The 144,179-nt window shown below is 38.4% G+C and overlaps 5 protein-coding genes and 2 long non-coding RNA genes across 24 annotated transcripts; all 7 read left to right on the top strand.

Annotated features, from left to right (window-relative positions):
• The first annotated feature begins 27,411 nt into the window (after positions 1 to 27,411).
• LOC110923350 (WAT1-related protein At5g40240) lies at positions 27,412 to 30,162 on the top strand. The gene is made up of 6 exons (XM_022167466.2): positions 27,412 to 27,728; positions 28,892 to 29,008; positions 29,075 to 29,294; positions 29,419 to 29,577; positions 29,662 to 29,813; positions 29,917 to 30,162. The coding sequence occupies exons 1-6, from the start codon at positions 27,487 to 27,489 to the stop codon at positions 30,080 to 30,082; spliced, it is 1,056 nt and encodes a 351-aa protein (XP_022023158.1). The 5' UTR covers positions 27,412 to 27,486; the 3' UTR covers positions 30,083 to 30,162.
• Positions 30,163 to 37,516: 7,354 nt separating this feature from the next.
• LOC110920866 lies at positions 37,517 to 42,555 on the top strand. Of its 18 annotated transcripts, none has more exons than XM_035987024.1 (10): positions 37,517 to 37,862; positions 38,062 to 38,224; positions 38,473 to 38,546; positions 38,631 to 38,797; positions 39,201 to 39,273; positions 39,473 to 39,544; positions 41,404 to 41,567; positions 41,679 to 41,946; positions 42,053 to 42,155; positions 42,289 to 42,521. In XM_035987024.1, exons 4-10 carry the CDS (start codon positions 38,774 to 38,776, stop codon positions 42,314 to 42,316), a joined length of 732 nt encoding a protein of 243 aa, XP_035842917.1. In that variant the 5' UTR covers positions 37,517 to 37,862; positions 38,062 to 38,224; positions 38,473 to 38,546; positions 38,631 to 38,773; the 3' UTR covers positions 42,317 to 42,521. The 18 variants fall into 18 exon arrangements, 14 of the variants coding, with proteins under 14 accessions (XP_035842917.1, XP_035842918.1, XP_035842914.1 ...); XM_035987021.1 differs by having other exon boundaries at positions 37,518 to 37,862; positions 38,604 to 38,797; XR_004886980.1 differs by adding an exon at positions 38,910 to 38,940 and having other exon boundaries at positions 37,520 to 37,862; positions 38,164 to 38,224; positions 38,604 to 38,797; ... (1 more) ...; positions 41,406 to 41,567; positions 41,688 to 41,946.
• Positions 42,556 to 51,681: 9,126 nt separating this feature from the next.
• On the top strand, positions 51,682 to 52,163 carry LOC118489274. Its single transcript, XR_004886981.1, has 3 exons — positions 51,682 to 51,745; positions 51,827 to 51,953; positions 52,035 to 52,163. It is a non-coding gene; the product is annotated as an uncharacterized LOC118489274 (long non-coding RNA).
• A 15-nt stretch (positions 52,164 to 52,178) lies between these two features.
• Positions 52,179 to 52,737, top strand: LOC118489273. Its single transcript, XR_004886976.1, has 3 exons — positions 52,179 to 52,243; positions 52,339 to 52,462; positions 52,537 to 52,737. It is a non-coding gene; the product is annotated as an uncharacterized LOC118489273 (long non-coding RNA).
• Positions 52,738 to 52,854: 117 nt separating this feature from the next.
• Positions 52,855 to 53,324, top strand: LOC118479356. Its single transcript, XM_035987019.1, has 2 exons — positions 52,855 to 52,917; positions 53,011 to 53,324. The coding sequence occupies exons 1-2, from the start codon at positions 52,867 to 52,869 to the stop codon at positions 53,266 to 53,268; spliced, it is 309 nt and encodes a 102-aa protein (XP_035842912.1). The 5' UTR covers positions 52,855 to 52,866; the 3' UTR covers positions 53,269 to 53,324.
• A 5,085-nt stretch (positions 53,325 to 58,409) lies between these two features.
• LOC110924141 lies at positions 58,410 to 66,845 on the top strand. Its single transcript, XM_022168178.1, has 5 exons — positions 58,410 to 58,995; positions 65,185 to 65,648; positions 65,704 to 65,826; positions 65,929 to 66,127; positions 66,379 to 66,845. Exons 1-5 carry the CDS (start codon positions 58,410 to 58,412, stop codon positions 66,843 to 66,845), a joined length of 1,839 nt encoding a protein of 612 aa, XP_022023870.1.
• Positions 66,846 to 70,915: 4,070 nt separating this feature from the next.
• Positions 70,916 to 72,491, top strand: LOC110924140 (copper methylamine oxidase; the record flags this gene model as incomplete). The annotated part of the gene is made up of 2 exons (XM_022168177.2): positions 70,916 to 71,269; positions 72,167 to 72,491. Coding segments are annotated over 2 exons (663 nt in total), but the record flags the coding sequence as incomplete, so codon positions are not given.
• Positions 72,492 to 144,179: the final 71,688 nt, after the last annotated feature.

Genomic DNA, 144,179 nt, shown 5'->3' with positions numbered 1-144,179 from the left:
AAACCGAAGCAGTAATAGCAATAAGTAAGTGTGCCAAAGATGATCAGGTCATGTACGCATCAAATCTGTTTAAAGAAGGAGCACTCGAATGGTGGAACACTGTGTTACAAGCTAAAGGAAGAAATAGGGCTTATGCTATGACTTGGGAAGAATTTAAGAATCTTGTAGAAAGAAAATTCTGTCCTGAGTATGAAAAGGAACAAATGGCAAATAAGTTCCTAAATCATCGGATGATAGGTGTAGATTGTCGTGGTTATACTTCGACATTCTTTGAATATGCTAGAGTGGTACCAACACTGGCTTCGCCAGAACCGGTACTCATTTCTCGCTATATTTGGGGATTAATTGGCGAAATTCGCAATATCGTTAAGGCTGCGAGACCTCGCACTATTGACGATGCAGTAGAATTAGCTAACACCCTAACTGATGAACTGATACGCACAAGAGATGAAGACAGGAAGAAGGAACTAGCTCAGAAAATTACCCAAGGATTTAGGGTGGGTAATAGTAGTAATTTCAAGAAAAGAGGAGCAGGGCAATCTTCAACTATGCCATTCTGCAAAACTTGCAAAAAGAAACATTTTGGAAAATGTAATAAAATTTGCAATTTTTGCAAAACTATAGGACATCGTGAAGAAAACTGCAGAAAGAAATCCATAAATTGTTACAATTGTGGAGAAGCCAGACATTTCAAAACAGAATGTCCTAAGTTAGTCAAACCAGTAGACAACAAACCTAAGGCGACCGAAGGAGCTACTAAGAAGAATGCCAGAGCCTTTCAATTAACTACTTAGGAAGCCGAACTGATTACTGACGTCATAGCCGGTACGTTTTTAGTTCACGACGTTTATGCAAAAGTATTGTTTGACTCTGGTGCAAACCAAAGTTTTATAAATACTTCATTCTGCCAAGTTCTTAAGTTACCCTTAACTACCGTTAGGCAGATTTTTACAGTCGAAACCGCATATGGGAATTCAGTAAAAATCAATCAGCTTTTGCAAAAAGTAGAAATAGAACTTTCAGGTCATAAATTTGCTGCAAACCTATTACCTATGAAATTAGCTGAATTTGATGTTGTATTAGGAATGGATTGGTTAATAGCCAACCATGCTCAAATCATTTGTGATAAAAACTCTATAGAAATTCAATCACCTACTGGAGAAGTAATCATGATTACAGGAGATAAACCTCGAAAGCCACTGAAGTTCATATCAGTAATGAAAGTTGCTAATTATGAACGAAAACAAGGAATAGTGTATATGATTTCAGTAATCATTAGTACTAAAGATAAAGAACTTAAGGAAATTCCTGTAGTCTCAGAATACCCAGATATATTCCCGGAAGATTTACCTGGGTTACCACCAGATAGGGAGGTAGAATTTAGGATTCATCTAATTCCAGGAACTACACCGATAGCCAAGGCACCTTATCGATTAGCTCCTACCGAAATGCTAGAATTAAAGAAGCAATTAGATGAATTACTAAGCAAAGGATTTATACAACCTAGTTCATCCCCTTGGGGTGCACCAGTGTTGTTTGTGAAAAAGAAAGATGGATCGATGAGAATGTGTATCGATTATAGAGAGTTGAATAAGGTTACAATTAAGAATCGATACCCATTACCTAGGATTGATGATCTTTTTGATCAATTACAAGGCGCTAAATACTTTTCTAAGATAGACTTGCGCTCCGGATATCATCAATTAAAGGTTCAAGAAGAAGACATACCTAAAACTGCTTTTAGAACTAGGTATGGACATTATGAGTTTACAGTCATGCCCTTCGGGTTAACTAATGCACCTGCAGCATTTATGGACATGATGAACAGGATCTGTAAACCATATTTGGATAAATTTGTAATTGTTTTCATAGACGATATACTTATTTATTCAAAAAGTCAGGACGAACATTGTCAGCACTTGCATGCACTCTTAACTTTGTTAAGAAAAGAAAAGTTGTACGCCAAATTTTCGAAGTGTGAATTTTAGCTACAAGAAGTGCAATTCTTAGGACACATGGTAAATCATGAAGGTATTTACGTAGATCCTACTAAGATAGAAGCAATTACCAATTGGAAGGTTCCGCAAACCGCAATGGAAATTAGAAGTTTTATAGGTTTAGCCGGGTATTATAGACGGTTTATTAAGGATTTTTCCAAGACAGCAATACCATTAACTAAGCTAACCTGTAAAGCCATTAAGTTTGAATGGGGACCTAAACAAGAAGAAGCCTTCAGAATCTAAAAGCAGAAATTAACCAATGCTCCAATCTTAGCCTTACCAGAAGGAACAGAAGATTTTGAAGTATATTATGATGCTTCAAAATTAGGATTCGGATGTGTGTTAATGCAACGCAAGAAGGTAATTGCGTATGCTTCCAGACAATTGAAAAAGCACGAGGAAAACTATACGACTCATGACTTAGAATTAGGAGCTATAGTTTTTGCCCTTAAGATATGGAGACATTATCTGTATGGAAGTAAGTTTACTGTTTATATAGATCATAAAAGTTTAAGGTATATATTTGGGCAAAAAGAGTTAAATATGAGGCAAAGAAGATGGATGGAAATCCTGAGTGATTACGACTGTGATATTCAATATCACGAAGGAAAGGCAAACGTAGTCGCAGATGCCTTAAGTCGTAAGTATCATGAGAAGCAAAGGCGAGTCCGTGCTCTTAGAATAAATCTACAAGTAGATTTAATGGAACAATTGAAGGAAATTCAGGAAACAGCAATCAAGGATGATAGTGAAGGAATGAAAGGTTACCTCAAAGAATTGAAACAAGGAAATGATGGAATTTGGAAATTCCACAAAAGAAGAATTTGGGTACCTAAGCAGGGAAATTTAAGATCAAAGATTTTAGAGGAAGCTCATAAATCTAGGTATACTATACACCCAGGAAACAATAAGATGTACCAAGATTTAAGAAAGAATTTCTGGTCGATAGGAATGAAAAAGGATATAGCCGAATACGTATCTAAGTGTCTAACCTGTTCACAAGTTAAAGCCGAACATCAGAAACCTTCAGGTCTACTACAACAGTTAGAAATGTCTGTATGGAAATGGGAACTCATAACAATGGACTTTGTTACTAAGTTACCCAAAACCAGAAAAGGTAATGATGCTATTTGGGTAATTGTGGATCGGTTAACCAAATCCGCTCATTTTCTACCAATAAAGGAAACCTTTAGCATGGAAAGGTTAGCCAAGTTGTACGTAGATGAAATAGTATCCTTACATGGAGTTCCACTCTCCATTGTATCGGATAGAGATAGTCGTTTCACTTCCCGTTTCTGGACAAGCTTCCAAGAAGCAATGGGAACCCGACTCAATCTAAGTACTACATATCATCCACAAACAGACGGACAAAGTGAAAGGACGATCCAAACTCTAGAAGACATGCTCCGAGCATGTGTAATTGACTTTGGTGGTAATTGGGATAACCACTTACCCTTAATCGAATTCTCCTATAATAATAGTTATCACTCAAGCATCGAAGCTGCTCCATTCGAAGCACTGTATGGACGCAAGTGCAGAACTCCCGTATGTTGGGCAGAAATAGGAGAAAGTCAATTATCAGGTCCAGAAATCGTACAAGAAACCACAGACAAGATAACTCAAATCAAGGAAAGATTGAAAATAGCCAGAGATCATCAGAAAAGCTATGCAGACAATCGCCGCAAGCCACTAGAATTCCAGATAGGAGACAAAGTACTTTTGAAAGTATCTCCTTGGAAAGGAGTAGTACGATTCGGTAAAAAAGGAAAACTGAGTCCAAGATATGTTGGACCATTCCCAGTGATCCAACGAATAGGACCAGTTGCTTATCGCTTACAACTACCAGAAGAACTAGCTGGAGTACATGATGTATTTCATGTATCCAATCTCAAGAAATGTCTATCAGACGAATCCCTGGTAGTACCTCTTCAAGACATAGAGGTAAATGAAAAGTTAAAATTCATAGAGAAACCCTTACAAATAGAAGACCGGAAGGTCAAGTTTCTCAAACACAAGCGACTAGTGCCAGTCAAAGTCAAATGGGATTCAAAGAGGGGACCAGAATATACTTGGGAACTGGATTCAGAAATGAAGCGGAAATACCCTCATCTATTTCAATGAATCTCGAGGACGAGATTTTTCTTAAGGTGGGGAGTATAACAACCCTCGGTAAAACCGACACCTATCATATTAATTCCGACACCCTAATATATTTTTAAATATATCAATATGTCATTATATGTACCCCGTATGTGAAAACCGAGCCCCGAAATAGATTATACTATATAAAATAAATAAAAACAAAAATTGTTAAGCTGAGGCGGGCCGCGTAGGGCCTCACCTCAAGTTCATACGGGCCGCGCGAATGTGAAACCTGATATCGCCAAAACCATAAGCCCAAGCGGGCCGCGTACATGTTTGGTTTAGTTGATGCGGGCCGCGAGTGCCCAGAATTGTGGCACAGCCCGGTGCGGCCACGTGTCCGAAGCATGTCAAGCCTAGGGGGTGACCCAGCCAAGCTACGCCATTGACCTAAGTCAATGCGGGCCGCGTAAGGCCTGGCCAAACTCCACGCGGGCCGCGAGAGATCGCGATTACAGCCCTATAAATGGAGGCCAACGGCCTTCAGTCCGTTTCGTTCAATTTTCTTTCTGTCTCTCTACACTTTTAAATAGTGGGCATTATACCCGAGTCCAATACCCCCTAAATTAGCAAGGTTCTGCTACGATGTAAGTATTATAACCCCTGGAGACGTATTAGATACGCTGCCCGATTGATCTAGGGTTCCGTAACGGCTGTCGTGGTTCTGCCCGACGTAGTCGTTGGAATGCCGTCTCGGGGAGGGTATTACTAATGTTAAAATGGGTTATTATACTAACACACGTGCATTTGTGTAAATTATAGATATTCACCAGGAAATCATAAAGGAAAACCCTAAAATAGCAATGTGAGTAATCTCCTTTTTGTTAACAGTTTTTACAAAACCTTAAATATTTTACAATGCAATTTAGCAGTGATTGAGTCTTTGTAATTCTACAATTACTGCCGGTATGTTGGGGTTTTGTATACAAAATTGGAGTAACGTTACCATTGGACGACGAGTTAGCCAATGTGTAATATGACCCTCAGTCAGACGTGACACTACTGAATGAGTAATTGGGTAGATGTAAACATTGTAATCGCCCTCAATACTGTTTAAATTAAATTATCAATACTTGATTAAACTGAGATTCATTCACCAGTATTTTCCACTGACAAAACCTTTTTAAAAACGCGTTTCAGGTAACAAAATGTGAAAGCCAAATAGAAGCCAGCTGGAGAGCACTGAAGGCTTGGAAAAGTGGCTATAAAAGTTACCTAAATAAAAGAAAGCGTTTATTTCAATAAAGTGGGATTTACCCCTGTAATTCAGTTTGTAATAAAAACTTGGGTTTTACCCATTTGTTTAATATTATAAAACGAGGTGGTTTACTCTGATTTAAATATTTCCTAACTACGGTCCTGATGAAAATTCCGCTGCCAAATAAATTAATAACGTGATACCACCGCAACTGGCTCACGGCCGCCCGTTCCCGGGCAATAGGGATCGAGGGTTGTGACAGGAGGTGGTATCAGAGCTATGCCACTGATTCAGCCACAGAAGTGTTCTGCTGACATCAAAATTCAAAGTGTTAGGAAATAAACTATGGAAATACGTGTATAATTGTATTTCTTGCTATGTGTTATCTGACTATTTGTTAGTTTACAGTATGAGTGACCAAGGACCTTCTGACGCCTATCGTCAACTGTCTGGTTCACCTAGGAGCGACGGCACCTCCTCTTCTCAGCCTGCCCTCTCAGGGTATTCTGCTGACACAGAAGAAGGGATCTTTGTGTTTAAGGCTCAGTCTGAAGAGTCATTTCCTCAGAAAAAGAGGGGATGGTTCAGTAGGGGAGCGCACGAGCGTAGGAAAAGAATGAAAAAGTTGCAGGAACAGCGAGTGTTAGCCGCAACAAAAAGAGAAACTGATGCTTATAATCAGGATATGCTCAATAGGGGTATTGCTAATATCCATATTTTAGCAACCACTGCTGCTGACCCAAACCTGGAACAAATGCTTGCACCTCAACCACAATTACCAAATCCTGACCAACCCATGGAAGTGGAAAACCCAGAAGAGATACCTAGGGTACCTGCCCCCAATCCCCTAGACCCCGATAATTACGACCCCTGGTGGAACGAGGTTAGGGATTATGTGCAACAAAACCCAATACAGGAAAATGTGCCAATGCCCAACTTAGGAACTTACCCAGGGTTAGATCCTCAAGATCCTTACAATATTAACGATACATATATTAGGGAGATCTTAGAAAACCCATACCCGTACCAGGCCCCGTATCAGGAACCCGCACCACAGATTCCAAACCCAGTCCTAGAACCTGCACCCCCAATGAGTGCAGAAAATGTACAGGAACTTAGGACTTTTGGGGAGGAAATTTTAGAAAGCAGTGAGAGAATGCGACAGGTGGGAGAGCGTCTCGTCTGGAAGTACGACGAGCGCAATATGGATTTCTGGATGAATCCATATCAGTAAATGTGATGACAGGACGGTAGTAATAATAATATAATATAATAATAATATATGTGTGTATGTGTTAGAAAAAAAAAACTACGGATGCATACTATTAGTATTGTAGCTTTACATTTCAGTCGGTACTGTAATTTTAATTTCTGTACTAGTGTGTATTGATGCATACTATATAAATAGAGTAAATGTCGCAATGCTCGATGCTTTTGGTTAAAAAGTGCGTGTCATGTGATTAGCTATATATAAATATTATTTGTGATATTAATATTTGGTAAATGTCTAAAATTCAGATGGCCGACGAGGGAAATCAAGATAATCTGAATAACGATAACCAGAGTAACAATAACGTGGTTAATGAGAATCCGGACAACAATAACAATGGAAACCAAATGGATAATAGTGCCGTTCAGCATATTGTGGCACAAGGAATTATAGATGCAATGCCATTTATTATTCAAACGATTCAAGAAGCGAATAATAAAAGTAAGCATAGCAGTAAACGACCAAGTGAACCGGAACACAGCGTGAACAATGGACCCGTACTTCAAGCGCCCATTCCCAAAAGAAGAAGAACCATGCCACTTGGTTGTTCTTACAAAGAATTCTGGTCCTGTAAACCAATAGAATTCTCGGGCAATGAAGGACCCATTGCAGCCTTACGCTGGATAGAGAAAACTAAGGCAGTTCTGAAAATAAGCAAGTGTGCTGAAGAAGATAAGATCATGTTTGCTTCAAATCTGTTTAAAAATGCAGCCTTAGAATGGTGGAACACTATCCTCCAATCCAGAGGAAGTGATAGGGTTTATAATATGGAATGGGAAGAATTCAAGAACATGGTAGAAAGGAAATTCTGCCCTCCCAATGAAAAAGAACAGATAGCAAATAAGTTCCTAAATCTTAGAATGACCGGGGTAGACAGTAAAGGTTACACTACCACATTCTTTGAATGTGCTAGGATGGTACCAACCCTTGCATCACCCGAACCAGTGTTAATCTCCCGTTATATCTGGAGATTAATTGGGGAGATTAGGCATGTAGTCAAGGCAGCTAGACCTCAAACCATAGAAGAAGCTGTAGAACTAGCCAATACCTTGACCGATGAACTAGTAAGAACTAGGGAAGAAGATCAGAGGAGAAACTTAACCCAAAGGCTTACCCAAGAATTCCGCTCTAGGAATTTCAACCGTAGGAATGTAGGTTCTACATCTGCACCTTATTGCAAGTATTGCAAAAGGAAGCATTCTGGAAAATGCTCCATATATTGCAATTTTTGCAAAATCTCAGGTCACAAGGAAGAAGATTGCAGGAAGAAAGCTAATAGCAGGGTATGCTTCAACTGTGGGGAACCAGGTCATATCAAGACAAACTGCCCAAAATTGACCCCAGCTGCAAATAACAAGAACCCTAGAAATGCTAGAGCATTTGTTTTGACTACAGACGAAGCCAAGATGATCCCAGACGTCATTGCTGGTACGTTTTTAGTTAATGATATTTTTGCTAAAGTATTATTTGACTCTGGTGCAAACCAAAGTTTTATTAATACTTCATTTTGCAAACTCCTAAATAAATCATTAACTAAACTACCACAAGAATGTCTAGTAGAAACCGCAAATGGAGAAACTGTTAGGATTTCTGAAATCTTGCAGGGAGCAGGAATAGAAATTTTTAATCAAAAGTTTATTGCAAACCTTTACCCAATGAATCTGGCTGGATTTGATGTAGTGTTAGGAATGGATTGGTTAATAGCCAATAAAGCCAGTATTTTATGTGATCAAAAGACAATTCAATTAAAATCACCAAGAGGTGAAAAGATCTCAATTAAAGGAGATAAACCTTTTAGATCCACTAAATTCATCTCTGTGATGAAAACTGCAAGTTGTATAAGAAAAAGATCTATAGTGTATTTGATTTCAATAATCACTAACACTAAAGGAAAAAAATTAAAAGATATCCCACTAGTATCCCAATTTTTAGATATTTTTCCAGAAGAATTGCCAGGATTACCACCAGACAGGGAAGTCAAATTCAGAATCCATCTGCTACCAGGAACAGCACCAATTGCTAAAGCACCTTACCGTTTAGCACCCGCTGAAATGCAAGAACTGAAGAAACAATTAGACGAATTATTGGAAAAAGGATTTATACAGCCAAGTTCATCGCCATGGGGAGCACCAATATTATTTGTCAAAAAGAAGGACGGATCGATGCGTATGTGCATTGACTACCGGGAATTGAACAAAGTCACGATTAAGAATCGGTACCCATTACCGAGGATCGATGATTTATTTGATCAACTTCAAGGAGCTCGATTTTTCTCTAAAATCGATTTAAGATCAGGATATCATCAATTAAAAGTACAGGAAGAGGATATTCCTAAAACCGCATTCAGAACGAGGTATGGTCATTATGAATTTACTGTCATGCCATTTGGTTTAACCAATGCCCCAGCCGCATTTATGGACATGATGAACCGAATATGTAAGCCATATTTGGATAAATTCATAATTGTCTTCATAGATGATATTCTCATTTACTCTAAAAGTAAAGAAGAGCATGCAAAGCACTTGCACTTACTTTTAAGTTTGTTAAGAAAAGAAAAGCTTTATGCTAAGCTTTCAAAATGCGAGTTTTGGTTAGAACAAGTGCAATTTCTCGGACATTTAGTGAATCATGAAGGAATTCATGTAGATCCAACAAAGATCGAAGCAATTACTAAATGGAAAACCCCTGAGTCACCAACTGAGGTTAGAAGTTTCTTAGGATTGGCCGGTTATTATAGAAGATTTATTCGAGATTTTTCTAGAATAGCCATTCCTTTGACTAAGTTAACCTGTAAATCTGTTAAGTTTGAATGGGGACCAAAACAAGAAGAAGCTTTTAGGATCCTTAAGCAAAGATTAACCCATGCACCTATACTAGCATTACCAGAAGGAACTGAAGACTTTGTAGTCTTTTGTGACGCTTCTAAGTTAGGTTATGGATGCGTATTGATGCAACGTCAAAAGGTTATAGCTTATGCATCTAGACAACTTAAGAGTCATGAAGGAAATTATTCAACCCATGATTTGGAATTAGGAGCCATAATTTTTGCCCTTAAGATTTGGAGACATTATCTTTATGGTAGTAAGTTTACCATATTCACTGATCATAAAAGTTTAAGATATGTTTTCGGGAAAAAAGAGTTGAATATGAGACAAAGACGTTGGATGGAATTGCTTAGTGATTATGACTGCGATATTCAGTATCATGCAGGAAAAGCCAATGTGGTGGCTGACGCTTTAAGTCGAAAATATTATGAAAAGCCAAAAAGGGTACGTTCTCTTAAATTAAATCTGCAAGTAGATTTAAACGAACAGATTAGAAAAGCACAAGAATCAGTAATCAAGGAAGATACTGAAAAATTAAAGGGAATGATTAAGGAATTAGAACAAGGAACGGATGGAATTTGGAGATTCTATAAAAAGAGAACCTGGATACCTAAGTTAGGAAACTTACGTTACCGTATATTAGAAGAAGCTCATAAATCTAAATATACGATGCATCCAGGAAATGATAAAATGTACCAGGATTTAAGAAAAAATTTCTGGTGGATAGGAATGAAAAAGGATATAGCAGTTTATGTATCTAAATGTTTAACTTGCTCACAAGTTAAAGCTGAACACCAGAAACCCTCAGGTTTGTTACAACAATTAGAAATACCAGTTTGGAAATGGGAATTGATAACAATGGATTTTGTTACCAAATTGCCTAAAACAAGGAAAGGAAATGATACAATCTGGGTGATTGTAGATAGGTTAACCAAGTCAGCTCATTTCTTACCAATGAAGGAAACCTTTAGTATGGAACAATTAGCCAAATTGTATGTAAATGAAATCGTTTCTTTACATGGCATACCTTTATCAATTGTGTCTGATAGAGATAGTCGTTTTACTTCTCATTTTTGGTCAAGTTTTCAAAGAGCAATGGGAACTAAGCTAAACCTAAGCACCGCTTACCATCCACAAACAGACGGACAAAGCGAAAGAACAACTCAGACGATGGAGGACATGCTTAGAGCTTGTGTAATTGATTTTGGAGGTAATTGGGACGAACACTTACCTTTGATAGAATTTTCTTATAATAACAGTTATCACACAAGTATCAATGCTGCACCATTCGAAGCACTTTATGGACGAAAGTGCAGAACCCCAGTCTGTTGGGCAGAAATTGGGGAAAAACAATTATCTGGACCCGAGATAGTACAAGAAACAACCGATAAAATTATTCAAGTCAAGGAACGACTGAAAGCAGCACGTGATCGACAGAAGAGTTATGCTAATAACAGACGCAAACCCTTAGAATTTCAAGAAGGAGATAAAGTATTATTGAAAGTTTCACCCTGGAAAGGAGTGGTAAGATTCATCAAAAGAGGAAAGCTAAGTCCCAGGTATATTGGACCTTTTGAAATTATCCGAAGAATAGGACCTGTAGCTTATCAGCTACGACTGCCAGAGGAAATGGCAGGAATACATGATGTGTTTCATGTATCCAATCTTAAAAAGTGTTTAGCTGACGAATCACTCGTAGTACCTCTCAAAGATATAGAGATAAATGAGCAACTCAAGTTTGTGGAGAGGCCTCTACAAATTGAAGATAGGAAAATTAAGAATCTCAAACATAAAAGACTAGTTCTGGTCAAAGTGAAATGGAATTCCAAAAGAGGACCCGAGTACACATGGGAACTTGAATCGGAAATGAAAAAGAAATATCCACACTTGTTCCAATAGATCTCGAGGACGAGCTCTAAAACAAGGTGGGGAGGATATAACAACCCTCGGTAAAACCGACACCTATCATATTAATTCCGACACCCTAATATATTTTTAAATATATCAATATGTCATTATATGTACCCCGTATGTGAAAACCGAGCCCCGAAAATAGATTATACTATATAAAATAAATAAAATCAAAAATTGTTAAGCTGAGGCGGGCCGCGTAGGGCCTCACCTCAAGTTCATACGGGCCGCGTGAATGTGAAACCTGATATCGCCAAAACCATAAGCCCAAGCGGGCCGCGTACATGTTTGGTTTAGTTGATGCGGGCCGCGAGTGCCCAGAATTGTGGCACAGCCCGGTGCGGCCACGTGTCCGAAGCGTGTCAAGCCTAGGGGGGTGACCCAGCCAAGCTACGCCATTGACCTAAGTCAATGCGGGCCGCGTAAGGCCTGGCCAAACTCCACGCGGGCCGCGAGAGATCGCGATTACAGCCCTATAAATGGAGGCCAACGGCCTTCAGTCCGTTTCGTTCAATTTTCTTTCTGTCTCTCTACACTTTTAAATAGTGGGCATTATACCCGAGTCCAATACCCCCTAAATTAGCAAGGTTCTGCTACGATGTAAGTATTATAACCCCTGGAGACGTATTAGATACGCTGCCCGATTGATCTAGGGTTCCGTAACGGCTGTCGTGGTTCTGCCCGACGTAGTCGTTGGAATGCCGTCTCGGGGAGGGTATTACTAATGTTAAAATGGGTTATTATACTAACACACGTGCATTTGTGTAAATTATAGATATTCACCAGGAAATCATAAAGGAAAACCCTAAAATAGCAATGTGAGTAATCTCCTTTTTGTTAACAGTTTTTACAAAACCTTAAATATTTTACAATGCAATTTAGCAGTGATTGAGTCTTTGTAATTCTACAATTACTGCCGGTATGTTGGGGTTTTGTATACAAAATTGGAGTAACGTTACCATTGGACGACGAGTTAGCCAATGTGTAATATGACCCTCAGTCAGACGTGACACTACTGAATGAGTAATTGGGTAGATGTAAACATTGTAATCGCCCTCAATACTGTTTAAATTAAATTATCAATACTTGATTAAACTGAGATTCATTCACCAGTATTTTCCACTGACAAAACCTTTTTAAAAACGCGTTTCAGGTAACAAAATGTGAAAGCCAAATAGAAGCCAGCTGGAGAGCACTGAAGGCTTGGAAAAGTGGCTATAAAAGTTACCTAAATAAAAGAAAGCGTTTATTTCAATAAAGTGGGATTTACCCCTGTAATTCAGTTTGTAATAAAAACTTGGGTTTTACCCATTTGTTTAATATTATAAAACGAGGTGGTTTACTCTGATTTAAATATTTCCTAACTACGGTCCTGATGAAAATTCCGCTGCCAAATAAATTAATAACGTGATACCACCGCAACTGGCTCACGGCCGCCCGTTCCCGGGCAATAGGGATCGGGGGTTGTGACAGGGAGGATGTAATAACTCTCATTAAAATCCATAATTAGAATGATAATTAATCAAAAAGGAAACCCTAATTGAGACACCCAAGTGATTCCGCATAAACCCTAAAATTTTCAGAACAATCGGAATCAGGATCAGGGCCCCTAATACTCAAGGGGGGGGGATAAACCCTAGTGATAATTATCAATAATTTTCGTTGTTGAATTATGATTTGACCAAATTTTTGAATCAGCTAAGCTAGTCCCAAGCCTAGGCAGCCTATAATTAGACTGCTTAGCTTACGAACCGTAAGGGATCAGGCATACGGTCCGTAAGGGAGTCTCAAAAATTGCTATAAATAGCCGACCTTGGGACTTGAAATAGGATACGAAAACGACGTCTCAACTCTGTCTGTACGTCGAATTAAGGCTGTTACAGTACAATTAAACACACACTAATCTCGAAGTGCTGCCGCAAAACAGGGTAATCACTCGATCGCTATTACGATTCATTTTCCGACTGATCAATATATCCAATGGATGTTTAAGTGCCGCCCACATAGGGTTATACTTTGTCGTTCGTCGTTAAATCGATGGATGTTTAAGTATTGCACTTTGTCGTTCGTTGTGAGAATTTGATCTCGTGAGTTATCGTAAATGCTGTATTGATCACTAACCCGGTTTTGTGTGCATTATTATTTAAATTAGGTTAACAAGGCTAAATCATATTCTGTCCGTGTTAAATCTGCAATGTGACTCATTCTCTTTTTATCAACTGTTTTACAATACTCCAAATTATTTTCAGAATTATAATTACAGTGATTAAGTTTATGTAATCACCAAATTACAGCCGGTATGTGGGGTATTGTGCACTTTACTACTGTTGTTATCACTTTAGGTGGGCGAACCTAAAATTAAGTGATATTCGTCATTCATTGGGGCAGCCATTGGTGATATGACCACAGTCACCGAAATGAGTCGAGTGACAAATACTGTGGGTAGTTGGTAGATATCAGAAACATATGTAAAAACTCTTAATACTGTAAATTATACTAAACGAGTCATTTTAAATAAATAGAATGATTCACTCAGTATTTCCCGCTGACAAAAACCTTTTTCAAACATGTTTCAGGTGATCTATTGTAATTCAGGAAAAGTGCTGGGGAGCATTTCAAGCTTAAGAAAGTGGCTCATTATAAAATAGAGAAATATGTTTTCTAAAAAATAAAGATTTCTCAGTAAAATCATGTTATTGTAAATTACCGGGATTTTATACCGAGTTGTGAAATAAAATAATCGGGAAAAGTTTTTAGCTCTAAAAAGATCCTGTTGATAAACTTCCGCTGCTAAAATCAATTAAATAAATATCACGGGATTTCTGTTCCGCAGCTCCTGAAACGGGTCAAACCGGGTCGGGGGCCGTGACAGTACGTACCAGTTCATCAGTCAATGTATTTGCTAGTTCTACAGCTTCTTTTATAGTTTGTGGTCTAGCTGCCTTGACTACATGTCTAATCTCACTGATTAATCACCAGATGTAATGGGAGATTAATACTGGTTCTAGTGATGCTAGGGTTGGCACTATTCTAGCATATTCAAAGAATGTAGTAGTGTAACCCTTGCTATCTACTCTAGTCATTCTAAGGTTTAAGAACTTATTAGCTATCTATTCCTTTTCATTGGGAGGACATAATTTCCTTTCAACCATGTTCTTAAACTCATTCCATTCCATATTATAGGTTCTGTCACTTCCTCTAGACTGGAGGATAGTGTTCCACCATTCTAAAGCTGAGTTCTTAAACAGATTGGAAGCAAACATTATCTTATCCTCTTCTGCACACTTCCTTATTTTATGACTGCTTCAGTCTTTTCTATCCAGCGTAGAGCTGCAATGGCTCCTCCATTGCCAGAGAATTCTATTGGTTTACAGGACCAGAATTCTTTGTAAGAACAACCATAAGACATGGTTCTTCTTATTTTTGGAATTGGCACTTGAAGTAAGGGACCATTGTATACGCTGTGATCGGGTTCAGTAAGTGGTCGTTTACTTCCACTATTACTTTTATTATTATCCGCTTCCTTAACCGTTTTGATAATATATGGCATTGCGTCTATAATCCCTTGTGCCACTATGTGTTGGACGACACTGTTATCTAATTGGTTTCCGTTATTATCATTATTCGGGTTTCCTTGATTCACTTCGTTGTCCATTTGAATTTTAAACATTTACCACATATTAATATCACAAGACAATATTTAATGCAAACAATCACACAACAAGCATATTGATCAAGATCATCGAACATTGCGACCTTTTACTCTATTTTATATATGTGTCTATTACAAACTGTAACTAAAATCTAAAGTACAATACTAGTATGCATCAGTAGCTATTATTTATATTTTTTTGAAACTTACACACATACATATATATATATATATATATATATATATTTTATTATTATTATTATTATTATTACTATTACTGATAGGGGTTCATCCAATAATGCATATTGCGCTCGTCATATTTCCAGACGAGTCTCTCCCCTATTTGTCTCACTCTTTCACTTCCTTCTAATATCTCCTCACCAAAGGTGCGGAGTTCTTGCACATTCTCAGTGCTCATGGGTGGTGCGGGTGCTGGTATCAGGTTAGGGTATTGTGGCATTGGTTCTTCGTAAGGGTACAAGTTTTCTAGAATCTCCCTGATATATTGGTCATTATCCCAGTATGGGTCTAGAGGGTCAAGGTCTGGGTAGGGTGCTACTGGGTTTTGCATGGGTTCGTCTTGTGGGTGGAGTTCTGGGTAGCTCCTATGGTCGTCAAACCATGGGTCATAGTCTGGGGGATGGGGTGCTGGTACTCTAGGGATTTCAGATGGGTCAAAAGCAGGCATTGGAAGTTGGTCTACTGGGTTTGGCTCAATTTCCATAGGTTGTATGGGAAATAGTGGTAACGGCTGGGGTGCAATGAGTTGTTCTATATTTGGGTCTGCAGCTGTAGTAGCGAGTATGTGGAAATTGGCTAGTCTCCTATTGATCATATCCTGAGTTTGAGCGTTCATTTCTCTATTCGCAGCTGCTAAAGCTCGTTGTTACTGTAATTTTCTCATCCTTTTTCCGAGCTCGTAAGCTCCTCTGCTGAACCATCCTCTCTTCTTGGGAGGGAATGGCTCTTCAGATTGTGCTTTTAATACGAAAATCCCATCCCTTCTTCGGTGTCGCCGAATACCCCGAGGGGTTAGGCTGGGAAGAAGTTCCTTCGTCCCTAGGAGAGCTGGACAATTGACGATAAGCGTCTGATGATCCTTGATCACTCATACTGTAAACTAACAAATTGTCAAATAACACAAGATAATAATATACAGATATGCACGTAATCACGTAGATTATTTCCTAACACAATGAATAAAATTTTGGTTTCAGCAGAACACTTCTGTGGCTGAAATCAGTGGCTGTATCTCTGATACCACCTTCTGTCGCAACACCCGACCCCAGCCTCGAGAGGCGGGCGGCCGCGGCCTACTCAGAGATGGTGGTATCGGTGTTTATCATTATTTGGCAACGAAAATTTCATCAGGACCGTAGTTAGGAAGTATTTTATCAGAGTAAAACACCACATTTTATAATAATAATTTTATTGGGATAAAACCCAAATTTTCGTTACAAATAGGTTTATAGGAATAAATCCTATTTTATTGGAATAAAACATCTTCTTTATTTAGGTAACTTTTATAGCCACTTTTCCAAGCCTTCAGTGCTGTCCAGCTGGCTTCTAATTGGCTTTCACATTTGGTTACCTGAAATGTGTTTAAAAACATTTTGTCAGTGGGAAATACTGGTGAGTGAATCCCAATTTAATCAAGACAGGTTTTATCAGTTTACAGTATTGAGGGCGATCTCGCAATTACATTTGTTTATATTTCTACTTTAATTACCACCCACGGTACTGTCAACCCGACTTGTGGTCATGTTACTACTCACAGTGTAATAACAAATTTTGTATACAAAACCCCAACATACCGACGATAATTGTAGAATTACAAATACTCAATCAATGTTAATTATAGTGTAAAAACAATTGAGGTTTTGTAAAAACAGTTTACAAAAAGGTTTTGCATAAAGGAGATTACTCACATTGCTATCTTAGGTAATTTCCTGTGGCTTCCTGGTTATAATCTATAAATTTTAAATAATGCACACGCGTTAGTATAATAACCCAATTTTACATTAGTTATACCCTCCCCGAGTCAGAACTCCAACGACTACGTCGGGCAGAGCCTCAACAGCCGTTACGGAGCACTAGATCAATCGGGCAGCGTATCTAATACGTAACAGGGGTTATGATACTTACATCAAGGCAGGGCTTCGCTATTTTAGTGGGTATAACACCCGAGTATTACTTCTACTATAAGAAATTGAGAGAGAGTTTGAAATTTTGAACGGTTTGCAACTGAATTCGATCGATCCTATTTATAGTGCTGATCAGGCACTTTGTCACGCCCCGCGAAGGAAGCACAAGAGGCCTTCGCTCCCCGCGACATAGGCCGGGTAGGCTCTAGCTTGGCCCGGTCACCGGTATAGCCTCGACACGTGTGACACGTGGCAGCTCCGCGGCGTGCCTCTTGTCCTCTCGCTCGCGGCCCGCGTAAGACTCATGTGAAGTCTGTCGCGGCCCGCCAGGGACCATAAAAATTGATTTTTTTTAATTTTTATAAAATAAAGGTATTTAGGGACATTTTTTCGTATACGGGGTGTCTTTTAAGGCATATAGGTATGCTATAATCATTTTAGGAGTGTCAAAAATATTTTAGGAGGGTTGTTATATGTGCTTATGTATTACTATGATGATTTGATTAGTTGTCATGATTGATGTGTTTGTAAAGAAGAAATTCACCATAGGGCCTTGTAATTCTTATCGGTGGAACATATAGTTGCATATGGAATGTTTTACAAGTAAGATCTGCATGCAAATAATTGTATCGTGTTATATGCAATGGTAAAATAGTAAATTACATACAATGTAATATGTTGTAAATATGTAATTAACCCTTTCTTAATCTACGCATCTAGACAGCGACAACGAGAGAGTACCCGGATCAAAAAACCATTGTTATTTTCTATTGCCTCTTTGGGACAATCCAATGTATGGCTCTTTCGCCTTTCCTAGAACGAGATCGAAATGCATGGGTGCTTCAGTCTGTAACTGGCGTGACTGGTGTTATTTTGGGGGTAACTAGACCAGTTTTTCACGTTATGCAAGACGTCTATCTTGGTGTTGGTAGATTGACTTGTTCTAGCTATTTGTAGGCGGTTTATTCAAATATAGGTCGTAATAGTGTTCTAACTTGGTGCTTACGGAAGAAAGGTCCAGTTTTTGTGGCTATGTTCTCGCCCCTCTCTATCATTATTGCAATGATCACGGGTGTCGCATTTCTTGGTGATCCCCTTCATTTAGGAAGGTAAAGTGTTAATCTTTAATTTTCATCTCAAAATCCTAACTTGAGTTTAGTCGTGACGGTTGGAACATTGTCACACCCCGATTTCCGGAGGGCCCGGATGGTTTAGTCGTGACGGTTGGGTAGCTGTTATCACAATTTAATAATAATGCAACGGAAGTATTAAGGGTAAAAATATATTCATAAAATCTAAAAGTGTCGAATATTCAAAATACAAAGATGTTCAAGTATTCAAGTTTAAGCTCACAGACGGGATCTAGATAAAACGAAGCTTAGACATCATAGGCCTTAAGCTAGGAGTTGCAAATTCCATAGCCTTTATCATAGCCGACCCGGATTCCCAGCCTAATATTCAAGGTTTGGTACCTGCAATTCAATCTTTTGAAAATACGTCAACTTTCGCTGGTAAATACAATTAACTGACTCATTTTGAAAATAGTTTTTCAAAAATGATTTTATACATAGAGAAAACCCGTAGGTAATCATTTAATATTTCTTGGGATTTTGTCTTGTCACCAGATTTACATATTTGTCATACAATGGGAACCAGATACCAAAGCCGGTCATTTTCAGTGCTATAATGATTAAGGTGTACACCAAAGTTGAATAACGTGTTTTACAGTCAGTATGCCTACCCCGGCATGTTGTTTTGTATGGACATAATAGTTCATGAATCGGGACGCCCGGACACGATACCAGTAACTCCCAATTGTTTCAGTTATCAAATATAACGGATTAAACAGGGTTCTTACATTTATGGGTTATCATAGGCAACTCATTTATGTAATACCCGCTCCAAGTGGCGTATTTGCCATACCCCAAGTTTTCAAAGAAAATAAGTTAAGAGTATTTACCTTTTAGCTAGCTTCCAACCGATAACGGTTTTCAATATAGTAAATGTCGTAAAGACAAAGTATTAAACTCAAGTCCGAATATCCAGGGGGTTCTATAGTCCGGAGTGAACAGATTTAGCTATTTTTCAGAATGTATACGGGTCATAGGTTAGTTTCTTTGACACGACCCGTTATGTAAGAGTAAGATTAATTCACTATATTAAGCGTAGATTGATTAGAATGTGATTTATACCTATCCGAGAGTAAGGACTCATTGGATAAAGGTTAATTAAACCAACATTCTGATTTGGAAAGGTTTTAAAAGGTTTTGATCCGTTATGCCTAGTTTATGCGAACTAGATTCGCATAACTAGTTATGCGCATAAAGACGGGTTTTGAAGGTCGAATGGGCATACGACAAGTCTAAGTAGTAAAAATATATTTTTAGTTGTAGTACTATTACAAAGTCAGATTAAAGTTTGGTTTAGTTTAAATTTATTCAATTAGCTCATTTGACCACATAAGGGCATTGTGGTCATTTTTAACAACATATTCAAGACTTTTCATTAAACCCATCAAACAGAATGACCATATGGTATAACTTCAAAGAGTTATGCTCAACAATATTATGGTCCTAAAACAAGTTTAAAACATGTCTAAACGTCGACTAAACGGTCAGAATCAAAAGTCAAAGCAAAAGTCAACTGCTTGACTTTTGACATAGAACGAGACCCTAAACTGAATTGGAGAAGTTGAGCAGGTTAATATCAGTTTATGTAAGTTATAAAACTTGTATATATGTCAAAACAACTTAATTACAAGTTATAGAACCATTTATACCATTTAGTCGAAAATTCAACTTTTACGTAATATGCTCAACTTAACAATTCGACAAGTAAACATAATAATCCGAAAATATGATCATAGAGGGATCGCACTATCGTTATTACGATCACGTAGGAAAGTTCAGATTGAACTTTACCTTGACGAAAATGGTCAGAAACTAAAGTTAAACAGAACATCATCTGTTTGACTTTAAACTTCAAATAACTAAATAAAATGAAAAAGACTAAGGAGAAACACTTACTTGGAATTGTTTGAGCAGAATATAACTGAGAGTGGGAGTCCTCTTGTCCAGAGGAGAGCTCCAAGCAGTTTAGATTAAGAAAATGAGAATGAGCAAGTGCAATGGATGATCAAGTAGCCTTTTTATAGATGCAAAAAACACCACAAGATCATGCCATGTGTTGGGGAGGCTTCTCAGATGTGTACAAGTGCCCCATGAGGTGTAGCAACCAAAGAAGAGGGTGTTAAGTTGGTGCAAGATGGCAAAACAGGCTGTTGTTGCTGCCAGCTGTTTTCTGATCCGCAGGTCGCTTACGCACCGTAACCATCAACCCCTTACGGTCCGTAAGGACCTTGTTTTGCTTACCCACCACACTGACTTGCGGATTGTATGCCTTTGGACCTTACGGTCCGTAAGGCCCCTTGGAGCACTATTTTTCAAACCTCCTTACGGACCGTAAGGAGTTAACATTGCGGTCCGTATGGGACCTCCAGAATTTCAAAAATTGAGATTTTCATATTTAGTCCTTGGACTTTACATCTTTGGCCAATTGGCACTTTTAGTCCCTCTCGTTCCTCGTAGTTGGGATTGGTCGGAGATCCGGGACGCGTTTTAGTTAACGCACAAGAATAATTTCTCTCTCCTTCCCAGAGCTGGGATTAGTCAGAGATTCAAAATACGTTTCAGTTAACGCTCAGTGTAGGTCCTTCCTCCTTCCACATAGTCGGGATTAGTTGGAGGTTTCTCCCTCCACATAGTCTGGATTAGCTGGAGAATTGGACACGTGTCATCACATAATTGGACAGAATTTTTGGGGTGTTACAAACATGGATTGTAGTTCATACTAATCCAAACCCATTTTAGGTTGTTGATTCATTGTTAAAAGAAACCGGTTGACCATGGGTTGTTCTTGAATCTTTAATTTCGTATATGTAACGTCATTGGAGCTATGGTAGTTTTTGCTGGGGTTTACATGGTGATATGGGGGCAACCAAAGAGAAGACCAAGCTACTGGTGGCCATTGATGAAGATTTGGATGTTTCAGGATCATCTCCTGACCAAACTGTCGCTCTTCTTTTATCCAGAAATGGATCAGAATGTTAGCTTGCTATGACCACAAACATCCTTTCATGTGCAAGCAGGGGCGGACCTTATGTTGTCCGAGCCGTAGCACGGGCTACGGCTCAACTTTTTATCGGTAGTGTAAAAAAAAATTCCGGTTTTTATACCAAGGATACCCTTAAACAACTACGAGGACACCCCTAAAAAAGAGTCTGTAAGCCCAAATCAGTTGAAAATAATAAGCCCAAATCCCAATTGCCCAATATGTTAACCCAAATCAATTGAAAATTGTAAATAATAAGCCTAATTTCCCAATATGTTAGCCCAAAATAATAAAAGATTGTAAATAATTGCCCAATTGCCTTGAAGTTTTAATGCACGGCACGACACAACTACGAGGATACTAATCAATTGAAAATAATAAGCCCAAATCCCAATTGTCCATTTCGTCACACTATAAGCGATGGTGATAAATTTGCAAACTTGAATAGAATAAGTGATCTTGCGTGTGTTATGGTTGAAACGGGAACACATAGTTCTTTTCCTTCAGTTTATTGGGTAGTGAAGCTAGCTTTGCTTTTACCGGTTGCAACCACAACCTTTGAAAGATGTTTTTCGAAATTGAAGTTTGTCAAGACGGATTTACGCAATCGAATGGGCCCGCAATTTTTGAACAATCCTATGGTTTGTGCGGTCGGAAAGGATTTTTTACGTGAAGTAAAAGACGATGATGTGATGGAACGATTTCAAGCTATGAAAAAAAGAAGAGGACAAATCTATTAGATATGTGTTTTACTTTATTTATTTATTGTCGTTTTTTTAATATTGTATGATTGCACGATAAAAAAAAAATTTAGGATACCCTTGAATTAATGTTCTAGTTTCGCCACTGTATGCAAGCATACTAATGGTAAGGTTTTTGTAGTAAGGGAATGATTGTATGAATAATGTGGTTAAGGGTGTCACTATTGTTGGCATTTAACATGGGTTTGCTAAAATTAGATGGTAAGTTTTCTGTTTTTAGAATATAAGGGTATTGATTAAAAACTTTGAAAATTGAGTGTAACGAGAAAAAATCTTTAACAAAAAGAAAAAAAAAACAAGGGATTAAATGTGACAACCAAACAAAATTTTATGGCTGAAACCAAAACTCAAAGAGTTTACTATTTCACAGAATGTTCAAAATTAATATATCGTGATAATTCTACATAATAGTGTTGAGAATTTCGTATTTGTTTAGGGTAACTCACGTTAATGGTAATATAATGATAATTCTACATAGTAGTACTATTGAGAGTTTTGGTAATATAGTGATAATTCTACATAATAGTACTTTTGTGAATTTCGAACATAGTAGTACTATTGAGAGTTTTGGTAATATAGTGATTTAGGGCTGTAAACGAACCGAACGTTCAGCGAAAAGTTTGTGAACCGTTCGGCGGGAAGTTCGTTTATGTTCGTTCGATTAGCTTAACAAACGAACACAAACAAAAAATTCCGTTCGGTTAGCTTAGCGAACGAACACGAACACAGGCCTCGTTCGTTCGACTGCGTTCGTGAACGCTCGGTAATATGTTCGGTTACGTTCGTTCATATTCCTTCGTATTCGTTTGATTATATTTAAAAAATAATAATTAATAAACCTTTTATCTATTAAAAACTTGAAACCCTATTTTTCTAAGTTAGCTAAAATTTGGACATTCTAAATCATTTTTTGGGATAATTATGTCTAACTTAGTTAAACTTGATTCATTGTTTGGTAGTGTAGTAGACTTCTTGTGTTTTGATTTATCATTTAATGGTTGTGTTTAACTACTTATATAAAGTTTAAGGATATCAATGTTTTTATTTTTATTTTCAAGTTAAATGTTCGTTTTCGTTCGTTTTTATTTGCTTGTGTTCATTTGTGTTCGAGACAAGTGTTCACGAACTGTTCGTGAACAACTGAATTTCCTTAACGAACGAACACGAACATAAACTTATGTTCGGTATGCGTTCGTGAACAATTCGCGAACATGTTAATTTCCTTAACGAACGAACACGAACATGACCTTGTTCGTATTCATTCGGTTCATTTACAGCCCTAAGGGGACTAGGGGTGGTTTCACTAGTGATAGAATTTATCACTCACAAGCACCAATCAAGTTTCGCCATGTCATTGACCATTTTTCCATCACTCACAACCATTTTTAGTGGGGGTGGTCATCACTCATCACCACACCCAACAATTTCCCCCCAACCAACAATTCCACTCACAAACCCAAACCATCACGCCGTTAATTTTTCCACGCGTTAAACTTTGAAACAAGCCATCACTCGTTATCAAATATGGTGGCGGTGGGACGGACTTATCTCACCACGCGTTATACAAAGTATAACGGCAGTGCCCCGAGTCCCCTAATAGTGATAATTCTACATAATAGTACTATTGTGAATTTCGTATTTGTTTAGGTAACTCAGGTTAAGGGTAATTCAGATAGTAATAGGTGTGATGGTTCTCTCTAGAATCATTACACACAAAATTATTCCAAATAGCTCATGCTTAATTTTTTCTGAACTTATGAAACCAATTAAAATCAAGTCGTATTATATAGGCAAATTGGAAATAAATAATTCCAACTTACTGTTATTGGCCAATAATAATCTCAACTCATTTAATCATCAATAATAATCCGAACTATTCACTTTTGTTTGTAAAATACTCTCACGTTAAAAAAACACTAACTAGGTTAAAATATTGCTGATGTGGCTTAACATGTGTGGACTGACGTGGCTGGTTAACATCTTACCTGTGTATAAAATGATTATCAGCCTCATTTGCACACACAATCGGCCGAATTTGCCCAATTTTTAGAATTAGGGTTTTGAAGGAGAGCGCGATTGTGTGTGCAAATGAGGCTGATAATCATTTTATACACAGGTAAGATGTTAACCAGCCACGTCAGTCCACACATGTTAAGCCACATCAGCAATATTTTAACCTAGTTAGTGTTTTTTTAACGTGGGAGTATTTTACAAACAAAAGTGAATAGTTCGGATTATTATTGGTGATTAAATGAGTTGGGATTATTATTGGCCAATAACAGTGAGTTGGGATTATTTATTTCCAATTTGCCTATTATATAACCCTGCAAAAAGTAACTTGGGGTACCTAAAGCTAAGTTAATAGTTGTGTGTCTTCACATCACACCTTTAAATAATACCCTTACATTAATAAACACATACCATATATTAAACATATGTTATATCACAACCAAACCAACTAGTGGCGGACCCAGGAATTTTTCCTGAGGGTGCAGAATATTTTCAAAGATTTTAGGCCCCTAGCTGTATAAAAATATCGGTTCATAGCGGGTCGGGTCGGATCATGTAAGACAAAAGAACATTAAACTAAAATTTTTAAATCATCAAAAAACACGTCAAACGGCATTACAAATTACAAACGTATTTAAAATTGTGCTCTATAGGGTTTTTTTTTTTTTGAAATATATCCAAAATATCATATAAAAATACTAAACACGCCATAAGTTCATTACATTCTTACTCATTGTTCGTAACACATATAATTTGCTCCATAAGTTCATAAAACAACTCTAAACACTTAAACAAAATAAACAATCATGTTCAACCATAGCCCATAACTTTCAGTTATATTTTTAAACATTCAAGCCCAAATATTAAATGTTGATTACTTGTAACTAATCATTTAAACAAACAAAAAGAATACTGAAATCCGTACATATAACTTGGCTAAAATTTTATTTTATTTAAAATCTTCAATTCACGAACCAATACATCTTCACTTTCTAGTCCAAATACTATAAAATAATAGTTTTGTTTAAATTACTAGCAATGAGTTTTGTTTGAATTAATACTTAGTCTAAATGCTAAAATAATTGATTTACTGTTGATTAAACAAAGATAAAAATCTTTCTTCTTTCTCATAATTTGTTACTTTAGATGACTATTATTTATTTAAAAAGCTTTTCACAAAACATGTAAGTGAAAAAACAAAACAATATCAATTTAATAAAGTTAACCTTGAAGTTGAGGGATATATAAAGCAAAAAAACGAAAGGGGATTTAATTGTATCAACTGTAAAATATGAATGGGAAGATAAAATAATGCGCAAAATCCAAAATTCTAAAATCCACCAACCAAAACACTACAGCAACTTCTTCTGTACTCCAATACCCTATTTTTATTAATAAAATTTAAAAAATACCTTCGTCTTCAACAAAACTTCTCTTCTTCCAACATCCTCCGGCTCTGCAATTTTTTATCCGGTGACCTTTTTTTCCACTTATTTCACGTCTTCTTTATCATGGGGTTAAAGTTCAAGGGGTGCGATTGCAAAATTTTATGGGGTGCGATCGGGATTTTAACGCGTATATTACACAAAACATTTTATTTTCAAGGGGTGCGCCCGCCCACCTACACCATACACTAGGTCCGCCCCTGAAACCAACATGTCCCAATATACACACCTTTTAATAAATTATATAATATAAAAAAGCAAACTTTTTTAACCATCATCGCATCGCATCTTCTAAAGGCACCGTTTCATTCAAATTCTTCAAAGTCACTGACCAAACCGTTGTGTCTACCGTCGTGAGTTTTAAGTTGATAACCAAACCGTTGTGTCTCCTCTAATCACCGTTTTCCCGCCGTACGCCACCAATTCACACCCTATATAACCCCCTGCCACCCCCAAAAATTTTCCGGTCATCAATCTCAATGCTCGTTTGCCGCAAAGAAGAGGAAGAGGGGTGTAATTGGGTCGCTAAATCGGACTTTGGGTGGCAGAACATTTGGAACCTATGATTCGGGAATCTCTATCCAAATATGAAATGCAACTAAAGTTAATATTGTAGGCCAAAACTTCATATGCTTCCCGCGCGAAGGCAGAATATGGAAACATAAGATGGAGAAGGATGTTTATTGGCGTGTGAGTTGTACCACTATCACCGGACGATTTTTCCTTCGCCGGAAGACGGTTGGGGTTGCCGCTCTCTATATCTTCAAATGGGTCCATTGAGGATTGCATGTGATATCACAACTGCAGGTTATTTAATACAGAATTTATGAGAAATCACAAAATGATTAGTCTCCCAAGTTGCAGCTTGCACTCTTTCTTTTCTTTTCTTTTCATTTTAATTGTATCTTTTGTATTGTGGATTTATTTCTTATTTAATTTTTACTTAATTAATTGTTTTAATTTAATATTTACAAGCACACTTTTTGAAATTTAACTTTCCCAACAATCCAACATAAGTATAAGTGATTGTGGATTCATATGCGCATTGCATTGGTAGTGTATTCACAATCAGTTTCCACATATAAAAGTTGCAACTGTTTAATTATTATATCAGACTATAAATTGCAATTGTTTAATTATTATATCAGATTATAAAGATTGATTTAAATTCTTATTCTTTACATTTTTTAATGTTGTTTAACGTCATGCAACAGACGTTTAGATTATATTTTTTCTTATATAAAGTTTGCGTAAAAATATTTAATGTAAATTTTATTGAACCCCATCCTCTCTGGCGCGGAGCGCGTGTCCACAAACCAATGTTATTGTTTAGACTTAGTAATTCTTTTAATAAAAAGATTTACGTAACGATCCACAATGCCTGTGTGTGGTTCAATGTTTTAACATTTATTTGTTGGTAGTAGTCCCGCCGCAACGCACGGGTTTGCGTCAACTTGTTGGTTATAAATTTCAACGAAAACATATTTTAAATCCTTTTAATTCTCTATTAATATATCTTCATCAATTTAGACACCTTCCACCGCTATCTTTCCTGACAGATCAATTTACTTCTGATTCCGATTGTAAGTTTAGTATAAAACCACACCAAAATTAATCATGTATCTTCTAAATATGAATTGGAGTTTAGATTTTGGATTGTAAAGATTGAGTGTGGCCGGTATATTTATTTGTAACCATTTTGGGATTATTTATTCTGTGTCTAGTTAATGCATAGAAGAATCCCCACAACAATTTAATCAAACTAACCAGGGAATTCTAGGCTATACATATGGTATACTATATTATGTATGCATGAGTAATTAAGGGGTGTGTTGATTTAGACTTTTTTTGGTGTTGTGGGTAACTAACGACAAAAAACTTGTGTGGCTTAGGAGCATTCTGAAAATTTAAAACGCAGAGAAGAGATATTTTCGGTTGGCTATTCATTCACTAGGTTCACTAAAATTTTGTTCATATTCTCATCTTCAAGTTGTGAACTTTGTGTCAGAGTTTTGACAATGGAGAACGTGCTTCCGTTTGTTGCAATGTTGATGTTAACATGTGTGGATATGGCGGTGTTAACCATAGTCAAAGAAGCCATGAATGATGGTATGAGCAGTTTCGTCTATGTTGTTTACCATAATGCTCTTGGCACATTCATTCTTCTTCCATTGTTCATCATTCACATTATCAGAAAGCTCGATCGTCCTCCACTCACTTTGCGTGTTCTGTTCAGATTATTCGTCCTTGGCCTTATCGGGTAAGCAATCGAGTCCATTGTCACATATTAAAAGCTAACAAAATTAAAATGCCTAGGGAGTATGGGCCGAAACAAAAAAAAAAAATACAAGATTTTTCAAACCAAAAGCAGACTAGTTAGGTCACTGAGGGTTTCAGTCAGGACCGGTAATTTTTGCTGGGTTTATATGTATAACATAGGATGTGTATGGGTCGGTTTTGACCAAAAATCATAACCATAACCGCGATGTCGGTTATTGGATAACCATAACCGCGATGTCGGTTATTGGATAACCATAACCATAACCTATCGGTTATAGTGGTTATGGTTATTCGGTTTTGATGGTTATAGTGGTTCGGTTATGGGTGGTTAACCGTCTATTTAGCCTATCTAAAACTAGCTTATTTTTTTTTAACATGGAATAAATTGTTATTGCATGTTTGTATATATTAGTATTACATGTCGGTTCGGTTATGGTGGGTATGAAAATAATGATAACCTTAACCGACCCGCTACTTTCGGTTTTCAAAAAAACCATTAACCGACCCACCGGTTTTTTATTTGGTTCGGTTTTTTCGGTTTGGTTTTATCGGTTAATTCGGTTGTGGTTCAGTTAATTTGGTTTTTTGCACACCCCTAGTATAACAGTGTAAAACGGTTATTTGATTTGATTTAGCATCTTATAGTTGCATTTTTAAATTATTTTTTCTGGTATGATTATGAATCTATGATTATGATAATGATAGCGTTTACACTTTATGTTGGGTTACTATTTTCCAAGTAATGTTTCACAAGTGTATATCAAATAATTGCCTTTAACTTCCTAATAAAATAATTAGTGTTACAAAAATCTTGAATAAGTAGTCGTAAAGCCAAAGTCTTCCACTCTGTCTCAACTAATGTCCTATTTCGGACCCAGCAGGAATTAAAAAAAAAAGTCACTAATTCTGAAAACCTGACTGATTACTATCGGTTTAGCAAGGTGCAACAAACACTATGGGTGACAGTTCGGACGAATTGTGTAATCGGTCAGAACTCATAATGACTCTAGGCCAAATGGATGGGTTAACATTATTTGTACGTGTGTGTTTACAATTTTGAGTTTATTTATATTATGAACAGCAAAAATGAAGCTTGTTGCTTTCATTTATTTCTAATGATTTTACATATTTGGATATATGTAGGGTTTGTCTCGCTCAGGTACTTTGGAATGCAGGTGTTGACCACGCCTCTCCAACAATGGCAAGTGTCATCTCGAACTTAAGTCCTGGAGTTACATACTTGATTGCAGTATTTTTCAGGTACAAGCATTATTCGCTTTATTTCAAAATAAGAAAACCCAATGCAAAATGTAGTTTGTGTTTTAGGTTGGAGAAATTAGACACAACAATTTCAAGTGTAGCAAAATTATTGGGTACCATGATATCAATATTGGGAGCAATGGTGTTCACACTCTATCAAGGCCCAAGAATGTTGCATATCAATTCACCCAACCAGCTCTTTTTGTCACAACCATCAGAATGGATATATGGGAGTTTAATTATCTTTATCGGTCTCGTCTTCGGTTGCATATGGGTTGTATTACAGGTAATTGTATGCCAATACTTGTTTAATAACTTTCATGTTTATGATAAAAGAAGTAAACGTTTTATACAGTGTGACACTTATGGTGATATACATGTAATTACTATTTCTTGATCTACACTTTTAGACAGCAACAACTATAGAGTATCCAGATCAACAAACCATTGTCTTTTTCTTTAATCTCTTCGGGACAATTCAATGTATCGCTCTTTCTCCTTTCGTAGAACAAAATCAAAGTGCTTGGGTGCTTCGACCCGAAACTGGGGTGACTGCTGTTGTTTTGGGGGTAAGTTGAGTAACCTACACCAATTTTTCAACTTAGGCAACACATCTGCTTTGTTGTTGGTAGATTGACTTGTTCTATTTGAAGGCAGTTTATACCACTGCGGTCCGATGTAGTGTTTTCACTTGGTGCCTGCGGAAGAAAGGCCCAATTTTCGTGGAAATGTTCTCACCCCTCAAAATCATTGTTGCAATGATCATGGGTGTCACATTTCTTGGTGATTCACTTCACTTAGGAAGGTAAATGGTTAACGCATTTGCCCGTTTGATTTTGTTGCTTTATACTTGAAAAGAAACTTGTTCACCATGGCTTTTTCTTGAATCTTTAAATTCGTATTTGCAGTGTCATTGGAACCACGATAATTTCTTTTGGGTTCTACACGGTTATATGGGGGCAAACCAAAGAGAAGAACAAGCTACTGGTAGTCACGGATGAAGATTTGGATGTTTCAGGATCAGGATCATCTGTTGACGAAACTCTCCCTTTTCTTTCATCCAGATATCAATAAGAATGTTATAGTTTAGTAAGCATACATTAATGTGCAAGTATACTAATGGTTAAGTTATCATAGGGAATGAGATGTTTGAATGAATAATCTAGTTAGACTATACAGTGTGGAGGGACTTGAAAAAGGACGTCATGCGACATGTGGATGACATGAAAGCACGCGTCAAAAATGGGACGTGGTACAAAAACGGGAGGTGTGGGACGGGGCGTGGAAGAGTGGCGTTATTTGATACGTGGCACACAATTTTTGTTATTATTTTATATATAAAATTTATAAAAAATCTATTAAATTTAAATAAAAAACATTAATATAAATTGCATAAACAACATAAATTTAAAAAATCACATAAAAATAAAATAAAATTACATAAACTTAAAATAAAATTACATATACATTAATCATCGTCTTCGTCAGGGTTATTTCGCGGAACTCTCCACGGGTGTGTTTCCTGCGCCACGCAGTTAGACAATTTTCCCATTCCCATTTCATACAGTTTAAACTACCGATCATCCCAGGAAAACCATGTCGCTCTTCATGAGCCTTCAAAAGTTATTGTATATCACTAAATGTAGGTTTTCTCAAATATCCTTTTAAATATAGTTCAACAGCATATTCACAAAAATAATGGAAGCTTTCCCTCGCGATATGGTTCGACATATTTATATATTCATCCATAATGTCGGAATTCGTCCCGTAAGCCAATTGTCTAAGCGTGGCCGTGACTTTTTGCAAGGTGCTAAATCCTAGACAACCACACACATCTTTTCTTTGTCGAAAAAATTCATATTTATTGACAAATAGTTTGATATTCTAAGAAATAATTCACGGCTCACAAGAAATAGACGCCTAAAAGTACTATCATTATAAGTCGGGTTAGGTGAAAAATTATTACTTTCCAATAAATTATGTGCGGTGATTCGGTCGTGTACTATAAAGTCAGGTTAGGTGAAAAATTATTACTTTCCAATAAATTATGTGCGGTGATTCGGTCGTGTACTATATATTTCCTCCTTTTGGGTTCCGAGGAGCACCATTCGTCTTCTATTATAGTTTCAACCACTTTTTGAACCGCTTTAATAATGAGTGCAGGTCCCTCATCATCGGACGAGAATAAAAGAAAGTTCTCAAGCTCAGATGAGAAGAAGATGAACACGAAGAACTTGAGCCTTCCATTTTATAAAAGTTATGCTAAAAATGGGAGTACATATGTAATTGGAAAGAGAGAATTGGATTGATGTGGTGTGCGTTTCTTTTTTAAAATGGGATGAAAGTTGTGATTATATATAGGGTTTTTTTGTTTTATAAAAAATTAGTCAAACTAGTCATTTAACAGCTAGTTTGAACGAATAACACACAGTTGCCACACCGTCTCCCGTTTTCTCAACGCTGATGGAAATTCGACAGCCCCATGCACAAAGCCATCGACAACGCTAGCGACGGGGTGGTTTGGGTGGTGTTGTAATGCTTCGCATTTCTGTAATTTCCTTATTTAGAAAGTTGTAATCGTATTTCTATTTTTGGAAACTTGTAATCGTATTGTATTTGTAATTCATTTCCAATATGTAATTCGAGGTTTTGATCATAAGAGAATTCTATTTTTATACTTATACGTGTTACATACTTGTGTTATACGCTACAATCTTGAATGCATGCTCATACACGAAAACCGATACTTGAAATACTTGAATTGTCAATTATACGTGCATCATACTAGTACCATACTTAAATACGCTTGGAATACCTAAAAATATGCTTAATTATGAGTTTGTAGCATTAAATAATGGAATTATCAAACTCTAGGGGTCAAACTGCAAATTCTAGGAAGTCTGGTAAATTCTGCAAGTGGTGCACGGCCATGCAACTGATGCGCACGGCCATGCACACTTTGATCTGCGTGATCGTGCACCTGATGTACACCACCCTGCGTTCCGTGATCCTCACGACCGTGCACTTGATCCGCACGGTCGTGCAAAAGCACCAGGTCTGGCAGAATCTTTTAAAACTCGTGAATTTTGGCTTCATTTCCCTCTTTTCAACCCCTAACCACCTCATTTAGCACCCAAACCCTAATCCCAACTATAAATACAATCCCTTACCACCTCCTAAACACTTTCCACACTCCAAACACTTTCTCTAACACTCTCAAATCTCCACATTTCTTAGTTTTGAGCAGAATACTCTCAAGCACAAAAGTGAGCTTTCAACTCACTTTTCTTCACTTTTTCCTTATCCTCCTTCTTTGGAACACCTCTAGGGATGTTACCAAAGGTTTACCATGATAAACCAAGCTTGGCACATCACCTTAACAGGGTCCAAAGTGGAGCTTATTTTTTATTTTGATATAACTTCCACAACATGTTCTTGTTCATGTTGATCTTATGGAGAACTTGTACCAACCTTGTTCCCAATCAAACTCATGATTGTGGGGCTTGTGTATGGTTGTTTTCCATAAGCTTAAAGGTTCAAAAACCTCCAATACCAACTGCCCAAAAAGTTCCAAGTAACCTTAAAAGTGTTAAAACCATCCAAGGTTCACCATCTTTAGTATGGATAAACTTGTATTTTGGTAGAAGTGTGAATCATGGAAGCCTTGGCTCTCCAAACTTTTTCCACTACCTTACTTGGTTATTTGTTTATGTTTATCTAAGTAGCTTCCAAGACCCAAAGTAAGTTAAGCCCGCCTCGCCTCCAACATTTGTCATGTTGGGTATGACACACCCACAGTCACTAGTTGAGAGAATGATCAACAGTGATACAACCACAGTCACTAGTTGAAAGAATGATCAACAGTGATATGACCATCGTCACGGGAATCGCATAGTAACAAATACCTTTGAATAATAGTAATATATATATATATATATATATATATATATATATATATATATATATATATATATATATATATATATATATATATATATATATATTACTCGATAAACTTAACTATTCTACGAAAGTTAGCCAATAAGTGATATGACCACCGTCACATCGGAACTGCCACCATGTAACAAATACTGATTGAGTTTTGGGTAAATATAAACAAATATAAAAACCCTTGATGTTGTAAAGTATAACAATATATTTTTATAAAAGTGGAGTGAACTCGCCAGTATTTATTGCTGATAAAATGTTTTCAACATGCGTTTCAGGGTAATTTGCTGTACAGATAATAGAATCCAACTATGGAGCACTGAATGCTTAAATAAAGTGGCTATAAATACCTGAATAAAAGAAGAAACTTATGATTTATTTATTTGGGTTTATCCCTATAAAAACAATTGAATTGAATATGGGTTTTAGCCTATTTATTTAATATTAAAATTTGGTGTTTTTTATACACTCTGAAATTATTTCCTAACTACGATCTTGATGAAAAAAATTTCTCTGCGTATTTAATAAACACCGGTACCACTTGACTGGTTCACGGCTCCCACTCCCAGGGTGGGGTCGGGGGTTGTGACAGAAGGTGGTATCAGAGCCGCCACTGGTTTAAGCTATTTAGGTGTTCTTTTAATACCTAAACTTAAACAATAAAGTTAGGAAATTAATACAAAGTAACATATGTGTTATTTTTGTAAATTTAAATATATATATATATATATATATATATGCACATATGATTCTTAAAAGTATTGTTTAGTTTTAATTATTCTGTGATATTAATAATTGAAAATGTTTGCAATTCAGATGTCGAATGAAGTATCACATAATCCAGAAGTTCATGCTAATAATGAAAATCCTTTGGATAAAAATGCTATTGAAAATATAATAGCCCAAGGAATAGCTAATGCTATACCTTTAATAATTAAAGCTGTTAAAAACCCCGTAGAACACACCAAAGCTGTGAGTAGCAAGCATACTCGTAACAACAGTTTTAGCCATAGCGTCGATGGAGGCAATGATGATACTATCAAAACCCCATTTCCCAAGAAAATGAAGGCGATGACTCTCGGGTGTACCTACAAAGAATTTCTAGCTTGTAAACCAACTGAGTTTGCAGGCAGTGAAGGAGCTACGGCTGCTCTACAATGGTTGGAAAAGACGGAAGTTGTTCTTAAAATCAGCAAATGTGCCGAAGAAGATAAGGTGATGTATGCTTCCAACCTCTTTAAGGAAGAAGCCTTAGAATGGTGGAATACAATTCTTCAGGCAAAAGGAAGTGACATGGCTTAGGCCATGAACTGGGAAAAATTCAAGGAAATGGCAGAAAGGAAATTTTGTCCTCCTTATGAAAAGGAACAAATGGCTAACGAGTTCCTAAATCATAAAATGATAAATGTGAATTGTCGTGAATATACGAAAAAGTTCTTCGAATACGCAAGAATGGTACCAACTCTGGCTTCACCAGAACCCATACTAATTTCTCGTTATATTTGGGGATTAGTTAATGAAATCCGAGACATGGTCAAGGCCGCTAGACCACAGACTATTGAAGAAACAGTTGAACTAGCTAACATCCTGACAGATGGACTAATCCGCACAAAAGAAGAAAACGAAAAGAAAGAGTTAGCCCATAAAATTTAACAAGAATTTTGCCCTAATGATTCCTATAAGAAGAAAGGAACTACACCGTCATTGGAGCAACCTATCTGCAGAAACTGTAATAAAAAGCATTCAGGAAAATGCCATTTTAGGAGAATACCCTACTGTAACTTCTGCAAGATGACCGGGCATATAGAGGAAGAATGTAGAAGGAAAACTAATATATGTTTCAGTTGTAGAGAAACAGGACACATTAAACCATATTGCCCGAAATTGACTAAAGCACCCGACAACAAGGCAAAAACAATAGACGGAGCTAAGAAGAACACGAAAGCATTCGTACTTACTACGCAAGAAGCAGAAATGATTCCAGACGTAATTGCTGATATGTAATATCTAAGTTAAGTTATTATTTGACCCTAGTACAAATCAAAGTTATTAAATAAATTCATCCGGTCAAGTACTTCATTTATTCAGAACCATAATAGACTTGTTTGGTCTTCACTTTCATTAAATCATTTATTTGGTTACGACAACTTGTGATGGTGTTTTCATTTACTTGAAGCTTGAACTAATCTTATTTACACACCCGATGTACGGATTTATTTATTTAATTTCTGTTGATTCATTATCTTAAACAGTCTTAATACAAATTATGAGTACATAAATTCGTATTATATTCCGATGTACCTCTAAAGATTCTTTCATCATTGATCGAAAATTCTATGATATTCATTTGTTCTTTCATTATCAATTGAAACTTCTATAAGATTTATTTGAAATAAATATCCAAAGTTACTTCATTAAAACTTTTAGTTGATTACAAACATGGTGAATTTGTTCGGTCACCATAATTATTGAGCTATTTCAATCAATACGACACCTTGCGGCGTCAATATAAACTTGTAGCTTGGGCTAATCATAATCATACGAATTATGCAAGACCACGTACGTCTTTCGTTTGATTCATCATGGAAAATAGTCTTCATGAAATTATGCATTAAGACATTGATACACTAAACTCTATTGTATTTTCGGTGTATCCTTACAATTCAATAATGTCAACACATTGATTTTTCTCATGTCATGGTTTGATAATTGACAACTTGTTTTCGTGCTTCCATTTCATTTGATCTTGTTGATTCTAAGTCTTCTTCAGTTGATAATAAAAGTAAGTTTTCTTTTGACAGTGAATTCTATTGATTCTAAAAGTCATTCACAACTTGTAAACATTCGATTTAGACATCTATTGATCATAAATCTCTTTTGGCTTGAACCTAGTCACCTTGGAAATTATATCAATTCACCTCGTTCGTTTGGCATTGATATATGGAAATAATTCAGTTGAACCATTGAGTCATATTTATTGTAAAACTCTTATTCACAAAATTTGAACATTTCTTGATTCAATTACAGTGTCATTTACCTAAATACTATTAGCATTAATCAACGCATGAGATAATTCTAAAGGAGACATCGTAGCCCAAATCTCGAGGACGAGATTTAAAACAAGGTGGGGAGGATGTAACATTTCCATTTTTTTATATTAAAATAAAGTATATAAAACTTATCTTATTAAACGGGGATATTACGGGTAAGCTGACTGTTAGAAATATGAGATATTTAGATGAACATAAGATCCATTTAATAATTTAATTATAAAAATACATTATATTTGACCTTACTCCGTTTTTAATGAAACTTAGGTCAAAATATAGATAAAAATATTCTCGTTCTAATGAAATATTCATCGTTTTATAAAACGTCATATTTTAGAAGTTATAAGCGATAAATAAGTGAAGCAGCTGAATTAATTATAAAAATAAAATAATATTCAAAACAAAGCTAAACATTCATTGTGAAAGTTTGCGTGTATGTTTGAATTCAATATGGTGTGTACATGTCTACCAAATTTCGTGAGCCCAAGTTGACACTTCAATATAAATAGATACAACATTCAACATTTAGATTTGCTCATCTCCTTTCCATCTCTCTCGCTATCTTTCTCTCTGTCTCTGTATTATTTCTAATTTTCTTAAAGTATTATACCTATAATACTCCAAAGCCCTGCCCCGTTTTAAGTTTTTTAACCCTTGATCATTGATTCGATACCATGCCCGATTGATCTTGAATCCATCAACTGATGCCAAAGCGCTGTCTGATAAAGGCTATGCTTTGTAAACTAAGTTGGGGTTCTGTCTCGTGATTTATTAATAAAGTTAAATTAGGTTATTACACTAAACACGAGTGCATTATATATTTTATTAAATAGCTCAGGAGTTATACCCAAGATTATACCAGGAGACTTTTAGTTGAACCCTAAAGTTACAAAGTGAGTCATTCTTCTTTTTATCACATTTTTGTGATACATTTATATTTAAAAATGCTTTACAAAACCCTAAATATTTATCAATTATAGCTACAGTAATTAAGTTTTTGTATTCTGCAATAACTGCCGGTATGTGATGTTTTGTATACATTACTTGACACTCGTTACTATTGGACAAAAAGTTAGCCAATAGTAGCATGACCACAAGCACGGGTGAATTGTGCCCTAGTAGCAATAGCTTATAACTAATATTATTTTTACATTACTATATTAAATTATTAAATATATATTATAAATTTAATGTATGATTGAAATAAATTTAAATGATGTATATATAAAATAAAGCTTTGTAGTATACTGAAATGTTATTAGTCATTATTAAAATATATTAATTATATTAAAGAAAATATAATTAATAAACATGTTAAAAATAAACATTAGTTATATGAAAGAATCACTATTGAAAAAATTTGCTCCTAAGATTATGTTAGATAGTAGATATCTATCCTACATAATAAAAGACATACTAGGGTGTCACATGGCATTTATCTAGGGTTCTTATGCCACATGGCTTTTTTTAGCCTACACAATTCCACGTGGCAATTTCCTAGCAATAGTAGCACGGGACGCGGGATCCGAATTTGGATGAATCGAACCATTTCAATTTCGGGTCCCTTTATATTCTTTTTTTCTCACTCTTCTTTCTCACACCATTAGGGTTTCACCTCATTCTCTCTGGCATTCTTCTCTGCTGAACATCAAGATCTTCAGATTAATTCTTTTTTCTTCTTTATTCAATCGATCAATCGATTGAACTGAAATCATTCGCTAGGGTTCAAGAATCTTTATCTGATTACCCAAGAATCTTCATTGGTCTCTCCCAATTTCAACAAGTTACCCCTTTTCTCTCTTTCTAGGTTTCTCCAATCTTCTATCTCTCTCATCATTTCTCCAGATCAAGATCAGGTACTTTCTCACTCTATGTCTACAGTTTTTTTGTATCTATAGGTTCATAGTCTAATTGATTGATTCGTATTTCGGGTTTTTAACATAAATGTCGTTTGAATGAATCTAAGTATTAGGTTTTTTTTTTTCAATTCTTATCTTTTCGAATCAGTGTACATGGTTTTCATCTTCAACGATTTTGGGGTTTTCATATATTCAGATGACTGTTCCGTTTTCATATATTCATAAGGCAATATTATTACAAAAGTCGTGACTATCGGTGATTATATCTGAAACGGCGGGGAAACTTACGATTTGGCAGTTATTGGTAAAGATAAGAAATTAGGGCACTGATTGAATACGATGTCGTCTTCTTCGTACAGGTATTATTTGGCCACCACGTTTCAACACCCTTGATCTATGCGATCTTGATCAGAAATTCCATAGATAACTACTGTTTAAATCATAATTTATTTAGGTTAAAAATGGTATATTAATTAAATTGTTTTTTTGACTATAGAGGCAGCAAAATGTGATCCTTATAGTCCTAACTCAAGATGTATAGTAAGTGATTAGGGCCGTTTGTAGTATAAAGGAGTAATTTTCTGATCTATGAAGCTTTTTTTTGAAGCTGGTTAGGTAAAAGAAGGTTTAGCGTCATATTAAAGCCATTATCAGACACAACTCTTGAAGACTCATCCACTGGTAAGTGAAAATGTACTCCTAAAACATCAATGCTTATCTAATTTTTAAACAATATAGGTCTAATTGAGAGCGTTTACGGATAAGTCTATTTGAAAAGAGGAAGAATAGAAGCAAGAAGTTCATTTGCAGTAGCAATTCTGAAGAACTCTTCCGTTTAGTATGTCCTCAACCTTATTTGGCACGGACACCAGGTCATGTACTCAATCAGCTTGCTTTTTGGATGATGTATGGATATATTCGCGACCAATATGGTGAGTTTTTCATATGTGAGTTTAAGTTATATTTTTTTTTCTGCTTACGTCACCATTAGTTATTATTATTATTACTATGGTTACGGTTACGGTTACGTGTACAAATTTACAGTGCTGTTGACAACTATCAATATGGCTAAGAGGTTAGCACACAATGGCTCTTTAAGTGATTAGCACTTGGGATTTCATCTATGTTTGGTACTTCATATATTACATTAGTTATTTCGGACGTTGATATTCTATTAAACACGTAGAATTGACATTCTTTTTTCTTTCTAATCCAAGCTGTACGTTCTGATCTGTAGATGCAAGACATAAAGAATTGATGGGTGATGAACTACTGCCACAATCATTCTTGAATTCTTATTATTACTTAACTTTTTTACCTTTTTGAATTGAATAGTGTCTAAAGGGACATGTATGCCTCATAATGAAGACAATGAACAAAATGTATATCGTTTTTAGTGCTATAAAAGGTCATTGCTGCATTACTTTCTTGCTCAAAACAACTGTATATTTGTAAACTTGATGCAATTAAAATCTAGGCCATTGACATGTTTCATGGTTTAATCGTCATTATATAGGTGGGATAATGGGTGGGTTTGTTAAAAGGCGTTGCCCTTTACCCAACCCATAATCCATTTTTAACCTATTTTCTTCTCTTTCTCTTCTTAGATCCTCAAACCCTAATGTATCACCATCTCTATTTACGACACCATCCCAAGCTTCTCTACCGAGCCATGCCAGGTATATTCCATTTCTAAATCTGTTTACAAATTAGAAATTTGTTAACTAAGAATGATTATTAATATTTTCATACCAATTTTTTCTACATATATTGAATTATATCTTCGATTCCTCTTCGTCTCCTTCACCGTATCTGATTGTTTCACTCTTCTTTCTTCTGCCCAGAGGTAAAATTCTGACTATTAACTAAGTTGCATTTTCGATTCTTTCGTTTTATTTAGTGTAAACGTATGTCTTCAATGTTTATTTGATACTAGGGTATTTGTTTATTTCTCATCATCTTTTGTTGTCGTATGATTCCATCTCTAACCATTGTTCAATCATTATGTATATTTGATTTACAATAACCCATAGTGATTAGATCTTCTAAACGTCTGAATTCAAAAAGAAACCCCATCTGGCGGTACTTAAACTCAGTTGACTTAACCAACTGCTCACAACCAATGTAATCAATAACTACATATAATTAAGTGTATAAACAAAATATTCTTTTTTCTTAGATGTAAATTAATGGGTTTCAAAGAGATGAAAGGTATAGGAAGGCATGGACACAATAATGTTAGATAAGTCGAAAGGGTATTAAAAAAGTTTATCATCGTTTAGTGGTCTACTTGAAAGAAAATGTATCATTTTTTTCTCTCCTGGTATAATATAGGCATGTTTATTAATTTATGAGTTAGTAATGTTTAATATTTTTGTTTGTTAACTTTATCGTGAGTAGATTTTATTATTTTTATCTATAGTATTTAATCTGAATATAATTTGCTATGTTTTCAATAGCAAAATTTTGGCCACACCACAACATGAATATATTTAAACTCTTATTATTTCTTTTAAAAAACCAAACTTGCCATTACATTTTGTTTCCTATAAAGATTAAGGAAATTAGAAATGTGCTTGAATCAGTGCCTTAAAGAGTAAAATGTTTTTTTTATTTAAAAAAAAAATACAAAATGTACATGTTCTTTTTTCTCTTTTTATGCGACAGGTTATTGAAGTAGTCAGCTATATCTATCTATCCTACCTAATAAAAGACATACCTAGGGTGCCACATGGCATTTTTCAACTACACGAGTAATACAAACTACACCAGTAAAATCAGTGAAAAAAAAATTATTTCTATTCAAATCTTAAAGTTAAAATCAAGTACAGTAAGTGTATTGAATAACATACCATGAATACTAAAATGTTTTCACTCAAATATCTCTATAATTTTTTATTTTAATATTATAATCAATATTTTTTAAGTCAATTAAAGTTGTTTGATTTATTGATTTATTAAAAGTGTACATGAATACATAAATCAACTAATTTGAAATTCTATTCATTTATAAAACATTTCTAAAATTACTAAAATTTCCTAAAATTACTAACATACTGTCAATCAACCATATATATGATTAAGTCTTGCCCTAAATACAGATGAAATCAAATCAGTTAAATTTTAACAAAGAAAAAATTACCCAAATCAAGCCAACTTATAAGATATCTCATTTTTCAAAATCATATACAAGAATTCAAGATTTCATGGTTGACTACTTTTGTAGACTTTCCTTATGTTTCAGAAAATTATTTTTGCTAATGATTGATGTATTCCTTTTATAATGTATCCTATTATACATATAAATAGTGTTGTTAGGTTTCCACTACTATGCATATTCACTCACAAATCCTTTATTAGGTGTTTCTTATTTGTTATTTCTTATTTCTTATGCTCTCCTTGGCATTGTCTTTTTTACTGCATTACATCACATTGAAAAAACAAAAGAAGTCATGTTTTGGTTTCTGTTTTCTTTGTTTATTTGCTACATAACTTATTTTATCTTACTGAGCATTTTTAATTCTCTTTTGCAACGAATAGCATATATTATGGAGCACCAGAAACATAACCATGTTGAGAGCTGTTGATGCCTTTCAAGAAAACTTCACAGTCAAGGTTCGGGTTATCAGGATTTGGGACCATCCTGATAAGAGAAATCCTAAAGATATCTACTCTATGGACATGATTTTGATTGATGAAGAGGTTATATGTCTTTCTGAATACATCATTTTGTTTGTGAGAATATTTGTACTAATTTTTATTATAAATGTTCTTATTATATTCTTTGATTTGATACTATTCTTCATTATACATGGTACAAAGATGGAAGCTGTCTGTTTCAAGCGATTTTTGGCACAGTTTCAGGCATCATTGGTAGAGAAACAATGTTTGATTGTGACAAATCCAACAATAGGGTTCAATAACTCAACCTACAAGTATGTTCAAAATCAAAACAAAATTTGTTTCCAAAGTACTACCCAAGTTACTGAATGTCAAGATTTTGGTGGATCTCCATATGGGTTTGATTTCGCAAATTTTGGTGACATATTAAACCATGCTATCAATGAAAGTGTTACAGTTGGTATGTATATATAATTTCTATTCATATAAAATCCCATTTGTTCATATATATTTTTCAATCCCGTTTCTAAATTTATTAATATTTTTGGTTTATTATTTTGCTTTAGACGTCATTGGTTATTTAACCCGATCATTTCCAAAAGAGGTCATTCGTAACAAGTTCGCCGGGAAGGAATCTGTAAAAGTTACCATTGAAATATCATATCTGGAGTACGTATTTTATTTATTCTCCTCATATACAATATATTATACATATTAATAATACAAATCTAACAGTATTACATCAATACTAATGTTAATTTGTAAAATATTTATGTGTTGATAAAAATTAACTTTTATGCAGGAACTGGAAAGTATATGTTACCCTATGAGACCAATATTGTGATGAAATCATAGCTTTTTTGGAAAGTATCAAAGGGAAGAATGTTCATGCTATCATAATTTTGCAGTTTAGAAAAATCAAGTGGTGGAACGGTATTTAAATTTTTATTTGTTTGGTGTAAATTTAATTTATTATAGCACGTTAATATGAAGTCTTCTATCATTTTTATGTATTTTACTTGCCATTTTATCTTACAACACAGGTTCCCCATATGTTAACAATTCATATTGTCGCGGCTCCCGACCCTACCCTGGACGGAGTCGGGGGCCGCGGGCAGATTTCAGTGGTACCCGTGGTATTTAATTTATGCGACAGCGGAAGTCTTTTTACAACAGGATCTTTTCACCGGAAAATGCTCGTATATTACACAAAGTTTAAGGGATGAATCCCATAATTTACAATAAGTTGATTTCACACAGAAATCTTTATTTTCCAAAACATGTTTTATTCATTTATTTACACTGAGCCACTTCTCTGAGCTTGATAGTGCTTTATTGCACTTTTCCTGGATCACACAGATCACCTGAAACATGTTTGAAAAAAAAGTTTTGTCAGCGGGGTAATACTGAGTGAATCATTCAGTTTTCTAAAACGACCTGTTAGTTATAAATTCCCAGTATTAAGAGCTATTACAATGTTTCTATCAACCAATTATCAAGAATGGGTATTTGTCACTCGACCGGATCTGTGACTGTGGTCATATCACTATTGGGTCCCGTCGCCCCAATAGTGACGGTTCACTCACATAGAGTGATATTCACTCACATAGAGTGATAAACATAGTAATGTGCACAATACCCCACATACCAGCTGTAATTTGGTGATTACAAAGACTTAATCCCTGTAATTATAACCTTGAAAATAATTTGAGGTATTGTAATACTTACTCACAAATGGTGAGAAAACAATTTAAAAAGAAGAATGACTCACTTTGCAGATTAACGAGCAATAGATATAAGCCTACTGATTAGCCTTGATTAAACCTAATTTAACACAATGCACACATAGACAGGTTAGTAACTAATACAGCAGTTACGTCAATTCACGAGATTAAACCCTCACAACGATTAATCAGTGCAATACTCGATAATTCAATCGGATTCACAACGAATAACAGAGTATAGTCCGAATTCGAACAGCACTCAAATATTCAAGTCGAAATCACGACGAATAATCAAAGTACAAGCTCAATTGAGCAACACCCGGACTATCGTTGGATAGTTATAATCGATCGGACGTTGAATCGTAATAGCGATCGAGTTATTACCCTGATTGTGGCAGCACCTCGTGATTAGTGTGTGTTTGATAGTAATTTACGTCTAACTCAGTGTGTATTATGAGTTTTAACGTCGAATGAACATCTGAATTCAAGTCCCAACCCCTTCTATTTATACTGAAAATTTAACCCGCCCGCGTGTCGCGTAAGACGACAGTGATTCTGTCGCGACTCGCCTGGGAAACCCACCTAGCCTAGAGTAGCCTTGCTGTGGGTATAGGCTAGATGAGTTGGTTTCGATTGAAACTTAGCTCCCACGTAAAATTCGTTAAGATATTACCAACTAGGGTTTATCCCTCTTGAGTTTTAGGGGCCCTGATCCTGATTCTGATTGTTATGAAAATTTTAGGGTTAGTGCAGAATTATTTGGGTGTCTCAATTAGAGTTTTCTTTTTGACTAATTATTGTCCTAATTATTGATTTTAGTGGCAGTTGTTACATCCTCCCCACCTTGAGAAAAATCTCGTCCTCGAGATTTACTGAAATAGATGAGGGTACTTTCGCTTCATTTCCGATTCCAGTTCCCAAGTGTATTCTGGTCCTCTCTTGGATTCCCATTTGACTTTTACTAGCACTAGTCGTTTGTGCTTGAGAAACTTGATCTTCCGGTCTTCTATTTGTAGGGGTTTCTCTACGAATTTCAGCTTTTCATTTACCTCTATATCTTGAAGAGGTACTACTAGGGATTCGTCTGATAAACATTTCTTGAGATTGGATACATGAAATACATCATGTACTCCAGCTAATTCTTCTGGTAGTTGTAAACGATAAGCTACTGGTCCGATTCGTTGGATCACGGGGAATGGTCCAACGTATCTTGGACTTAGCTTTCCTTTCTTACCGAATCGTACTATACCTTTCCAAGGAGAAACTTTTAAAAGTACTTTATCTCCGACTTGAAATTCTAAAGGTTTACGACGATTATCTGCATAGCTCTTTTGACGATCTCGAGCTGTTTTCAGTCTTTCCTTGATCTGGGTTATTTTATCAGTAGTTTCTTGTACAATTTCAGAACCTGATAATTGACTTTCTCCGATTTCTGCCTAACATACTGGAGTTCTGCACTTACGTCCGTACAGTGTTTCAAATGGTGCAGCTTCGATGCTTGAATGATAACTATTGTTATAGGAGAATTCAATTAATGGCAAATGGCTATCCCAATTACCACCAAAGTCAATTACACATGCTCGGAGCATGTCTTCTAGAGTTTGTATTGTCCTTTCACTCTGTCCGTCTGTTTGTGGATGATATGCAGTACTTAGATTTAGTCGAGTTCCCATTGCTTTCTGAAAACTCTTCCAGAAATGAGAAGTAAATCGACTATCTCTATCCGATACTATGGAGAGTGGGACTCCATGTAGGGATACTACTTCGTCCACGTACAGTTATGCTAACCTTTCCATGCTAAAGGTTTCTTTCATTGGTAAGAAATGAGCTGATTTGGTTAATCGGTCTACAATTACCCAAATTGCATCATTACCTTTTTTTGGTTCTGGGTAACTTAGTAACAAAATCCATTGTTATGAGTTCCCATTTCCATACAGGCATTTCTAACTGTTGGAGTAGTCCGGAAGGTTTCTGGTGTTCAGCCTTAACTTGTGAACAAGTTAAACACTTGGATACGTATTCGGCTATATCCTTTTTCATTCCTATCCACCAGAAATTATTTCTTAAATCTTGGTACATCTTATTATTTCCTGGGTGCATGGTATACCTAGATTTATGAGCTTCTTCTAAGATCTTATTTCTTAACTCTCCTTGCTTAGGTACCCAAATTCGTTTCTTATGGAATTTCCAAATTCCATTATTTCCTTGTTCTAGTTCTTTTAGATAACCTTTCATTCCTTCAGCATCATCTTTGATTGCTGTTTTCTGAACTTCTTTGATTTGTGCCATTAAATCTACTTGGAGATTTAATCTCAGAGCACGGACTCGTTTCTGCTTCTCATGGTACTTACGACTTAAGGCATCGGCAACTACATTTGCCTTTCCTTCGTGATATTGAATATCACAGTCGTAATCGCTCAGCATCTCCATCCATCTTCTTTGCCTCATGTTTAATTCTTTTTGCCCGAATATATATCTTAAACTCTTATGATCTGTATAAACAGTAAACTTACTTCCATACAGATAATGTCTCCATATCTTAAGGGCAAAAATTATGGCTCCTAGTTCTAGGTCGTGAGTCGTATAATTTTCTTCGTGCTTTTTCAATTGTCTAGAAGCATACGCAATTACCTTCTTGCGTTGCATTAACACACATCCGTATCCTAATTTTGAAGCATCACAATATACTTCAAAGTCTTTTGTTCCTTCAGGTAAAGCTAAGATTGGTGCATTCGTCAATCTATGCTTTAAAATCTTAAAGGCTTCTTCTTGTCTAGGTCCCCATTCAAACTTAGCAGCTTTACAGGTTAACTTAGTTAAAGGAACAGCTATCTTAGAAAAATCTTTGATAAATCGTCTATAGTATCCAGCTAAGCCTAGAAAACTTCTTATCTCCATAGCTGTTTGTGGAACTTTCCATTTCGTAATGGCTTCTATCTTAGCAGGATCTACATGGATACCTTCGTGGTTTACCACATGTCCTAAGAATTGTACTTCTTGCAACCAAAATTCACATTTCGAGAATTTGGCATAAAGTTTTTCTTTTCTTAACAAGGTTAAGAGAACATGTAAATGCTCACAATGTTCCTTTTGGCTTTTGGAGTAAATAAGTATATCGTCGATGAAAACGATTACAAATTTATCCAAGTATGGTTTACAAATGCGATTCATCATGTCCATGAATGCTGCTGGGGCATTCGTTAACCCAAAGGGCATGATTGTAAACTCATAATGACCATACCTAGTTCTGAAAGCAGTTTTCGGTATATCTTCTTCTTGCACTTTCAACTGGTGGTATCCGGATCTTAAATCTATCTTTGAGAAGTACCTAGCTCCTTGTAATTGATCAAAAAGATCATCAATCCTAGGTAATGGGTATCGATTCTTAATCGTAACCTTATTCAATTCTCTATAATCGATACACATTCTCATCGATCCATCTTTCTTTTTCACAAACAACACTGGTGCACCCCAAGGGGATGAACTAGGTTGTATGAATCCTTTGCTTAATAATTCATCTAATTGCTTTTTCAGTTCTAGCATTTCGGTAGGTGCTAATCTATATGGTGCTTTAGCTATTGGTGCAGAACCTGGAATTAAATGAATTCTAAATTCTACTTCTCTATCAGGTGGTAGTCCAGGTAATTCTTCTGGAAAAATATCTGGGTATTCTGACACTACCGGGATATCCTGAAGTTCTTTATCCTTAGTGCTAACGATTACTGAAATCATATACACCATCTCCTGCTTTCTTGAATAACTAGCCAATTTCATTACTGAAATGAATTTCAGTGGCTTTCGAGGTTTATCTCCAGTAATTAAAATTACTTCTCCGGAAGGTGTTTGAATTTCTACAGCATTTTTATCACATAGGATTCGAGCATGGTTGGCTATTAACCAATCCATTCCTAACACTACATCGAATCCGGCTAAATTCATTGGCAACAGATTTGCAGAAAACTTATGACCTAATAGTTCTATTTTTCCTTCTTGTCAGACTTTATCTATTTTCACAGAATTTCCTTCTGCGGTTTCAACTGTGAAAATTTGCCTAAGAGTGGTTAACGGTAACTTAAGAGCTTGACAAAATGAAGTATTAATAAAACTTTGGTTCGCACCAGAGTCAAATAATACTTTTGCAAATACGTCATGTACTAGGAACGTACCAGCTATCACATCTGGAATGAGTTCGGCCTCTTGAGTGGTTAGCTGGAATGCTCGCGCATTTCTCTTTACTGCTCCCTCAGCTGGTTTGACTTGGTTGGCTACGGGTTTAGCTAATTTAGGACATTCAAATTGGAAATGACCTCTTTCTCTGCAATTATAACAAATTCTTGTTTTCTTCCGGCAGTCTTCTTCCCTATGTCCCTTGGTCTTGCAAAAATTGCAAACCATATTGCATTGTCCATAATGCTTCTTTTTGCAAGTTTTGCAGAAGGGAGATGATGAGGATTGCCCTGTTCCTCTTTTCTTGGTATTACCCACACGAAATCCTTGGGTAATCTTTTGAGCTATTTCCTTCTTACGATCTTCCTCTCTTGTGCGCACTAATTCATCCGTTAGGGTGTTAGCTAATTCTACCGCATCGTCAATGGTACGACGTCTCGCAGCTTTAACGATGTTTCGGATTTCACTAATTAACCCCCAGATGTAACGGGAAATAAGTACTGGTTCTGGCGAAGCCAGGGTTGGTACTACCCTTGCGTATTCAAAGAATGTCGAAGTATAGCCCCGACAATCTACCCCTGTCATACGGTGACTGAGGAATTTGTTTGCCATTTGATCTTTTTCATATTCAGGACAGAATTTTCTTTCTACAAGATTCTTAAATTCTTCCCAACTCATAGCATAGGCTATCCTTCTCCCTTTTGCCTGGAGGACCGTGTTCCACCATTCTAGTGCTCCTTCCTTGAACAGATTTGATGCATACATCACTTGATCCTCTTCGGCACATTTACTTATTGCAATTACTGCCTCGGTTTTCTCTAACCAACGCAGTGTTGCAGTTGCCCCTTCATTACCTGCAAATTCTGCGGGTTTGCAAGCAAGAAATTCTTTGTAAGTGCAACCAGGCGTTGCAGCTTTTATTCTTTTAGGGAGTGGGGCCTGTTGCGGATCATGATCGTCATGATTGCCGCCTCCATTTATGCTGTTACTGCCGTTATCTTCTGGAATACGTTTACTAGGAATTAATTGTGGTTCGGCAGGTTTCTGAACAGCAGCCACAATTTCTGGAATAGCATGGGCTATTCCTTGGGCGATAAAGTGCTCAATATCTTGTCGGGTGATATATTGATCTTCTGGTTCTTGCTCAGATTGATTTACTTCATTAATTGGTTCATTGTTAGCGTTTTCCATCTGCTAATTAGTAGGAATTTATTAGTGTCTAACTTATTAATAACAATTTAGCACAGATGAATACATAAATTACTACAACATACAAACATAACCAAAATTGTCGATTTCTCGACTTTCATTTTGTTATTGTATATTGTATATGCCTCCGTACACACCATATCTTACAAGGTTTTATTGCCCATTTTACAGAGTCAGTTTTACTATATTAGTTATAATACATAAAACTTTTTCCAGCCCTTCCTATCTTTTGGTCCACTGGCCGTTTTAGTAACGACGCTCCCTCTCGTCGTACTTCCAAGAGATCTGCTCCCCCATTTCCCGGATCCTATTCCCGGTGCCTATCAGTTCTTCACCAAACTGACGTAACTCAGCTAAATTTTCATAGCTCATTGGCGGATTAGGGATAGGTTCTGGATCAAACTGTGGGAGAAAACTATAGGGACTATTAACTATATTTTGGAATTGCCAGTCATTAGTCCACAATTCCTCTATTTGGCCTAATGGTCTTTTGTGAATTAGTGGGTCTGGAATAGCTGGTCCTAGGTTTAGTGGGAATTGGGCTGTAGCAGGATAAGAGAAAAGATTATCATTGATAGGCTCTAGAACATCACAATTATCCAGTAGGCGGTCTATTTCGTCTTGGAACGTGATTTCCTCAGACTGTTTAGAGCTTTCGCCAATTTCTATTCCCTTTTGCTTAAGATCTATTCCTATTTCCTTTTCTGGTGGTTTCGAACTTTCTCCAGTTTCTATTTCCTTTCCCTTGTTCATGCTCACAGGATTTTCTATTTTAGGAAGTTTCCTAGTGGCTGGTTTCCTACGGCGTACTTTCCTCCACCCTACGTATCTTCTTTTCTTTTTAGGTTTGGCTTTTTCCAGCGGTGGAGCTTGGAATTCCACAGGTTCTTCTATGTCAGCAATGTAACCAGTAAAGTCGTGAGAGACTTCAATAGGCACTGGATATAAGTTAAGATTCTGGAATGCTTCCGACATCTCATTCATGCTGCATAGTATATATGCAAAATACAAGAATGTAATGTTAAAACTTTGGAACAAAGTTTAACAAACACTGAAGTTTTATTGCATACTAACTTATACAAAGGACAACAGAAATAAACACACTAGGACTTTATTTATTTACTGGATTTGTGATTTTTCTTACTAGCCCCAACTTATCAGTTATTTAGAAATTTGCATTTTCTACTACAGTAGCTAGCATATAGAGATTTGCCCATTTCCCGTCTATTTTATCTTCCCAAGGTGCACTATTACCCAATTCTTGGACTTCTGGGTTAAACCTAACTCTCTTGGTTCGGGGTTTCTTTTTCTCCTGACTCTTTTTAAGTATCGAATCCCTTTTCTCTGGGGAAAGAGGATTCTCATAGTTTGCTTTGCGGACAAAGATTCCTTCTTCTAGGTTTACTGGGTTTCTAGAAGAAGATGCCACATCTAGTTTGTGGTAGATAGCAGACAGCTTTTGCTTACCCATACTGTAACTAAAAATAACCAGTTAATAAAACATATAATCACCGAATAACAATTAGTAAAATTAAGCATTTGGACAAAATACTTAATTTAGGCTTAATCAGTGGCTCAATTTAATTATTAGCTCTGATACCACCTTCTGTCGCGGCTCCCGACCCTACCCTGGACGGAGTCGGGGGCCGCGGGCAGATTTCAGTGGTACCCGTGGTATTTAATTTATGCGACAGCGGAAGTCTTTTTACAACAGGATCTTTTCACCGGAAAATGCTCGTATATTACACAAAGTTTAAGGGATGAATCCCATAATTTACAATAAGTTGATTTCACACAGAAATCTTTATTTTCCAAAACATGTTTTATTCATTTATTTACACTGAGCCACTTCTCTGAGCTTGATAGTGCTTTACTGCACTTTTCCTGGATCACACAGATCACCTGAAACATGTTTGAAAAAAAAGTTTTGTCAGCGGGGAAATACTGAGTGAATCATTCAGTTTTCTAAAACGACCTGTTAGTTATAAATTCCCAGTATTAAGAGCGATTACAATGTTTCTATCAACCAATTATCAAGAATGGGTATTTGTCACTCGACCGGATCTGTGACTGTGGTCATATCACTATTGGGTCCCGTCGCCCCAATAGTGACGGTTCACTCACATAGAGTGATATTCACTCACATAGAGTGATAAACATAGTAATGTGCACAATACCCCACATACCAGCTGTAATTTGGTGATTACAAAGACTTAATCCCTGTAATTATAACCTTGAAAATAATTTGAGGTATTGTAATACTTACTCACAAATGGTGAGAAAACAATTTAAAAAGAAGAATGACTCACTTTGCAGATTAACGAGCAATAGATATAAGCCTACTGATTAGCCTTGATTAAACCTAATTTAACACAATGCACACATGGACAGGTTAGTAACTAATACAGCAGTTACGTCAATTCACGAGATTAAACCCTCACAACGATTAATCAGTGCAATACTCGATAATTCAATCGGATTCACAACGAATAACAGAGTATAGTCCGAATTCGAACAGCACTTAAATATTCAAGTCGAAATCACGACGAATAATCAAAGTACAAGCTCAATTGAGCAACACCCGGACTATCGTTGGATAGTTATAATCGATCGGACGTTGAATCGTAATAGCGATCGAGTTATTACCCTGATTGTGGCAGCACCTCGTGATTAGTGTGTGTTTGATAGTAATTTACGTCTAACTCAGTGTGTATTATGAGTTTTAACGTCAAATGAACATCTGAATTCAAGTCCCAACCCCTTCTATTTATACTGAAAATTTAACCCGCCCGCGTGTCGCGTAAGACGACAGTGATTCTGTCGCGACTCGCCTGGGAAACCCACCTAGCCTAGAGTAGCCTTGCTGTGGGTATAGGCTAGATGAGTTGGTTTCGATTGAAACTTAGCTCCCACGTAAAATTCGTTAAGATATTACCAACTAGGGTTTATCCCTCTTGAGTTTTAGGGGCCCTGATCCTGATTCTGATTGTTATGAAAATTTTAGGGTTAGTGCAGAATTACTTGGGTGTCTCAATTAGAGTTTTCTTTTTGACTAATTATTGTCCTAATTATTGATTTTAGTGGCAGTTGTTACACATATACTGTGAGTAGGCTCTTTTACAACCATGATTTCGACGAAGTGAATGTTTTCAAAACAAGGTTAATTAACAAACTGACTTATTTCGTTGATTATAAGTATATTACATAATACATTTACTTGGATAGTATTTTTTTTTGTAGTCTGCTTGCAAGTGATGTTGAGGTAAGTGAGTCAAGTAGCCTTGGTTTCATGACCAAATCTGTGGAAGAAGAATTTTTGGAGAGTAAAGATTTTTACAACATTTCAGATGTATTTGCGATATCTGAGGTAAATTTTCAAATCACTTACTTATTTTATACTTTATGCAATAAACATTTTTTCATAATACCTTATAAAATATGTGTGAAGGTTAGCAAAGTCATTGTTCTTGGAACCATTATGGGAATTTACAAGGATGAAGGGTGGTTCTATGATGGCTGTAACAGGTGTAACAAAAAGATAAACAAAGAACCTGTTTTCATTGATGAAGCGAAAGAAAATGGTTCAGTAGCAGAAAAAGAGGTTCTGACATGTATTTCTGTTCGTTGTATTAACAAAGAAATAACTGCTTCTCCCAAGTAAGTTAAACCAACGTATTTGTGTTTTTTGTTTTATTTAAACGTATTCACTTAATAAACGTTTGATACAAACATTTCAACTTTAATTTTCACAGGTTTAAGATACATATTAGGGTGCAAGACCCTTCTGCTTCTGTTACGCTAACTCTCTTTGATCGTGAAGCATGGAAGTTGGTTGGAAAGTCTGTTGTCGATATTCTTGATGCCAATCCTGAGTTTGTATGTTGACTTAATGTAATTTTTTTTATTATAAATTATACATGTTCCTTATATGTTGTCTTATTTTATGTCAGCGTTCTGATCCGTTGAAGACTCCTGCTGAACTAGATGTCTTGGTCAACCAGAAAATTGCTTTTAAAATAGAAGTGACCAAGTATGTTTTGAAGTATAACATCCAAAAGTATGGTATCACCAAACTTATAGTGGATCCTAATGTTATATCTGTACTTGAACAGAAACAGTGTTTCCCACAGATAACTGTATGTTCTGCTTTTCCTATAAACTATGTTTCACTTTGTTACTTAATTTTTTTTTCTCTTAACATGTTTACTTCCATTCTTTTTTATTATATACCTTTCCATAACTGTTTATTTTCACGCACACAGGGTTTAGAAAATTGTTCCATGAATCTTGGTATTTCTGATTTTCAGAGTCAATCAGCCGATGAAGTTAAGGTTATTTTTTAATGTGTTCGATACCAATCTAATGTTAGTGCTGAAAAACTTTTAAATGATTCAATTTTATAAATACATACTACCTTTTTGTAGGATTGTCTTGCAACTGGATCTGTAAACACAACTCCTGTTTCTAACATGGACAACACTGTCTCACCCGTTGTTTTGGCTGACATGGACACTCCTACTACAATTGCTAATAAAGATGATGTCAAGCGTAACTTAGTAGAAGTCTATGATGAGGAAGAGCATTGCTTGATGTCAGAAACAAAGGTGCATAAATCAAGTGAAATGGAACATGTCAACAGTGATGAGAAGAAGAAGTTGCTGATTCCAAAGCTCGAGAAATAATTTATTATGCATTACTTTCGTGGTTTCGAACTGTTTTTTATTATTTTATGTTATAATACTACTTGATCTTGGTTGGTTTGTTTTCTGTGTGGAAAATATCATGTTTTGAATCAGTTTGGTATTTCAATAATATATATTATATTTAAAATATTAGAAGTTTTGTTGTTTGTCTTTCAATTATTAAGGTTTACATTAGCCTCTACATTGTTGCATTTTGCATGATACATTTGTCATCTACATTATATACATACTGATTTTATATTTCAGTATTGTGTTTCATTTTGATGTGTTATAATATACAATTGTCAATAACAATGGTTGAGTCATTATAAGTTATATAATCTTGATTTTATTCTGCCAAAAAAATATAAATTATACATGTGTCTTACCTTTTATCTTTAAATAATAGCTTCATTTATTTCACTCTCCAAAAATCTTATATGTATGTTAAATAATATCTGATTTTATTTCAACCTATTTTTATTATATATATATATATATACACACACACACACACAATTACGTTAATATGTTTAGTAGAAACAATTGTTATATTACTATCAGTGACGGATCTAGAAAATCCGCCAAGCCGTAACGTTTTATAAAAAAGCCGTAACGAAATCGTAAAAACGTCAAAATTTTCCAAAATTTACACTAATTTTACACTACCGCCGGAGCGCCAAGCCGTAGTGAAGGTTGCCCCTTCTTATATGCTAGGTCCACCTCTGATTACTATGTAAATCAATTATCTGCAGTTTCCTATTTTTTCATTTATTCTAAAACAATAACAACTTCATATCTTGGACATTTATGTTAAATGTACTAAATCAAATATGATTGCAATTTACTTGCTATTCAATATTAATTCATCCATAATTTACTCCTACTTCCCTTTTTTAACATTTTTGCCAATCTATATAAATCCAAATCATATAAACACTCATTGTATCAAACATTATTCATTTGTATCACTCATTCTCTAAATGAAGAACACATAAGTCTTCTTTGTTTCTCTCTTAAGGTATGTTCTCTCATAACATTATACATTCTGTGAAGACTTAGTTTAATAATCTTTTATTATTTATCTTGCTTTACTATTTACATGTTTGATGGAAGTCTTTGAATTTTTCATTTCAGCGATATAGTTTTGTATTTTTCTATTTTTATTATCTTATTACTGTTTTCCTTTATCGTTTTCATTTGTACATTATTTAATCTTTTTTATAATACATGCGAGATATATTGAATATTCAAAAAAATGTCACGAAGACGAAAAAGTACTTCATCCTCAAGTACGGATGTTCCTAACATAATTGGATATTCAACAAGTCCTTTGTCTGATATCTCCAATGGTAGGTTCAACTATAAATTCGATTACTACAGTGTATTATTATTATTAAAAATATATGTAATATTTTATTAATCAATGTTTCATTTCAGTTACTATTCGCAATATCCAAGTGAACGAGGCTGCTGAAAGAAGAAAAGCAAGAAGGATATATATGAACAACAAAAGGTTCTATAACAATGCATCCCAAAGCAATGGTACCATAAACTCATTTATGCATAACAAAGAAAATTTCAGTCCGAATACAACATTTACACCTAACATTGCATCAACCAACGCACACGTTCCTAACATAATTTGTAGTCCACCAACTCCATTGTCTCAGATATGGAATGGTAAGTTCAAGTTTTCAATCATAAATGTAGTCTAATATTTTTATATATGTTTAAATAATAAGTAATCTCTAATTGAGTACAGATAGTGTTCGCTATAATCGAATAAATGAGTCAGCTGAGCGAAGAAAAGCAAGAAGGATGTATTTGAATAATAAAAGACTCATGAACAGATCATCTGGAAGTAATGGCACGATCAATAATCTAAGTTCATCTATATCTCATAAAGAAAATTTGAGTCCGAATACCACAGTTGCATTTAACACTGCATTATCAATTGCGGACGTGCCTTCCGTAAATCGTTGTTCAACAACTCCTTTGTCTAATATCTCCAATGGTAAGTTCAAAATTCTTTTCAGAAATGCAGCCTAATATTATATATATATATATATATATATATGTGTGTGTGTGTGTGTGTCTAATTAATTCCTATTTGATATCAGTTATTGTTCACAATAGTCAAACCGATGACTCTGTTGAAAGAAGAAAAGCCAGAATGATATATTTGAAAAACAAAAAATTAAATAACCATTCATCGCAACGAAATGTTACGAGTATCAATCTCAATTCATCTTTGGTTCGAAACCAAGATTCCTGTCCGAATACAACATTTACAGTGAACACTCCATCGTCCGTTAGCTTTGGAACATATATCAACGTTTCAGCCGATTTAGGTAATTTTAAATTTGCATTCTAACAGTCCATCATCCGTAACTTCTATACTTTTATGTATGCATTTCTATACATATAGGAAATGACGCATCTTCCAATGGTGTTTTAAGACACTCTAACAATAAATCACCATCACATTCAATATTGACAAGCATGTCAAAGGGGAAGCGTGTGTTACAAAACATTCGTCGAAATATTAAACCAATACCTATGGTTGACTTGGCAGCAGAGTCTGATAACTACGTTCCTGACATTGTATGGAACACGTTGACTGGTGTTTCAAAAGGTATAGTTGCCTTACTTATTATTTCCTTTGCAGTTTACTAATTTCGTATTTGTTTGTTTGAAAAAATATTATGTTTGTCAACTTATTTATTGCATCACAAAAAAAAAAAAAACATACAGATTACTTGGATCATGGTGACCAGATCATGGTATGTCAATCATGTAATGCAAAGTTATGGAGATCCGAGGCCAACAGGGGAGAAAAAAAGGCAAACAAAACGAACTTTTCTCTTTGTTGTGCGTATGGTAAAGTTTTGTTTCCTGACCTAAAACATCCTCCTATGATTTTGAAACAACTTTTTGTTAGTGGTGAGGCTAAAAGTAATTTTTTTTAAAAATATTCGACGATATAATTCGATGTTCTCATTTGCCTCAATGGGAGGTAGGATTGACAAAACTATCAACCGTGGAAACGCTCCTTATGTCTTTAGATTAAGTGGTCAAAACTACCATACAATTGGTAGCCTTTTACCAGTTGATGGGGATGAGCCAAGATTCAGCCAGTTGTATATATATGACACGGATAATGAAGTGTTCAACCGCCAAAACGCTGTTGGGTATGTTTTTTTTTTTAATTCTAATCTCAGTATGTTACGTTACTTTTTAAGTAAATTACATTAGTAAGATATTAATAAATGTTTCGTATGTTGCAAGTTTCAGGTCTTCAGACAGTTCGTATTCATCCGCCGAAACATCTTATGATATTGCGATTATCCAACAACTTACAAATATGCTAGACTCTAACAATGCTTTGGTTAAAACATATCGACAAGCCAGAGATTGTTTTAAACAAAATCCTCATATCGACTTAAAGCTATGTCTTATTGGTAAGAGATCGAAAGACGGTAGAACTTACAACCTGCCTGAAGCTTCTGAAGTTGCTGCATTGGTTATTGGAGATATAACTCAGGCTGTTGAAAATCGAGATATTGTCGTAAAAACCAAAACAGGTCGTATCGAGCGTATTAGTGAATTACATCCGTCGTATCTTTCTTTACAATATCCTTTGTTATTCCCGTATGGAGAAGATATGTATAGAGTTGACATCCTTCATAGAGGTCTTACCGAAGACACCAATAGCAAGCGAGCAATGTGTACTATGCGTGAGTTCTTTGCTTATCGACTTCAAGACCGTGTAAACAAATTTTCTCTCCTTCATTATGCAAGACGACTTTTCCAACAATTTGTTGTTGATGCTTACACTATGATAGAGAGCGAATGGTTGTTTTACATAAGACGACAGCAGACTCACCTGAGATCTGATACTTTGCAGAATATACAAAAGGAAAATAATGATGGCAACAAAGACATGTCTAAAATCGGATTTCTTCATCACGATTACATGTAACCTAAAGTGGCCTGAAATACAAAGGTTTTTAAAAGATACGACCATACGACCTGAAGATAGACCAGACATTTTGTGTCGAATTTTCAAGATCAAGCTTGATTCCATAACTAAGGACCTTAAAGATAACAACTTACTTGGTAGAGTCAACTTTGGTACTGATGCGGTCCCAAGTGTGGAGGAGCGGGCCATCTTGTATTTGGAGGCCCAAGATCGCGTAACAAAAGGGGCTTCACTAAAATGGCTCTAACTTGGGCTACGGGGGTCCGTTTTGGGCGTGCGACCAGGCGAAACGAACGTGAGAACGAGCTCCATCTTGCTGCAAACGCCTATGGCGGTTTGGGTCATCGTCCGGGCCTAAAAACGCTTATTTCCATTAGTTATTTGCATTTTTATGTTTTTTTAAGTATTTTGGGCATTTTGTTTTTGGGCTTGTGTTTGGCCCGTTATCTTTTTTAGGCCCATTTCGAATTTATGTTCTTATTTATATGTCCCTCTAGTCATTTGAATAATCAGAATTGAATTTTGAAGCTACTGAAATTTTCACTTCAAATTACGTGGCCTTTGGGTTGCAATTTGGGGGTTGGGGAATAACTACACGGGTATTCGTAGAATCAACGTGTTTGATCTTCATTATCGTACTACTCACTACATCAGGTACGCTTCTTTTTAATTATGAAGTATACAACTTTTTTACTTTTATTCAATAAGTTGTGAATTATTCTTATTAATAATCATCTGTCTATATAAGATTTACTTATGTTTGTATTTATAATGTTTTTCCATTATCTAATCCTGTTTTGTAGTTGTCTATACCGTTGAATTTCAAAAATGTGGACTCCCTCATGCGCATATTTGTGTATTCATGCATCCTGATAGCAAGATAGCGTCCGTTGACTAACTTGATCCAATCATTTCTACCGAGATTCCTGATAGAGATGAAGATCCTGAGTTGTATAAATTGGTGGCTGACTACATGATTCATGGACCGTGTGGTGTTCTGAACATGAATTCTCCTTGCATGTTGGACCGTAAATGTTCAAAAAAATTTCCCAAGAAGTTCGCCGAAAACACCTGTTTGGACAAAAGATACATTTCTGCATGCGAATCTGCATGGAGAATTTTTTCATATGACATTCATTATCGATATCCTTCAGTAATGCGTCTGCCTTTTCATCTTCCTGGTCAACAAAATGTAGTTTATGGTGAAGATGATGACATTGACGATGTTCTTAGCAAACCATCTGTTGTTTCAACTATCTTCTTATCTTGGATGAAGTGTAACGAACGATTACCTCAGGCACGTCAACTTACTTATGTTGAATTTCCATCAAAGTTTGTTTTTAAAACGAGTTCTCGAAGTTGGGAAATAAGGAAAAGATATTCTTCAATCGGTAGGATTCATTCTGTCTTCCCTTCAACCGGTGAAGCTTATTATCTAAGAATATTGTTGAACAAAGTAAAGGGACCAAAATCATTTGAAGATATTCGGACTGTAAACGGTCGATTATATCCTACGTTTAGAGATGCATGCTATGCTTATGGGCTTTTGGATGATGACAACGAGTATGTTGAAGCGATTAAAGAAGCAAACGTTTATGGCACTGCTTCTTATATACGAACTTTATTTGGAACAATGTTGATGTCTGGTAGTTTGTCTAGACCTGATTTTGTATGGGACCACACATGGAAATATTTATCAGACGACATTGTATACAGACAAGAAAAAGAGTTAGACGTTGAAGGTATGTATTCTATTATACCATAAAAAAGCAATTTGTTTAAAGAAACAGTTTTTTTTTATATTATGTTTATTTGTTTAAATTGTCTGACACATGTTATTTAGTAATAAGTATATTTTTAAACAAATTTTACACTATTTATTTACAAATTCTTACATCTTATGGGCCTAGTTTTGTAGGATCGTGTGTTGACCCGAACGAGTCGTTCAGAGGCTTTCTCCTTGGTTTCAGGTGCGGAATAACAAGAAACTAAGGTAGAAACAGCAGGCAAATCACTTTAACTACTTGTTTTACTGATTTCAAACGTTTACAGCTCAAATCTCGCACCGGCAGAACTTCGGCACGATTTCTACGCAACGTTACAAATGGGATCGCTCATCAGGCTATTTATAGATATTGGGAACCGCTTATTGGACAGGCCCAATAAGCGGCCCATACATGTTACTCGAGCGGTCCAACCATCTTGTCATAAAAGCGGTCCAGAACATGACCATTCGAGCGGTCCATGTATCTAACTGACTAATGAGCGGCCCAACTATCTAATTTGACTCTAAAAGCGGCCCAACATCTAAAACCTATACATCTTCACTATTTCTAGTATTACGTGCCCAGATCTAACGTTCTAAGACATTGACTCGATACAAGACGGAATCAGCAGATGTAGTGCACCAACAGACTCCCCCTCAGATGTTGATGGAGTCGACTATCGAGTCACACCAATGCTGTCTTCAGTTCTTCAGTCTTGATCAGTCTTCGGGCTTCTCTCTCTTTATCATTCTATCATTCTAAGACACGAACGAAGATGTAGTCGACAGACAACTGCACCAACAGACTCCCCCTTGAATGTTGACGGAATCTTTAGTGAGAGTCTTCAAACAATCACAACTCTTCAATCTTGTTCGGCCTTCTTCAGGAACTCAGCCTGGAATAATATCTTCTTCAGGAATTCCTTCCTGGAATCACATGCCTGGATCATTCTCTGGCTCTAACTTTCATCAGACTCCCCCAAACATAATGCTGAGATCTCTGTCTGGAAATCGTTATCACCATTGAAATCAACTCCTGGCTTTCTCTGTTTAAGCTCTCCTCTGGTTCTGATGTGTCTCCTGGCTATTCGTAGCAACAGGATCAGAAACCTGCAAAACTCAACCATACTATCACAAACTAATACAATTTGCAATTCAATTTAATGACACAGCAAATCATATAAGAAAAATTATGAAGATCAAACTGTAGGTTACCATTCAACTTATTCCTCAAGTTAATGAACCAAATTTGTATTTCAAATCTTCACAATTTAACATTCTCTCTCAAACCACAAGTTCAACATGTGTAGCACTTGAAATGTCAAATATCAGTTCTTCACACTCTGTTGTCGAAAATCTTTTTGTAATTTTCAAATATCTAACAAACAAACAATATTTTTGGATTTTTTGAATATAGAGAAAAACAGAAATGAACACTATTTTTGAGAGATTGTGCAAGAGGATCATATCAGTTTTTTAGACATATCACCAACACCGTTGATCTTGATTAATCAGCAAATGTTAAAAAACAAATTTACTTCTGATTGTCAGTATTATTGTCCACTTAAACCTCTACACAAGTTTTCAATCGATTCAAGATATGTATTTAATGTATTAGCACTTAAATTATTTGAGTGTCCCACCTCTTGAATATACTCCCGTATCCAGATCCCAATATTCTGATCTACAGGTAAGTATAACTACAAATGATATCTGTATATAAATTAGGGGAAAAATGCGAGAACTGAGGGATCTCAGGTCAGAACTTCCGTTCAGCAGAGAGATATCAGCTTCGACTTAGCAGTGGGTCCCCTTTAGAGGATCGTTTTAGCTACAACAACTGATCATCAATTTTATTGTCTAATCAGCTGAGGGCTTTTATGCTATGTTTCAAGCATATGAAGAAAGTATTAGCCAGGGACTAGGTCAGAACCACCGTTCAGCAGAAGTCCCGGAATAATACCCCAGACATCATTTGAGTACAAGAACCTAGTATTCCAGAATAAGAAACCTTTCAGACGAGATTTCAGGGGTTACCTATATATCCAAGTAGTGTTCCCCACAAAATAAGTAAGTTTGATTTTATGTTTATATCTCGAATACAATTTACTAACTGTGTGAAGCCTACTGACACATCATTAGTAAGACTTGTTTAAAAACAATTTTGTCTTTACAAATCTCTAGCATGCTGTGATAGTCCACCGATGTACTATCATCTCCTCTTTTTGCAACAAAACTCATTTTCATTTTTCAATTTTTTTAAATTTTTCAAAATTTTAATACTCCCCCTAAAATCAAAATATGTTTCAATTTTGATTTTCTGAGAAAAAAAATTGAAAACAAACCATGCAAGAAACTTGACAACATTATGTGAATTACCCCAATTCACCATTCTTGTGCAAAAACAATCAGAACTCCCCCTCACAACAAACTATTTTCCCATAATGATTTCAAAACACTTAAGTTTGTTTCAATCAAAATGGTTTTTTCCGGAAAAATTAGTTTGTGTTCCAACCATTTGTAGATTTGGGGATATCTCTTCATCTTGTTTTCTTCAAACATTTCAAAGATTTATCATTTCCAGTTTTATCATAAACCATCAGTAGAAAATCAAGTACAACTTAATGTCCCTGATTTACCACTTATAAGGCGAAAAATCACCAAAGTGAAATTTCTCAAGAAATGTGCCGATTCATGATCCACGATACCATCTTGGGATCTCCGGCAAGTCAGGTTTTTCTATTTAAACAATTTCACCCAAGCCTGACTGTTCTTGGGTGATTTTGAATTCTTGCTCAACAATGGTGGAAAATTTGCATCATCCATCGTTAAACTAGAATTCTCAACTTTTACCTTAACCAATGGCTCCTCTGGTTTTACCATACCAGAATCATTGCCTGCAGGTGGCTTGTCCGACTTTGATCTGTCAGATTCATCGCAGACCTTTTCCTTCTTCTTCTTTTCCTCTTTAGTCCTCAGATTTGTATCTGATGAATCTGTCTTGCTAGACTTTGCAATCGAGGAAATTGATTCATCAGAACTTTTACTCTTTCTATTTGGTGAATCCGAGGACAAAATCTTCTCGAGATATTCTCTCGCTTTCTTCCTCTTCTTCCTCAGTCGGTCTTTCTGCCCCTGTGAAAGTTTAACTTTCTTTTCCTGAATTGACTGTACTGGAACTTTAGGTTTCAGAACCTTTTGCTCTTGGGGCTTGACTTTGACTGGAATCTTTGCCGATTTCTGAGAATTAGCCCTCAATCTTTCATTCGATTTCCTTGGGCAATCTCTGGCAATGTGACCTTTGATGTTGCAATTAAAGCACCTCCTGGTCTCATAACTCCAATACCGGCAGTTAACAGCAATGTGTCCATGATAGCCGCAGCTGTAGCACACTCTGTTATCGTACCTATCACCATTTTTAGTCCAAACGCTCAGATCAAAGCATTGTTTGGCTTGGTGATACTCCTTCCTCAACCTTGCTGAATTTGACTTTGAAGCACTGTGATCTATCCTGCACCCAACAATTTTTGAATTTTCATTTTTTAAATCTTTTGATTTCTGATTGCGATTGGATGATTGAACTGATGAGTTTTTTTCTTCACTTTTAAATTTTTGTTTCTGTTTTACAATCTTCTTCACAGGTTTCTGCTTAGAGCATTCTCCCTTTTCAGTCGAGTGTAAAACAGTTTTCTGAAATTTTTCTTTTAATTTCAAAAATTTCTCCTTTTTCTTAATTTCAGCATCAGATTCTGTCTCAGACTCATCTGCTGAATAAAATTCCTCATTTTCATCATCAGTTTTCTCATCACAATCTTCAACTCTTTCACTTATCGGCATAGAATTGATTGGTTTTGGACAGGGAAAATTCAAACTGTCAGATTTAGTCACAAAACCTTTCAATTTCTTCTCAAGTTCATCAATTTTGTTCCTCGAATTCTCAGCTTCACTTTCAAGCTGAGATATTCTCCCAAAATGAGACTTGATAGTTTTCTCATTCTCAATCTTCAAATTTTCAAGAACAGATTTTTCATCCATCAAAACTTTTATCTGTTCCTGAAATTTTGATTCATTCGCTTTCAGGTTTTTGTTTTCTAACTTGATCCAGAAATCTTCATCTTCTGATGATTTCTGTTTGCTTTCAAGTTCTTTTTCCAACTTTTTGATTTTCACTTGAGCGTACTCACCTTCTTTTTCAAGTTTAATGATTTTCTGAAGATGGGAATTTAACACTTTCTGTTTTTCAATGTTGTTTTTACTAAACACATTTCTCCCATCTTCAAGAATTTTCATTTGATTTTGAAAATCTTTCTCAATTTTTGATTTTTCAATTTCAAAATTCTTAATTTTCTCTCCAAAAACCTTTTCTTTTTCTTTCAATTTCTTATTTTCAAAAGTCAAACTGTTCAAACCATCCAACAGTTTGTCATTTTCAGCTTTAAGTTTCTCACAAATACTCTGAACCATAAGAATCTGTTTTTCAGCAGCATGCTTCTCGTGTTTCAACTTGTTGACTTTAGATGCCAAACTTTCTGTGTCTTTCATGAGTTTGTCATTGTTTGTCTTCAAGTTGTCACATTTAGAGCATCCTAACGTAGAACTTAAAGATCCAGACTTTACAAATTCTCTGATTTCTGAAGCTTCCTTTTTCTTTTCATCGTTAATTTTCATCTGTTCTTCAATTTTTCCAATGAGTTGACTAATTGTCAGACTAGAAAATTCTTCAGAATGTTTTAATCTTAAGATATAACTTTCCCATTCTTCTTGAGGTAACGCACTGACAAATTTTTCGACCCGTTCCTCTGATGCTTTGGTTAAACCAACTTCGGAGATTGAATTAACAAGATGTATATATCTCTCAATGATACATCTTGTGCTTTCTCCTGGAAAACCTGAAAATGAATCAAATTCTTTCGTTAGTACTCTTCTTCTATCACATTCTTCTTGAGTCATGTTAAAGATATTGAACCCCATGATTTGGTTAAGCGAAACTGGACGATGTACACTCGGATCAGACTTTGACTGATAAGCGGTCCAGATAAGCGGTTCACACTTAGTCCAAATAAGCGATTCAGAACCAGTCCAGATAAGCGGTTCGAGAAGTTGTCCGGATGAGCGGTTCAAGAGCAATCCGACCGAATGAGCGGTTCAAGTTCTGTCCGGATGAGCGGTTCAAGAGCAATCCGACCGAATGAGCGGTCCTTAACACGTACGAATAAGCGGTTCAGGATTAATCCAATAAGCGATCCGGAGTAATTTCCGAAGAGCGATTCAACTTCGGACGATGATTTGACCCACTAATTCTTTGAATTTCAACCCCAAACTTTTAAGGGTTTGTCACGGTACTATTTTGCACAATCTGTGAGAATTTAAACGAATTCTGATCGTGAAATCTTCCTGAATCAGAAAAAGAAGGTGTAGAAGTAAGAAAAAGTGACAAAATCCAGCTAATTTCTGCAGAGAACCTCCTCCTGAGCTCTGATACCACTTGTAGGATCGTGTGTTGACCCGAACGAGTCGTTCAGAGGCTTTCTCCTTGGTTTCAGGTGCGGAATAACAAGAAACTAAGGTAGAAACAGCAGGCAAATCACTTTAACTACTTGTTTTACTGATTTCAAACGTTTACAGCTCAAATCTCGCACCGGTAGAACTTCGGCACGATTTCTACGCAACGTTACAAATGGGATCGCTCATCAGGCTATTTATAGATATTGGGAACCGCTTATTGGACAGGCCCAATAAGCGGCCCATACATGTTACTCGAGCGGTCCAACCATCTTGTCATAAAAGCGGTCCAGAACATGACCATTCGAGCGGTCCATGTATCTAACTGACTAATGAGCGGCCCAACTATCTAATTTGACTCTAAAAGCGGCCCAACATCTAAAACCTATACATCTTCACTATTTCTAGTATTACGTGCCCAGATCTAACGTTCTAAGACATTGACTCGATACAAGACGGAATCAGCAGATGTAGTGCACCAACAGACTCCCCCTCAGATGTTGATGGAGTCGACTATCGAGTCACACCAATGCTGTCTTCAGTTCTTCAGTCTTGATCAGTCTTCGGGCTTCTCTCTCTTTATCATTCTATCATTCTAAGACACGAACGAAGATGTAGTCGACAGACAACTGCACCAACAAGTTTTTATTTGGTTTTCTGACAGATTTAAATTACTCTGACGCTCAGATTAAGAATTTTGCGTTGTTAGAAGTTGAGAAATTCTTACTTCGTAAAAACTCCTCGCTCAGAAACTTTGCAACAATGCCGTATCCAGACGGTGAATCTATTTCTTCAGCTAATAATCATTTGATTCACGAAGAGCTATCTTACAACAATGCTACTCTGGAAGATGAGTTACGTTGTATGTTGGCAGCTTTAACTGACGAACGACATGTTTTTGATGTATTTACGGATGCTGTTAGAATAAATAAAGGAGGGGTGTTTTTCCTTTATGGATATGGTGGGACTGGTAAGACTTATCTATGGAAGACATTATCATCGGCCATCCGAAGTAAAGGTGAAATTGTATTAAATGTTGCGTCAAGTGGTATTGCGTCTTTGCTACTATCAGGAGGTAGAACAGCACATTCTAGATTTGCCATTCCTTTGAATTTAAATGAAGATTCTGTTTGCCGCATGAAACCTGGTACCGAAATTGCTCATCTTTAAAAAAAAAACTCAGCTTATTATTTGGGATGAAGCTCCAATGATTCACAAACATGCATTTGAAGCTTTGGATAGAACCTTAAAAGACATACTTATGTCTGATTCTTCAGAGAACGTATCTTTACCATTCGGAGGAAAGGTAATTGTTTTTGGCGGTGACTTTAGGCAGATTCTTCCAGTTGTTGCTAATGGTTCTAGACAAGACATTGTTAACGCTTCTTTGAGTTCATCATATATTTAGAGCAATTGCAAATTACTAAAGCTAAAAAAGAATATGAGGTTACCTGTTGGGATGGATGATGCTGATATTGAAAAAACAAAAGAATTTGCAAATTGGCTTTTGGATATTGGTGAGGGCAAGGTTGGTGGTCGAAATGATGGTGAGGTTGTTATTGACATTCCGGAAGAACTCTTGATTACTGATTCCATTGATCCAGTTGGTAGTTTAATCAAATTTGTGTATCCTTCGATACTTGAACATTTCAAAGATCCTAACTACTTTCAAGAAAGAGCTATACTCGCGCCAAAGAACGAGATTGTTCACGAAATAAATGACCTTTTATTGGCACAGTTTCCTAGTGAACAAAAGGAGTATCTAAGCTCTGATTCGATTTGCCAATCCGAGGATGTAAATGACCATATACGACACAATGTTTACCCCCTGATGTTCTAAATGGTCTAAAACTTTCAGGTATGCCGAATCACAGATTAGTTTTAAAGGTTGGTATTCCAATAATGCTTTTACTAAACCTAGATCAGAAAAATGGTCTATGCAATGGTACAAGATTACAAGTCGTTACACTTGGTGATCGGATTATTGAAGCAAAGGTCATTTCTGGAAGTAACGCTGGAACAAGAACTTTTATTCCACGGATTAATTTGTCACCATCAGACAAACGAATACTATTTAAGCTACAAAGAAGACAGTTCCCAGTTTCAGTTTGTTTTGCCATGACAATAAACAAAAGCCAGGGGCAGTCGCTATCGAAAGTTGGTTTGTTTCTAAGGCAGCCTGTTTTTACTCATGGACAACTCTACGTGGCACTGTCAAGAGTCAAAAGCATGGACGGCTTAAAACTTTTAGTTTTAGATGTTGACTGGAAGATTACGAATAAAACTACTAATGTTGTATACAAAGAGATATTTACAAATTTATAGGTTACTTATTTTACTTTTAGTTTCCGAACATTGACTGTTTTATTTTTTGTCTTATGATATTCATTTGTATTGTTTACTTGATGCATTAAAAGTTTAACTAATCTCACTTCAAACTTATACAATAATATAAATAACATATAAACAACCAAATCTTAACTTAAAACTATCTATGAACATCAATAATCACTTATAAAAAATACCACTAAAATTTATATCCAAAATAATGGTATCCATCACTATCATATAGTGATAATTGTCTTTAACAGTAAACTAGTAACCAACAAACCAAAACATCACAAGCAGTAATAACATGTCCACCAAAATCCATCATACCACTATGGATTTTTGTTTAAATCATGGAGATATAGAAGATCTTCGGTTAAATCATGGTGATATTTTATCTTTAATTAAAGGATTCGACACATTTTAATATCATTATATTCAATAATCATGGTCGACAACTTTTGTTAAACAACGCTCCTTTGATTCAGCAAGAATACGAACATATTAGCAATGTCGAAGGTTATCTACAACTAAGTGACGATCCTAACTATCATTTTTTTTGCAATGACAGTAACACCTGAATTAGTATTATACTATCCATCTATATCTTTAATTTATTATCTTTAATTATTGTTTCTATTTCATAAACTTTACAAATTTTAACGTAACTGACAAATTTGTAAGAAACATGTATTAAACAATATTTGTATAGTATGTCCATGCATACAATTTCTTTTATGATCAGTTTAAACTAACTTTTTTTCCTAAAAAAGAGACGTATCATTTATCAACACCGCGAAATTCGCGGGTATTAGCACTAATATTATAATATAACTATTAAATGTATAGGTGACGTAATAAATATATTAGTTTTAACCCCTGTTATATTAAGCTAATATAACTAGTAATCTATTACTATACACGTATAGTTGGGTTATGTATTCAGCAATTACTACCGATATGTGGAGTTTGGTATACATTATTTGATAAGCGTCACTAGTTGAGAGAATGATCAACAATGATATGACCACAATCACTAGTTGAGAGAATGATCAACAGTGATATCACCAAAGTCACTAGTTGAAAGAACGATCAACAGTGACACGACCACAGTCACTAGTTGAAAGAATGATCAACAGTGATATGACCAAAGTCACTAGTTGAGAGAATGATCAACAGTGATACGACCATAATCACTAGTTGAAAATATGATCAACAGTGATATGACCACCGTCACGGGAATCGCCTAGTAACAAATACATTTGAATAATAGTAGGATATATATATATATATATATATATATATATATATATATATATATATATATATATATATATATATATTACTTGATAAACTTCACTATTGGACAAAAGTTAGCTAATGAGTGATATGACCACCGTCACATCGGAACTGCTACCATGTGACAAATACTGATTGAGTTTTGGGTATGCATAAACAAATATAAAAACCCTTGATGTTGTAAAGTATAACAATACATTTTTATAAAAATGAAATGAACTCGCCAGTATTTCTTGCTGATAAAATGTTTTCAACACGCGTTTCAGGTAATTTGTTGTAAAGATAATAGAAGACAGCTATGGGGCACTGAAGGGTTAAATAAAGTGGCTATAAATACCTGAATAAAAGAAAAAATTTATGTTTTATTTATTTGGGTTTATCCCTATAAAAACAATTGAATTGAATATATGTTTTAGCTCATTTATTTAATATTAAAATTTGGTGTTTTTATAAACTCTGAAATTATTTTCTAACTACGATGCTGATGAAAAATTTTTCCGCTGCGTATTTAATAAACACCGGTGCCACTTAACTGGTTCACGGCTCCCGCTCCCAGGGTGGGGTGGGGGATTGTGACAAGATTACGCTAGCGGGAATATTTGGGTTTACAAGTATGTGATGCATGCTAGATTATGTTATGCTATGCCTTAATATGCGTTATTGTTATGTGGATATCGATAAACTCTTTTATACGTACGCTAGTACACCAAAACTTGTATGCTCGCCAATACTTTATCTGTTGACATGTTACTTTAATATATATTGCAAGATTGAGATTGCGACGCGTTGAAAAGAATCTAGTAGGAAGGACTAGAAACACACCAAAGTTTAATTTATGTTTATTCGATTAGCAATACGTTACTTGTTATACTTTTGTTTTCAAATCATATACTTGAACCGTTAGCGATGAAATGAAAATGTACTTTTTAATACTTGTCACATTTAGACATTATGAAGTCTCTTGCAATGTCGTTTTCGTCTCACTACAATGTTTACGTCATCGGTTGGGGTGTGACAGATTGATATCAGAGCTATAAATATAGGGAATTAGGAAAAGTTGCCATGCTTTTGACATAGTCTATAGTTAAGCACCTTATTTGACCATTGTTGATTAATATGCTAAATTCCTTAGAAGTCTTCTTACGTGCTTGTATCTACTTTTTAATTCAAGACACATGCCTTTCCTAAGGCAAAGTTACACGACCATGTGAAGGCACAAAACACTCGTATTATACAAACGAGACGATTTCATCAAAATAGGCGTAAAACTCTCGCTTTGGTGAAGGACTCTCGCGCTCTCGATTTACACGAAATTACACATCAAGCTAGGAGTGGCATCCTTACCTTGATGGAAATTTCACTAAGCTCATTCTAGTGGACTCTTACCAACGAACACAACCCGATATCTCTTTCTTAAAACGGGTCATGTTAATCGACCAAAACCTGTTTTTTCTGTATCGTGTTCAAGTCGTATCAAATGATGTTACCCGTGAATTTTATTTAAAAACCCATAGAGATGCTACTAAACGATTTAACATTGTATTTTATGGGCAAGTTCGTGTTCCGCTTTTCGAACACATTAGCGTCTCATGGACCACAGACATATCACTACTAGAAAACTAAGCAATTGACACCAAAATTTGCTACCAAAATAATACGGTAGCAAATTAGCTACCCATTTCCCAAATAAATTTAAAGTCAGCATATTTTTATATGTTTACTACGATATGGTAGCTAGATGGTCACAAATTTTGTGACCGTTTATTTTCGGTCTTAAATCCGTGAGAAATATAAAACTACGTGATAAAAATACTAAATTGTCACCGTTCTTGGTGGTAGCAACAACAAATTTTAAGTTTTTATCCAGGGCGGCCTAATTGAGCGCCAGCCAAATTTTTGGAAAAAAAACTTTTTAGCCTTTCCACCTATCGTTAGGGTTTTGAGTCCAAGTGATTAGAACAACTCCCACTAACCCCACTGTCATTTACTAGTATGCAGCAATCGCCAAGACGAAGAAGTCCTCTCAAAGATAGCAAATGTCAGGTTTTTTCTTATTTTGATTTATATTAATTTGTGCTTTTAACTATAATCATTCATCTATCTTTCGATTAGATCACCTAATCGCGTCGTTAGGGTTAATTATGATCTCGTTCTACTCATCCTTTACATACACATGTTAAGCATTGCGATCGCACAGCATGTTAGATCCGATTAAGATAACATGACAGTTTAAGATATATCTAGGGTTTTGATTGTAAGTCGATAACCGATGTCAGGTTTTCTATTGTTCTTGTTGGATTAATTTGGGGTTTCTGACAAGATTTACATTTTTAATCTCATTTGCTCACATAAATAGAGTATTATTGGTGATGGATTTAGGGCTTTGGGAGTAAGTGCTGTATAATTTGGGATATATTAGGATATACGGAGTTTCTGGTGAGATTTTGATGATAACATCATCTTATTAGCAATAGTGAATTAGCGAGTATACATAGGTAACAGAGGTGGGAGCATGATGCCCTTTGATATGATGAAACACATCAAACATCATCTTATTAGCAATAACGAATTAGTGAGTATACATAGGTAACAGAGGAGGGAGCATGATGCCCTTTGCTATGATGAAACAAAATGACTTGTACAAAGTTCTTGCAAGCAATGTAGTTTCAAAAGTGGGAAAAGATGTCGAAAAGGAAAAGTTACAAACTAGAAGTCCTCATTGGTTCAGAATGTGGATTTGTGGTAAAATCACTTGAATTATCTACCTGTTTACTGATTTGTGGTACTTTTATCAGGATGGAAAAATAGAAGCGGAGGTGAAACTAACCGGGATTTTTAGCTTAGGAGCTTTACAACCTAGTGAATCTAGAAAATACGGGACTACAATTGCACTTGGACTCTATGCTCCTGTTCATCAACACTTTTTTGTTGCTAGAATGGATATGTCCTTTGACTGTAAGCCCGGTGAATCCCACAATCAGGTGGTTGAGGTGGATGTTAAAATTGAAGGACCAGGAGATGCAAATGTACACGACAATGCGTTCTACACTGAAGAAAAACTGTTGAAATCTGAACTCGAAGCAATACGTGATTGTAATCCTTCATCTGCCCGACATTGGATTGTAAGTCTCTCTATCTCTCTCTCTCACACACACACACATTTAAGGGGTTAATATGTGTTTTAAATTTGATTATGTGATAAGATACGTTAGAATTAGATAAAGCAATGATAATAAAATGGACCATAGGAGAGAGTGTTTGGATATATCTATATTGTAAGTTCTAATAAACTAATAATTAGGTTTGTAAATGTCTGGCAAGATCTGATTAGATTAGTCGACAAGATAACCTAAAAAGAGATGTGCAAAGAGGTCTTGTGAAATGAGATAGTAATTGTGATATTAAAAAAATAAGAGTAAAATGCCATTTTCGTCCCTAAGGGTCAGCCGGTTTTGCGACTTTTATCCAAAGGTTTGTTTGTTTCGTGTCTGCATCCAAAAGGTTTGAAATCTTGCCATTTTCACCTGGCTCGTTAACTCCATCCATTTTTCTCAATTAAGTCAGGGGTATTTTCATCGTTTTTGTTAACTTAAAGGGTAATTCGGTCTTTTGAATACTTGTACATTATGCTAAATTCTTGTACGTAAAGTGAAATCGATCGAATTGCCCTTTTAAGTTAATAAAAAGACAAAAATACCCCTGACTTAACGGAGAAAAATTGATGGAATTAACGAGCCGGATGAAAATAGCAAGATTTTAAACCTTTTGGATCCAGATGTGGAAAAACAAACCTTTGGACGAAAGTACTGGCTAAACCTCAAGGACGAAAAAGGCATATTACTCAAAAAATAATGAGTAAAATAATAAAAAAAAAAACATTTTCTAAAGTATATTTTATGTTTTGAATTTAAAATTAAATAACACACTTAATAGTTAAATAACGAAATTAGATACATATTTGGTGACCTATATAGTGAACTTTATTATAGCCTATGAATGATAGATGTTCCATGATTCAGATCAGGAACACAAGAACTTTAAATCGAACCGGTCAATTGACCAGCTACAAACGAGTAGCTGGATCAAACTGTTTACCATTAGGTGGGGCCGAGGCTAAGTTTTTGAGGAGAGCTGCTTTTTTGATGCACAATTTGTGGGTCACACAATATGAACCCGAAGAAATGTTTCCTGGTGGAGAGTTCCCTAATCAGAATCCACGTGTCGGTGAAGGATTGGCTACTTGGGTTAAGAAAAATCGATCTCTTGAAGAAACGGATCTGGTTCTTTGGTATGATCCACTGCCCTTTGTCATTTATATTGGATTATGACTTGTTTTGTAACTATGTTTTATGTGTTAACTGTTTAATTTAGTTTTAAAAGTTCCAGGTCAACCCGACCCGCCTAGTTTCGGTCCTCTACCGAAAGCGGCCCGTCTTAGGTAGGTTACAGAGTTACTGGATGCTATAGGCATGCACGCAATTTCACAATAACTACATATTGTTATTAGTTAACTGTTTTACGCTTAGAGCATCCACAATGGAGCTTTCAAGGACAAAAATGGCATTGTCAAAGACAAACACCCCGTTGCTTCACTTTGTCATGAATAAAAAGCAAGTGCTGGGATGCAGGGGCACTTTTTTTCTAATACTAAAAATTATAAACTATTTGATTTTTAGTGGAATTTAAGCTGTGAGATATTTTTTTTTTAAATATCAAGTTATTCATATACGAAATAAATTTATATGGATTTTTATAGCAATACAATATAAGTCTCACCTTAACTTTAAACTTGTATTATGATTCATTATATTAAAAACTAAGTAGTTCTTACTATAAACAGTTTAGTTATGAAATAGTAATTACGTGGGACCAAACAAATACCGATGTTTAACAGCTGACTTGGCATTATTTGAGTTTTGTATATAGCACTGCAAATTTAAACTTTCTTAAGAAAACAATGTAAGTGTTCAAGATTCTCTAGTTAATGATGTTTAAAATTATTATTTTGTGATTTGTGTTGGGGTTTTTTTGTTAAGTTTGCAAGTATAAATGGTTAAGTTTATGTGGGGTTGGGTTTGATTATGTTTCTGATTGATAAGTTTTTATTTTTATTTGATATTGTTTGTGTTATTGTTGAATTTAGGCATGGGTTGGATTATGAGAAGAGCAAGGTGGAACGTGAGGGTCTGAAACTAAAACTGAAATCCTCAAAGCTACAGGTCAATAGTTGAAAGATCTTTTTTTTTTTACAAAAAGAGTGAAAGCTGAATATGGTATCATTGTTCTCCCATGTTTTTGCCTCACAGTTTGAAGTGGAACTGCTGGAGATGCAAATTGAAGCTATGTTAACCGCTAGAGATGCAAATTGAAGCTATGTTTCCCATGTTTTTGCCTCACAATTTGGGTTAAAAATCTCACCCCTAGTCATATATTTAGATATGGATCAGTAGGAGTTATAATTAGTAGGATAGTAACTAAAAATTTAAATGCTTGTATCTATTACTTTGCACATTGTTGTTAAATTCTAAATTCTACATTTGTAGGATAAGATAATTGGGCGTGAATTGTTAGCTCATGCGATGCGAAAGCAATCACATTGTAGGAAAGGAAGCACGCCATTAAATAGGTCAACGATGGCCATAGGCGCCTTATTACTCACCAATACTTGACTTCTTTCATCCGGTTGTATAAATTTGTACGTTTTCTTTGATTCTGACTTCTTAATTTTGTTCATTGTTTGTTTTGTAGATTGAAAAGTCAAACTTGGTTATCAAGGAGCCGTTAAGGAAAAGGACGAAGAAAACGAAAGGTTAAATGGAGTTATTGCGGGCTTGTTGGTTGAAAAAGAAAAGGATAAGATGGACAAAGATGTCATGCTCAATAGAATGTCACAAATTGAAACTATGTTAACTGCTATGGTTCGAAGATAGGCTATAAACACTTGGTTTTGAATGTTTTGATGTTTATCATATTAGGATAATTTCGGAAATTTGATGTTTCAGTTGGCATTTATATTAGAATGTTTTATAATTTTATATATTTTTGGGATTTTGTAATTTTATTTGATTATTTTATATATGTGTTGTATAAATAATTATTTATGGGTTTGTGTTCAAACTATTTCCAAATAGAGCTAAGATGAATGAGATATCGAAGCTTGAAGTTGTATGTTTGGAACAAACAAAGATGAGAAAAATGGATTAAGTTTTGTCAACTTGTCCCACATAGGTGGGATGATAAAACTTGTAGTGGTTTATAAGGAGGATGACTCCTTGTATATTGTCTACCTTTGGACAAAAACTAGTGGGACCATAAACGGTGCGACGCACCCTTCCTCGCACATGTGCACGCGTGGCGTAGGCCATGGGCGCAATGTGGCGCACTTAGCACTTCGCACACCGCCTTGTATTTTTGTCCATGAGCGCGTGGTCAGGTACATGGCGGGTGGCGGCTCAGCTTATGACGCACCTTGGGTGGCGTAGGCGCATGACACAGGTTCTTTATGTGTCTATTATTGGCTAAGGCGGAGGAGCAGTTTGCACGCAAGTCTAGAAGGTGCAGGACTTGCGGCTTTCGAAAAGCGCGGGTACGCGGACTTCATATGGCGCGGACCGAAGTTTCGGTCCGACAGCAGCCTTGGCACAAGTTCACATGCGCGCGCGAGCGGCCAGTCATATTGGTCAACCACCAGAGTTAATGTCTAAACGGTTTCAAAAAGAATGTTTAATTCTGTCATGAATGAAAACGGTTGTTTTTTGACCAACTACTAAAATCCGTTTATGAAGATTTCAAACCTGGTTTTATTACAAGATTAATTATCTTGTTTATGACCAATTTTAATAGGTTTGAATAAGTCTTTCAATAGTGTTAGTATGTGTATGAACATAAAGGTTCATTCTAAATAGAGAAAAATACAAACAAAATAACTTTTGTTCCATAGAAATTTAGAGAAGAGTATTCTCTAAGTTGTCTTTTTATACAACTCAGTATTTTCCTTCAAAATAAAGAACACTAAATTATACCCGGTGTAATCTCGGGCGTGAGAGTCAGCTCCGGCAGTACACGTACTGTTCCGGTTGTTGTACCCTGGGAGACAGAACCGTCTGAGAGGAGGCACGGAATCTGATTTAGGGGAAGCGTGTTGAAACACGTGCCTCAACCAAAACCGTCAACAATTTTGCTTGTCTTGCAGCGGAGTTTCGATCTGGAAGGTGCGGTTGAAGTTTCCAAAGACGCTTGCTTGAATCAAGATTGGTACAATTATATTGTATTTTATATTCATTTATTTAGTTTTTGTAACCGGTATTGTACTAGAAGAATTTCCCACAGATAACGAGAGTCTCGTTATTATATATTTTGTAATATATTTTAATAAAAAGTGAACCTAGTTCCTACATTAATGTCACAAAAATTTGTGTAAATAGCAAAATGTTAGGTGTAAATAGAATCACCCTAAAAAAATCTATCCAATAAAATTAGATACTTCATAAAATATCTATTTTGATAAATACTTTTCAAAGTACCAATTTTAGTAATTAAGTTTTCCAAAAACACTTAAGAAAAAAAAAACCTCCATTTGATAGTATCTTTGAATTAGACGATTTATGGTTTTTGAGTCAAGTTGTTTTTACATTTCGTGTGAATCATGAGTTGACATCTAATACTATGATGATACGTAATGTTATTAATTATTTGTCATTTACTTATTTAATGATACTAATATGACTCTAACTAGATGTAAGATTCGTCGCGTTGCGGTTAGGATATTACAAATTACGACACAATGAATCTATTTTATACTGCTAGGGCCTTACAATTATGGCGCAGTGAATCTATTTTATACTTCTCTATAGACCCGCTCGTTGCGTTTTAAAACCACAAACCTAAGGATTAACTACTACATCTTTATATCAAGTTAGATATCCAAACGATCACATTGTGTTTCCAAATGTCTTGTGGAGGGAAATACAAATACTTGATGCTGATTAGGGATGAGCACGGTACCCGTTCGGTGTCATACCGGTAACGGTACCCAAAACAATAACCCACACAAGCTAGTTGTTTTGTAAAAAAAAAACATTGTCCAAGAATATATGCTTAGACTACCACTTTTAATGCACCATAATGTTAAAAATGATAGTATGTTTTGTAAAAAAAAACCATCGATCCGCCGCAATGCGGCGGGGATTCTTTAGTTATAACTAAGTCGATTTAGGACGCGCATGTTATGTTGAACCTTTCAAACGGGAAAAAATAGACGATGTAAAAACGTTCACCCACACATGTACGTTGCGTCGTGTTAACTCGCAAAATTTAGAACGAAACATAAAAACGTTAAACCAAAGACGCACGTTTCGATGTGTTTAGTCACAAAATTTTTGAACGAAGCATAAAGCGAAAAAATTTGCGGAAAATAAAAATTATAAAGGACCAAAGTTGAAAGTAAAAAAAGTTGTGAGGATAGATTGCAAAAGATAAAAAGTTTTATGTTAAAAGTAAAAAACAAATAGTTTTGCGTTAAAGGTAATTTATGAAATACATTTGAGTGAAAAGTTAAAAAATCATTTTTTTTAAAAACCCTCAAAGCCAAGGTTACGACAATCATATGCATAACCATATGAAATACATTTGAGTGAAAAGTTAAAAAATCATTTTTTTTAAAAACCCTCAAAGCCAAGGTTACAACAACCATATGCATAACCATTTTTTCTTTGGAAAACTCTCAAAGGCAAGATTACAACAAATAAGTAAAAAAAATCAAAGTGGTTAAATCGCAAAAGATGGAAACTTTTGAATTAGAAGTGAAAAATCAAATTAATCAAAGGGGTTAAATTGTATAAGATGAAAACTTTTGAATTAGAAGTGAAAAATAAAATTAATCAAAGGGGTTAAATTAACAAAGATTAAAACTATAAACTTAAATTGTCAAAGATTAAAACTTTAAGGTTAAAAGTGAAACAAAGATTAAAACTTTAAACTTAAATTGTGAAAGATTAAAACCTTAGGGTTAAAAAGGAAAATTCCAACTTTTTTTTTTTGAAAATCTCCCAAAGCCAATTGTACAACCTTGATATGCATAAGTTTGTTGCTTCTTTATAAGGTTATAATTTGTAATATTATAGAAATGTATTATGATGAAAAAAGCATGGAAAATGGAAAATCTAGAAATAGAGAAACCGCTATGGTAGTAAATTTTTTAATGAAATGGTAGCAAATATGTCATTAAATGGTAGCAAATTTTTAATGTAGTAAATTTTTTAATGAAATGGTAGCAAATATGTCATTAAATGGTAGCAAATTTTTAATGAAAACGGTGGCTAAATGGAGGCAACATCGGTGGCTAAATGGTACAAAAAACCGTGGCAAAAAAACCCGTCACAACTTGGTAGCAAACAAGGCCATTGAGTAGCAAACATCGCCATTGAGTAGCAAACATCGAGCGGTCACAAATAATTTTGACCGTTTTTGTGGTGGCAAAAATTTGGTAGCAAAGTATAAAAGTGGTGGCTATTTGGTGGCAATAGGGCAATTGACACGGGTGTTTTTGCCACTGCATTTTCGGTTACAAAATGGTGACAATAGGGCAATTGCTACCGTTTTGCTACCGAATATACGGTGTCAAAAGCCATATTTTCTAGTAGTGTATAGAAACTATATGTGGTCATTTATATGTATAAAAGGACATAATATTATCGTTTTGGACTTGCTAATGTATCTATCTTCCTTCAAAACAAACAAACAAAATGTCACGTTTTATTTTAAACTAATTTGGAATTTTGTCAATACTACCATGCATGTGATTATTTTAATTCTCCACCTAGTATTTTTTTTAAACCATTTTGAAATTTTGTCAATTCCTTTAAAACAAACAAAACAAAATGTCACGTTTTATTTTAAACTAATTTGGAATTTTGTCAATACTATCATGCATGTGATTATTTTAATTCTCCACCTAGTATTTTTTTTTAAACCATTTTGAAATTTCGTCAATAGTACCATGTGATCATTTTAAAATCTCCACCTAGTAGTATATTCGAATGAAAGTATCTGAAGAAATGTTAGCGAAAAAAGTACGATGGTGAGAACTGATGCCTGGTCATGGAATGAGGATGTGTTGCCGTAGGGGTGTGTATGGGTCGGTTTGCGTCGGTCTTAGCCTAAAACTATAACCATAACCGTAATATCGGTTATGGTGGTTATTGTTAATCGAGTTTGATGGTTATAGCGAGTCGGTTGTGGGTGGTTAACCGTGTATTTAGCCTAGCTAAATAGCTTAATTTTTTTTTTATCATGCAATAAATTGTTATTGCATGTTTGTATATATTAGTATATTACATAGTATTAAAAAATACATATAATCTATAATATCAATACCGATTATCACCGAATATTCAAATAAAGTGATCTGATATATTCCATAAATTCAAATAAACATTCAACAAAAACCGCAAAACAATATGAAATAACCAATAAATACGAAAAAAAATTAATCAAAAACATTAAATATTAAAAAACTAGTGAAGAGTCCTAAATCCTACTAAGATTTATTACATGTTGGTCTGGTTCGGTTATAGTGGTTATGGAAACATTGATAACCATAACCGACTCGCTACTTTCGGTTTTAAAAAAACCATTAACCGACCCACCGGTTTTTGATTTGGTTCGGTGATGTCGGTTAATTCGGTTATGGTTCGGCTAATTCGGTTTTTTGCACACCCCTATATTGCCGTTTGTTGCAATGTTTACGCTAACGTGTTTGGAAATGGGGGTGGCAACCATAGTCAAAGCATCCATGAATGATGGTATGGGCAGTATCGCCTTTGTTGTTTACCATAATGTTCTCGGGACAATCATTCTTCTTCCATATTTCATCGTTCACGTCATCAGGTGAAGCTGCACTCCTAGTTCCATCAATTTTGTTTCTTTGAAGAAAATACCGATTAGATTAGTTTAATTGCCATTGTACAGAAAGGTTGAACGTCCTCCACTCACACTCCACATTCTGTTTAGATTCTTCATTCTTGGCCTTCTTGGGTAAGTGTTTGAATCCATAATTGAAACATAACTTTTTGGGGTCAAATGAGTTAATTTTGTATGTAGACTGTCTTTTTGAGGTACTTGTGTATGTAAGCCTTTCCTATAGCTCTACAACCATGGAAAGTGCAATGGGGAACTTAAGTCCTGGGATTACATTCTTGATTCCAGTATTTTTCAGGTACTGTTTACTAACAAAATTCACCTTTTTTTAACATTAGAGACAAACAAAGGTCGTCCAACTAGTGTTATTATCTCAGTATGGTTTTTAAACTATGCAAAGAAAAATTAACATGCTATCGAGTTATTCAATTGGGTTCCTTTACTTGCAGTATACTTATTACCAATCACTCATTCCCCTTGCCTCTTGTTGTCAAGTTGCACCCGTTCTAGGTTTCTCGGGTTGTTAATGAAAGAGTATGAAGTTTAACTAATCAAAATGAAACGATTGTAAAATCTAGAGAATAAGCAGAAAAAGGAATCACTTTTTCTGGTTCTTGCTTAAAGCATAAAATCTCGAGCTTTAGAACTCGATTATCCAAACCCATCTGGGTATATTATATTATATAAATCCGGCAAATCTCGCCAGTAAGTTCTCCATCTGGAGTACGATACTGATTTTATGTCAATAATTTTTAACAACTATAAATGCCAAACTTAGTATGATAAAAGCACCATATGGTGATGGGCAGTATCTGTTATGGGTGAAATTCTGAGCCCATATCCTGACACTATATCTTGATTTTATGTTAGTTGTTTATGATCAGGATATCGGACCAGGATATTGGTAACATCCTGAGGCAGTATCCTGACAGTTACTAACGATTTGCTTATAGCTTGTAGCTGATGGTTGTTAACGTTCACAAAGACCAATTCCCCTGAAGACTCGCTCAAATTAGTTGGAAAAGAGACGTTGGAGCCAGGAAAAATAGTCTACAACATTCAAAAGAGAATATTCCAAAGTATCCTGGAATAATAGGATAGTTTGTTGGTTCTTGTAACTTTAAATATGGATGGCCAGATCTCGTACGACACTTCACTTCAACTAACTCCACTTCTAACTCTCGAATTCATACACATTTCTCTTGCAATCACACACTAACACTCATCACTTGCAATCATTGTAACACTTAGTAGAGATCTGAGCATTATCCTACACTGTATCCTGGTTATTCAAGCAATAAGAAGAACAAGGCAGCCGATGATTGTCAGCTCCCGAGGATTTATGCCGGAGATCTAGATTGTTCAAAGGCTTTCCTCGTATATCTCGTGTCAACCTTTATATTTCTGCTCATTGTTTGATTGTTGATATAGCTTGGTATCCTGAGCTATATCCTGAAACTGTTTTTGCAAACTAACAAACCAACATATTTTCCACAAGCATTGCTATACCTCACAAAACTAATTTGATCACTTAATTGCTTTGGTAATTTTTGACCAAAACAATTTGGCGCCCACCGTGGGGCGAGTGGTGCTATTTCTACTAAAAGCTTTCTTAAAATCACTACTTGGTTTTCTATTTTCAAAACTTTTTGCACAACTATTTTCAATGGCCTCAAAATCAAACATGAGTTCTTCATCCATGCCTGCTACAACCTCTTCCACAACCGGTTCAGTGCTTCCATCACCTCCACAGATGTAAGCTCCTTCACAGGCTCAAGCTCCTCCAAGGAGGGTTGAGACTCACATATCCCGAGACATTGTTCCTGCTCAAAATGTCCACAGATCTGGTGTTCTAGGGAGAACTCTTGTTATGGCTTCTAATGATGAAATTCTAACTTTGTTTGGTAGTATACAGGATCAGATGAAGCAACAGCAGGAAACTAACAAAATGCTGATAAACGAGATACAACTCTTGAAGTCTAACTCCAAAAGACCTGCTGAGGATACTGTCACTCCCTTGCAGCCCAGAACCCTGAACTTTAGTTCCGCGGTGTATACTGAGGATAGTCAGGGCAATGTTGTGCCCAGTATTCCCAGGTCAATACTCCTGAAATACCCTCAACAGCTAGGATATCGACTGTCAGAGGACCAGGATATGCTCCGGGATATGGCCGAAATCCCCAAACTGGTAATGTATCTAATAATATTAATAATCTTGCAACTAACAGTCTTGGATCTTTACAGGATACAGCTGTGACCTCAGCACTTTCTAGGGAGCTGCAAAAATTGAAGGATATGATATCCAGTGTGCCTGGGGTTGTGTTGCCTATTCCGGAAGTATCCCAGGATAGCCACAGGATATCCCGGTTTGCATATCCTATATGTGATGCTGAAATTCCAAAAAGATTTCAAACTCCCAATATGAAGCTTTATGACGGAACCACGGATCCCGAGGAGCATATTGCTCAGTATAGGGAGAGGATGGAAATTAACCCTATTCCTCCACATCTCAAGGAAGCATGCCTTTGCAAGGGCTTCGGCTCTACTCTAATAGGATTAGCCTTAAAATGTCTCTTAAACGTCCCACCTCATTCAATTACATCATTTGCTCATTTGGTTAACTTGTTTAATAGTCAGTTTTCTTGCAGTAGAAGTTTCGAGAAACTAACCAGTGATCTCTAAAGGATAACTCAGGGTCCTCAAGAATCCCTAAGGGATTATGTAAACAAGTTTAGCAGGGAATCCTTGGATATTCCACATCTTGATGTTGCCATGGCAGTACAGGCATTCAAGACGGGACTACAAAATGATTCTCCATTTTACCAAAATCTTGGGATGAATCCTTGCAGGAACCTGGATGAAGCTTGAAACAGGGTTCTGAGATTCATCAGGCTTGAAGACGATAAGAAGATGCAAGAAAGGATGAATTCATCCTTAACATACGAATCGACAAACAGGAAGTCAGAATCCTCATATAAGCCATACCGCTCTAAGCCGTATGGCAGGAATGACAGCAAGAAAATGAATGCTGTTGAGGATGAGGATCCTGAAGAGTATCTTGAATTGTCAAAATATTGTTTTTCTGTTAATATACCCGAACTAATGTATGCTATGCAGGGTTTGGAAAATAAAGCGAGGTGGTCAAGAAAGAACCAGCAAAAGGCTGATTGGAAGGATAAATCCAAGTCGTGTGCCTTCCATGAGGATTTAGGACATACTGAAAAGGATCCTGAACGAGCAGCATCGCCTCCTCCAGACGCCAAGATCATTAAATTCATACCAGGAGGATCCGATATATGTGGAACCTCTTATTCTGCAGCGAAGAGACATGCCAAGGAGGCTAAGGCAGAACGGGGGGACAAGCCGACCAGGATGACAACTCTTACAACTGATAAAGTGATAATGTTTGATAGTGATGACCAGGATAGCGTCCAGGATCCTCATCACGATGGTTTGGTAATCACTTTATATATTGCTAATCATTTTGTGCGCAGGATACTAGTGGACAATAGCAGTTCTGTCAACATTATCCAGTTGGAAACGCTGAAGAGAATGAACATCCCCCAGATGGAGATCACTTCAAAATCCACTGTGCTTGTAGGGTTCAGTGGAGAGGCAAAGAATACTGTGGGAGAAATAAAGCTACCAGTATATGTTGAAGGAGTAAATTCAATGCAACGATTCTTTATCATTGATTGATTATCCTGCTACAATATTATATTGGGCAGGCCATGGATCCACGATATGAAGGCTGTCCCATCAACCTATCATCAGTGTATCAAGATCCCTACCCCTTGGAGGTAGTTAAAGTGGAAAGCGATCAACAGGAGGCAAAAGAATGTTATTCCTCCTCAATGAAGTCTTCAACAAAGTCCAAAGCAGGATAGCAATTAAAGATACGAGCCCAGGATATCGCGGAAGCCTCAGATCAGGATGTTAAGAAAGTTACCCCGGATCAGGATAATCCAGATATCTCGGTGCTCGAAGGAGCTAACATCCCTTAGGATATTGAGAACCAGCTAACTAATTTTCTAAAATGCAGGTTGTCCATGTTTGCATGGAAGCATGAGGATATGATAGGTATTTCTAAAGATATTATAACTCATAAGCTTGGGATTGACAGGTCTTTCAAGCCCGTTCAGCAAAAGAGAAGGAAGTTTGCTCCTGAAAGAAACGCAATCATATAGGAGGAGGTCGAAAGATTATTGAAATCCAAGATGATTAGGGAAGTCAAATTCCCCAAATGGCTAGCAAACGTGGTTGTGGTTCAAAATAAGAATGGGAAATGGAGAGTTTGTGTAGATTACACAGACATGAATAAAGCATGTCCTAAAGACCCATTTCCTTTGCCTCATATAGATTCAATGGTGGATGCAACTGCCGGTCATGAAATGCTTACCTTTATGGATGCATCCTTAGGATTCTAGCAGATCCAAATGGAACCATCCGATCAGGAGGATACTGCTTTCATGACACCAACAGGTATTTATTGTTATGCTGCCATGCCTTTCGGTTTGAAAAATGCAGGTGCAACGTACTAGAGATTGGTGAACATGATGTTTAAAGACAAACTGGGGGACACCATGGAGGTGTACATTGATGATATGGTGGTAAAGTCCAAGAAGGGGGAGGATAATCTCTAGGATCTTGAATGTGCATTCAATATCCTGGACCAATATAACATGACGCTGAATCCTGCTAAGTGCCATTTCGGAGTGGGGGCAGAAAAATTTTTAGGATACATGGTGACTAATAGGGGAATAGAAGCAAGCCCAGAACAGATCAAGGCTATCCTGGATATCAAATCACCATCCAACATGAAAGATGTGGAAAGATTAACAGGACGAGTAACGACTTTAAACAGGTTTATATCAAGATCTTCAGAGAAATGCAAGGAATTCTATGATATCCTGAAGAAGAATATGAAATTCGAGTGGGGAGAAAAACATGAAGCAGCCCTACAAGGATTGAAGCAGTATCTTTCAAGTGCGCCTCTACTGGTGAAGCCCGAGGATGGTGAACCATTATCCCTATTGTTTTGGTCAAAAATCAGATGAGGATAATGCAACCAAACTCTTTATCACGGGGTATGATGCTTGAATTGGTGAACAACAATGAGGATCACTTAGAAGTAAATTGCACAAGTGACACAAAGATTTATACGAGGAAAAAGCCCTTGATCAATGAATGATCTCCGGCATAAAAAACCTCGGGTTATGGAAACAACCGATCACCAACTTCAAATTAACCAACAATTGTATACAACTTCGGATAATAGCGAGCTAGGTACAAGGATCACTATGGTGTAACGTGCAAAAATGTGTAAAAATTGTTAAGTGTTTTGCTGTATGCTCAAGAGTGCGGTTGTACGAGTGTGTGTAGCCAAAATTAGCCAAGTGTTCTAAAAACTAGCTCGCTACCCCTTTAAAAATAGAAGTTAACTATGCTAACTAACTATCCGCAATTCGTGCCTTGCTCCCACGTTCTCCACAACGTCCATTTTCAGTCAAATATGTGCGAAATAACCGTGGAATATTCCTTAGTAACGTTGCTAAGACCATGTCCAACTTGTTACTCCTGCAAAACAATACGAAATTCAAAGTGAACAATCGTTAGTATAAGGATCCTTAGGGTGATCCATGATCCTGGTCCTGAAGCCCTTTTGCGGATCACTATCTGTCACAGAAGTAAGGATCACTAATAGGATAACAAGTGAGGATCATAGGTCATTAAAAAATCCTGCCCTAACAATTGCCCCCAAAATATAAGGAGTAATTATGTAACATAAATGAGTTATATTTTGCTGATCTTATCCGCAACTAACTAACGGATATATAGCCGTTGTAATCGAACTATCCGTTGCAATCCTGACATCACGGAAGTGACAACCCTGCAAGATCATGATTATAAATAAGAGATAGAGATAGGATCAATTTGCATTTAAATCTTAGAGAGACTCCCTTTATAATCTCATCCGAAGAACAAACAGGTATTCTCTCTTCATCTTCTTCCTTCTCTTACTCTGTTTTATTACTTTTACCACCATCTTGCGAAAAATGTTGCTCCGGAACTCACCTCCTAAGGATCACCAGAAAAACAGCAAAGGAACGCTGCTGTTTCACTGATCCTCAGATCGATAGGATCCGCTATTGCTTTCCTGCGGACACCGTATTTAAATCCTTCGATCCCACTGCCCTGAGTGATCACGTTTCTGAAACATGGGTTGCCTTCCCTGTTACTCCGTTTACCGTAGGATACACCTATCCTTTTCCGGCCTTTACCCAGTCCTTCTTCTCTCTTACTGGCATCTCTTATATCCAAGCCATGCCAATGATCTGGAGGGTTTTGTATACCCTTGAAAGGATCATTGAGCAGGAGGGGATTGACCTAGGAATGTCAGAGCTGGGCGAGATGCACGATCTCACTACCTTTGGATCCCACCGCTACTTGTTCAAACATAAACCTGGTGAAGAACACCCAATCTTTAAAGCCACCAAGAACGACACCAACTGGAAACGGCGTTTTTTCTTTCTCAGAAGAGATACTATCCCCAATGGAAAAGATCTACCAAGAAAATGGGCTACCCATGGTAGGATAGAGGATCCTGAGAAGGATCACCAGACAGTCTCCTTTTGTATGAGGATCACTAACACCCTTTTGTTCTTTGTTATGCAGCTGTTACCGTCTCACACCTCAAACTGTCTCCTGCTGCCAAAGAGAGGCTTGCTGCCTTTAGAAGATTCAATCCTGAAATAAGATCATTCAAGACAACCACCTAGGATTCATAAGAGGTATCCTCAGGTTCTGTCACGATGTCAAGTAAGTATCCTGTTTAAAAATTCAAATAAACAGTTAAATATAAGTAGGATAAGGATACTTATCTTGTTTTGATTGTGCAGGTGCTGGAAAATCCTCAAAGTCTGCCTCCAAATTCAGTGTCACTGATCTTGCCAATGTCAGATCCTCCAAGAAGAAGACTCCTGCTAGCCCAACTGCTTCAATCCCCAAGGCACCCTCCAAAGGAAGGGGAGGCAAGAAAAGAAAAGCCTCTGAAGCTGAGGATCTGCAAGGTCTGCCCTTGATCCGCCAACAATTCCTTGAGTACTTCAATGAGGTAAGGATCACTGTCCCTGCTTGTATATCCTGCTTGTTTGAGGATCACCTGGTCCTGAACTGTCCTTTATACTCTTTGCAGAAATTTGCTGAGATTGAAGATTACGTGGGAAACGTTGAGGATTAGGATAGGAAGATTGCTGACCTCCAATAGGTTGTACTGCTCAAGGATCTCAAGATTGCCGACCTCCAAAAGGACCTCCAGAATGCCAAAAATGAGACGGCCAAGGTGTTGATCAATGCTGACTACGAGAAGCACGAGATCACCGAGGATGCCAAAGTATCTGCTGCCATAGCGATGTACAAGACCAAACTGCAGATGGCCTTGGAAGCTCAGGATCCTGATTTTGACAGGAGCAACTGGGATGTGGAAGGCTGGAAGGCAAGGCTGGCTGAGCTGGATGATGAAGAGGAGGCTGAAGAGATCCTGACGATTGAGGCTGGAAGCAGTGGCAAGGATCAAGGTGGTGAAGCAAGTGGAGCCGGAGGTGGTGATGCAGCGAAGGTGTAGGCTGCGTGATTGGGCAATGATGGACACTTCTAGACACAGCCGGAGCCCAATTTTTTAGTTTGATGGTAGTTTTTGTTGAACAATTGTCGGTTTGTACTTTGAACAATAGTTTTTGGATTAAGGACCCAGGATCCTTCAGACAATAGGTAGGATTGCAAATGGTGGAGGGATCCTCTGTTTGGGGGATGAAGCCATTGCGATCCTGTCGCCTTTTAATTACCTGCATGCTAAGACCGCACAAACAATGGACACCCGTTGCCAACCCATGTGGACGGGCCACGTTTTGCTGGTAGAAACGTGGGTTGGCAATCTTGACAACTTTTGGTGGTTTAATCTTTGTTAATAAAATAACTATAATCTTTTTTTGGCTTATCTTGTGTTGTTATCCTTGTTTGTCTTTTTAATTTTCAATTGTTTTGATGTATACTTGTCTAAATAAGAAATCTTGGATAAGTTAGATTGAAAATATTTAGGATATGATCCAGGATCAAATATCCTATAGTTGAAAAATCCCAAAAAGTAGTATATTTCAAGGATCACAAGTTTAGTTGTCAAATTACAAGGGTTATTCAAATAAACAATGAACAAAATTAAAATAGTTAAGGATCATACCTGAGGATCCAAGTTAGGACCCTAACCCTTAATACCATAACCAGGATAACTATAAGACAAACCTTAGAGAGAAGTAAGGATCAAGGATCCTTGGTTGTTTAACTTCAAAGACCTGAAATAGAGCATAACTTGGGACTAAGCCAATATAAGATAAAAGTTAGCAACTGGGGACAAGCCCAAGGATAACTGGGGACAAGCCCAAGGGTCGTATGTAAACTGGAGTATGGCCCTAACTGGCGACTATCCAAACTTAGTGACATGAAAATGCCAAAACCTTTGCTAACGTGAAAACGTTAGAAACCTTAGGAACGGATGTATGGTACGTCTACCATTATACGTAGGATCCTAGGTATAGCCAGTACAATGGAATTATCAGCCCCTAAAGCGAGTACTGGTCCCACTGCCATGAACTATACTAGGATCATCATGCGCTACAGGCGGAACTGGGGTCAAGCCCAAATAACATGGGTCAAACCCAAGGAACTGATTGCTTCTGTGGATAACCAACATTTTGCTAAGGATACCTGAACTTTCAAAACTCAGAATCACGTGAGAGGTGGATAAAGGACACATGATCCTTATCCTTATATGAGAAAATAAGGAAATGAAATAGTTTGAGATTAGGATATTACCGAAGTAAGGATCATCTGTGCTTTAAGGATCCTTCAAGGATGCCCATAATGTAAGGATCATCTGTTCTATGAGGATCCTGTTCACATGAAATATTTCTTCAAGTGGACAGCATTCCAGGCTCTTGGTAGCAAATCACCTTCCATGGTCAGCAATCGATATGCCCCCTTTCCTGCCTCAGCTTCAATCAAATAAGGGCCTTCCCATTTTGGTGCCAATTTTCCATCAGCAGGATTTGTGGTATTCTGAAATGCTTTCCTTAACACCATATCACCAATTTGAAACTTCCTGATCCTGACATTTTTGTTGTAAGCACCAGCCATTCTTTGTTGATAACTGGCCATCCTTATCCTAGCCAGATCCCTGATTTCTTCAATAGTATCCAGGTCTTGAACCAAGTTCTCATCATTTTCTTCAGGATCACGGATACTTGTTCTAGCAGTTGGAACCACCATTTCTGTAGGGATCACTGATTCTGCCCCAAATACCAAAGAGAATGGAGTCTGGCCTGTAGCATTCTTGGGGGTTGTCCTATTAGCCCAAAGCACATAAGGTAGTTCTGCTGCTCATTTCCCTTTTTTAGATCCAAGCTTCTTCTTCAAATTGTTGATGATGATCTTGTTGGATGATTCTGCCTGACCATTAGCTTGTGGGTGGACTGGTGTTGATGTTATCATCTTAATCCCCCAACTGTCAACAAAGTTAGTAGTTCTGCCCCCAATAAATTGGGAACCATTATCACATATAATTTCAGAAAGGGATACCAAATCTAGTAATAATATTTCTTTTAATGAAGGATATAACTTCCTTTTCTCTGACTTGGGTAAAAGCTTCAGCCTCTATCCACTTGGAGAAGTAATCAGTCATAGCAAGCATGAACAATTTTCCACCAGGTGCCTTAGGGAGCTTACCAACTATATCCATACCCCATCTCATAAATGGCCAAGAGGAGGATATGGGATGCAAAAATTCGGCCGGCTGATGAAGGATATTGCTGTGTCTCTGACAAGGATCACACTTCTTAGCATATTCCACAGCATCTCTTTTCATAGTTGGCCAGTAGTATCCTGTCCTCAGGATCCTTGAGAATAATGCCCTGCCCCCAGTGTGGTTTCCACAATCTCCTTCATGGAAGTCTTTTAAAACTTCTTGGATTTCAGGATCCTCAATGCATCTTAAATATGGTCCTGCAAGAGATCGCTTATACAACATATTATTTAAAATTGTGAATTGAGATACCTTAACTTTGAAAGCTCTAGGGTTTTCTCCTGTAGGAATCTCTCCATGTTGTAAGTATCTCATGATTGGCAGGATCCATGATCCTGATCCTGGATGCGATCGAGTATCCTCACTAGGGATAATTGAAGAATTCTCTCCTATTTCCATGGCCACATGATCCTTGATGGCAGGAGCCAGGATATGGATAATGGGGATACTTATATCCTCCGGGATCTTCAAAGATGATCCTAAATTAGCCAACGCATCAGCTTCTGTATTTTCCTCCCTTGGTACCTGTGTCAAACTAAAGGAAACAAAAGAGAGTGCCAATTCTTTGACTATCTCCAAATATTTGATAAGCTTTTCACCTTTAACAGCATAGGATCCATTAAAGTGATTAGTGATTAACAATGAATCTACATGTACCTCGAGATACCTGATCCCCATATGCTTAGCAATTTGCAAACCAGCTATCAAGGCTTCATATTCAACCTCATTGTTAGTGGTTTGGAACTCACAAGCTATAGAGTGGGGTATTATGTCCCCCTGTGGCGATTTTAGTAGTATTCCAAGCCCTGTGCCTTTGACATTTGAGGATCCATCAGTATAGAGTATCCAAGGATCCTTGGTCTCCTCTAGGTGCTGGACCTCTAATTTAGCTTCCTTTTGCAAATCACTACTGAAATCTGCCACAAAGTCAGCTAATGCTTGGGATTTAATGGCTGTCCTAGGCTCATATCTTATATCATATGCACTAAGCTTCACTGCCCACTTAGCCATCCTTCCTGACATTTCAGGTTTCCTGAGGACATTCTTAATTGGAAAATTAGTTTTAACAATAATTACATGAGTTTCAAAATAATGTCTTAATTTAGTAGATGCCATAATTAAAGCAAGGATAAGCTTTTCAAGGTGTGAATACCTGGATTCGGCATCAAGTAAACTCTTACTTACATAATAGACAGGATGTTGTGTACCTTCATGATCCTTAACAAGGAGTGCACTTACTGCTTTTAAGGATACTGCAAGATATAAGGATAGCACATCTCCTTTTTCTGGTTTCATCAAGGCCGGGGCTGAGGATAAGTAATCCTTGAGAGCTCTTAAGGCACTTTCATGCTTCTCAGTCCACTCAAATTTCTTGTTCTTCCTTAGGATATCATAGAATTCCTTGCATTTCTCTGAGGATTTGGATATAAATCTGTTCAAAGCTGCGATCCTGCCTGTTAGCCTTTGGACATCCTTAGCATTGGAAGGGGATTTGATATTCACTAAAGCTTTGATTTGTTCCGGTTTGGCTTCAATACCTCTCTTTGTCACCATATATCCTAAGAATTTACCTGCTTTAACACCAAAGTGACATTTTGAAGGATTAAGTTTCATATTATATTTGTCAAGGATATCGAATGCTTCCTCCAAGTCCCTTAGGTGATCCTCAGCTTTTATGGATTTTACCACCATATCATCTATGTAAACCTCCATAGTTTGTCCAATCTGATCCTTGAACATCATATTCACCAGCCTTTGATAAGTTGCACCTGCATTCCTTAGTCCAAATGGCATAGCAATATAACAATATATACCGGTTGGAGTCATAAAGGCCGTATCCTCTTGATCAGATGGTTCCATCTGAATTTGTTGAAATCCAGATGAAGCATCCATAAAAGTCAACAGTTCATGACCCGCCGTTGCATCCACCATAGAGTTAATGTGGGGTAATGGGAAAGGATCCTTGGGACATGCCTTATTTAAATCTGGGAAATCGACACATACCCTCCACTTTCCATTTTTCTTTTGAACAACAACCACATTGGCTAACCATCTTGGATACTTGACCTCTCTAATCATACCTGCTCGGAGCAATTTCTCTACCTCTTCCTGGATAATGGCATTTCTTTCTGGTGCAAACTTCCTCCTTTTTTGATGGATTGGTTTGAAAGACCTGTCAATGCCAAGTTTATGAGTGATAATATCTTTAGATATACCTGTCATATCCTCATGTTTCCATGCAAAGGTAGTTTTCCTCCTTTTGAGGAAGGATATGAGGTCTTCTTTCATTTTGCCAAGGATCCCTGATCCGATATAGATTTTGGATTCAGGATCACCAGGATCCATGAGGATTTCTACTACATCCTGCTCTCTTGCCTCGAAGACATCCCTTGGAGGATACTTTGATTGCTATTGTTCCCTTGATTTTGAGGCTGGTTTCATCGATGAAGTGTAACAGTTTTTAGCCTCCTGCTGATCACTATCAATCTTCACTATTCCCCAAGGACTAGGGAGCTTCACACATTGATGGTAGGTGGAAGGGACTGCCTTCATATCGTGTATCCAAGGCCTGCCAAGGATAACATTACAACAAGATAAACAGTCAATAACACAAAATTTTTGATAAGAATGTAGGCCTTCGATATATATTAGGAGTTTAATGTCCCCCAGGCTATTCTTAGTTTCGCCACTGAATCCCACGAGCACAGAGGATCTTGGTATGATATCAGACTCAGGGATATTCATCTTCTTGAGAACATCAAGCTGGATAATGTTCACATAGCTCCCTCCATCTATAAGGATCCTGCGAACAAAATGGTTAGAAATAAAGAGAGTAATAACCAAACCATCGTGATGAGGATCCTGGATATCAACACGATCACCCTCATCAAAGGTTATGACTTTTCCTTCAGAGACACTTGATGTTCGAATGGGTCTATCTCCACTATCCATCTTGGTTTCCTTTGCATGCCTTTTAGCTGCTGAGAAGGATGTGCCACAAATGTCTGATCCTCCAGAAATAAAGTTTATTACTTGTGCATCTGCTGGAGGGGCCGGAGCTTTCTCAGGGATCCGTTCAGGATCCTGAGTCCTTGACTTTTTTCTCCCCAATAATTCTTTCAGGTGCCCCTTGCTCAACAAGTATCCAATTTCTTTTCTCAGTGCAATGCATTCTTCTGTGAGATGCCCAAAATCTTCATGGTATGCACACCACTTTGATTTATCTTTAGTTGCAGCTGGTCTGTCCTTTTTCCTGGGCCATCTAGCTTTATTACCTAAATTCTGCATCGCAAGGATTAGTTCATTGTTATCAACAGAAAAACAATATTCAGAAATTGGAGGATAATCCTCATCATCCTCTTCTTGATCAACAACATGCACATTCTGGTTATCAGATTTGTTATAGGATCTGAACTTGTTGTTCTTGAACGAGGATCCTTGCTTTTCTTGTTTTGAGGATCCTGTTAATCTCTCCTGGATCCTCTTATCATCCTCTAGCCGGATGAACCTGAGTGCCCGGGTTCTTACCTCATCTAGGTTCCTGCATGGTGTCATAACAAGATCATCATAGAACAATGAATCCCTGAGCAATCCCATTTTAAAGTCCTCAACAGCCGTGGCTATATCCAGGTTGGGAATGTCTAAGGATTCTTTACTAAATTTTGTGATATAATCCCTTAATGATTCATTATGACCCTAGGTTATCCTATATAAATCACTAGTTAAACGTTCAAATTTTCTACTATAAGAAAACTGACTATTAAATAGGTTAACTAGGTTAGCAAATGAGGTAATAGAGAGAAGGGGGGGGGGGGAAGACTTAGCAGCCATTTGAGAGCTGATCCAGTAAGAGTGGATCCAAATCCCTTGCACAGACATGCTTCCTTTAACCTTTCTGGGATTGGATTGATCTCCATCCTCTCCCTGTATTGTGCTATGTGTTCTTCAGGATCCGTTGAACCATCATACAACTTCATGGTTGGCACGTGGAACCTCTTGGGTATCTCAGCATCACAGATTGGTGGTGCAAAACGAGATATCTTATGGCTCCCATCTGCAATCTCCGGGATAGGTTTGACCACTCCTGGAACACTTGATATCATATCCTTTAACTTTTGTAATTCACTGGCCATGGCATGATTGATACCTGTATCCTGCATGAATCCATGGTTAGTGGTAAGAGAATTATTAAAAGTGTTACCTCCCACCGGGTTCAAATTAGGAACACCGGATGTGAACCCATATTGTTGAGACTCTGGAATGATCGAAGGACCAGTAGAAGCAATGGTCTGCATCGGAATAAAATCTCCTTGATGGACATCTGAACTTCCTGTTTGCAAACTCCTTAAGGATCCCGGCATCTGGAAGGATCCTTGAAACTGGGATGATCCTGGAACAAAGGAGGATCCTTGAACCTGGGATGATCCTGGAACAAAGGAGGATCCTTGAACTTGGGATGATCCTGGAAACGGCCAGAACCCTTGAATCTGCTGCGCTCCTGGGTATCCTCCTGAACTCGTGAAGGATCCTATATGCTGAGGATAGGATCCTGTTGGCTGGAAGTATGAACCTGATGCCTGAGTCACTGTTGTTGATCCGTAGTGCACTCCTTTTGGTCCTCCCACATATTGAACATCTGGAATCACTGAAGGCTGAGAAGTTATCACCGGAGTATCAAAATTCAAAGATCTGGGCACCAGTGGGGAATGATCCTCTGCCGATCTCTTTTGTTTCTTGAGATCCCCGATTTCTTTGAGAATCCTTTCGTTGGTCTTATCCTGCTGCTGTATATGCTCCTTCATCTGCAAAATCAAAGTAAACATGTCATTAGTAGTAGGAGTATAAGAAGCAGAAGAAGTTGGAGGTTTTGAGAAAATGGGAGTTGGTTTCTTCTCAGCATTTTTCTGAGATCCAGCAGGTGGTGGAGGCAAAGGTGGAATGCCCTGAGATGAATTGACCGCAGACATTGCCATAGAAGTATTCTTTGATGATGAAGCCATGTACTTGAATGTAATGAACCGGAATGATCACAAACAGAAAAACTTCTTAGGAATGAAGCACCAATGGCCCCACGGTGGGCGCCAAACTGTTTTGGTCAAAAATCAGATGAGGATAATGCAACCAAACTCTTTGTCACGGGGTATGATGCTTGAATTGGTGAACAACAATGAGGATCACTTAGAAGTAAATTGCACAAGTGACACAAAGATTTATACGAGGAAAAAGCCCTTGATCAATGAATGATCTCCGGCATAAAAAACCTCGGGTGATGGAAACTACCGATCACCAACTTCAAATTAACCAACAATTGTATACAACTTATGATAATAGCGAGCTAGGTACAAGGATCACTATGGTGTAACGTGCAAAAATGTGTAAAAATTGTTAAGTGTTTTGCTGTATGCTCAAGAGTGCGGCTGTACGAGTGTGTGTAGCCAAAATTAGCCAAGTGTTCTAAAAACTAGCTCGCTACCCCTTTAAAATAGAAGTTAACTATGCTAACTAACTATCTGCAATTCGTGCCTTGCTCCCACATTCTCCACAACGTCCATTTTCAGTCAAACATGTGCGAAATAACCGTGGAATATTCCTTAGTAACGTTGCTAAGACCAAGTCCAACTTGTTACTCCTGCAAAACAATACAAAATTCAAAGTGAACAATCGTTAGTATAAGGATCCTTAGGGTGATCCATGATCCTGGTCCTGAAGCACTTCTGACGATCACTATCTGTCACAGAAGTAAGGATCACTAATAGGATAACAAGTGAGGATCATGGGTCATTAAAAAATCCTGCCCTAACACCTATATCTTGCAATATCAGTGAGCGCAGTAAGTGTCGTTCTGGTAAAAGATCATGAAGGTCAGCAGTATCTTGTCTATTATGTTAGTAAAAGTTTATTAGATGCTGAAACTAGATATTCACACTTAGAAAAATTAATATTAGCCCTAGTTATGGCATCCACTAAGCTTAGACATTATTTTGAGGCACATAGAATTCATGTTAAAACTAATTATACTGTTAAAAATGTGCTTAGGAAACCTGAGATGTCGGGTAGGATGGCTAAATGGTCCGTAAAGTTAAGTGCGTATGATTTAGTGTATAAACCTAGAAATGCTATAAAGTCTCAGGCTTTAGCAGACTTTGTGGCTGATTTCAGTAGTGACATTCAAAATGAAGTAGAGCTAGAAGTACAACAACTAGGTGAGAATTCGGAATCTAGGACATTATATACTGATGGCGCATCTAATGTAAGAGGTGTAGGATTAGGTATACTACTAAAATCGCCACATGGGACATATTACCCCAGGCTATTAGATGAATTCCCTGCTACCAATAATGAAGCAGAATATGAAGCTCAGATTGCAGGATTAGAATTGGCTAGGAACATGAGTATTAAATGTTTGCAAGTGTATGTTGATTCCTTGTTGATCACTAACCATTTCAATGGATCCTACGCAGTTAAAGGTGAAAGACTAATTGAATATCTTGTAATTGTCAAAAAATTAGCAGGATATTTCGAAGTTTTTATACTTGAATAGGTACCAAGAGAGGATAATGCTGAGGCAGATGCTCTGGCAAATTTGGGATCTACAGTCAATATATCAGAAGGAACTCAAATACCAATACTACATATTCTGTATCATGCGATGGAACTCTTCAAGTCTCAGGATAAGGAAGTAGCAAGTGTTCGGGATACTAATGATGAGTATCTTGAGGAGGATTCTAAATCCTGGACGGCCCCAATCTTGAAATATCTCAATGAAGGACACATCCCAAAGGATGAGAATCCTAAGGCTTTCAGGATGAAGGTATCTCGTTTCACTATTATAAATAATGTTTTGTATAAGAAGTCTCTTGCAGGTCCATACCTTAGATGCTTGGAGGATCCTGAAACCAAGGAGGTGCTTCAGGATATACATGAAGGAGACTGTGGCAACCATACTGGGGGCAGATTATTGTTCTCGAAGGTGTTAAGAGCGGGATACTACTGGCCGACTATGAGGAAGGATGCTGCAGAATACGCTCGAAGATGTGATGCATGTCAGAGGCATAACAATATATTACATCAGCCTGCTGAGCCATTATATCCTATTGTTTCCCCTTGGCCATTCATGAAATGGGGTACGGATATAGTGGGAAAATTGCCAAAAGCTCCAGGAGGAAAGGTTTTTATGCTAGCAATGACAGATTACTTCTCCAAGTGGGTCGAGGCTGAAGCCTTTGTTCAAGTTAGGGATCATGAAGTGGTATCCTTCATCAAAAGGAATATCCTGACAAGGTTTGGGGTACCGGCTGAAATAATTTGTGATAATGGCTCTCAGTTCATCAGCAAAAGAACTACTAGTTTTTGCAAAAGTTGGGGAATTAAGATGATCACATCAACTCCAGTACATCCTCAAGCGAATGGACAAGCAGAATCCTCAAACAAGATAATTGTCAACAACCTAAAGAAGAGGTTAGGTGCTAAGAAAGAAAGATGGGCAGAAGAATTACCGTTTGTCCTATGGGCTGATAGGACAACAGTGAAGAATGCTACTGGGCAAACCCCATTCTCTTTGGTGTTTGGGGCAGAAGCAGTGATCCCGACAGAGATGGTGATACCTACAGCAAGATCGAGCCTCCGGGATCCTGAGACGAATCCTGAAGCTTTATGTCAAGAATTGGATACTGTTGATGAAACAAGGGATGCAGCAAAGTTGAGGATGGCAGCATATCAACAAAGGATATCCAAATCATATAACAAAAATTTAAGGACTAGAAGATTTCGAGTTGGAGATTAGGTGTTAAGAAAAGCCTTCCAGAATACGACTAACCCTGCCAATGGGAAGTTAGTTCCAAAATGGGAAGGACCCTACGAAATTGAATCAGAGTCTGGGAAAGGAGCATACCGACTCAAGAATGTGGAGGGGGATATGTTACCAAGATCCTGGAATGCTATACATCTTAAAGCTTATTTCAAGTGAGTTTAGAATTTAATTTCTAACTCAGGATGGTATGGATTCTAATTCTTTTTGATATGTTTATTTAATTTGTTATTCTTTGAAACCCAATACTTACTTAAGCATCGGAGGGGTGTTAGCCAAGCTAACACCCACCTTAGTTTAACGGTGTTTTGTAGAATATGCTTCGGGATGTCACTCCAGGATATATACTCAAGATAAATCGAAAGATTAGAGGATTGGCCCCCCTTTCTCACGTTTAAGGGATCCTTATCCCTTCAAAGGTTTAAAGGTATTCACATTTCCCTCGAAATGGGTTTAAACACCCCGCCTGGAGCGCATGTTATCCAGGAATAGTTCAAGATAGTGGGACTAGTTCATGTAACAGTGGCTGACAATTTCGTTATTATTGGCTATATCCTAGATCCTTAAGTTATATGAGGATTGATCACCCTCTCTCACGAAAGGGTATTTTCATACTCTCTAAGGTTTTTACACTCCCGCCTGTAGCGCATGAAAACAAGGGTTTATCCCCAGGATGCTAAGGGTTTATCCCAAGGATACTAAGGGTTTATCCACAGGATATTAAGGGTTTATCCCCAGTACATTAAGGATTTATCCCTAATAAAACTAAAGTTTTTGACAAGATTGCAAAGATATGACAAAATATGATTACACACATTCTTTTGTGGATAAAAAGCTACGAAGTTTAATCACTAAGTGAAGAAATACTCCAGTATGTCATGCACTGATGCAATATCCTACACAGACAGGGGACATCTATGCCGGGGACATTGCAAAGGATTCAAAGGTTGAGGTTGGAAATTATTGCCTAAGTGTTTCTGGAAAAGTAAAATGCAGGAAATGTAAATTGTTTAGGGGTTACAGACCATTCAAATTTAAACGAGTGGGCTCCAACCTAAGCAATAATATCCATTATTGCCCACTTCGCAGCCTTCAAGCAGCACCACCTCCTTCAACCATCGTTTCGCCACCAGCGCCCGCTCTAGGATCAGCCTCAGCATCCTTATCAGCATCAGCATCACCACCAGCATTAACCGCCACCTCAGCCACCTTTGAAGGCTTACCAGAACATAGGTATCATTAATACTGCCTAATCGGGATACAGACTCAGCATATGTATGCAGAATACAGGGTCAAGATATTTTCTTTGTTGAGGAACGAGGTCATGGGCCAAAGGAGTCGCCGGAAGATGATCTGGTCTGTCTTGCCATTGGTGATCGGAGATAAAGAAGAAGAAGAAGATGAAGGGAGTTAAAGATAAGAAGGGGGACATACCTTTTCGATTTCTTGGATGGCATTTAAAAAGAAGAAATTATGGAGAAGATATGGGCATGGGAAGTTGTTCCGTGTCACGTCATATCATCAAATCAATTGAGGGTCTTGAAGAAATTAGAAAAATATTACTGTTAGATCAGGGATCCCCAACGGCAATATTTTTGGGGACAATTGTTATGAGTGAAATTCTGAGCCCATATCCTGACACTATATCTTGATTTTATGTTAGTTGTTTATGATCAGGATACCGGACCAGGATATTGGTAACATCCTGATGCAGTATCCTGGCAGTTACTAACGATTTGCTTGTAGCTTGTAGCTGATGGTTGTTAACGTTCACAAAGACCAATTCCCTTGAAGACTCGCTCAAATTAGTTGGAAAAGAGACATTGGAGCCAGGATAAATAGTCTACAACGTTCAAAAAGGAATATTCCAAAGTATCCCGGAATAATAGGATAGTTTGTTGGTTCTTGTAACTATAAATACAGATGGCCAGATCTCGTAGGACACTTCATTTCAACTCAATCTACTTCTAACTCTCGAATTCTTACATATTTCTCTTGCAATCACACACTAACACTCATCACTTGCAATCATTGTAACACTTAGAAGAGATCTGAGCATTATCCTGCACTGTATCCTGGTTATTCAAGCAATAAGAAGAACAAGGCAGCCGACGATTATCAGCTCCCGAGGATTTATGCTGGAGATCTAGATTGATCAAGGGCTTTCCTCGTATATCTCGTGTTAACCTTTATATTTCTGCTCATTGTTTGATTGTTGATATAGCTTGGTATCCTGAGCTATATCCTGAAACTGCCTTTGCAAACTAACAAACCAACATATTTTCCACAAGCATTGCTAGCACACTACCTCACAAAACTAATTTGATCACTTAATTGCTTCGGTAATTTTTGACCAAAACAGTATCTTAGTGTTAGGGATAGAATTTCACAGCTTATGGATCATGGATCCTCAAGTATAGCTTGGATCACGGATCCTCAGTTCAGTTTGAATTAAGGATCCTCAGGAGACGCTGCGAGAATAAGGATCCAGGATCCTCATTATTATTCTAGACTAACAATTGTTTCCATCACCTTTTAGCTTGTTTTGCATGTATCTTTCGAAGAGGACTTATTCCATCTGAGATACCAGGGGAATATGCTCTTTATTTTCAACATGTGCACAAGCTGAGGATTGTTGGTGGTGATCGTGGGTGAATGGCTGATTTTTCGGATAATTAGTTAGGATATTTTTAGCTAAGTTAAGAGGGGTATTGAGCTTATTTTTAGAAAGCACTTGCACTCCGGGGAACACACATCATTTCTGTTGTTATCTCTCGAATACACACACTAGAATTCATTGTATCAAGCTCAATACTTCCAAAGTTGTAAACTTGTTTATTCAATATACTTGATAGTGATAGTTTTCACTATCCGAGGTTTTTTATGCCGGAGATCACTCATTGATCAAGGGCTTTTTCCTCGTATAAATCTTTGTGTTCATCACTCATTTTACATACTTGTTGTTCATACATTTAACCAATTAACCAAGCATCATACCTCACAAAATCATATTTGGTTACATTATCCTTGTGTGATTTTTTGACCAAAACAGTTTGGCACCCACCGTGGGGCAAACGGTGCTTCATTCTTGAGAAATTTTGATCATTTCTTTCAATTCTATTCATTACCTTCAACTACATGGCTTCTCACGGGAAGAACACTTCAAGCTCCATGCCGGCGATCACCTTTTCACAGGGCATTCCACCTTTGCCTCCTGTTCCTTCTGGATCCCAGAAGAATGCTGAGAATGCTGCGAAGAAGCCAACCCCCGTTTTCATAAAAGCAACTACTGTTGTTTCTTCTAGTCCTACTAACAATGATCTTTATTCTTTGATTTTGCAGATGAAGGATTACATGCAGCAGCAGGACAGAACTAATGACAGGATCCTTCGAGAGATTGATGAAATCAAGAAATTGAAAAGATCAGCGGAGGATCACTCTCCATTGGTGCCGAGATCACTGAATTTCGATACTCCAATCACAACTGCCCAGCATTCTACAGCATCAGGTGTCCAGTACCAGGGTGGATCATCGAGTATGCGTTACGGATCATCGGCTATGACTCAGGCTCAAGGATCCTACTTTCAGCCTTCAGGATCCTCTCTTCAACCTCAAGGATCCTCCTTCCAGCATCAAGGATCTTTCTCTAGTTCGGGAGGATACATGGGGACGCAGTCAGTTCAAGGATCCTACTCTCAGTATCCAGGATCCTCATCTCAGGTTCAGGGATCCTCATCCCAGGCTCACGGATCCATGGAATATCCTCCAAGATCTTCAGCTCCAATGCATACCGGATCAAACATCTTTCAGGATCAAGGATCCTTAAGGAGTGTACAACCCAAGAGCTCAGAGATTCACTTGGGAGACTTCATACCTATTGTTAGGGCAGGATTTTTTAATGACCTATGATCCTCACTTGTTATCCTATTAGTGATCCTTACTTTTGTGACAGATGGTGATCCTCAGGAGTGCTTCAGGATCAGGATCATGGATCACCCTAAGGATCCTCATACTAACGATTGTTCACTTTGAATTTCGTATTGTTTTGCAGGAGTAACAAGTTGGACTTGGTCTTGGCAACGTTACTAAGGAATATTCCACGGTTATTTCGCACCTATTTGACTGAAAATGGACGTTGTGGAGAACGTGGGAGCATGGCACGAATTGCGGATAGTTAGTTAGCATAGTTAACTTCTATTTTTAAAAGGGGTAGCGAGCTAGCTTTAGAAACACTTGGCTAATTTTGGCTACACACACTCGTACATCAACACTCTTGAGCATACAGCAAAACACTTAGCAATTTTACACATTTTCTACACTTTACACTATAGTGATCCTTGTACCTAGCTCGCTATTATCCGAAGTTGTAAACAATTATTGGTTAATTGGAAGTTGGTGATCGGTAGTTTCCATCACCCGAGGTTTTTTATGCCGGAGATCATTCATTGATCAAGGGCTTTTTCCTCGTACAAATCTTTGTGTCACTTGTGCAATTTACATTTAAGTGATCCTTATCGTTGTTCCTTAATTCAAGCATCATACCCCGTACCAAAGAGTTTGGTTGCATTATCCTCATCTGATTTTTGATCAAAACAGTTTGGCGCCCACCGTGGGGCAATTGGTGCTTCGTTCCTAAGAAGTTTTCCTGTTTGTGATCATTCCGGTTCGTTGCATTCAAGTACATGGCTTCATCATCAAAGAATACTTCTACTGCAATGTCTGCGGTCAATTCATCTCAGGGCATTCCACCTTTGCCTCCACCACCCGCAGGAACTCAGAAAAATGCTGAGAAGAAACCGACTCCCATTTTCTCAAAACCTCCAACTTCTTCTGCTTCTTATACTCCTACTACTAGTGATATGTTTACTTTGATTTTGCAGATGAAGGAGCATATATAGCAGCAGGATAAGACCAACGAAAGGATTCTCAAAGAAATCGGAGATCTCAAGAAACAAAAGAGAGCGGCAGAGGATCATTCCCCACTGGTGCCTAGATCTTTGAATTTTGATACTCCGGTGATAACTTCTCAGCCTTCAGTGATTCCAGACGTTCAATATGTGGGAGGGCCAAAAGGAGTGCACTACGGATCAACAACAGTAACTCAGGCATCAGGTTCATACTTCCAGCCAACAGGATCCCATCCTCAGCATATAGGATCCTTCACGAATTCAGGAGGATGCCTAGGAGCGCAGCAGATTCAAGGGTTCTGGCCGTTTCTAGGATCATCCCAGGTTCAAGGATCATCCTTTATTCCAGGATCATCCCAGGTTCAAGGATCCTCCTTTGTTCCAGGATCGTCCCAGGTTCAAGGATCCTCCTTTGTTCCAGGATTCTCCCAGGTTCAAGGATCCTCCTTTGTTCCAGGATCATCCCAGGTTCAAGGATCCTCCTTTGTTCCAGGATCATCCCAGGTTCAAGGATCCTCCTTTGTCCCAGGATCATCCTAGTTTCAAGGATCCTTCCAGATGCCGGGATCCTTAAGGAGTTTGCAAACAGGAAGTTCAGATGTCCATTAGGGAGATTTTATTCCGATGTAGACCATTGCTTCTACTGGTCCTTCGATCATTCCAGAGTCTCAACAATATGGGTTCACATCCGGTGTTCCTAATTTGAACCCGGTGGGAGGTAACACTTTTAATAATTCTCTTACCACTAACCATGGATTCATGCAGGATACAGGTATCAATCATGACATGGCCAGAGAATTGCAAAAGTTAAAGGATATGATATCAAGTGTTCCAGGAGTGGTCAAACCTATCCCAGAGATTGCAGATGGGAGCCATAAGATATCTCGTTTTGCACCACCAATCTGTGATGCTGAGATACCCAAGAGGTTCCACGTGCCAACCATGAAGTTGTATGATGGTTCAACGGATCCTGAAGAACACATAGCACAATACAGGGAGAGGATGGAGATCAGTCCAATCCCAGAAAGGTTAAAGGAAGCATGTCTGTGCAAGGGGTTTGGATCCACTCTTACTGGATCAGCTCTCAAATGGCTGCTAAGTCTTCCCCCTACTCTATTACCTCATTTGCTAATCTAGTTAACCTATTTAATAATCAGTTTTCTTGTAGTAGAAAATTTGAACGTTTAACTAGTGATTTATATAGGATAACCCAGGGTCATAATGAATCATTAAGGGATTATATCACTAAATTTAGTAAAGAATCCTTAGACATTCCCAACCTGGATATAGCCACGGCTGTTGAGGCCTTTAAAATGGGATTGCTTAGGGATTCATTGTTCTATGATGATCTTGTTATGACTCCATGCAGGAACCTAGATGAGGTAAGAACCCGGGCACTCAGGTTCATCCGGCTAGAGGATGATAAGAGGATCCAGGAGAGATTAGCAGGATCCTCAAAACAAGAAAAGCAAGGATCCTCGTTCAAAAACAACAAGTTCAGATCCTATAACAAATCTGATAACCAGAATGTGCATGCTGTTGATCAAGAAGAGGATGATGAGGATTATCCTCCAATTTCTGAATGTTGTTTTTCTGTTGATAACAATGAACTAATCCTTGCGATGCAGAATTTAGGTGATAAAGCTAGATGGCCCAGGAAAAATGACAGACCAGCTGTGACAACTCGAGTTTCTGACTTTCACTTTCGCATTTAATGCGCATTGACTTTGACTGTCTAGCTATTTGAATTATGGATTTGTAATTGTACTCGTTGTGTTTTAATGAGACATATCGTCATTGTGCCTATATGTGATTACTTGCTATAATAGAAAATAATATTGGAATTATTATTAGAATTATTATTAAACACTTAGTCTAGATCGAAACATAGTTCGAAGGATCCGAAGGACTCGAAGGACCACGAAGCATATCCTTCGAGCACGAAACATATCCTTCGACATCATTCGGCCCGCAAACATCACGAAACATATCCTTCGATATGTTTCGGCCCAGTCATTTTAAATGGGCTTGGCCCATTACTGTGAAATGTTATATACGAAACACATGCATAGTCGGCAGTTTTTGAGAAAAACCCTAGAACACTTTTGATCTGTGACGGCAACCACAACTCATACGGAGATCTTTGCTGATCGATTCTCTTATTTTCTACCCCGGTTAGTGTCCACATTACATGATTTCTTGAATTATCAATCGTATGTAAATATGTTGGTTGTATGTTAACTGATTTGTAAGATGATTGTGTATGGGTATTAATCGGAATTGTATGCACATTTGTGATTATGGTCAAATGATTTCATGTTCGGTGTTACGAATCGTTTTGTTAATCGGCTAGTTAATCCAGTCAGGGTGATCGATCGGATAGGAAATTTATGTTTGTTAAATGGATGATTGGTAATACGATTTGATGATAACTTGTGATTTAGAATATTGTAATCGGACACGTTTATGTAATCGGCGCATATGTGTTAATCGGATAGTTTGAATGATCTTGTTTCAGATTAGGGTTCTTGATAAACATGAGAATCATGCTTGGTTGATCTTGTTGATGTTAGCAGATTTGTGAAAATTGTGTTAATGGTTAATCGGATAAACGTAACAGTTACTTATCAATACACCGAAAGATACCGACCCCTCGAACCATAGTAGTTGACCGAAGGATTGTTTGGCCGAAAGATACTCGTTGACCGAACCATAGTTTGACCGACAGATAGTTGGACCGAAAGATAATTGGACCGACAGATAGTTGGACCGAGAGATAACATGGTCCGAAGGATAACCTTCGGTCCGAAAGATAATGGACTGTCGAAGGATGAATTATGAAGTATGAATCGAAAGATGTTAGGGTTTTGCATAATGTCTTGAACAATTGAACATATGTTGAATTAATTGACATGCCATGCTTGGTGATGAACATGTTTGTGTAATACTACGTGTTGTACTGATATGCAAACTGACTGCTATGTGAACCAATTAATTGCATGCGTAACATTTCGAGCATGAACTGATTTTGCTATACGTGTATACATAGGACGTGATTAATTAACTGTGAGCACTTATTTAGCATACCGAGCAAACCAAGGTGAGTTCACACTCTTACCAAGGCATGGGATTCCCGGGGTGTTGGGAATGGGATTGAAAGGTTGATTAGATACTTTATTGACACTATGCCTAGACTTCTACTTTACTATCCTCGGTTGTGAAGGATACCTATAGTTACGAGTAGTCTAGTGGTTATACAACGTGGAACGCCACCACACAGTAACGTGGAACACCACCACACAGTAACGTGGAACACCACCACACAGTAACGTGGAACACCACCACACCGTAACGTGGAACACCACCACACAGTAACGTGGAACACCACCACACAGTAACGTGGAACACCACCACACAGTAACGTGGAACACCACCACACAGTAACGTGGAACACCACCACACAGTAACGTGGAACACCACCACCAATAGAACATACAATCGGCCCGGTAGAGCCACCTGTTACAAACGAACTTACTATTACGCATTTACTTTCTGTGAACTCGCTCAACTAGTTTGTTGATCATTCTGTTACATGCCTTGCAGATCGTTAGGTACCTGGAGCTTGCACTGGAGAAGCGGGTCGTTGTGGACAAGGATCGTGACTTTTCTGTTAAACTACTATGACACTTGAAACTGTTAGCTACTACTGGTTTATTTACTATGCTTCCGCTACATTTTGAAACGATGATTTGTTTGATCACCTTTTGTATTGAATGGATGGTTTTCATTTATTTTACTTAATATTAAATGCATGTTCAATATGATTGGTGGCTTGATCCTGGTCAGTCACGCTCCCAAGCGGTGATACTCCGCAGGTGGATTTTGGGGGTGTGACAGATTGGTATCAGAGCCATTGGTTATAGAGAACTTGGTTTTAATATGGGAAAACGTTCTTATTAAAACCAGACTATAACCAGAACAGTGCTCTCAACGATCCACAGCGACGCTTCGCTCCACGTGCAAGACTCGACATCCTAGGTAATAAGGTTTATGTTTATTGCCTACATGCTAGAAATTGCATAGAACTTTGCTCGTAGTATGCTTACATTACTTTGCTCACTACTTGTCATTGCATGAGAATACATACGTGCTTACACTCTTCTGTCATCGCACTATTCGTGAACCATTCTTACTTACGCTACCTTTACTGTTCGATCATGTCTGGACGTGTTGACATGACTCAAGCCCAGTTGACGGCTCTCATTAACGAACAAGTTGCTGCGGCACTTGCAGCCGCACAAGCAGGAGGTATAACCTGCTATCCCAGACCTATTCTAGGATGTTAGATCCTACTCTCGTGACCCAACTTTCGCGCTTAACCTTGATCTATCTTTCTCGCGCAACGGGTCAGAACGCACACATTCCAGAACATCATGGACTGTCGTCCAAGCACATTCAGTGGCACATTCAAGAACTTCATGTGTGAACGCCCTGAGGCTCGCAGGGTCAAGTACGCCACTGGTACTTTGGTAGGAATCGCGCTAACCAGGTGGAACGCGCAAGTACAGATACTAGTTGGAAGTGGAGCCTTACCATTTGAAAATGACGGGGTCAGAAGTTGATGCATATACGAAACGGTCGGACGAACTGGCCATCTTGTGTCCAACCATGGTGGACCCTCCAAACAAGCGTATCGAATTGTACCTCAAGGGTCTAGCCTCAGAAGTTCAGAGCCATGCTACATCGGCTAACCTCGATAATGCCCCAGACATTCACGGATCAGGCAGTGGAACAGAACAGGCTGCCTAGTTGTATCAGCACTATTACTACCGCCATCACTTCTGCTACTCCCGCTACTCCTAATGACAACAAGCGGGAAAGGGATGGGTATTTCAGCAAGAGTTCAACTACCGTTCGGTCTCAAGCACAGCAGCAGTGAAAGAAAAGAAGTTGGAAGATCATCCAGTTGTATGCGACTATACTCAGGTGTTTCCTAAAGATTTACCTGGTCTACCGCCGCATCATCAGGACGAATTTCAAATCGAGCTCGCTCCAGGAGCAGCACCCATAGCTCGAGCACCGTATCGCTTAACTCCACCAGAATCGGAAGAACTATCGACGCAGCTACCAGGAATCTTGGATAAGGGATTTATCCGACCTAGCTCTTCGCCTTGGGGAGCTCCAGTGTTATTTGTGAAGAAGAAAGACGGTACGTTCAGAATGTGCATCGACTACCGTGAACTCAACAAGGTGACGGTGAAGAACCGTTATCCTCTTCCGCGTATAGATGACTTATTCGACCAGCTGCAAGGGTCGTGTTACTATTCCAAGATTGATTTAAGGTCAGGTTATCATCAGCTAAGAGTCCGGGATGAGGACGTCTCCAAAACCGCTTTCAGAACTCGTTACGGTCACTACGAGTTTCTGGTCATGCCATTCGGGCTTGCAAACGCGCCTGCAGTCTTCATGGATCTTATGAACAGGGTGTGTAAACCCTATCTAGACAAGTTCGTCATTGCCTTCATCGACGCCATTCTGATCTACTCCAAGAGTCAGGAGGAACACGAGCAGCACTTACGTCTTATCTTGGAACTTCTTCGAAAGGAACAATTGTACGCCAAGTTTTCAAAATGCGACTTCTGGCTTCATGAAGTCCACTTCTTAGGCCATGTGGTGAACAGGGATGGGATTCATGTTGATCCATCCAAGGTAGATTCGATCAGGAACTGGCCTGCACCGCGTACACCGACAGAAATACGTCGATCCTTGGGTCTGGCAGGTTACTACAGACGGTTTATTAGAGGCTTTTCAAAGATCACGCAACCACTTACGCTACTGACACAGAATGGTGTTACCTATCGCTGGGGAGAGCCCCAGGAGACTGCTTTTCAGCACCTAAAGGAATGACTTTGCAGTGCACCTATCCTCTCATTGCCAGAGGGCACAGACGACTTCGTGGTTTATTGTGATGCATCCATTCGGGGACTGGGATGTGTGTTAATGCAGCGCGACAAGGTTATCGCTTACGCCTCTCGTCAACTCAAGGTTCACGAGCGCAACTACACGACGCACGATTTAGAGCTGGGAGCTGTTGTTTTCGCGCTTAAGATATGGCGACACTACCTGTACGGTACCAGGTGCACGATTTACACCGATCACAGGAGTCTCGAGCATATCCTTAAGCAGAAGGATTTGAATATGCGTCAACGACGATGGGTCGAGTTACTTAACGATTACGAGTGCGCTATCAAGTATCATCCAGGCAAAGCCAATGTTGTGGCGGATGCCCTTAGTCGAAAGGACACTTTACCACGGCGCGTGCGAGCGCTACAGCTTACGATTCAGCCTAGCCTTCCTGCTCAGATACGAGCTGCTCAGACAGAAGCCCTGAAGCCCGAAAACGTCAAGGCTGAAGCCTTACGCGGCTCACGACAACAAATGGAACAAAAGGCGGACGGCGCCTACTATGTCACGGGCCGGATTTGGGTCCCTCTCTATGGCGGTCTACGCGAACTCGTAATGGACGAAGCACACAAGTCTCGCTACTCGGTACATCCAGGGTCGGATAAAATGTACCACGACATCAGCACTACATATTGGTGGCCTAGTATGAAGGCCCACATTGCTACGTACGTTGGAAAATGCTTGACCTGTGCGAGAGTCAAGGTCGAATATCAGAAACCAACTGGCCTACTTCAACAGCCTATGATACCACAGTGGAAATGGGAAGAAATTTCCATGGACTTTGTTACAGGCCTACCGAGATCTCAGCGTGGGAACGACACAATATGGGTGATCGTGGATCGACTCACCAAGTCTGCACACTTCCTGGCTATTAAGGAAACGGATACGTTCTCCACTCTCGCAGATATCTACCTCAAGGAAGTTGTTTCGAGGCACGGGGTGCCCATTTCTATTATTTCGGATCGGGATGCACGATTCACGTCAGAACTACGGCATGCGATGCACAAAGCGTTTGGCTCACGTTTAGACATGAGCACAGCATATCACCCTCAGACGGATGGGCAGTCTGAGCGAACTATTCAAGACATGCTTCGAGCGTGTGTTATTGATTTCGGCAACGGCTGGGAAAAGCACCTCCCTTTAGTGGAGTTTTCGTACAATAACAGTTATCACACCAGCATTCAAGCCGCTCCATTCGAGGCATTCTACGGACGTAAATGCCGGTCACCTCTCTGTTGGGCAGAGGTGGGGGATAGTCGAATTACGGGTCCAGAGATTGTAGTGGACGCTATAGAAAAGATTGCACAGATACGACAACGCATGACGGCAGCACGCGACCGTCAGAAAGCCTACGCGGGCAAGCGTAGCAAGCCTTGGAATTTCAGGTCGGGGACCGGGTTTTATTGAAAGTCTCACCCTGGAAGGGTGTGGTTCGATTTAGTAAACGAGGCAAACTCAATCCACGGTATGTTGGACCATTTGAAATCACTGAAGGAATAGGCCCAGTAGCCTACAGACTGAACCTACCAACTGAACTCGGTGCAGTTCACTATGTATTTCACGTGTCGAATCTGAAGAAGTGTCTGTCAGATAAGACCCTCATAGTTCCTTTAAGGAACTGACTATCGACGAGCGGTTGCAGTTCGTCGAGGAACCAGTTGAAATCACGGACCGGGATGCTAAGGTCCTCAAACACGAGAGAATCCCTCTTGTTCGAGTTCGTTGGAACTCCCGACGTGGCCCAGAGTACACCTGGGAACGCGAAGATCAAATGACAGAAAAGTATCCCCAGTTATTCGAAAACCATGCAACCACTACTGAGGCTGAAGCTACGACTACTGAATTTCGGGACGAAATTCCAAATCAACGGGGGGATGATGTGACACCCCAGGGAAAAACCAGTGAATAATACAGCTTACCTAGCTTCCTCAGTGAGTGCGTACCAAATTTCGGGACGAAATTTCTTTCAAGTTGGGGATAATGTGACAACTCGAGTTTCTGACTTTCACTTTCGCATTTAATGCGCATTGACTTTGACTGTCTAGCTATTTGAATTATGGATTTGTAATTGTACTCGTTGTGTTTTAATGAGACATATCGTCATTGTGCCTATATGTGATTACTTGCTATAATAGAAAATAATATTGGAATTATTATTAGAATTATTATTAAACACTTAGTCTAGATCGAAACATAGTTCGAAGGATCCGAAGGACTCGAAGGACCACGAAGCATATCCTTCGAGCACGAAACATATCCTTCGACATCATTCGGCCCGCAAACATCACGAAACATATCCTTCGATATGTTTCGGCCCAGTCATTTTAAATGGGCTTGGCCCATTACTGTGAAATGTTATATACGAAACACATGCATAGTCGGCAGTTTTTGAGAAAAACCCTAGAACACTTTTGATCTGTGACGGCAACCACAACTCATACGGAGATCTTTGCTGATCGATTCTCTTATTTTCTACCCCGGTTAGTGTCCACATTACATGATTTCTTGAATTATCAATCGTATGTAAATATGTTGGTTGTATGTTAACTGATTTGTAAGATGATTGTGTATGGGTATTAATCGGAATTGTATGCACATTTGTGATTATGGTCAAATGATTTCATGTTCGGTGTTACGAATCGTTTTGTTAATCGGCTAGTTAATCCAGTCAGGGTGATCGATCGGATAGGAAATTTATGTTTGTTAAATGGATGATTGGTAATACGATTTGATGATAACTTGTGATTTAGAATATTGTAATCGGACACGTTTATGTAATCGGCGCATATGTGTTAATCGGATAGTTTGAATGATCTTGTTTCAGATTAGGGTTCTTGATAAACATGAGAATCATGCTTGGTTGATCTTGTTGATGTTAGCAGATTTGTGAAAATTGTGTTAATGGTTAATCGGATAAACGTAACAGTTACTTATCAATACACCGAAAGATACCGACCCCTCGAACCATAGTAGTTGACCGAAGGATTGTTTGGCCGAAAGATACTCGTTGACCGAACCATAGTTTGACCGACAGATAGTTGGACCGAAAGATAATTGGACCGACAGATAGTTGGACCGAGAGATAACATGGTCCGAAGGATAACCTTCGGTCCGAAAGATAATGGACTGTCGAAGGATGAATTATGAAGTATGAATCGAAAGATGTTAGGGTTTTGCATAATGTCTTGAACAATTGAACATATGTTGAATTAATTGACATGCCATGCTTGGTGATGAACATGTTTGTGTAATACTACGTGTTGTACTGATATGCAAACTGACTGCTATGTGAACCAATTAATTGCATGCGTAACATTTCGAGCATGAACTGATTTTGCTATACGTGTATACATAGGACGTGATTAATTAACTGTGAGCACTTATTTAGCATACCGAGCAAACCAAGGTGAGTTCACACTCTTACCAAGGCATGGGATTCCCGGGGTGTTGGGAATGGGATTGAAAGGTTGATTAGATACTTTATTGACACTATGCCTAGACTTCTACTTTACTATCCTCGGTTGTGAAGGATACCTATAGTTACGAGTAGTCTAGTGGTTATACAACGTGGAACGCCACCACACAGTAACGTGGAACACCACCACACAGTAACGTGGAACACCACCACACAGTAACGTGGAACACCACCACACCGTAACGTGGAACACCACCACACAGTAACGTGGAACACCACCACACAGTAACGTGGAACACCACCACACAGTAACGTGGAACACCACCACACAGTAACGTGGAACACCACCACACAGTAACGTGGAACACCACCACCAATAGAACATACAATCGGCCCGGTAGAGCCACCTGTTACAAACGAACTTACTATTACGCATTTACTTTCTGTGAACTCGCTCAACTAGTTTGTTGATCATTCTGTTACATGCCTTGCAGATCGTTAGGTACCTGGAGCTTGCACTGGAGAAGCGGGTCGTTGTGGACAAGGATCGTGACTTTTCTGTTAAACTACTATGACACTTGAAACTGTTAGCTACTACTGGTTTATTTACTATGCTTCCGCTACATTTTGAAACGATGATTTGTTTGATCACCTTTTGTATTGAATGGATGGTTTTCATTTATTTTACTTAATATTAAATGCATGTTCAATATGATTGGTGGCTTGATCCTGGTCAGTCACGCTCCCAAGCGGTGATACTCCGCAGGTGGATTTTGGGGGTGTGACACCAGCAGCAACTAAAGATAAATCAAAGTGGTGTGCATACCATGAAGATTTTGGGCATCTCACAGAAGAATGCATTGCACCGAGAAAAGAAATTGGATACTTGTTGAGCAAGGGGCACCTGAAAGAATTATTGGGGAGAAAAAAGTCAAGGACCCAGGATCCTGAAAGGATCCCTGAGAAAGCTCCAGCCCCTCCAGCAGATGCACAAGTAATAAACTTTATTTCTGGAGGATCAGACATTTGTGGCACATCCTTCTCAGCAGCTAAAAGGCATGCAAAGGAAACCAAAATGGATAATGGAGATAGACCCATTCGGACATCAAGTGTCTCTGAAGGAAAAGTCATAACCTTGGATGAAGATGATCGTGTTGATATCCAGGATGCTCATCACGATGGTTTGGTTATTACTCCCTTTATTTCTAACCATTTTGTTCGCAGGATCCTTATAGATGGAGGGAGCTCTGTGAACATTATCCAACTTGATGTTCTCAAAAAGATAAATATCCCTGAGTCCTATATTATACCAAGATCATCTGTGCTCGTGGGATTCAGTGGCGAAACTAAGAATACTCTGGGGGACATTAAACTCCCAATATATATCGAAGGCCTACATTCTTATCAAAAATTTTGTGTTATTGACTGTTTATCTTGTTGTAATGTTATCCTTGGTAGGCCTTGGATACACGATATGAAGGCAGTCCCATCCACCTACCATCAATGTGTGAAGCTCCCTAGTCCTTGGGGAATAGTAAAGATTGATAGTGATCAGCAGGAGGCTAAAAACTGTTACACTTTATCGATGAAACCAGCCTCAAAGTCAAGGGAACAATAGCAATCAAAGTATCCTCCAAGGGATGTTTTGGAGGCAAGAGAGCAGGATGTAGTAGAAATCCTCATGGATCCTGGTGATCCTGAATCCAAAATCTATATCGGATCAGGGATCCTTGGCAAAATGAAAGAAGACCTCATATCCTTCCTCAAAAGGAGGAAAACTACCTTTGCATGGAAACATGGGGATATGACAGGTATATCTAAGGATATTATCACTCACAAACTTGGCATTGACAGGTCGTTTAAACCAATCCATCAGAAAAGGAGGAAGTTTGCACCAGAAAGAAATGCCATTATCCAGGAAGAGGTAGAGAAATTGCTCCGAGCAGGTATGATTAGAGAGGTCAAGTATCCAAGATGGTTGGCCAATGTGGTTGTTGTTCAAAAGAAAAATGGAAAGTGGAGGGTATGTGTCGATTTCACAGATTTAAATAAGGCATGTCCCAAGGATCCTTTCCCATTACCCCACATTGACTCAATGGTGGATGCAACGGCGGGTCATGAACTGTTGACTTTTATGGATGCTTCATCTGGATTTCAACAAATTCAGATGGAACCATCTGATCAAGAGGATACGGCCTTTATGACTCCAACCGGTATATATTGTTATATTGCTATGCCGTTTGGACTAAGGAATGCAGGTGCAACTTATCAAAGGCTGGTGAATATGATGTTCAAGGATCAGATTGGACAAACTATGGAGGTTTACATAGATGATATGGTGGTAAAATCCATAAAAGCTGAGGATCACCTAATGGACTTGGAGGAAGCATTCGATATCCTTGACAAATATAATATGAAACTTAATCCTTCAAAATGTCACTTTGGTGTTAAAGCAGGTAAATTCTTAGGATATATGGTGACAAAGAGAGGTATTGAAGCCAGCCCGGAACAAATCAAAGCTTTAGTGAATATCAAATCTCCTGCCAATGCTAAGGATGTCCAAAGGCTAACAGGCAGGATCGCAGCTTTGAACAGATTTATATCCAAATCCCCAGAGAAATGCAAGGAATTCTATGATATCCTAAGGAAGAACAAGAAATTTGAGTGGACTGAGAAGCATGAAAGTGCCTTAAAAGCTCTCAAGGATTACCTATCCTCAGCCCCGGCCTTGATGAAACCAGAAAAAGGAGATGTGCTATCCTTATATCTTGCAGTATCCTTAAAAGCAGTAAGTGCAGTCCTTGTTAAGGATCACGAAGGTACACAACATCCTGTCTATTATGTAAGTAAGAGTTTACTTGATGCCGAATCCAGGTATTCACACCTTGAAAAGCTTATCCTTGCTTTAATTATGGCATCTACTAAATTAAGACATTATTTTGAAACTCATGCTATTATTGTCAAAACTAATTTTCCAATTAAGAATGTCCTCAGGGAACCTGAAATGTCAGGAAGGATGGCTAAATGGGCAGTGAAGCTTAGTGCATATGATATAAGATATGAGCCTAGGACAGCCATTAAATCCCAAGCATTAGCTGACTTTGTGGCAGATTTCAGTAGTGATTTGCAAAAGGAAGCTGAATTGGAAGTCCCGCAGCTAGAGGAGACCAAGGATCCTTGGATACTCTATACTCATGGATCCTCAAATGTCAAAGGCACAGGGCTTGGAATACTACTAAAATCGCCACAGGGGGACATAATACCCCACTCTATAGCTTGTGAGTTCCAAACCACTAACAATGAGGCTGAGTATGAAGCCCTGATAGCTGGTTTGCAAATTGCTAAGCATATGGGGATCAAGTATCTTGAGGTACATGTAGATTCGTTGTTAATCACTAATCACTTTAATGGATCCTATGCTGTTAAAGGTGAAAAACTAACCAAATATTTGGAGATAGTCAAAGAATTGGCACTCTCTTTTATTTCCTTTAGTTTGACACAGGTACCAAGGGAAGAAAATACAGAAGCTGATGCATTGGCTAATTTAGGATCATCTTTGAAGATCCCGGAGGATATAAGTATCCCCATTATCCATATCTTGGCTCCTGCCATCGAGGATCACGTGGCCATGGAAATTGGAGAGGATTCTGCAATTATCCCTAGTGAGGATACTCGATCTCATTTAGAACCAGGATCATGGATCCTGCCAATCATGAGATACTTACAACATGGAGAGATTCCTACAGGAGAAAACCCTAGAGCTTTCAAAGTTAAGGTATCTCAATTCACAATTTTAAATAATATGTTGTATAAGCGATCTCTTGCAGGACCGTATTTAAGATGCATTGAGGATCCTGAAATCCAAGAAGTTTTAAAAGACTTCCATGAAGGAGACTGTGGAAACCACACTGGGGGCAGGGCATTATTCTCAAGGATCCTGAGGACAGGATACTACTGGCCAACTATGAAGAAAGATGCTGTGGAGTATGCTAAGAAGTGTGGTCCTTGTCAGAGACACAGCAATATCCTTCATCAGTCGGCCGAATTTTTGCATCCCATAGCCTCCTCTTGGCCATTTATGAGATGGGTATGGATATAGTTGGTAAGCTCCCTAAGGCACCTGGTGGAAAAGTGTTCATGCTTGCTATGACTGGTTACTTCTCCAAGTGGATAGAGGCTGAAGCTTTTGCCCAAGTCAGAGAAAAAGAAGTTATATCCTTCATTAAAAGAAATATTATTACTAGATTTGGCATCCCTTCTGAGATTATATGTGATAATGGTTCCCAATTTATTGGGGGCAGAACTACTAACTTTTGTGACAGCTGGGGGATTAAGATGATAACATCAACACTAGTCCACCCACAAGCTAATGGTCAGGCAGAATCATCCAACAAGATCATCATCAACAAGTTGAAAAAGAAGCTTAGATCTAAAAAAGGGAAATGGGTAGAAGAACTACCTTATGTGCTTTGGGCTAATAGGACAACCCCCAAGAATGCTACAGGCCAAACTCCATTCTCTTTGGTATTTGGGGCAGAATCAGTGATCCCTACAGAAATGGTGGTTCCAACTGCTAGAACAAGTATCCGTGATCCTGAGGAAACTGATGAGAACTTGGTTCAAGACCTGGATACTATTGAAGAAATCAGGGATCTGACTAGGGTAAGGATGGCCTGTTATCAACAAAGAATGGCTGGTGTTTACAACAAAAATGTCAGGATCAGGAAGTTTCAACTTGGTGATATGGTGTTAAGGAAAGCATTTCAGAATACCACCAATCCTGCTGATGGAAAATTGGCACCAAAATGGGAAGGCCCTTATTTGATTGAAGCTGAGGCAGGAAAGGGGGCATATCGATTGCTGACCATGGAAGGTGATTTGCTACCAAGAGCTTGGAATGCTGTCCACTTGAAGAAATATTTCATGTGAACAGGATCCTCATAGAACCGATGATCCTTACATTATGGGTATCCTTGAAGGATCCTTAAAGCACCGATGATCCTTACTGTGGTAAACATCCTAATTTTGAACTATTTCATTCCCTTACTTTCTCACCTATGGATAAGGATCCTGCATCCTTTATCCACTTCTCACGTGATTCTGAGTTTTGAAAGTTCAGGTATCCTTAGCAAAATGTTAGTTATCCACAGAAGCAACCAGTCAATTGGGTTTGACCCCAGTTATTTGGGCTTGACCCCAGTTCCGCCTGTAGCGCACGATGATCCTGGTATAGTTCATGGCAGTGGGACCAGTACTCGCTTTAGGGGTTGATAATTCCATTGTACTGGCTATACCTAGGATCCTACGTATAATGGTAGACGTACCATACATCCGTTCCTAAGGTTTCTAACATTTTCACGTTAGCGAAGGTTTTGGCATTTTCGTGTCACTAAGTTTGGATAGTCGCCAATTAGGGCCATACTCCAGTTTACAAACGATCCTTGGGCTTGTCCCCAGTTATCCTTGGGCTTGTCCCCAGTTATCCTTGGGCTTGTCCCCATTTATCCTTGGGCTTGTCCCCAGTTGCTAACTTTTATCTTATATTGGCTTAGTCCCAAGTTATGCTCTATTTCAGGTCTTTGAAGTTAAACAACTAAGGATCCTTGATCCTTACTTCTCTCTAAGGCTTGTCTTATAGTTATCCTGGTTATGGTATTAAGGGTTAGGATCCTAACTTGGATCCTCAGGTATGATCCTTAACTATTTTAATTTTGTTCATTGTTTATTTGAATAACCCTTGTAATTTGACAAATAAACTTGTGATCCTTAAAATATACTACTTTTTGGGATTTTTCAACTATAGGATATTTGATCCTAGATCATATCCTAAATATTTTCAATCTAACTTATTCAAGATTTCTTATTTAGACAAGTATACATCAAAACAATTGAAAATTAAAAAGACAAACAAGGATAACAACGCAAGATAAGCCAAAAAAGATTATAGTTATTTTATTAACAAAGATTAAACCACCAAAAGTTGTCAAAATTGCCAACCCGCGTTTCTACCAGCAAAACGTGGCCCGTCCACATGGGTTGGCAACGGGTATCCATTGTTTGTGCGGTCTTAGCATGCAGGAAATAAGAGGCGGCAGGATCACAATGGCTTCATCCCCCAAACAGAGGATCCCTCCACCATTTGTAATCCTACCTATTGTCTAAAGGATCCTGGATCCTTAACCCTAAAACTATTGTTCAAAGTACAAACTGACAATTGTTCAACAAACTACCATCAAAACAAAAAAATTGGGCTCCGGCTATGTCTAGAAATGTCCATCATTGCCCAATCACGCAGCCTAAACCTTCGCTGCATCACCACCACCAGCTCCACTTGCTTCACCCCCATGATCCTTGCCAATGCTTCCAGCCTCAATCGTCAAGCAGTGCAACCTGTTGGAGGTCAGCAATCTTCCTATCCTGATCCTCAACGTTGACCACGTAATCCTCAATCTCAGCAAATTTCTGCAAAGAGGATAAAAGATAGTTCAAGACCAGGTGATCCTCAAACCAGCAGGATATACAAGCAGGGACGGTGATCCTTACCTCATTGAAGTACTCAAGGAATTGTTGGCGGATCAAGGGCAGACCTTGCAGATCCTCAGCTTCAAAGGCCTTTCTTTTCTTGCCTCCCCTTCCCTTGGAAGGTACCTTGGGGATTGAAGCAGTTGGGCTAGCAGGAGTCTTCTTCTTGGAGGATCTGACATTGGCGAGATCAGTGACGCTGAATTTGGAGGCAGACTTTGAGGATTTTCCAGCACCTGCGCAAACAAAACAAGATAAGTATCCTTATCCTACTTATATTTAACTGTTTATTTGAATTTTTAAACAGGATACTTACTTGACATCGTGACAGAACCTGAGGATACCTCTTGTGAATCCTGGGTGGTTGTCTTAAATGATCTTATTTCAGGATTGAGTCTTCTAAAGGCAGCGAGCCTCTCTTTGGCAGCAGGAGACAGTTTGAGGTGTGAGACGGTAACAGCTGCATAACAAAGAACAAAAGGGTGTTAGTGATCCTCATACAAAAGGAGACTGTCTGGTGATCCTTCTTAGGATCCTCTATCCTACCATGGGTGGCCCATTTTCTCGGTAGATCCTCTCCGTTGGGGATAGTATCTCTTCTGACAAAGAAGAAACGCCGTTTCCAGTTGGTGTCGTTCTTGGTGGCTTTAATGATTGGGTGTTCTTCACCAAGTCTATGTTTGAACAAGTATCGGTGGGATCCAAAGGTAGTGAGATCATACATCTCGCCCAGCTCTGACATTCCTAGGTCAATCCCCTCCTGCTCAATGATCCTTTCAAGGGTATACAAAACCCTCTAGATCATCGGCATGGCTTGGATATAAGAGATGCCAGTAAGAGAGAAGAAGGACTGGGTAAAGGCCGGGAAAGGATAGGTGTATCCTATGGTGAACGGAGTAACAGGGAAGGCAACCCATGTTTCAGAAATGTGATCGCTCAGGGCCATGGGATCAAAGGATTTAAATACGGTATCCGCAGGGAAGAAATAGCGGATCCTATCGATCCGAGGATCAGAAAAACAGCAGCGTTCCTTTATGGAATCTTTGATGATTCCTTGACCTTTGAGAGGGCTGTTCTTCTTGAGATCCTTGGCAGGGGAATTTCGGAGCATCATATTTGACGGTGGTGAAGAAAGAAAAATAGAGTAAGAGAAAGGAAAAGAAGAAGGAAAGAGGATTACCTGGTTGATCTTCCAATACGAATATAAAGGGAGTTCTCTTGAGTTTAAATGCTAATCGATCCCTATCTCTATCTCTTATTTATAATCATGATCTTGCAGGCGTGTCACTTCGGTTACGTCAAAAGGGTAACGGCTAGTTTGATATTAACGGCTATAAATCCGTTAGTTAGTTGCAGATAAGATCAACAAAATACAACTCGTATATGTTACATAATTACTCCTTATATTTTGGGGGCAATTGTTAGGGCAGGATTTTTTAATGACCTATGATCCTCACTTGTTATCCTATTAGTGATCCTTACTTCTGTGACAGATAGTGATCCTCAGGAGTGCTTTAGGATCAGGATCATGGATCACCCTAAGGATCCTCATACTAACGATTGTTCACTTTGAATTTCGTATTGTTTTGCAGGAGTAACAAGTTGGACTTGGTCTTGGCAACGTTACTAAGGAATATTCCACGGTTATTTCGCACCTGTTTGACTGAAAATGGACGTTGTGGAGAACGTGGGAGCATGGCACGAATTGCGGATAGTTAGTTAGCATAGTTAACTTCTATTCTTAAAAGGGGTAGCGAGCTAGCTTTAGAAACACTTGGCTAATTTTGGCTACACACACTCGTACAGCAACACTCTTGAGCATACAGCGAAACACTTAGCAATTTTACACATTTTCTGCACTTTACACTATAGTGATCCTTGTACCTAGCTCGCTATTATCCGAAGTTGTAAACAATTATTGGTTAATTGGAACTTGGTGATCGGTAGTTTCCATCACCCGAGGTTTTTTATGCCGGAGATCATTCATTGATCAAGGGCTTTTTCCTCGTACAAATCTTTGTGTCACTTGTGCAATTTACATTTAAGTGATCCTTATCGTTGTTCCTTAATTCAAGCATCATACCCCGTAACAAAGAGTTTGGTTACATTATCCTCATCTGATTTTTGACCAAAACACCTATTGTTAGGGGAAGATTTTCCTGTGATCAGTGATCCTCAATTGCTATCAGGTTTAAGGATCCTTAATTCTGACTGAATTAGTGATCCTTAGAGAGTATCGTAGGATCAGGATCCAGGATCATCATAGTGATCCTTACACTAACAATTGTCTACTTTGAATATGGAATTGTTTTGCAGGAGTACGTGCTTGGACTTAGTCATGGCGATATTCCTGGAGCATATTCTCTTTTATTCCGCACGTGCTTGACCATGGTGAACGTTATGGAGATCGTGGGGAGAGGGCATGAATTGCGGATAGTTAGTTATTTAGATATTTACTAAATTTAAAAGGGGATTGCGAGCTAGATTAGAACACTTGGCTATTTTTGGCTAAAACACACACACTCGTATTGCTTTCATCAGTTTACAACACTTTGCTCGGCGATTACACACCATTGTTACACATTTCACTCTAGTGATCCTTGTAACTAGCTCGCTATCATCCGAAGTTGTAACGCACATTTTGTTTAATATAAGTTGGTGATCGGTAGTTTCCATCACCCGAGGTTTTTTATGCCGGAGATCAACTCTTGATCAAGGGCTTTTTCCTCGTATAAATCATTGTGTCACTTGTTCATTACATTTCTGAGTGATCCTTAATATTGTTCATTGATTCAAGCATCACACCTCACATCTAAAGATTTGGTTGCATTATCTTAGCTTGATTTTTTACCAAAACAGTTTGGCGCCCACCGTGGGGCAATTGGTGCTTCATTTTTGAGAAACTTCGTTCATTTCTATTATTCCGGTTCATCACATTCAACCAAATGGCTTCTCAAGGAAAAACCACTTTAAGTGCTATGTCTGCAGTCAATTCATCCCAAGACGTTCCACCTTTGCCTCCACCACCTTCTGGATCCCAGAAGAATGCTGAAAAGAAACCGACCCTTATTTTCTCAAAACCTCCAACTTCTCCTGCATCTTATACTCCTACTACTACTGACCTTTTTACTTTAATTTTGCAGATGAAGGATCACATACAGCAGCAGGATAAGACTAACGAAAGAATTCTCAGAGAAATTGGTGATATCAAGAAAAAGAAGAGATCGGCAGAGGATCATTCCCCATTGATGCCCAGATCTTTGAATTTCGACACTCCGGTCATAACCTCTCAGCATTCTGTAGCTCCAGATATCTAATACTTGGGTGGAACAAGAGGAATGCACTACGGATCCTCGGCAACGTCTCAGGCTTTAGGATCCTATTTTCATCCAACAGGATCCTTCTCTCAGCATCAAGGATCCTTCGTTAGCTCAGGAGGATACATGGGGACGCAGCAGGTTCAAGGATCCTCTCAGGTTCAAGGATCCTCTCAGGTTCAAGGATCCTCCTTTCAGCCTCAAGGATCCTCTCAGGTTTTCGGATCCATGGGTTATCCTCCAAGACCCCCGTTCACAATGCATCAAGGATCCTATGTTTCCCAGGATCAAGGATCCTTAAGAAGTCTGCAACCTGGAAGTTCTGATGTCCATCAAGGAGACTTCATTCCAATGAAAACCATAGCTTCTTCTGGTCCTTCAATTATACCAGAGTCTTGACAATATGGATTCACATCCGGAATTCCGAGCTTGAATCCACCGGGAGGTAACACTTTCAATAATTCTTATACTACTAACCATGGCCTTATGCAGGATACATGTATCAATCAAGCTATGGCTAGGGAGTTACAAAAGCTTAAGGATATGATATCCAGTGTTCCAGGGGTGGTTAAGCCTATTCCTGAAATTGCAGATGGGAGCCATAAGATATCTCGTTTTGCACCACCTATTTGTGATGCTGAGATACCTAAAAGGTTCCAGATACCAACCATGAAGTTATATGATGGCTCCACAGATCCTGAAGAACACATAGCTCAATACAGAGAAAGGATGGAGATTAACCCCATCCCTGAAAGGTTAAAGGAAGCATGTCTATGCAAGGGATTTGGATCCACACTCACAGGATCAGCTCTTAAAAGGCTGCTAAGTCTTCCTCCCTACTCTATTACTTCATTTGCTAATCTAGTTAACCTGTTTAATAACCAATTTTCTTGTAGTAGAAAGTTTGAACGATTAACTAGTGATTTGTATCGGATAACTCAAGGTCAAAATGAATCACTTAGAGATTATATCACTAAGTTTAGTAAGGAATCCTTAGATATCCCTAACCAGGATATAGCTACGGCTGTAGAAGCCTTTAAAATGGGTTTGCTTTGGGATTCGTTATTCTATGATGATCTTGTTATAACCCCATGCAGGAATCTCGATGAAGTAAGAACCAGGACCCTTAGGTTCATCCGATTAGAGGATGACAAAAGGATCCAGGAGAGACTAGCAGGATCCTCAAAACTGGAAAAGCAAGGATCCTCTTTCAAGAACAACAAGTTCAAATCCTACAACAAGTCTGATAACAAGAATGTGCATGCAGTAGAACAAGAAGAGGACGATGAGGATTATCCTCCAATCTCTAAATACTGTTTTTCTGTTGATAACAATGAACTGATTCTTGCAATGCAGAATTTAGGTGAGAAAGCTAGGTGGGCAAGAAAAAGTGATAAACCAGCTGCTACGAAAAACAAATCAAAATGGTGTGCTTATCACGAGGATTTTGGGCATCTCACTGAAGAGTGCATTGCACTGAGAAAAGAAATTGGTTACTTGTTAAGCAAGGGGCATTTAAAGGAACTTTTGGGACGAAAGAAGTCGAGAACCCAGGATCCTGAAAGGATCCCAGAAAAAGCTCCAGCTCCTCCAGCAGATGCACAAGTTATAAACTTCATATCCGGAGGATCAGACATTTGTGGTACTTGCTTTTCAGCAGCCAAAAGACATGCCAAGGAAACTAAGATAGATAATGGAGACAAACCCATTCGAACGTCCAGTGTTACCAAGGATAAAGTCATAACTTTTAATGAGGATGATCGTGTTGATATTCAGGATCCTCATCATGATGGTCTTGTTATTACTCTTTTTATTTCTAACTATTTTATTCGCAGGATCCTTATAGATGGAGGAAGCTCTGTGAACATCATCCAGCTTGATGTCCTTAAGAAGATGAATATTCCTGAATCCGATATTATACCAAGATCCTCGGTGCTTGTGGGATTCAGTGGGGAGACCAAGAATACTCTGGGGGACATCAAACTCCCAATCTATATCGAAGGATTACATTCTTATCAAAAATTTTGTGTTATAGAGTGCTTATCTTGTTGTAATGTTATCCTTGGCAGGCCTTGGATACATGACATGAAGGCAGTCCCATCCACTTATCATCAATGTGTGAAGCTTCCTAGTCCATGGGGGGGGGGGTGAAAATTGAGAGCGATTAGCAAGAGGCTAAGAACTGCTACACTTCATCAATGAAACCAGCCTCAAGGCCTAGAGTGCAATAGCAATTAAAGTATCCTCCAAGGAATGTCTTGGAGGCAAGAGAGCAGGATGTAGAAGAAATCCTTATGGATCCTTATGATCCTTAATCCAAGATTTACATAGGATCAGGGATCCTCAGAAAAATAAAAGAGGATTTGGTATCCTTCCTCAAAAGGAGAAAATCTACCTTTGCATGGAAACACGAAGATATGACAGGTATATCTAAGGATATAATTACTCATAAACTTGGCATTGACAGGTCATTCAAACCAATCCATCAAAAGAGGAGGAAGTTTGCACCAGAAAGAAATGCCATTATCCAGGAGGAGGTAGAAAAATTACTCCGAGCAGGTATGATAAGAGAGGTTAAGTATCCAAGATGGTTGGCCAATGTGGTTGTTGTTCAAAAGAAAAATGGAAAGTGGAGGGTATATGTCGACTTTACTGATTTAAATAAGGCATGTCCCAAGGATCATTTCCCGTTACCCCACATTGACTCCATGGTGGATGCTACCGCGGGTCATGAGCTGTTAACTTTTATGGATGCTTCATCTGGATTTCAACAAATTCAAATGGAACCATCTAATCAAGAGGATACAGCCTTTATGACCCCAACTGGTATTTATTGTTATATTGCTATGCCATTTGGACTAAGAAATGCAGGTGTAACTTACCAAAGGCTAGCCAACATGATGTTCAAGGATCAAATTGGACACACTATGGAAGTCTATATAGATGACATGGTGGTTAAGTCTAAAAAAGCTTAGGATCACCTTAAAGACTTGGAGGAAGCATTCAATATCCATGATAAATTTAATATGAAACTAAATCCTTCCAAGTGTCATTTTGGTGTTACAGCAGGTAAATTCCTAGGCTATATGGTGACTAAGAGGGGCATTGAAGCAAGTCCAGAACAGATTAAGGCTATCGTGAACATTAAATCACCCGCCAATGCTAAGGATGTGCAAAGATTAACAGGCAGGATCGCAGCCTTAAACAGGTTCATATCTAAATCCTCAGAAAAGTGCAAGGAATTCTATGACATCTTGAGGAAAAACAAGAAATTTGAATGGACTGAGAAGCATGAAAGTGCCCTTAAAGCTCTTAAGGATTACCTATCCTCAGCCCCCGCTTTGATGAAACCAGAAAAGGGAGATGTGTTATCCTTATACCTAGCAGTATCCTTAAAAGCAGTAAGTGCGGTCCTTGTTAAGGATCACCAAGGTACACAACATCCTGTTTATTATGTAAGTAAGAGTTTGCTTGATGCTGAATCCAGGTATTCACATTTAGAAAAACTTATCCTTGCTTTAATCATGGCATGCACTAAATTAAGACATTATTTTGAAACTCATGCCATTATTGTTAAGACTAATTTTCCAATTAAGAATGTTCTCGGGAAACCTGAAATGTCAGGACGGATGGCTAAGTGGGCAGTGAAACTCAGTGCTTATGGCATAAGATATGAGCCTAGAACTGCTATCAAATCCCAAGCCTTAGCTGACTTTGTGGCAGATTTCAGTAGTGACATGCAAAGGGAAGCTGAATTGGAAGTCCAACAGCTAGAGGAAACTAAGGATCATTGGATACTCTTCACTGATGGAGCCTCCAATGTCAAAGGAACTGGGCTTGGAATACTACTAAAATCGCCACAGGGGGACATAATACCCCACTCTATAGCTTGTGAGTTCCAAACTACTAACAATGAGGCTGAATACGAAGCCTTGATAGCTGGTTTGCAAATTGCCAAGCATGTGAGGATCAGGTATCTTGAGGTACATGTAGACTCATTATTAATCACTAATCACTTTTGTTGATGCACTACATCTGCTGATTTCGTCTTGGATCATGTTATACATTGTGTTGTATAGATTGGGGCGCGTTTTACGAGAAAATTGGAGAGTATATGTGTTTTAGAGAGTACGTCCGCTTATGTGTCATGTCCGTATGTGGGAACCTACCAGGCCAGGTCCACTTATTCGTACATGTCCGTATGTGGGAACCTAATAGGTCAGGTCCGCTTATTCATACATGTCCGTATATGGGAACCTACCAGGTCAGGTCCGCTTATACGTACATGTCCGTATGTGGGAACCTACCAACACTATAAATACCCTATAAGCGAACTCATTTGTAACTTGGTCTAATTCCATACCGAAGTGCTGTCGGTGTGAAGATCGAGCTGTAAACATTGTCAAATCAATAAAATCAGTAGATTAAGTGAATTGCAAGCTGTCTCTACCTTCGTTTCTTGTTATTCCGCGCCTGAAACGTAGTTGAACGCCTCTGAACGACTCATTCGGGTCGAATCACGATCCTACAAGTGGTATCAGAGCTTCAGGAGGAGGAGTTCTGCAGAGAATAGCTGGATTTCATCTAAAATTCTTACTTCTACACCTTCTTTCATCATCAGATCAAGTTTTACCGGTCAGAATTCGCACAAAGTTTCACGGATTGTGCGCAATTTGTGACAACTCGAACTTTAGACATGCTTTGATGTAACGTTACGTGCTCATGAGAACTGAATTATATGATTTTAAATGAATAATTGTTTACGTGTGTTGTGTATGTATGAATGTTATGTGTTGCACGAGCCCAAACTACACAAACCGGCCACACAAAGCCCTTTGGGCCACTCCTTGTGCACGCGGACCATTAGACAACCAAGTGGGCTCGGCCCACTCCCCACTCGCAACACAAAACCGAGTTAGGGGTTTTGTTTTACCATTTTTGCAAATCACACACACACACAAACCCTAGAAGCTTTGCTCTCTCTCTCTCGGCTTGTTGAGGAACCGACGGCACAAGGCCATCCGACCACCCTCTTGTTCGGATCACATCTCGTTACTTGTAATCGGTTAGTATATTATCTATGATTATGTGTTTTATGCTTAGGTGATGCCATGATAAATCGGATTGTATGATTTAGTATTCGGTTGGTATGAGTTATTTGATTGTGCTCTTGTTAATCGGTTTCTGTGAATGATGATCATGTTTTCATACGAAATAGGTTGCATGAGTGATTTGTTAATTGGTCCGGATTGATGTTTGTAATCGGCTGAGATGATTCTGTTTGTACATGCGAATTAGGGTGCATGCTAGGATGGTGTTATGATTAGGATTCGGTTTAGTGTTGGTTGATAATCCGATTATTGATTTGATACGGTTATGAATTTGCTAAATGATGAAGGTTTGAAGACATTATGAATATGATTGAATGTTGTACAATCCTTGTTTGATCTGATTTCCGAAACTGCCTAAGTGTTTGCTGAAATCACGGAGTTTAATTGACTAGAATTATGGAAACCAGTTACACAGCCAGTTGCGACTCAGATTGCGGGTCGAAACCTCCCCGTCTCGACTCGAAACCACAAACAGCACCAGCCGAAACCACGGTTGCGAGTCCCGTTGCGACTCGTAACCAGACCATGATGAACCGAGATCTCCATTGCGACTCGCAACCAGCTGTTGCGACTCGTAATCTCCGGTTGCGACTCGAGATCTCCGTTGCGACTCGAGACCACCCTTTACACGCACACTGTTGGGCCTTCACTGTCACGGGCCCAATCTATTGAGCCCAACGATTTGAATTGTGGACTGTTTATTAATGGACTTGTATGTGTTTGCTATTTGGGCCGCTTGAGAATCTGGATTGTTTTGTTATTGGGCTGCTTATGTCATTGGGCCGGGTATGAATGGACTTAGAACAATTGGATCCTCACATGCTATGTCTTATCTGTTTACGTGCGTACATGTTTGCCATGACTATACGTGATTGCTATATACGTACTATATACGAACCTGACTCGTATAATAACCATGATAGGACGTGAGTGACCATTTACTTGCTACTTATATTCCTTGTGTATCTGCCGAGCAAACCAAGGTGAGTTCACACAGCCAAGGCATGGGATTCCCGGGTTGGGAATTGGGTTGGATATGTTGGATATGGAATGATTACTCGTACTTACGCATATACCAGACTATAGACCATCGTCCTCAGGTTAGTCAGGACACGTTACGTAAAGCCTACGTAACCCAGTATATTTGCCATATGTCTCCCGGGTCGGGAGGACACGTTACGTAAAGCCTACGTAACCCAATACCATCTACTGGCTTCCAGGTCGGAAGGCCACGCTGCGTAAAGCCTACGTAGCCCCCACGCGTACCACTGTCCTCGGGGAAGGGCACGTCACGTAAAGCCTACGTGACCCTGTACGTTTTCCTGTTCTCGGTAAAGAAGAACACATGGTCGGAAGTTAGTCTAGTAAGTACCGTTAATGAGAAGCCCTCATTAGCCAGGATAAACATGGGAAGCCCCCACTAGTTAACTCACGCTCTATGATTATGAACTTACTTTCTGTGAACTCGCTCAACTAGTTTGTTGATTATTTGCTGCATGCCTTGCAGGACCTTAGGTATACTTGGAGCTTGCACCAGAGGAGAAGCGGGTCGTTGTGGACAAGAACACGTGAATGCTTATTAAACACTTTTACATTCACACATTGATACTTATGTTTTGGGTTTTACATTTAATGCTTCCGCTACTTAAACAGTGTTTGGTTTTGAACACCAATTATGTCTTTGATTATTATTAAATGCTATGTTTGATATAATTGGTGGCTTGGTCCTGGTCAGTCACGCCTCCAAGCGGTGGTACTCCGCGTGTGGGATTTTGGGGGTGTGACAGATTGGTATCAGAGCCATTGGTTATAGAGAACTTGGTTTTAATATGGGAAAACGTTTTTATTAAAACCGGACTATAACCAGAACAGTGCTCTCAACCATCCACAACGACGCTTCGCTCCACGTGCAAGACTCGACATCTTAGGTAATAAGGTTTATGTTTATTGCCTGTTTGCTAGAACTGCTTAGAACCTTGCTCGTATTACGCTTAGATACACATGCTTTGATTACATGAGAACACCTATATGCCTACGCTTTTCTGTCATCGCCCTACTCGCGAACCATTCTTACGTATGCTACTTGTTATTATGAAGATCATGTCTGGACGAATCAACATGACACAAGCCCAGCTAGAGGCTCTTGTTCAAGCTCAAGTTGCTGCGGCAGTTGCAGCAGCTCAAGCAGGTAGTATATCCTGCAGTATAGGCACACACTAGGATCCCTAGATCCTACATTAACTCTCGTATTTAACCTCGTCCTATTCGTACACAATAGGTCAACACGCGCAGCAGCCTGTCTGCACGTTCAAGAATTTCATGGACTGTCGTCCAAACTCTTTCAGCGGCACAGAAGGAGCGGTTGGACTCCTCCACTGGTTCGAGAAGCTAGAATCAGTATTCGAAATGTGCGAGTGCCCTGAGGCTCGCAAGGTCAAGTTTGCCACCGGTACATTGGAAGGGATAGCATTGACTTGGTGGAACGCCCAAGTCCAGATCTTAGGGTTGGCAGCTGCTAACGCCACCCCATGGAACGATTTCAAGGAACTCATCAAGCGTGAGTATTGCACGCGGGAAGATATTCACAAGCTAGAAGACGAGCTGTATAACTTGAAAATGGTTGGATCGGAAATCGAGGCGTATACCAAACGGTCGAATGAGCTGGCCGTTCTGTGTCCTACTATGGTGGACCCTCCATACAAGCGCATTGAGTTGTACCTCAAGGGATTGGCGCCAGAAATTCAGAGCCACGTGACGTCGGCTAACCTCGAAAACATCCAAGAAATCCAGCGTCTTGCTCACCGTATCACCGATCAGGCAGTGGATCAGAATAGACTGCCCAAGCGTGTTAACGCTACTGCTAACGTCACCACCTCAGTTACTCCTGCTACATCTGGTGACAGTAAAAGAAAATGGGATGGAGATTCTAGTAAAAGTTCAGCATCTGTTCAGCCACAATCTCAGCAGCAGAAGATTGACCACTATCAGAGCCCCAGTCAGCAATCCTCTAGTGGTCACAGACAGAGGAGATATCAGGGTAGTCAACCTAGGTGCCGCAACTGCAACAGGCATCACCACGGCCCATGTAACAAGGGTCGCTGTCAAAGGTGTCTTAAGATGGGGCACGAGGCCAAAGACTGCAGGAGCCCTCGTCCTGCGAATCAGAATCAGCAGCCTCAGCAACCAGCTCCACAGAACCAGCAGCAGCAGCAGCAGCCACAGCGTGGAAACCGGGGATGTTTCCAGTGTGGGGCTGAAGGTCACTTCAAACGCGATTGCCCTCAGTTGAACCAGAATCGCAACAACAATAACCAGGGCAACGGGAACAATAACGGCAATGAAGCTCGTGGTCGTGCATTCGTGCTAGGTCGAGGCGACGCAGTGAACGATCCCAACGTTGTTATGGGTAAGTTTCTCCTCGACAATATTTACGTTACTGTTTTATTTGATTCGGGTGCGGATACAAGCTATATGTCTGTGAAAATGTGTCAACTGCTAAAACGTGCACCAACAGTTTTACCCACCAAACATGTAGTCGAGTTAGCTAACGGTAAAAGTCTAGAAGCCACGCACGTAGTTCAAGGTTGTAATCTTATCTTAGCTGGTCAAGCCTTCTCTATTGATCTCATTCCCATAGTTTTGGGTAGCTTCGACGTCGTGATTGGGATGGATTGGTTGTCCCAACACCAGGCAGAAATCTTATGCAGCGAAAAGGTTATTCGCATTCCTCGTTCGGGTCAGGAACCTCTAGAAGTTCAAGGCGACAAGAGTGGTGCTGTGGTTGGCGTCATCTCTTTCTTGAAGGCTCAGAAGTGCTTACGAAAAGGTCACGCAGCCATTCTGGCTCTCGTTACAGACGCATCAGCAAAGGAAAAGAAATTGGAGGATATTCCAATTGTACGCGATTACCCTCAGGTGTTTCCTGAAGACTTACCTGGCTTACCGCCTCATCGTCAGGTCGAATTTCAGATCGAGCTCGCTCCAGGAGCAGCACCCATAGCTCGCGCACCATATCGTCTGGCTCCATCAGAATTGGAGGAATTGTCAAAGCAACTGCAGGAACTCTTGGAAAAGGGTTTCATACGACCAAGCTCTTCGCCTTGGGGAGCTCCAGTACTCTTCGTGAAGAAGAAAGACGGTACGTTCAGAATGTGCATCGACTACCGTGAACTCAACAAGGTGACGGTGAAGAACCGTTATCCTCTTCCGCGCATCGACGACTTATTCGACCAGTTGCAAGGGTCGTGTTACTATTCGAAGATAGACTTGAGGTCTGGGTATCATCAGCTGAGAGTCCGGGAGGAGGACGTCTCCAAGACAGCCTTCAGAACTCGTTACGGTCACTACGAGTTTCTCGTCATGCCATTCGGGTTAACGAACGCGCCTGCGGTATTTATGGATCTTATGAACAGGGTGTGCAAACCCTATCTCGACAAGTTCGTCATTGTGTTCATCGACGACATCCTGATTTACTCCAAGAGTCAGGAGGAGCACGAGCAGCACCTTCGCCTTATTTTGGAACTCCTTCGGAAGGAACAGTTGTACGCCAAGCTTTCTAAATGCGACTTCTGGCTTCGTGAAGTCCACTTCTTAGGCCACGTGGTAAACAAGGATGGGATCCATGTCGATCCATCCAAGGTAGATTCGATCAGGAACTGGCCTGCACCGCGTACGCCAACGGAAATACGCCAATTCTTGGGTCTGGCAGGTTACTACAGACGGTTTATTAGAGACTTCTCGAAGATTGCTCAGCCGCTTACGCTACTGACACAGAAGGGTGTTACCTATCGCTGGGGAGAGCCCCAGGAGACTGCTTTTCAGCACCTAAAGGATAGACTTTGCAGTGCACCTATCCTCTCATTGCCAGAGGGCACAGATGACTTCGTGGTTTATTGTGATGCATCCATTCGGGGACTTGGATGTGTGTTAATGCAGCGCGACAAGGTTATCGCTTACGCCTCTCGTCAACTCAAGATTCATGAACGCAACTACACGACGCACGATTTAGAGCTGGGAGCTGTTGTTTTCGCGCTTAAGATATGGCGACACTACCTGTACGGTACCAGGTGCACGATTTACACCGATCACAGGAGTCTCGAGCATATCCTTAAGCAGAAGGATTTGAACATGCGTCAACGGCGATGGGTCGAATTACTAAACGATTATGAATGCGCTATCAAGTATCATCCAGGCAAAGCCAATGTGGTGGCTGATGCCCTTAGTCGAAAGGACACTTTACCGAAGCGCGTGCGAGCGCTACAGCTTACGATTCAGTCTAGCCTTCCTGCTCAGGTACGAGCTGCTCAGATAGAAGCACTGAAGCCCGAAAACGTCAAGGCTGAAGCCTTACGCGGCTCACGGCAGCAAATGGAACAGAAGGCAGACGGCGCCTATTATGTAACGGGCCGGATTTGGGTCCCTCTTTATGGCGGTTTACGCGAACTTGTAATGGATGAAGCTCACAAGTCTCGCTACTCGGTACATCCAGGGTCGGATAAAATGTACCACGATATCAGCACTACTTATTGGTGGCCTAGTATGAAGGCCCACATTGCTACGTACGTTGGAAAATGCTTGACCTGTGCGAGAGTCAAGGTCGAATATCAGAAACCAGCTGGCCTACTTCAACAGCCTAAGATACCTCAGTGGAAATGGGAAGAAATTTCCATGGATTTTGTTACAGGCCTACCTAGATCCCAGCGTGGGAACGATACAATATGGGTCATAGTTGATCGACTCACCAAGTCTGCACACTTCCTGCCGATTAAGGAAACGGACAAGTTCTCCACACTCGCAGACGTCTATCTCAAAGAAGTTGTCTCGAGGCACGGGGTGCCCACATCTATCATTTCGGATCGCGATGCACGATTCACGTCAGAGCTTTGGCAAGCAATGCATAAATCTTTCGGCTCACGATTAGACATGAGCACAGCATATCATCCTCAGACGGATGGGCAGTCTGAGCGTACGATCCAAACACTTGAAGACATGCTTCGGGCATGCGTCATCGATTTCGGCAACGGCTGGGAAAAGCACCTTCCTTTAGTGGAGTTTTCATACAATAACAGCTATCATACCAGCATTCAAACTGCTCCATTCGAGGCATTGTACGGACGTAAATGCCGGTCACCTCTCTGTTGGGCAGAGGTGGGGGATAGTCAGATTACGGGTCCAGAGATTGTAGTGGACGCCACAGAAAAGATTGCACAGATACGACAACGCATGGCGGCAGCACGCGACCGTCAGAAAGCCTACGCGGACAAGCGTAGAAAGCCATTGGAATTTGAGGTCGGGGACCGGGTTTTATTGAAAGTTTCACCCTGGAAGGGTGTGGTTCGATTTGGTAAACGAGGCAAACTGAATCCGCGGTACGTCGGACCATTTGAAATCATAGAAAAGATTGGCAAGGTAGCCTACAAGTTGAACCTACCAGCTGAACTCGGGGCAGTTCACAATGTCTTTCATGTATCGAACTTAAAGAAGTGCCTATCAGATGAAAATCTTATCATTCCTTTCAAGGAACTCACTATCGACGAGCGGTTGCAGTTCGTTGAGGAACCAGTAGAAATCACGGACCGGGATGTGAAGGTCCTCAAACACAAGAGAATCCCTCTTGTCCGAGTTCGTTGGAACTCCAAACGTGGCCCAGAGTACACCTGGGAACGCGAAGACAGGATGACAGAAAAGTACCCCCAGTTATTCGGGAACAAGGCAACCACTACTGAGGCTGAAGCTACTACTTCGGAATTTCGGGACGAAATTCCAGATCAACGGGGGGAGGATGTGACACCCCAGGAAAACCAGTGAACAGTACAGTTTACCTAGCTTCCTCAGTGAGTGCATACCAAATTTCGGGACGAAATTTCCAATTAGTTGGGGATAATGTGACAACTCGAACTTTAGACATGCTTTGATGTAACGTTACGTGCTCATGAGAACTGAATTATATGATTTTAAATGAATAATTGTTTACGTGTGTTGTGTATGTATGAATGTTATGTGTTGCACGAGCCCAAACTACACAAACCGGCCACACAAAGCCCTTTGGGCCACTCCTTGTGCACGCGGACCATTAGACAACCAAGTGGGCTCGGCCCACTCCCCACTCGCAACACAAAACCGAGTTAGGGGTTTTGTTTTACCATTTTTGCAAATCACACACACACACAAACCCTAGAAGCTTTGCTCTCTCTCTCTCTCGGCTTGTTGAGGAACCGACGGCACAAGGCCATCCGACCACCCTCTTGTTCGGATCACATCTCGTTACTTGTAATCGGTTAGTATATTATCTATGATTATGTGTTTTATGCTTAGGTGATGCCATGATAAATCGGATTGTATGATTTAGTATTCGGTTGGTATGAGTTATTTGATTGTGCTCTTGTTAATCGGTTTCTGTGAATGATGATCATGTTTTCATACGAAATAGGTTGCATGAGTGATTTGTTAATTGGTCCGGATTGATGTTTGTAATCGGCTGAGATGATTCTGTTTGTACATGCGAATTAGGGTGCATGCTAGGATGGTGTTATGATTAGGATTCGGTTTAGTGTTGGTTGATAATCCGATTATTGATTTGATACGGTTATGAATTTGCTAAATGATGAAGGTTTGAAGACATTATGAATATGATTGAATGTTGTACAATCCTTGTTTGATCTGATTTCCGAAACTGCCTAAGTGTTTGCTGAAATCACGGAGTTTAATTGACTAGAATTATGGAAACCAGTTACACAGCCAGTTGCGACTCAGATTGCGGGTCGAAACCTCCCCGTCTCGACTCGAAACCACAAACAGCACCAGCCGAAACCACGGTTGCGAGTCCCGTTGCGACTCGTAACCAGACCATGATGAACCGAGATCTCCATTGCGACTCGCAACCAGCTGTTGCGACTCGTAATCTCCGGTTGCGACTCGAGATCTCCGTTGCGACTCGAGACCACCCTTTACACGCACACTGTTGGGCCTTCACTGTCACGGGCCCAATCTATTGAGCCCAACGATTTGAATTGTGGACTGTTTATTAATGGACTTGTATGTGTTTGCTATTTGGGCCGCTTGAGAATCTGGATTGTTTTGTTATTGGGCTGCTTATGTCATTGGGCCGGGTATGAATGGACTTAGAACAATTGGATCCTCACATGCTATGTCTTATCTGTTTACGTGCGTACATGTTTGCCATGACTATACGTGATTGCTATATACGTACTATATACGAACCTGACTCGTATAATAACCATGATAGGACGTGAGTGACCATTTACTTGCTACTTATATTCCTTGTGTATCTGCCGAGCAAACCAAGGTGAGTTCACACAGCCAAGGCATGGGATTCCCGGGTTGGGAATTGGGTTGGATATGTTGGATATGGAATGATTACTCGTACTTACGCATATACCAGACTATAGACCATCGTCCTCAGGTTAGTCAGGACACGTTACGTAAAGCCTACGTAACCCAGTATATTTGCCATATGTCTCCCGGGTCGGGAGGACACGTTACGTAAAGCCTACGTAACCCAATACCATCTACTGGCTTCCAGGTCGGAAGGCCACGCTGCGTAAAGCCTACGTAGCCCCCACGCGTACCACTGTCCTCGGGGAAGGGCACGTCACGTAAAGCCTACGTGACCCTGTACGTTTTCCTGTTCTCGGTAAAGAAGAACACATGGTCGGAAGTTAGTCTAGTAAGTACCGTTAATGAGAAGCCCTCATTAGCCAGGATAAACATGGGAAGCCCCCACTAGTTAACTCACGCTCTATGATTATGAACTTACTTTCTGTGAACTCGCTCAACTAGTTTGTTGATTATTTGCTGCATGCCTTGCAGGACCTTAGGTATACTTGGAGCTTGCACCAGAGGAGAAGCGGGTCGTTGTGGACAAGAACACGTGAATGCTTATTAAACACTTTTACATTCACACATTGATACTTATGTTTTGGGTTTTACATTTAATGCTTCCGCTACTTAAACAGTGTTTGGTTTTGAACACCAATTATGTCTTTGATTATTATTAAATGCTATGTTTGATATAATTGGTGGCTTGGTCCTGGTCAGTCACGCCTCCAAGCGGTGGTACTCCGCGTGTGGGATTTTGGGGGTGTGACACAATTGAACATAGACAAACCCTGGAAAGTTTCGGACCAAAATGCGGACTAAAAATGGATCAAATGATCTTCGGACTTAGGTTCGCTTATTCGGACACCTGATAGGTCCGCTCTTGTGTACATCAGTAGGTCCGCTCTTGTGTACATCAGTAGGTCCGCTCTTGTGTACATCAGTAGGTCCGCTCTTGTGTACATCAGGAGATCCGCTTATTCGAACATCAGGAGATCCGCTTATTCGAACATCAGGAGATCCGCTTATTCGAACATCAGGAGATCCGCTTATTCGAACATCAGGAGATCCGCTTATTCGAACATCAGGAGATCCGCTTATTCGAACATCAGGAGATCCGCTTATTTGAACATCAGGAGATCCACTTATTTGAACATCAGGAGATCCACTCATTTAAACATCAGGGTTCCGTTTATTTGAACATCAGGGTTTCACTCTTGTGAACATCTGATTTTGCTTATTTGTCACTGATTTTGAAAAACGCGTTACCGAATCATGGATACCAATTTCTTTAATATGACTAAAGAAACATTTGATAGAATAAATGTGTTAAAGAAAGAATTTGACTCGTTTTCAAGTTGTCCAGGAGAGAATACAAAGAGTATCATTGAGAGGTATAGTCATCTTGTTCGTTCGATGTCTGGGATAGGTATAACTAAAAATCCAGATGAATGGGTCAATAAATTTGTCAATGCTTTACCTCAAGAAGAATGGGGAGAATATCTTTTGAAGTTAAAGCACTCCGGAGAATTTTCTCGATTGACAATTTGTCAACTCATTGAAAAGCTTGAAGAACAGATGGAGAAAAATGCTATGAAAAAGAAAAGTCAAGAAGGAAAATCGTTATTAAAAATGAGCAAGAATATAGGTGTCCAAGTGGGAGAGGAACAGATTGGAAAAATTTCAGTTTTGAAAGATGAAAAGCAAATTGATGATAAATATATTTTTGTTTTGCAGGGAAATTGTGCGAAGCTGAAATCTGAAAATGACAGACTGTTAAGTGACTTGAACAGTTTGACATTGGAAAACCAGAAATTGAAAGAAAATGCAAAGATGTTTGAAGATAAGATCAAAAGGTCTGAAATTGAGAAATTAAAAACTAAGAAAGAATTTCAAAGTCAAATAAAAATTCTTGAAGATGGGAGAGATGTGTTTAGCAAAAACAACATCGAAAAGCAAAAAATGATAAATTCTCATCTTCAGAAAATTATTAGACTTGAAAAAGAAGGTGAATGTGCTCGAAAGAAAATCAAAGAGTTAGAAAAAGACTTTGAAAGCAACAAGAAATCCTCAGAAAATGAAGATTTCTGGATAAAGCTTGAGAACAAAAACTTGAAAGCAAATGAAACGAAATTTCAAGAACAGATAAAAGATTTGGAAAATGAAAAGTCTGTTCTTGAAAACATGAAGAATGTGAATGAAAAATCAATCAAGTCTCATCTTGAAATAATATCTCAGCTTGAAAATGAAGCCGAGAATTCAAGAAACAAGATTGATGAACTTGAAAAGAAATTGATAGGTTTTGTGACTGCATCAGACAGTTTGAATTTTCCCTGTCCGAAACCAATCAATTCAGTTTCAATAACTGACAATGTCACAAACTTTGACAATGTCAAAGTTAGATTGTGATGAGAAATCTGATGATGAAAATGATAAAATTGAAAAATAAAAATTGTTTTTGAAATTAAAAGAAAAATTTCAGAAAACTGTTCTACAATCAACTGAAAAAGGTGAATGCTCTAAGCAAAAACCTTTGAAGAAGAAAGTGGAACAGAAACAAAAAATTAAAAAGAAGAAAATTGTTCAAAAAGAAAATAACAGCTCATCAGATCGATCATCCAATCAAAATAAAAAATTACAAAAAGTAAAAATTGATAACTCAAAAAGTGTTGGTAATAAGTGGTGCAGGTCGGACCACAGTGCTCAAAAGTCAAATCCAGCAATCAAGAGGAAAAAAGGAGTATCACCAAGCCAAACAATGCTATGATTTGAGCATCTGGTGTGAAAATGGTGATTGGTACGATAACAGAGTGTGTTACCGATGCGGTTATCAAGGACACATTGCTGTTAACTGCCAAGGTTGGAATTATGAAACAAGAAGATGCTTTAACTGTCAAATCAGAGGTCACATTGCCAGAGATTGCCCAAGGAAATCGAATGACAGATTGAGGGATAAGTCTAAAAAATTGGCAAAGATTCCAGTCAATGTCAAGCCCCATGAACAGAAGGTTCTAAAACCTAAAGTTCAAGAACAGACAATTCAAGAAAAGAAAGTTAAACTTTCACAGGGGCAGAAAGACAGACTGAGGAAGAAGAGGAAGAAGGCGAGAGAGTATCTCGAGAAGATCTTGTCCTTGGGTTCATCTGTTGGTAAAAATAATAGTTCTGATGAATCAACTCCCTCGAAGGCAAAGTCAAGCAAGACGAATTCATCAGATACAAATCTGAGGACGAAAGAAGAAAAGAAGAAGAAGAAAATGGTCAGCGATGAATCTGAAGTGTCAAAGTCAGGCAAGCCACCTTCAGGCGATGAATCTGACAGATCAAAGTCAGACAAGCCATGTGCAGGCAATGATTCTGGTTTGTCAAAGCCAGAGGAGCCATTGGTTGAGGTAAAAATGGAGAATTCAGGTTTAACAATGGATGATGCAAACTTTCCACCATTGTTGAACAAGAATTCAAAATCACCCAAGGACAGTCAGGCTTGGGTGAATCTGTTTAAATGAAAAACCTGACTTGCCGGAGATCCCAAGTTTGTAATCGTGGATCAGGAATCGGCATCATTCTTGTAAAAGTGGTTTTGTGAAATAGTCCTTCAACCTAGATTGAATATGTGTTGAAATTTTTTACAGATTAGGACTACGCCGAAGCTTCCAGGTTGGTAATTGAGAAGCAGGAATCGGCATCTTTCTGACTAATTTGACAAGTGGTAAAAAGGTTTCTGTAGATGTCTCATTCCTACAGGAAAACCTACAAGTGGTATTATTTGGTTTACTTACAAGTGGTATTTGTTGGTTATACTTTGAAGAGATTATGTTTACAAGTGATACAGAGGTTTCTGAACTGCAAATAGTAAATCAGGGACATTAAGTTGTACTTGATTTACTATACATATGAGATTGATAAACAAGATGATGAACCATATCCCCATGCTTCACAAGTGGTAAACTTAAAAGTGGTAAAAACAAACTCATTTTCCGGAAAAATCATTTTGATTAAAACAAACTTAAGTGTTTTGAGATCTAAATGAGAAAATGGTTTATGATAGGGGGAGTTCAGATTGTTTATGCCGAGTGAATGGCGATTTGATGTGATTCGATGTCAGTTGTCAAGTTTCTGTACAGTTTGTTTTACTTTTTACTTTTCAAGTGGGTCAAGAGTCTAGTAGTTTTCAAATTTCCTTTGAAATGTGTTTGCATTTTAGGGGGAGTAGGAAAATTTCAGAAAATCCAAAAACATTAGAAAATTAGAAAAAGCCAAAAACATGATAAAATTCAAAAATGAGTTTCGTTGTGAAAAGAGGAAATGATAGTACATCAGTAGGCTGTCACAACATGCTAAAGAAATGTAAAGATAAAATGTGATAAACAATCTCACTGCGGATATGCCAGTAGGTTTTCGCACTTTTAGTAGATTGTGACGAGATATAAACTAAATTTCAAACTTGCTTGTTCTGTGGGTTAACACAAACTTGGATATATAGGTAACCCCTGAAATCTTGTTTGAAAGGTTCCTTATTCTGAGATACTAGGTCTTTATGCTCAGTGATATCTGGGGTATTATCCCGGGACTTCTACTGTATGGAAGTACTGACCTAGTCCCCGGATAATGCTTTCCGCAAAAGCTTGAAACATAGCTTCGCCCTCAGCATGCTGATGAAACAATAAAATTGATAGTCGCTGCTGTTGAAATAAAAAAGATCCTCTAAAGGGGACACACCAAAAGTCGAAGCCGTCATCTCTCTGCGTATACGGAAGTATGGACCTGAGCTCTCACGGCCCTCACATATAACCCCTAAACAGATATCAGCTGTGGTATATTCACCTGTAAGACTGAATATTGGGATATGGATACGGGAGTATATTCAAGTAGTGAGACACACGAATAAGTCAGTATCTAAGACATTAACATCGTATCTCGGATCAATTGAACTTTGTGTGAGAATTTCAGCGGACCGATATACTGACAATCTAGGTGAATTGTTTTGAACTGAAAATGTAATCAAGCTTAACGGTGTTAGTGACATGTCTCATAAACTGATATGATCCTCTTACACGAATTCACAAAAATATGTTTGTAAATATTTCATTTATACATTCTCGTGTTTTTACTAGTGGTGTCAAATATCTTTTAGAAAAATCCAAAAAGATTTTGTATGTGTTTTAGTATAAACTTTTGAAAAAGACAAAAAGATTTTTGACAACTGATGTAGTAAAGCTGATTTTCAAAATTCCAAGTGCTAAACATGATGACATTGTTGTGAGGGGGAGTGTGCTTTAAATGTCAAATTTATTTAATCAACAAGTGGTTCATCATAGAGAAAGTAATTTGAGGGAGAGTTGTAGTTGATGCACTTATTTCTGAGGAAGAGTTAGTGTTTATGCCTTCAAATTGTTATTTTTAGAAAATTTATTTCTGGTTAAGAATGTGCAGGAATAGCTAGGTTTTGATCTTGGATCTGAAGATAGAGTGCCAGGTCTCGATTCCTGAAGACCTCTGATTGAAGAAAGCCAAGTTTCGATCCTGGAAATCAATCTTGATTCTGTGAAGGCCAGATAACGATCCTGAAGATGTTACTGAAGAACAAAGGAATGCCAGTAAATCGAGAGGGGGAGTCTGAAGACAGAGAGAGAGAAAAGCCCAGAGACTGATTAAGACTGAAGATGTGAAGACACAACATAGTCGTGACTCAATGAACGACTCCATCAACATCTGAGGGGGAGTCTGTTGATGCACTACATATGTTGATTTCGTCTTGGATCATGTTATACATTGTGTTGTATAGATTAGGGCGCGTTTTACGAGAAAACTGGAGAGTATATGTGTTTTAGAGAGTAGGTCCGCTTATGTGTCATGTCCGTATGTGGGAACCTACCAGGTCAGGTCCGCTTATTCGTACATGTCCGTATGTGGGAACCTACCAGGTCAGGTCCGCTTATTCGTACATGCCCGTATGTGGGAACCTACCAGGTCAGGTCCGTTTATACGTACATGTCCATATGTGGGAACCTACCAACACTATAAATACCCTATAAGCGAACTCATTTGTAACTTGGTCAAATTCCATACCGAAGTCCCCCGTTTTACCCCTATCTTATGCGTTTTCGGCCGTGAAACCGTCATTCGGATACTTAATTATCTACACTTTTGTTTACAGGCCTAAAATAGCATACCAGACAAGATGATAGCGAAACGAGGACTTTCCGGACAAAACGACGAAGCTGCGAACTTTCTGTTAGAAAACTGACCTGGGCGTGTGGAACGGTCGTGCGACCTGATGCACGACCGTGCATCTCCGATAAAACATGAAAGGCCCGGCAGTGAACGAGGGTGCAACTCCGCGTGCAGGGCATTGAAGGCCAACCCAGGGAATGCACGGTCGTTCCAGATCTTGCACCCCGTGCAGATCCGGTGATCCAGCCAACCTCGGAACTGAACGACCAGTGCGACCAGGCGTGCAACGAGATCCCGGAATGGCACGGTCGTGCCATATGACAAACGGGCGTGCGTGACCGAAGACCAGTCAACTCTGCTGATGTCATGAACAGTAACTTCAATAATGCATAAAGTGCACGGTCGTGCGATCGGTGCACGACTGTGCGACATCGAAAAAATATAAAAACAGAACAGAAACATTCTGTTCGTAACTCTGGACATTTTGGGAACGATTCTGGCGATTTTCAGGCTCCGGATGCTTCTGCTTTCACCCGGATTCAAGCCACATTTTGCCGATAAGCTTCGTTATCTTCCAGATTCTTAATCTTGTGCTTGTTTATGGTTTGGATTTCTAATCTTTCCAGAATTTTGTTAATGTTTCAAGCATTTAAATTAATATTTATGTATTATTGTAGCCTTAGGGCAAAAACACAACAATCCCTTGCTTGATTATAGCCATTAGTATGTTAATCTTTGTTTGTAATGACATTTTGAAGTATTTTCTATGATTATCTTTTATGATTAGTTTGCAACCTTGTTATTGATATTGATTTCTTGATTATAAGTAATTGTGTTGGATGATTGGTGCTTGGTTAGTCAAGATAGTTGAAAAATGAAGCTTAATTAATCATGTATTAGTAAACTTTTAATTTGGTTAACTAGTTTAACTTGGTTAAAATGTGGGCATCATGATACTAGAAATGGTTAGTGGTTTAATAAAATGTAATTATTGTTAATCAAGAAAGCTTGCCCTCACGGAAGGACTCTAACGGGTTAGATGGTGTTGTTATGAATTCTTGCCATGATTTGTTAGCTTAGGTAGTAGTTTCGGCCAAAATTGCTATCTTAGTGAATTTATGTGCAAGATTTGTAAAATGAACTTGGTTGTGATTTAATCTAGTTTATGCTTGTCTCGGTGGTTGCATTGTGTTTATCGGTGTCGCTTTCCTTGATTAAGTGAGGTTAGAAAACTCCTAACAGATGACTAACTTATTTTTAGAAGATTTTTGTAGACATTTATCAATTGCACGTTAAAGAACAATTTTAGGTGGTTAAAGTGTGTTTATTGTCACACCCCCAAAATCCACATGCGGAGTACCACCGCTTGGGAGCGTGACTGACCAGGATCAAGCCACCAATCATATCGAACACATCATTTAATAATAAAAGTAGATAATGTAATTCATCACGACATGATTGATGTTCAAAACCAAACTTTGTTTAAGTAGCGGAAGCATGTAAATAATCCCAACATAAATAATAATGTATGAAACGTCATAAGTGTTTAATTAAGCATTCATGATCCATGCCCACAACGTCCTGCTCCTCCCCGTGCAAGCTCCATGTATCTAACGACCTGTAAGGCATGCAGCAGAGGATCAACAACTAGTTAAGCAAGTTCACAGTGTATAGTTCAGTAATGGTAATATTATGAGTAGCATTATGTTCGTTCGTTAAGTCATGTATCGTATTAGTTTCCATCGCGGGCCTCTCGGCATGTATGCGAAGATTTGGGGTAATACTCCCAAATATCCTAGACTATGTATATTTGTATCGCGGCCACCCTGGCATTACTTGCGAAGTTTTAGTATCTATAGTTTGCAGCCTTCCCAAGGCATGTGTGCGAATGATTAGTCATAATATCGCAGCCAACCCCTGGCGTGTGTGCGAAGATCAGTTCAATTGGGTATACAAGTCTAGCCGTATCTTATCTTTACTCTTCCTCTCCCGAGGACCATATCATTAGGTTCGATTAACTAAGTATGTACGAATAAATCATTCAATCCCATTCCCACCCTGGGAACCCCATGCCTTGGCTGTGTGAACTCACCTTGGTTTGCTCGGTATGCTTAACTATGTGCTTGCAATTAATCAATCGAGTCCTATAGTATGCATGTATATTAAATCAGTTGTATGTCGTTTATATCACGAAGTGTTTAAGCAATCATCGTCATGTTTCACATAACAGTTAATTCACGTTCATCAAATAATACATCATACGACAGAGTAATTCAGAACCATTAGGGTTACCGCACACACACCGAGCTAATATACACGGTCAACACAACTCAGTTACATACCACATACCTGACATATAGAACAGAACTCACAGTTAAGCATTTAACAGTTCACAGGGTAAATCACTTAACAGATAACGAAACTTGGACCAAACACTTGTTCTTAAAACTCAGATCAAACCATCACACACAAAAGCTCGGACACCCCTTGTATCTCTATGAAAGTCGGACATGTTGACATGTATTAAAGGTCGGACAAGGTGTAAGGATGCAAAACTCTGACAACATGGGGACATGGGGTTAAAAGTCGGACCAATTAAGACGGGGGGGGGGGGGTGGGGGTTTAAACATCGGACAGGGGGCTTGGGGGGTTAAAGCTCGGACCAAAGATCCCCTTGCAAAAGCTCGGACCATGCACCTCCTTAAGAAACTCGGACCTTCTAAGGGTCACAAAGGTCGGAAAAGGTAGTGGGTTACAAACTCGGACCCTATTCCCTATCATAAAAGTCGGATTCATAACAACTCTACAAAACTCGGACCACACTTACTAATAAAGGTCGGACATTCATGTTGTGTTAAAACTCGGACATAGTGCAAACACTCGGACCCCTCTTTGTGTTGTTTAAAGTTCGGACTACCCTTATCATATCAGAAACTCGGACATTATATGTTTTATAATAAACTTCGGACAACACTTAGGGTTAAGAAACTCGGACAGTTAACAATCATTCGTAACAAAACTCAGACATGCATAACAATCCAAAACTCTGACTAACAATAATGCGTGAAATTCCAATTTTTTGCACAGAATCAAGCATCAGTTACAACTTTCATTCATACGATCAAAAACCCTACTCAATCCTACGTATTGCAGAATTCACAAGAAATCAATCGATGATTACAACAATTATTATGCGAACAATCTTATGGGCATACAACTAATCATTCATCATAATCACCATTATTCAGAATCAAATCAAAATCACAGAATATTGTATGAGAAACTAGGGTTTTTATGAACACTTAATCAAGAATCAAGAATTCATAATAATCAAGCAATCAATTAGGGTTACAAGTATCACAACAATCAATAAACAATTACCTTGAATGATTCTAGAGAAAATGTGGAAATCAAAGTGCTGAATGTCTTGTGCCAATGATGATGGTGGTGAAGATTGCCAGAGAAAAGTACGTGCTTGGATTTTTGTGAAATGATTAGTGAAAAAGGGATTAGGGTTAAGTATCATTAGGATTTCACTAATTGCTCTCTACACCCTGAATTACTATATCTTACAATAGTACACCATCTCAAACAGTTTCACAGTTTCACCACCAAGTTTATGCATTTGACAAGTCTATCACAATTAACACATAACCATGCATAATCACACAATACACTTCATTGTATTAAAACGTTACAGTTCCATAG

Source organism: Helianthus annuus, chromosome 17 (genome assembly GCF_002127325.2).
Source record: "Helianthus annuus cultivar XRQ/B chromosome 17, HanXRQr2.0-SUNRISE, whole genome shotgun sequence".
In the NCBI taxonomy this organism is placed as follows: Eukaryota; Viridiplantae; Streptophyta; class Magnoliopsida; order Asterales; family Asteraceae; genus Helianthus; species Helianthus annuus.
This window is presented reverse-complemented; position numbering and strand designations above follow the sequence as displayed.

Bases quoted from the DNA above. Each gene is read 5' to 3' on its own strand.
- LOC110923350 (XM_022167466.2), top strand. From the start codon at position 27,487: ATGGAGAACGTGCTTCCGTTTGTTGCAATGTTGATGTTAACATGTGTG. The intron at 29,295-29,418 runs GTAATTGTATGC...CTACACTTTTAG, and splicing joins GCATATGGGTTGTATTACAG to ACAGCAACAACTATAGAGTA. The intron at 29,578-29,661 runs GTAAGTTGAGTA...TTCTATTTGAAG, and splicing joins TGACTGCTGTTGTTTTGGGG to GCAGTTTATACCACTGCGGT.
- LOC110920866 (XM_035987025.1), top strand. From the start codon at position 38,774: ATGGATATATTCGCGACCAATATG. The intron at 41,568-41,678 runs GTTATATGTCTT...TTCATTATACAT, and splicing joins TGATTTTGATTGATGAAGAG to GGTACAAAGATGGAAGCTGT. The intron at 42,156-42,288 runs GTACGTATTTTA...ACTTTTATGCAG, and splicing joins ATTGAAATATCATATCTGGA to GAACTGGAAAGTATATGTTA.
- LOC118479356 (XM_035987019.1), top strand. From the start codon at position 52,867: ATGAATCTTGGTATTTCTGATTTTCAGAGTCAATCAGCCGATGAAGTT. The intron at 52,918-53,010 runs GTTATTTTTTAA...ACCTTTTTGTAG, and splicing joins AATCAGCCGATGAAGTTAAG to GATTGTCTTGCAACTGGATC.
- LOC110924141 (XM_022168178.1), top strand. From the start codon at position 58,410: ATGCGTCTGCCTTTTCATCTTCCTGGTCAACAAAATGTAGTTTATGGT. The intron at 65,649-65,703 runs GTTTGCCGCATG...AAAAAAACTCAG, and splicing joins TGAATTTAAATGAAGATTCT to CTTATTATTTGGGATGAAGC. The intron at 65,827-65,928 runs GTAATTGTTTTT...TCATATATTTAG, and splicing joins CTTTACCATTCGGAGGAAAG to AGCAATTGCAAATTACTAAA.